Genomic DNA, 121,896 nt, shown 5'->3' with positions numbered 1-121,896 from the left:
GACTTTTCGCTAGATGGTGTCGAAAGCTTTTGAAAAATCAGTAAAACAAAGGAAGAGGTTATTTTGCTTACTTACATTTAGGTTTATTTAAGTATAAGTTCATATAGTTGTTCACATTTGCTTTGTCGTCTTTTTAAAATGAATAGGCACACTGTTTGGTTATGTCCAGGATTCAGGAAATAAGAATTAAATTAAAAAGTTTCATGTACCGTATAAGACCAATCATATTCGCGTGAAGTTAATTTTTTTTTAAAATCTGAAAGCACTTCATTGGCTGTGATAGTTTCATTAAGCTTTGAATTGTTTTGATTTTGGTTCAAGAGATTGTAATCTTTGCATCTATATTATTTTCTTCTAATATAGTTGGGATATTATTTGTGAAGAGGTTGGAAAAATATGAACCTATCTGACAATAAACATAGGCTCTGTCATCCAGACATCACTATTGTCAGCAAGATTGACAGACACCAATATATTATTATCTATGTAAAAGTATTTTGTACGTATTGTGCAATAAATAACCAGAGAGGTGAAGTACGCTTCGTACTAGTAATTAACACTTTGTACAAAACAATCGAGGGTGAAGTACGTCCGGTACTAGTAATTAACACATTGTACAAAACTAACCATTTATTATAGCATGTACGGTCCTTAAGTGTGTACATGTAGACAACGACAACTGTACTGTATCCTATATCCGCATCTAACAACGTCCGATATCTGGGATTTGGGTTTACTATTTACTAAATTCGACTTAATCAACATTCTTTAAGGTTAAGTAACAAGTGAAATTCACATGTAAACGTAAGGTACGTATTAAAATATGTCTATGTGAATTATGCTACTAACTCAGTAATATAGAGTAGATCGATTTAAACCCTAGAGTATTAATAATGTTTTGGGAAAATATCGTCAAGGCACATTTATCTTTAGAGGTTATAATGGTTAACCCTATATGTTTGTTTACCCGCTATGGTATAAGTGTTCTACATAATGACCCGTTCAAATTGATAAGTCACAACTGATTTTTTTCTCCTTTTGTTTTGTGACGGTTCGTATGTGAGACAAAGTACCAACTCGGTTTATGCTTTATCCTGACGAAACTTACACCTGAAAATAATGCCTACTATTTTTTGTTCTTTTATGACGGCCCATCTGTAAGATAAAGCACGACCCATGGGGTTATGCTGGACAACTGACTGTTGTTTCAGACGACTTGTATAATCCATATTAAAAGTGTGTTCCCATTTCTTCATTAGCCCAGTCGGATCAGAACAGTACGACGTTAAACCCTATGTCATTCATTCATTCCTTTTCCTCTAATCACAACACGGTCACGACGTACTGCCCAGCGGAAACTCCACCCCACAGTGTATCAAGTAAACAGCCGATCAAAGGAACAATTAACCAGAATAAAAGTCATGTCTTAAACCTAAAATTTCCCTTTCCCAAAACCCGTCCATCCAAAATTAGTATAATCTTTGTCATTGAAGTGAATATAGCAGGCACTTAGGGGGGGGGGGGCACAGTCTACAGTACGTAGGTATTTTAGAGCTATGGTCGGCAACTTTCGTTTAGGGGGCATTGTCCCCACCCCCTTCCGCTGGCCACGTCCTGTACTATAGTAATGTTTATCACCCACTTTGCGTTAATTTCCTTTGATTTCACACCACCGAGGATATATAAAACATAGTACTGTACTGTTATGATAATGTATGTTGTCTTATATATATACAAGCCGGTCTATCCTATTGAAAAGAAGAAGCCCATTCATGTAATTATTAACCTATCTATCTGAGATTTATATTCGTTTGAACGTATAGAAAACGTTCTAACTCTTTTCTCAAACGTATTGTTTAGATAGAGCAATGGCGCGGTTAGCTACGAGAACGTAGCTAAAAACGTTGAGATATACTGATGTGCTTGTTTTCAGCTACGATTGAGTGCTTTTAGTTCCAAGTGGCAAACTCAATTTCTTTATTAAATCATGTGTAACATCTCAAAAATAAGATAATTTTATACTATTATGACTAATTAACCTTACAAGGGCCAATGTTGTCAAGTTTGCTTACTAATACCCGATGTGATTTGGGTGGGGCTTTGCTCCGTGGAACTATATAGCACCATCTCTTATCTCGAAAAACGGAGGGTTGAGAGATGAGGTTTGTTATCTATGGCGCGGTGACACCAAAATTCCGCAGTTTTGACAGCATTTTACTATAAAATTTCCTTAAATTCTACACTCCATAGACTCCCAATTGGGCGAAACTTATACCAGAGAGAGAAGTAAGGACAATGTCTTTATTTTACGCTGTTATCGTAGGCTTGTATTTGTTTATATAAATGAAATCAAAGATGTCCCCTTGTGTGTGTATGTATGTATGTTTGCCCATCACGCTTCGTCAAATTAACTAGCATGACCCCGTGGATGTTTAAGGCCATGATTCGATTCAATTTGGGCCCCGGGCCAAACCGGGTATCTGTCTAGAAAATAAAATAACATAGAAATGACAATATAATCATTTGATAACATTTTTATTATAGCAAGATGAATACGACCAAATTATTGCGTCTATACAGATACAACACAAAGTTACAATTCAGACATCGTTCTACTGCAACAGCTACGTCACTCCCCCGTGTAGATAACAGTAATGTTAATCCTAAACCATATAGTGAAATACCAGGACCAACTGGAATCTATAATATACCCAAGATTGGTGGAATGTTTTTATTTCAACCTTTTAGTAAGCATTATTGTTTTAAATTGTGAATTGATTAACGAATGTGCATAATTGCTACATTCTCTACTCGAATTTCGCGTTTTCTACAGGTGGCACACACCCATTTTTGTCTATACATAAGGACGGACTCAAAAACATTGCTTGACATTTTGTAAAATAAATATTTTATTAAACTTTATTTTGCGTCTAGTATGCAAAATGGGCATACATATTTTCTTTTATTGATTATTACAAATTCATACTGTCATTCTAATATTTTGCTTGGATGGAGAACTATTCGTTGAAAATTAAACAGGCATTAATTAACTTACCAAGACCATAATCAACTCTCGATGCCATTGGATGGCTCCGATATTTAGTAGATTTGAATACGTTTTGTGCTTGATGAAATAACCGTAAAAATGGATAATCGAGACTTTGTTTAGTATCGTTACAACGGTAGTAATGACAATTGAGGCTAGAAAAATTGTAAGGCCGATAGCTTGACTCAGAGTGAAGTAATTTGACTGAACTTTTCTTAACTATTTTAGCGCTAACTGACAGCTCTTTATTTAATCTTACTTGATGCCGCTTTAATAAAACATTTTAAATATCTCTATTGTGTTTATAAATGATAACTTGTATTTTTAGCCAAGTATAATTTGGTACGATTTCACGAGTTGACCGATATGCTGTTCGATAAATATGGTCCAATTGTTAGATTAAATCTTGGCAATGGTATCGTTCTTACCAGTGACCCACAAGACATAGAACTCATCTATAAAAGTGAAGGCAAATATCCAAAGAGGCCTGGATTTGATCTTTTTGAAGTCTATATTGAAAGAACCAAGAAAGCCAAGAATCTGGCCGTTCTGTAAGTCGGTTAATTTTCTCCTTAAAACAGTTCTGATTCACCCGACATCAAATTAATACACGTAATAATATCAAGAAATTTTTAAAGTCATTCTAATCAAAGACGTTACATCTACCATTACTATAATATGTTATCTAAAATGGACACTTTTTTTTTAGTTAAATAGGCATTATGCAAGAGCTAAATCTGCCTATTGCTGATCTTTTTTTTGGCATGAAGTTGCATATAAATTATTAATTAGACGTTAATCAACTTACCAAGCCCATAATCAACTCTCGATGCCATGCGATATAAGTAGCTTTAAATACACTTTGTGGTCGATGCGGTTACCGTAAAGATAGATAATTGAGACTGTTTATTGTCGTAACAACGGTAGTAATGACAATCGAGACTAGACGATAATTGTATCGCAGATATCTAGACTCAGAGTGAAGTAACTTGACTGAAATTCTCTTTTCATTATCTATTTTTTTTAAACTTTATTTAATCTTACCTATTTCAGGAATGGTGAAAAATGGGCTGAACTACGAACTCAGGTACAGAAAAAATTGGTTCGACCAAAATCTGCCCTACACTATATTGAAAGTCAATCAGAGGTAGCTAATGATTTAGTGGATAAATTACGTTCGATTGATCCAGATGATGTTAGAGAATTGTTATTTTTATACGCCACTGAAAGTAAGTAAAATATAGTGAGCATTCCATAATAAAAATATTTTATTCTCACTATTAATCAAATTGGTTGATTCTGGCATGTGAAAAAATACATTCACAACATCATTAACCCTAAAACCTTTTTAAAAAAGCGTCATTTGACGTCTGCGTCGTTCGGATATGACAACAAACCGAGGTCCCATGTGCACATTGGCGTGTACGTGAAAGAACCCATAACGGTTGGAATTCGAAATAAGAGTAGGGCAAAATTTCCCTCATAGCACACTGTATGGCGTATATCCGTTTTCATTAGTCCAGTCGGAGCAGAACAACAGGGCGTTAAACCTCATTCCATTTCATTTGACGTTTGGACAGTTAAACTGCCATGACAAACTCGGAATTTAATCAAATATATTTTATAGTCAATAATTTCATTAGAATTAACTCACTGTTTTCTTTACAACTTTTGTTTCAGGTATAGCTGTTGTGTGTTTTAATAAGCGGTTGGGTATTTTGGAAGGGGCTGTGACAATGGACACGAAAGAGTACCTTGACAACTCTAAAATATTTTTCACCCATATCAACAAGGGAACTGTGGATTTTCCGTTTTTCAAATATTTTGAGACACCGCTATATAAAAAATTCAAACACGCTGCCGATAAAACATATGGGTAAAACATTTATAAGTATTTCTTTTGAGATGATAATCAAGTTCATATAATTCAAATTGACCACCATTGATCTGTTATTCATTGTGTTTGGTAATATCTCATACAATATGAGTTTTGAACCAGTAGTGAAGGAATCTAACTAAAAATTTGGTGGTTTATATTCTACATTGCAACCACATAAGTACCTTTACGAATAAATCAACGGGCGATATCCTGGCATAATTGGAACATTTGTGTTTTCATTGGCTATTGACAGTTCACAAGTAACAACACGACACAATGATTAAAAACCCACCCGGTGTAAGGTAAAAGCAATCGAAAAATATCTGATTTTAATCAGATTGTTATGAGGGTGTCTTGTACCAGACAGTTTATGGTTACTCTTCCAGGAACACCTATACCGCGTATTCGTTTTCAACTAAGAGTGTCGTTCGTTCTTGCAAACCGATGGCTATTCGGATATTTAATGATCTTAACATCAATGTGGTAATAACGTAAAAGTAGGTCTAAGTTTTGTGCCCCAACAGCTGGGTAATGTATTGAACAAATGCACTAAAATTACCGATAAATTATATTGCTTAGAGTGTTAAAATATTGCAGATTTGGTAAAGTACAAATTGAAGATGCTCTAGAAAAATCGCTTCAAATGAAAAAAGATGGAACTTGGAATCCAGAAGAACCCAATTTTCTAATGTCTTTGTTAGCTGAAGAAAAGCTTTCCATAGAACAGGTTACAAGTCTGGTTCTTGATCTGCTGGTTGGCGGAACTGATTCTGTAAGTCGTGACCCATGAATTCGAGAGCTGGATATCTATGTTTTATGTTTCTTCATAGTTCGGGAACAATGATGACGAACCGATAATGTTCTCTACCATTGCTTAGGACATATTTGTTTAGGATGTATTCATGTTTACATTCTCTTGGTTATAGAAACATTATGTAAGATTCAGATAAAGAGCTGGTCGTTCTTGCTATAATAGTTTAAAACTAGATAATTCAAAATGAATAATATTCATTCAAATTACTTTATTCTGAGCGAAAATATTAGCGTTTAAAGGTTTGACAAGATGTGTGCATCGTACGTGCATCGTACTTACTGGTTGTTCGAGGCTTAAGCTCGCTTCACCATTTTTAAATTAAATCTTTAAATGGCCGAACCGTGTTAATCTACTTAAAATCGAGAGTTGATTATGATCTTGTCATGTTAATATATGTCTAATAATTAAAAGTTTAAATAAGAAGGACCAACAATGGGCAGATTTAGCTCCTGCATAATGACTGTTTCATATAAATGTGAAGTTTTTATTTCTGCCTTACAAAAAGGCATAGATTGTACAAAATATTAATGATCCTTGGAGTGTGTGCAAGAAAAAATAAATACAATTTACATATTAATCTTTCCAGACTGCCAAAACATTGGAGATATTCCTGTATTGTTTAGCTCGTCATCCTGAAAAACAGGATAATCTTCAGCAGGAGATACTTAAGTACATGGGTCGTCATGGTGACTTGACAGCTGACAACCTTCCAGATATGAAGTATTTAACAGCTTGTTTAAAGGAATCCTTCAGGTAGATCATTCAATAGTCGACAGTATATGTGAATAACAAGGTTTTAAACAGTTCGACATTGGCCGGGGTGCATTGGCCAGTTCATTTATAATCAACACCTAAGGGATGGGCGATAAGACTAGTACTACTCGTTGAGAATAAATTTATTAGTTGTGAAGGGAATATGTATACATATGTATATATTTTAGGGTATATGGGTATTCATAAAAGATGTTGATCTTTATAAATGTCACATTTGAATGAACAATTTATTGAAGGAGTTATATTCGATTGGTCGATTGCCTTTCCTTTTAGTGATGATACAAACTCTCTAATTAATTGGATTTAGAAAGATTAAGCGAAGTCGTTTTAATTAAAAATTTTATTGTCATTTTTGGCGTAACGATCAACTGTTAAACACAAAGTCGGTTATATCGTAACATCGGCTTTATCTGCGGACGTAAAATTTCAGTAAAATTTCAAAGGGCTTATGTATATACATTAACAAGAACCAGGGTTCGCTGGTAAAATAGTAGAGGTAATGTGATTTAAGAACAGGTGTGTATTTCATTCAGGATATATTTATCTTTTACAGAATGTATTATCCTTTAGCTAGCGGAGCAGCTAGATTTTTACCAGTTGATATTATACTTAGCGGTTACCATATACCAAAAGGGGTAAGTTCCGTGAAAACAAGACATCGTTTGTAACAATAGCTCATTTCAATCCGTTTAATTGATATTAGGAGAGTGATGAAATATCGAGAGAACTGTATTGGGTTTTTCGGTAGACAATGGTCCTGTTCCTACTGGAGAAAGTCTACTTTCTACCACAGAATTTTGCAACGGTTAATAAACTGATAATTTACTTTATAATGTACTATTATCGGTATAATATTGTGTCCATTAAAACGTCGGATACTAACTTATTATAAGATCCATTATATCACAGACAGTATCTTTAATATATAATAATTGCAGACGTTAATTGGTATGGGTAATCGAAAGTTATTGATGAATCCAAAATATGTAACAAATCCTACAGTTTATCGACCAGAAAGATGGTTACGGGATGATAAAGGTGCTAGAGCAGATCCTATTCCAAGTATAGGTTTAATACCATTCAGTGTTGGAGTTAGAAACTGTATTGGCAGGAGATTTGCTGAACAAGAAATTTACATAGCAATCACCAAGGTAAGGTTGTATACATAATTGGTCAAATGAAATACTTTAATATAGATTGCTAAGATTTGGAATTAATGGCTGATTGTGAGATTATTCAAGATCTTCTCAAATCAAGTTGTGTGACCTTTGGTCTTTTTACAGTATGTATTGAAACATTGGTCCGTTGTCTTTTATAATCGTTCATATTTTTACACGTAGACTTAATCGATAGGCGATTAAAGCCCCAGGGCCTTCTGTCATTTGTATTATGCGTTGTATTATATATTTTTCAGATTGTGCAGAACTTTAAAGTTAGTCTGATGGATGACACATCAAATCCACCAAATATGATTTACGAAACTTTTGGATCGTTTGTTCAGAAACCTATGTTTAAATTTGAAGAAAGAAAATAGATAACCAGAGGAAATGAAATGTTGATTTTGCATGATTAATTATATACAGTGTGTATGATCATTGTATTAGTCGTAAAGTTGGAATATTATTTGTAATAAGTAATTGCATTTGTTGTAATAAGTTTGTGTATATTATTTGTAACTGTAATTAGTGATTGTTCTTTCAATGACTAAAAGTGTCTCAAATTGCATTTCTCTATTTTTGTAACCTTGCTATTATGACGTGGAACCATGCATGCATTAAGTGCAGTAATGTAATAAAAAGTAATTGTCCCTCACAAATCATTCTTTGCTAATAGAAATTAGGAAATACAAGTATTTAAATTATAGAGTGTGCAAAATTCTTGACCAGTGAACTCATCCATTGCTGCCAGCGGACGTTCGGGGCGTCAATATTTACGAGTAGCACATATTCTTTTTAGGTAATCGTGCAGAATATAAAGTTATAAAATCTTGGTACAAGTGATAATGACCGTATTATGTATATTTAAAAATGTCACTGAGCTATGAATATAAAATAACACTACGTCTTAACATTATAGAGTTCACATTTAACCTTTGACGTTTTTCAGCCCCCTTACATTATTTATTTTATTGTTTAATATTATATAAATACACATAGTAAAGTATGCAAATCAACGTCAATATCTGACAAAATAGCACATTTGCCTACCCTTAAATATAAATATTGAGCCGTTCATTTGTATAAGTGACTTAATTGATAATAACAAGGATATATATATATATATAGACATGGAAAGTATTAGATATTTGCACATGAATAATACCACGATTTAAATACAAGGACGGATCCAGAGACCATAGATAGCGCGCAACGAGGGGTCCAGTTGGACAAGACTTCGGTTCTAAAATATGGAATTATAATGGGAGTTTTTTTAGTCAGAAATCCATATAATATGGGTGTGTGTGTGGGGGGGGGGGGCTCACTAGATCCGCCTTTGTACGTATATAATAATGGTGTTTTAAAATGGTGAGGTCTGAAATTTTCAAATCTAAAGGTTCGTTTTAATTACCAATGGATAGTAATCAGGTAACTTCCGATCTGAAACTCCAGAAGATAAATACTGTATTAACATTTATAGATGCGACAACCCATTTCTCATATTTTAATTTTTATAATTTTTGATAGATTTATTTATACAAGTTATTTTTTACTTGAGAAATAAAAATATTGGACCACTGATTTATACTTTAGTTATCTCATTAAAGATGGTCGACTGCAATGGCCGGAAGTATCCGATTATTTCCTTATACCCATAGCTTCTAACCTATATTGCAAAAGATAATCCCCAAAAGCCAACCATTTTATCGTATTTTCATAGATTTTGGAAACCAATGGTCCAAGGTTCGACCCCGGCGTTGGCCGCGAAAGTTTCTCGGCTTGTTAGTGGTGCAGGACAGGGGGTCTCATTAGGAACGGTGTCCATAGGCGTAGGAGCCGGGGAGAGGGGGCAAATTTATTTTCGGGCAATGAAAAATTCGACGACCTTTTTTTTTCTATTAACGTTTAGAGAAAAAATATAACTAACTTATTTCTATGAGATCCACACTGCCCGAAAAGTATTTTCTCGTCTTTTTCTTGTCCACTGCATGCCCGAAAATATACCCGAAGCTCTCTTATGATATGTATGCCCGAAAAAACGGTATTGATTTCGGGCAATTTTCTCTTATGCCCCCCCCCCCCCCTGAATTACTTTGAGCTCCTACGCCTATGACGGTGCCTAATCTTTGGGATAGGACGGACAACCGAGGTCCCGTGTACACGTGTTCGTGACCGTAAAAGAACACTTGGCAGTTGAATTCGAAATGGGCATCTAAAAATAGACCGCGGATATTTATATAATAATGTGACGTTCGTTCTTCATAACTGTTGACATTATAACTGCTAAATTGTTTGAGTGGCATTTAGTAACTGAATGAGAATAACACATGACACAATTATATGGAATACAAGTTACTATTTGTACTATGGTTGCCGTTCTTAGCTTGATAAAGACGGGAGAACCCTCATCGAAACGTCGCTGAAATAAATCCTTTAAGTAACTTGTATTCCATATAATTGTGTCATGTGTTATTATAACTGCTGTTTACATTATAACTGCAGTTTTACCTATGTATAAATAAACAAACAGAAAGCATTACAGTACCTGAAGTGTTTTTATTTGTACCTATCCGAAGAAGCCAAACAGTAGACTAAGCCTGGACACTGGTCAAGAACACAGGCACTTGAAGGGATTAAAATAGTCGGTCACAAAATAAGTGCAGTGACTGCAGTAAGTCGGTCTCAAAATCATGCAACGGCGACTAAATGAATTAATGAGGTAAACAGACAATGCCAATATAGAAGGGAAAAATCCCAATTACTTATTACATATCTAGGCCCTATGAATACCTATGAGCATGATTGCTTTGATTGGATAACACAATACGCGCCAGTTTTTTTAAAGCTCAAATTAGTAAAAACTGTTTTAAAAGCGTTCAGTAAAAACTGTTTTAAAAGCGTTCAGTAAAAACTGTTTTAAAAGCGTTCGGTAATAAAACAGGAACGCCTCATTAATGACCAATCAGATTGAACTAATGGCCCTTGTGTGTGAGCGTGACGTACCTGACGGACACGATCGATCTTGACAAAATCGCCGATCGGTGGTCAAACTTGACGAAGTGCGGACACTTGATGAAAATATGAGGACATAAGTCCATGTCATTGATGTAATTATTATCACTTTCAGAAGTTGTCATAGATTCACAGTACTTTGTACGTTCTGGCAAAATTCTTAATAAATAAATAGCATGAATTCCCATGCGTAGTACCCAATTTTACTCATCCCAGTAAACACCCGACCAAAACGAATCTACATTGATTCAATGCTATTAATAACAATCATCGGGTTTCTATATTAAAACAATGTCATATTCAGTTCATGTTATCATTTCAATCATCAGGCTTCTATAATGAAACGAGGGGAGGATTGTTGGATGGCCGAATGGTTAGCGCGTGTGCGCTGTATCATAAGGTCTGTCATTGAGTCAACTGGCGTGGTTTCGATTCCAGCGGTTGTACGTGACAAGGAGTAGGGTCGCCTGTCCAACCTCGTGAGAGAGAGAGAAATGGGGTTTAACGTCCACTCGACACAAACTAGGTCATTTTGGGACCAACATATGTTTTTTTTAAAAATTCTATTTCAATAATTCGCTTGCGCGTAGGGGTCTTTAGCAGTGGGAGGAAACTGGAGGACCCGGAGAAAACCCACAAGGTTGGACAGGCGACCCTACTCCTTGTCACGTACAACCGGGGTTTCGAAACCACGCCAGTCGACTCAATGACAGACTTTATGATACAGCGCGCGCACCGGGTCCTGCGGTTTCCTCCCACTGCTAAAGACCCCTACGCGCAAGCGAATTATTGAAAAATAGAATGGAAACATTTGTTAGTCCAGAAATGACTTAGTTTATTTCGAGTGGACGTTAAGCCCTATTTCTCACTCTCACTATAATGAAACAATGTCATATTTATGTTATCATTCCAATCATCTGCTTTTATAGTAATACAATGTGATATTAGCCTATTTATGTTATCATTTCAACCTTTTTTTTTATCTTGGGTTCCGTTTGTGATTGAACCGAAAACATTGATCCAATGATTAACAATTCAACCACGAATCTACATCGTCAAATTTGTGATTTCGCGTATTTTGTTGGGTTTTTTTTATTTGGTTAAAAATGAGAACAATGTTGTCAGTTTTATTTCGACCGAAATCCAACATTTCAACTGCAGTTGATTTTACATATTGAATCAATGTTGTCACTTTGTTAGTGTAACAATTATTCTCAATGTGGACAATGCAATATTTATTCAATGTAGGTTAGGAGCACCGACTGTTGTTTCTAGTCACGGGTAACCACAGCGAAAAGGTATTGGCCCAACACTCTTGAGAAAGCTATGTTGATTCAATGTCACATGTGGTGAACCCGATTTATTTTATTTTCATTATTCCACAGCAACGATAAGTAATCGTATACATATATAATCATTCCTAGTAATTATCATGTTGTATTATTCATTTTAATTTATTAACCATAATATTTAGAATCACATTTTGTAAATTTTGGTATATTAGCCTACATGCCACGTATATCTTATTTCCATTATTTATAAGATCTATAAAGAGTATGATTATTCAGCATACGTTTATCAGATTGTAAGTATTTCCATAGAGGTATAATAGCATATTTTGACCTTCCAGCGGTGGGTTGTAATATCCCGTAATCAGTTGTAGTTCGGTGGTTGAAGGGGGGGGGGGTCGCCACCCGAGCTGTGAATTTATGAGACCAAGTTTTTCTAGACCAGTTTTTTTGCGAAGATTCCGAATCTGGGTGATGATCATGCATTTGGATTGAGGGGGCGTTTTCGAGATACAATGGGGGTCAAATGTCTACAATTGGGGGAAAATGTGATTATGTTGACATAAATGATGACCATGTTATATATTAATAAAACATAAATTTCTAGGACTGCCCATCTCTAAATAAGTGCTGTTTGATTTGTGGCGAGGTGGGGTGGGTGGGTGCAGGTTTACCTGTGTGGAGGTGGGGGGGGGGAATTGGCGGGAAATGAGCTCACGTCGATTTAAATGATGATTTTCTTAGAGCTTGATGAAACATCGGTAAATATGTTTATAAGATTCCCATTGTGTAGGGGTGGGCGCCTGAAGGGGGCGGGGGCAACATATGTATTTGTGGACAGAAATCATTTGGTTCAAAATTGACCTTACAAGTTTAAAGGTGGTTTCTCGTTAGCCTTTTCGTTCAGTACCTATTTCGTCATTCAATATATTAAATTATAACGGTACTTTTCAAGAGATCTGGAAAGGTACATAAAAAATAAACCAGAGACATGTTTAGATATTAGTTTATTCTTAGTCTTCATCAGAAGTTTCAAAATCAGGGGTCATAATATGAGCGGGATAAATATCTTCTTGGTTGCTGACAACTACAGCTTGCATAATTATATCCTTTGCATATGCTTCAGATACCAATTCACATTATAAATCTCCATTCCATCTATGCAGCAAAATACCACTACGGCAAGGTGGTAATAAAGAAAGGTCTGTTATTTTTTCACCCAGAAATTCTTTCTTCTAGCGTCATCTACTGATGTATGACGCCTTCCGCGATATTTTGTACCGTGGCCCGTTTCATTATCATATCAGAATGTGTATATTTGGATCATTGTTTGCGAGGAGGATGATTGAGATGTCTCTTTCTCCCGAGCAAGAACGCAAAATAGAATTTGTATCAGCGCCTCCATTAATTTGCAATGCGACGAGGAGTAGGTAAGCTGTTTTGGTGTCCTAGTGGTTTGATTTCAGTTCTAGGATATTCTCGACTCTTTCAGTACTAATCTTGATATAATTTTTTTTTATCCAATCAAGATTAGTATTGAAGTGTCAAGAACCTCTTGGCCTACATGCTTTCTGTGGTAATGACTATCTGTCTTTCTTTTTCCAACTTTTTAACAATTTTTAAAGAGGTGGGACAGACAACGTACACCCATAATTCACTATGTCTCAACATTATGATTTAACATTTTATCAACATCATATCGATGTTGTGATGCTTACTGGGATGTAAAATCCAGGTCTCCGCCCCGGACCCCCCACCCCCCGGTTGCGTCATACTAATCGTACATTTAGGGACCTGTGTCAGTGTGCATCAGTCGGTCTTTTTTTGCCTCCTCCCCCCCCCAAAAAAACAACCCAACAACAAACAACAACAAAATCTATGTGTACGCCCCTGCATTCAATAATAATAATAAAAATACAATTCCAGGTAATTTGCATATTCCTGAAGTAATGGCCCGAGAAATCCCTCTCTGGCCATTGCTGGATTAGTTTCTGATACTTGCGCTTTTGAGGGAGTGTGTCTATTCTTCCCGTTCAATCAAATCTATCCCCAAGCACAGCAACATGGCAGCCCTTCTTTTAATCAGGGGCCTTCCCTAAAACTTTGGACAGTGATTTAAGATATAAAAACGGTGAAAGTGTTTTTCGACTCAAAACAGTGCTGATAGCGCCTCGTTTGTCACACAAATAGTTTTTCTGCAATATTCTGCTATGCACTGGTTAATTGGGCATAATAAAATCGTGAGTCATGAAGTAACGTTATGTGAACATATTTGGTCAAATTTGGAGCTCTGTTTGGTATTGTTACGCAGTTAGCTATTGGTTGTTTCGTAATCGGCCTCGTCCTATCAACCGTAACCGAGGAAAGGTAGTTCTACTTTCACTTTCGGTTTATCAGTCACGTGCTAGAGAAGCCTCTTTTTTTAGTAAGGAAGTAAATAAGTAAGTAAGTACATTTATTGCATAAAAACGCCCACAAGGAGCAGCATACAATTACAAAATCTACATTAATACAATACAATAAATATACATGTAACAAATAAACGAACGTATATAAAGCTAGTTACAAGTAGAAATCGGTTAAATAGCAAGGGGGGTAATAGGCGTGTGCATCCTTTAGGACTCTTTTGGAGTCGACCCTAAGTCCAAATCAAATAGTCAGACGAATAAACTGTAATCAGTATAAGTTAAAGAAAAAACGCACTAATTCCAATATCTTTTATCATTGTTTTTGTTTATTTTTTACGTCCCCTCGTGTTCAAATTTGATGGTTCAAATTAAAACTTTAAGGTGTTATTGCCACCGCGGCTTAATAAAGTCATGCTTTACTTTTTCCCTCATCCCCATATGCCCCCATCTTTTAAGTGCACGCCAATGTGTACACGGGACCTCGGTTTTTCGTCCCATCCGAACGACTAGACATCTGTCCTTGTCCACCTCCAAAAGAATATAGAGTCCCTATATATGATATGTTGGGTTAGGGGGGCATATGGGGATAAGGTATTTGACATTATCATGTGGCCTCGTCCAGTCAATAAAATCAGTCAGTTAGTTCAGTCGATAACATCAGTAAGTTAGTTCATGCTCGTCCCATCCGAACGACTAGACAGCTGTCCTTGTCCGCCTCGAAAAGAATAGAGTCAATATATAGTTCAGTCGAATAGTTGGGAAGCCCCCCGGTCCCTACCCCATGCCCCGGCTCCTTCAGCTATGGCTACGAGCATGATTTGCTACTATATTATCTTAGCCCACTGCCACCGCTGCTTAATATTGAGCGACTTGTTTATTCGACTGAAGTATTCGACTGAACTTTTCGACTGAATTATTCGACTGGATTATTCGACTGAACTATTCGACTGAAGTATTCGACTGAACTAACTGACTGATTTTATCGACTGGACGAGCCCACATGAAAATGTCAAATACCTCCCCCCCCCCCCGCCCCACCCCATCCCAGCCTCCTTTCTTCGTTCATATCATATATAGGGATTCTATTCTTTTCGAGGCAGACAAGGACAGCTGTCTAGTCGTTCGGATGGGATGAAAAACCGAGGTCCCGAGTACACATTCGCGTGGACGTGTATGGCGTATGCCCGTCTTCATTAGCCCAATTCCAAGCAGAACAGTAGGACGTTAAAACCCCATTTAATTTCTTTTCATTTCTTGAAACTAGTTGGGAAGCCCCCCGGTCCCTACCCCATGCCCCCGGCTCCTTCAGCTATGGCTACGAGCATGATTTGCTACTATATTATCTTAGCCCGCTGCCACCGCTGCTTAATATTGAGCGACTTGTTTATTCGACTGAAGTATTCGACTGAACTTTTCGACTGAATTATTCGACTTAACTAACTGACTGATTTTATCGACTGGACGAGGCCACATGAAAATGTCAAATACCCCCCCCCCCCGCCCTTTCTTCGTTCATATCATATATAGGGACTCTATTCTTTTCGAGGCGGACAAGGACAGCTATCTAGTCGTTCGGATGGTATGAAAAACCGAGGTCCCGTGTACACATTCGCGTGGACGTAAAAGATCCTTTGACAGATGGAATTCGATATAAGAGTAGGCCGTAGTGCCGCTGTCCGGGCAAAATGTCCCTCATAGCACAGTGCATGGCGTATGCCCGTCTTCATTAGCCCAGTTCCAAGCAGAACAGTAGGACGTTTATCAGTCACGTGCTAGAGAAGCCTCTTTTTTTAGTAAGGAAGTAAATAAGTAAGTAAGTACATTTATTGCATAAAAACGCCCACAAGGAGCAGCATACAATTACAAAATCTACATTAATACAATACAATAAATATACATGTAACAAATAAACGAACGTATATAAAGCTAGTTACAAGTAGAAATCGGTTAAATAGCAAGGGGGGTAATAGGCGTGTGCATCCTTTAGGACTCTTTTGGAGTCGACCCTAAGTCCAAATCAAATAGTCAGACGAATAAACTGTAATCAGTATAAGTTAAAGAAAAAACGCACTAATTCCAATATCTTTTATCATTGTTTTTGTTTATTTTTTACGTCCCCTCGTGTTCAAATTTGATGGTTCAAATTAAAACTTTAAGGTGTTATTGCCACCGCGGCTTAATAAAGTCATGCTTTACTTTTTCCCTCATCCCCATATGCCCCCATCTTTTAAGTGCACGCCAATGTGTACACGGGACCTCGGTTTTTCGTCCCATCCGAACGACTAGACATCTGTCCTTGTCCACCTCCAAAAGAATATAGAGTCCCTATATATGATATGTTGGGTTAGGGGGGCATATGGGGATAAGGTATTTGACATTATCATGTGGCCTCGTCCAGTCAATAAAATCAGTCAGTTAGTTCAGTCGATAACATCAGTAAGTTAGTTCATGCTCGTCCCATCCGAACGACTAGACAGCTGTCCTTGTCCGCCTCGAAAAGAATAGAGTCAATATATAGTTCAGTCGAATAGTTGGGAAGCCCCCCGGTCCCTACCCCATGCCCCGGCTCCTTCAGCTATGGCTACGAGCATGATTTGCTACTATATTATCTTAGCCCACTGCCACCGCTGCTTAATATTGAGCGACTTGTTTATTCGACTGAAGTATTCGACTGAACTTTTCGACTGAATTATTCGACTGGATTATTCGACTGAACTATTCGACTGAAGTATTCGACTGAACTAACTGACTGATTTTATCGACTGGACGAGCCCACATGAAAATGTCAAATACCTCCCCCCCCCCGCCCCACCCCATCCCAGCCTCCTTTCTTCGTTCATATCATATATAGGGATTCTATTCTTTTCGAGGCAGACAAGGACAGCTGTCTAGTCGTTCGGATGGGATGAAAAACCGAGGTCCCGAGTACACATTCGCGTGGACGTGTATGGCGTATGCCCGTCTTCATTAGCCCAATTCCAAGCAGAACAGTAGGACGTTAAAACCCCATTTAATTTCTTTTCATTTCTTGAAACTAGTTGGGAAGCCCCCCGGTCCCTACCCCATGCCCCCGGCTCCTTCAGCTATGGCTACGAGCATGATTTGCTACTATATTATCTTAGCCCGCTGCCACCGCTGCTTAATATTGAGCGACTTGTTTATTCGACTGAAGTATTCGACTGAACTTTTCGACTGAATTATTCGACTTAACTAACTGACTGATTTTATCGACTGGACGAGGCCACATGAAAATGTCAAATACCCCCCCCCCCCCCCGCCCTTTCTTCGTTCATATCATATATAGGGACTCTATTCTTTTCGAGGCGGACAAGGACAGCTATCTAGTCGTTCGGATGGTATGAAAAACCGAGGTCCCGTGTACACATTCGCGTGGACGTAAAAGATCCTTTGACAGATGGAATTCGATATAAGAGTAGGCCGTAGTGCCGCTGTCCGGGCAAAATGTCCCTCATAGCACAGTGCATGGCGTATGCCCGTCTTCATTAGCCCAGTTCCAAGCAGAACAGTAGGACGTTAAAACCCCATTTCATTTCTTTTCATTTCTTGAAACTAGTTGGGAAGCCCCCCGGTCCCTACCCCATGCCCCCGGCTCCTTCAGCTATGGCTACGAGCATGATTTGCTACTAATTATCTTAGCCCGCTTTCACCGCTGCTTAATATTGAGCGACTTGTTTATTCGACTGAATTATTCGACTGGATTATTTGACTGAACTATTCGACTGAAGTATTCGACTGAACTTTTCGACTGGTTTATTCGACTGGATTATTCGATGGAATTCGATATAAGAGTAGGCCGTAGTGCCGCTGGCCGGGCAAAATTTCCCTCATCGCACAGTGTATGGCGTATGCCCGTCTTCATTAGCCCAGTTCCAAGCAGAACAGTAGGACGTTAAAACCCCATTTCATTTCTTGAAACTAGTTGGGAAGCCCCCCGGTCCCTACCCCATGCCCCCGGCTCCTTCAGCTATGGCTACGAGCATGATTTGCTACTATATTATCTTAGCCCGCTGCCACCGCTGCTTAATATTGAGCGACTTGTTTATTCGACTGAACTATTCGACTGAAGTATTCGACTGAACTTTTCGACTGGTTTATTCGACTGGATTATTCGACTGAACTAACTGACTGATTTTATGGACTGGACGAGGCCACATGAAAATGTCAAATACCCCCCCCCCTCCGGCCCCATCGCATCCCCTTTCTACGTTCATATCATATATAGGGACTCTATTCTTTTCGAGGCAGACAAGGACAGCTGTCTAGTCTTTCGGATGGGACGAAAAACCGAGGTCCCGTGTATACATTGGCGTGGACGTAAAAGATCCCTTGACAGATGGAATTCGATATAAGAGTAGGCCGTAGTGCCGCTGTCCGGGCAAAATTTCCCTCATAGCACAGTGTATGGCGTAGGCCCGTCTTCATTAGCAAATCATGCTCGTAGCCATAACTGAAGGATCCGGGGGCATTGGGTAGGGGCCGGGGGGCTTCCCAACTAGTTTCAAGTCTTAAGTGATACATGTACTTTAGATACTAGTATTTTCGCTCCCACGCACAGGGCCCCTCCCATTCCACCAACACCCCGTTTCTATGGTCATATATAGGGACTATTCTTTTCGAGGTGGGGGCCGACAATATTAGTATCTACTTAAGTACAATTATCTCCTGCGACGGGTGAGGACCAAACCCCGCCCAAGCCCTCGGCTCCTACAGCTATGGCAACGAACATTGAGCTACTCAATGGGCTGTTTTTCCGACTGGTTTCATCGACTGAAGTATTTGACTGATTTTATCGACTGAGATATGTGTGGGATTTTATCGTCTGGACGAGACCACGTTAAAATGTCAGATTTATGTAAGATGAATCATTACTTGGAGAGACCTAGTAAACCTATATACTACATGTAATTGGGGATCCGATTTATAGGAAGTTATAAGTTGTTTAATTGTTGCTGTTATGTAGGCACTATTTGCTCCTGAAATAAAGTGTTGAAGATCCAGTCCAAGAATCTGTATTCATTTCTGATCCTAAGAGAACACACGTCGAAGAGCTACATTCCCTGCTAGTCAAATTGTACATAATATATTGAAGAAGAAGGCATGGATATCAACTTTATTCTTCCTTCAGCAGCAGTAGCAGCAATAAGAAATCTTGATCAACTATCAGTGTCTTGGAGTCTCAAACAGGGGTTTAAATGGGCTTTAAAAGGGACTTCTCAGAAAATTAATTACCCAGTCCGGAAAAGAAATATCGTTCTTTTGTCCAAATACAAAGGGATAGACAGCGACAGCTGGAATTTTTTGCAAAGGGTGCCCAAAAAGTACAGGTTTCTGTGACCTCCAGTAAAAAGGATGCGGGTGTTCAAAATGTTCTGGATACTAACGATGTATCTTTTTTTAATAACCTTGTGTTAATGGTGTCATCCTGCCAATTGCCATGATAAAGGTTGCAGCCATGCGAGATGTTTCAAGTTTTAGTGCCAAATGCACCAGCCGTCAAGACTCAAGATCACAGATTTAGACATGTTAGGCCTTACAGCAGGAATCCTTTGTACAGGAATAGAAATTATTATCGTGAAAATAGTTATAGATTATGTTATTTTGAATAATGGAAAAATAAGGATTTTGATTGTATTAATGATTAAAACATGGGGTCATGTTTTTGTTTGAAATAATTTTAAGGTGGATACACATGACTAATGTATAGGTCATATGTTATTTTATTATTGTTTAATTCTATTTTTAATTTCAAATCTATATTTTAACATTCATTAATGCTTGGTTAGTCATTAGAAGCAGACAACAATTAATTTGTCACTCCATATAAATTATGACAGGCTGGCAACTAGAGTGTTTGATCTGTTCAGTTTCTTTAACTATTGTTTTAAATGGCTTAAGACTTAATCCTTCAATAATTATATGCTTATTTCAACACTTTCATAGTAACTAATTTATATAAAAAGACAAGTGTATGTAGGATGAATTATACAGTAGTTGGAGAGACCAACTTAGTTGCAGGACTGATTTATAGGAAGTTATAAGTTGTTTACTTGTTGCTGTTATTTATTTGCTCCTGAAATAAAGTGTTGAAGATCTATTCAAAGAATCTGTAGTCATTTCCAATACTTAGAGAACACACTCCACGCAAGACATTCCCTGAAAGTCGAACTATGTTATGAGCATGAAAGGGCTACTTAATAATATGAAATGAAATGGAGTTTAACGTCCTACTGTTGGGCTAATGAAGACGGGCATACGCCATACAGTGTGCCATGAGGGAAATTTTGTCTGGACAGTGCACTACAGCCTACTCTTATATCGAATTCCACCTGTCAAGGAATCTTTTATGTTTATTCCAATGTGTACACAGGACCTCGTTTTGTTATCCCATCCGAATGACTACACAGCTAACCTTGTCAGGCCCTCTGTCCTGCATCACTGACAAAGGGGAATCACACCGGACAATCTGGATGAACTCTTTCGGGCAATGCAGGGATCGAACACCTACATGTAACCTCCAGACTAGCGAGCCGGCGTCTTACCCACTTAATCACTCCCGCTACATAATGAAGTGAAATGGGGTTTAACATCCTTCTGTTGTGCACCGATTAGGCTAATGAAGATGGGCATATGCCATACAGTGTGCTACAAGGGAAATTTTGCCCCGACAGTAGCGCTACAGCCTACTCTTATATATTGAATTCCAACTGCCAAGGGATCTTTTACATGCACGCCAATGTGTACATGGGACCTTGGTTTTTCATGCCACCCGAAAGACTAGACAGCTGTAGTTTTTGTCACACCCTCCGTCCTGCCCTACGGACAAGGGGAAACCACCTGGATAAAATCCTGAGGAACTGTCTCCGCCAATACCGAGAACGAACCCGCGACCTCCAGGCTAGCGAACCAGCGCCTTACTCACTTAGCCACTGTTGTTCCAGGCTACTTATTGATCTTGGTTCACTTGGTTAGTCATTAGAAGCAGACAGCAATTAATTTGTCAGTCGATTTAAATAACTAAAGTGGGTGGTCTGTTAAGTTTCTTTTACTATTGTTTAAATGACTTAATCCTTCAATAATTATATGTTTATGTCAATACTTTCATAGTAACTAATTTATATTAAAAGAAAAATGTATGTAAGATGAATTATATATGGAGAGACCAGCTGAGGGAACCTATATACCAGTTGGAGGACCAATTTATAGGAAGATATAAGTTGTTTACTTGTTGCTGTTATTTATTTGCTCTTGAAATAAAGTGTTGAAGATCTATTCGAAAAATCTGTATTCATTTCCGATACTTAGAGAACACACTCGACCAGATACATTCCCTGAAAGTGGAACCGTGTTATGAGCATGAAAGGGCTACTCAATGAAATAAAATGGGCTTTAACGTCCTACTGTTGTGCACCGACTGAGCTAATAAAGTCAGGCATATGCCATACAGGGGATCTTTTACATGCATGCCTATGTGTACATGGGACCTTGGTTTTTCATCCCATCCAAACGACTGCCCCACTGACAGGGGGAAACCACCCGGAAAATCCTGAGGAACTTTTTCGGCCAATACCAGGAACAAACCTCCAGGCTAGCGAGCCAGTGTCTTACTCACTTAGCCACCGTGGCTCCAGGCTACTTATTGTTATCTTAGTTCACTCCAATTAGTGATTCATAAAGTATGGTCCTCCACCATCAAGTCAAGCGACTGCTTTTTTTCGACTGAAATATACACTGAAATAATCGACTTGACGAGGTCACAAAAAAAGCCCTGACTCGTCCAATACCCCCAGCCCCTGAATACAGGCCTATGTAGGATTCTATTCACTTAGATGACGGGCCAAAAACATTACTCTCCGTTTAGTACATGTATCAACTAAATACCTAGATCATAAGACTTTTGCCCGAAAAATCTGACTTTAAAGTAGTTGGGAGGGGCGGGGGGTGAAGCCCCTGGCTACGACCATGATTGGGCTATTCTATATTACCTTAGCTCACTGCCACCGGTACTTAATATTGAGCGACTGGTTTTATCGACCGGGATATTTGACTGTTTTTTCGCCAGGATTATTCAACTGGTTTTGTTGACTAGATTATTTGACTGTTTTTTTTCAACTGGATTATTTGACTGGTTTTGTTGACTGAATTATTCGACTGGTTCTGTCAACTGAATTATTTGACTGATTTTATTGTCGAAAAAAGTCAAATATCCCAGTCAATAAAACTATTTTCTTGTGGCCTCATCCAGACGATAAAGCCAGTCAAATATCTCAGTCAATAAAACGAGTCAAATAATTCAGTCAATAAAACCAGTCCGATAAAATAAGTCGAATATCTCAGTCGATAAAATAAGTCGAATATCTCAGTCGATAAAACAAGTCAAATACCTCAGTCGATAAAACCATGGACCTTATAATACCATGATAAAACCAGTCGAATATCACAGTCAATAAAACAAGTCGAATATCTCAGTCAATAAAACTAGACGAATATCACTGTCGATAAATCCACATCCCAGATCAAGTTGGGTCTTCATACCAGATCAAGTTGACAAAATGTGCTTTTGACAGTTATATGATGAGAAGTTAAAAACAGCCGTTCAATAATAAGCAGGAATTGCAGTGAACTAAGATAATACCGAGTAGTTCAGTCATACCCATAGCCATAGCTGTAAAAGAGCCGGGGGCTTGCACCTCCCTCCCCTGCCAAATAGTTTCAAGTTCAATTTATGGGGCAAAAGTAGTCTGATAATTAGGTATTTAGGGCCGGGGATAGCCGAAAAAACAGTCAAATAATCCGGTCGAAAAAAAAATCAAGCAGATAATTCAGTCGAATAATCCAGTCGAACAATCCAGTCGCTCAATATGACGAGGAAAAACGTAAAGCTTGACTTTATTAAGCTGTGGTGGCAGTAACTAAGATAACAACATGTAGCTAGCCTACTCCTCTATAAATCCCTCCACACGGTTGTTTTTATTCCGAAGCGACTAGATACTATGCTGTCATCAGTTTTATGCATCGGACACAGACTTAAATCAAGTTGTTTATATTAGTACGGCCATTGTTTTCAGTAAATGACGTCAGTCGTTGACCCTTAACCCTGTTACCCGCACACTGTTAGTCTAATAAATTAATCGACACTAAAACAACAGGAACTTATAAAGGTTTTAATAAAAATTAGAAACATATATGATACATATAATTTTCGGTTGGGGATAGCAAGGTCAAATTCGGGTATCCGAAATTACGTGGCTTCGGGACGATTTGTGGTCGTCTCTAACTATGTAATATTAATAATTACTTACAAAACACTTCTAAAAACACTTTCTACTACCAGACATAAAGACTAAATATAAATAAAACACTTCCTTGAGCCAGGATAATAATATCTAGTTTTCACGACGAAAAGGCTAAATATACATAAAACATAAACGCTGTTGAAAACACTTTCTTGAAACACTTCTTGAGCCAGGATATTACTATCCAGTCTAGAAGACAAAAGGCTAATGCATGGAGGCAATGAGACTCAACTTATTCATCCACCTAGTAATAAAAGGTGGGGTGAAATCCTAAACTAACAGACACAAAATAAATAAAAGAACCCATGCCTCAAACAAACCAACATGACGCATGGCTTACAACATGCATAAATAATAATTTGAAAGGATAAAATATACTAAATAAGACTTAAATTAAACATGCCTACTAATTAATAAATTCTTGATATACAAGAAGCTAATATTATCTCCCTTGGACAAGTCGGCATGGAATCTAAAATCCAGACACGGGTACTATCCAAAAAATATGCAGAACTTTTGACACAAAGTAGGCACCACAAAACTACGGATAGGCACGGATAGCTAGATAATTTATCTACCAGATGCATAAAAGTTCCCATCAAAAATATTTACTTACAAAATCTGCCCACTAAATATTATAACAAACTAAGTGAAAATACATATAAATACATAGTAAAGTTCTTGCTTGAAAATACAGTCGGCAGACACAATTAACAATAATAAAAACATAGGCAGCATGCTCAATTAGAAATATATACTCTTACACAATATAAAAATATCAAAATATTAAACAGGCGATGACTGTGCCGAGAAAACGATAGATTTTACTAGAGTAGCGATAGGTACCAAAACTTACACCCATAGTCTAAATATAGAACTACGGAGCGCTTTTCCGGAAAACGAAATACAAATAATTAAGACAGCTACGGCTACCGGTTACAACCCTAGATGACGACCTTACTCGCAAAGAGAGGTCAACACGTTGTTTAGGGGATTGCTATTGGAAGGAAAATCTCAATAAAGTTGTGACTTCAACTGTCAGATTTGAACTTGGGGGGAAAATAATCAAAATAGACAAAAAACGATGTAATCATATTTGAGTTAGTGCGTTTTTTATTTCAGTCAAACAAACTATTCCCAAATTTTAGCCCAACCATCGACCGAGTTTGTTGACTGGAAATTCTAGTGGTACTTAGGGGTAATTGCTCTTTTGTTTCAAAGTCAGCAATGTTAACTTTTGTAAACAAAGACTTTTTGCTGTGTTATGAAAGATATTGGCTGAAGTAGGAATGGGTGGAATGAACTACATATTTCCTCACCAGTTGTGCTAATTAAGACGGGCGTAATTATTATGTCATGCAGTGTGATATGAGGGACAAACTTTGACCGGACAGTGCTCGGCGTTTCCGCCTTCTTGAACTTATTTTTCATCGACTGTCAGTAGCCTATACTGTAACTGTGTCACTGTCACACATAGCTACGAGAACGTAACTAAAATCGTTGAGTGATGTGCTTGTTTTTAGCTACGATTGGGCGGCTCGTCGAATTACCCAATAACACCCAATAACTGCCCAATAACACCCAATAAACCCAACAACTCAAAAATAACACCCAATAACTCCAAAATAACAACCAATAACTACAAAATGTTGACTTTGGAAACACAAATTAACAATTTAGTTGATTTTAAGAAGCATTGCTGCTTTGTGTCCAAATCGCGGAGTTTCACGCTCACTCGCCTGAAGGGAGATAACTTGTGTATGTGATTTTTGTTGACAAGAAATTAATAACACCCAATAACTGCCCAATAACACCCAATAACTGCCCAATAACACCAAATTGTTGACTTTGGAAATACAAAATAACAATTTAGTTGAATTTAAATGCCTCGCAACGTTGAGCCCAAATCAGAGTTTTACGCTCACTCGCCTGAAGGGAGATAACTCGTGTATGTGGTTTTTGTTTACAAGAAATTAATGTATGCTTTCGTTGCAATTCGTTTTAATTATCAATGGCCGTCAAATATGGAATAACTATTTCAACCCCTCCATGGGTATCGTCAGGCGGTTGCGATAACAAAACGTTATTACAGATGTCCCCGCTATAGTTTTTCATGAAATTCAGATTAACTTCCAATAATTTAGCGCAAAAATGCGCTACCCGACAACATAACGATTAGTCTGTAAAGAAATTCTAATTAACTGCCAAACATTCTACGTACAAAGGCGCTACCTGACGAGATAACGAGATACTTGGCTGTTAATTTTAATTCCTTTACAAACCAATATTTTTTTAATACACACACATATTCAAAAATGTTTCATATGAAAATATTTTAAAGATAATAAAATAATTAGTCTGTAAAGAAATTCTAATTAACTGCCAAACATTCTACGCACAAAGGCGCTACCTGACGAGGTAACAAGATACTTGGCGTTTAATTTTAATTCCTTTACAAAACAATGTTTTATAAAAAAAAAAACATACACATATTTAAAAATGTTTCTGGACAGACGACACTACTTCTTGTCAGGTATAACCGGGGAATCACATACACAAGTTATCTCCCTTCAGGCGAGTGAGCGTGAAACTCCGATTTGAATATCAAAACCAGCATAGTTGGATCTGCAAGACCTACATATGTAGTCTTCACTTGAACATTGAAAAAAATTCAACTGAGTAGTATCTACTTTCTCACAATCTGAATGGCACCAACGTTGACATACTTCACAATATAAGCTTTGAATATCGCGAGTTTCTTTCAAACATGATCCGCGAGGCTTTTAAATTCAACTAAATTGTTATTTTGTATTTCCAAAGTCAACAATTTGGTGTTATTGGGCAGTTATTGGGTGTTATTGAGCAGTTATTGGGTGTTATTAATTTCTTGTCAACAAAAATCACATATACGAGTTATCTCCCTTCAGGCGAGTAAGCAATAAAATAAAACCAAGTACGAACAATCCAAACCATTAGACAAAATTTGAAGTCCTAAAAAAACGGTATAGGCAAAATAGCAAGAAACTCCGATTTGGGCACAAAGCAGCGATGCTTCTTAAATTCAACTAAATTGTTATTTTGTGTTTCCAAAGTCAACATTTTGTAGTTATTGGTTGTTATTTTGGAGTTATTGGGTGTTACTGGGGCGTTATTGGGTGTTATTGGGCAGTTATTGGGTGTTATTGGGCAGTTATTGGGTGTTATTGGGTAATTCGATGCGCCCCCATCGGGTGCCTTTAGTTTCACCTAGCAAACTTAATTTCTTTATTAATGCATGTACCAACTTAAAAATAAGTTAATTTTATATTATACGCAGCCCAATCTACTGAAACAACAGTCATTTATCAGCAAATATTGACAGTAAAGTCAAAGTAAATCAAGCATTGTTTTTATCAAAATTGATACAGACATTCATAATTACTGCATATTACTCCTGCGCAACTCTGATCAGGTTAGTACTTTGATTAGCTATTGCACACGAGGCCCCGCCTTTATGTGTTAAAAACATAAATTTAAAATGTCGGAGAAAGCAATCTATTATCGCTTCGATTTAAAAAGAAGTGATTTGTACCCGTGTCAGGTGGGATTTTGAGCTTAATTGTAGTTTGGATGTGGCAGAAATGTTATAAATAACAATAATCAATCATGTTTTTGATGAAAAATATTGTCAATTTTGCTTACTGATGCCCGATGCGATTTAATTTGTGATGGGCTTTGCTACGTGGAACTATATATATAGGACCATCTCTTATCACAAAACACGGGGGGGTGAAAGATGAGGTTTTTTATTTATGTCACACACAATACAGTATACAGTTTCTTCTTATAAAGAATATGTATTTTTATTACAGCATGATGAATACGACAAAATTATTGCGTCTACATCAATACCATATAAAGTTACAATTCAGACACCGTACTGCAACAGCCACATCACTACCCCGTGTAGATAACAGTAATGTTAATCCTAAACCATTTAGTGAAATACCAGGACCAACTGGAATCTATAATTTGCCCAAGATTGGTGGAATGTTTTTACTTCAACCTTTTAGTAAGCAAAACCACCATTTTAATTAGAGTAATTATAGTACTTTAGAAATATATAAATTAGTTTATAGGTTTTTATACATTTAGTGATTTACATTTTAAATGTGTAGAGTCAGAAATATAAAACTGACACTTAAAACCATCAGACATGGTTGTATATTGTTTTCACTTCTGTCTTTCACATTTCTTGTTGGGTAGAGGCTACAATAATCCAAATATCCTTATGACATTAATATGGCATTAAATGATAACTTCCGGGGTTATGGCCCCAGGTTATGAAATCCTGTAGGCTGCAATTGTTAAAGATGGGTTCCCAGAAAAGTATTTATCAGGTGGTTATTTCCAATAAAAGTATGGTAATTTTGGTATATCTGGAAAGTAGAGATATCCAATCTTACTAGAAAAATACTGGATTCCCCGAAAAACATTCATGGAGCGTATACAGGACAGAAATGTAAGGGTTCCCCCTAATCAACAGCCCGATGATTAGGAATTTCTGCATGCGTGATGTCAAAGGTCACACACGAACATTGAGCGCTTGATGTACAAGTTGATAAACTTTATGAAGAGTCAGACGTACAACACTTTCTGAGATAAAAATGACGGAGAAAGACGCAGGCAGTGGATAATCTGAGAATTTAATTAGGATTCGATGTTTGTAATAAATAGTAAGCGATTAAAGACAACATCGTCTTATGTATGCAATGAATTCTCCTCTGACTTCCAAGAGACATGACCTGGTTTGATCGAATTTTTATAGCAGGACATTCCTTCGCAATTACAATGTTTGAGAAGGATTTGAAGCAAAATTATGACAAATTAATTAGTTTGAATATGTTTTTAGTCCGTATATACCATTAAATCACCCAGTTTGTACGCGGGAACCCATCTTTAACCTATCTTACTGGAATTTATATTACTATTAGTTCTCTATCCTTTTGAAAAGATCTTGAATAGAGCTATTCTTCTATGTAATGAAATGTTGTTAACACCTTTAGATGCTTCAATTATGATCAGATGTTTTTAAATTTTGGGTGATGTAGGGTGCACTTTAGATCATAAGTTCTGTTATTGAGTCAATTGGCGTGGTTTCGATCTCAATGTATTTTCAGGTAAATATAATTTATCACGATTCCATGAGTTGACTGATATGCTGTTTGATAAATATGGCCCTATAATCAGAATGAATCTTGGTAATGGTATCGTTTTTACCAGTGACCCACAAGATATAGAACTCATCTATAAAAGTGAAGGCAAATATCCAAAGAGACCAGGATTAGACTTATTGGACTTGTATATTACAAGAACCAAGAAAGCCAAGACTCTGGGAGTTCTGTAAGCTAACTATATATTTTGCTTTTTGATAATACTAACAGTCGTAAAATTGTATATTTTCACATTTGCTGTCGGCACAAGGGGATTAACAATACTTTATGACTTTCGTAATCGTCAGTAAAAAAACAAAATATTTTTATTGGAATTGGTTTTAAGACAGATCTGACAATACGCAATTATAGGATGGCCTGTAGTAATGATCGAGGAGTTCAGGAGGAGGCTTGTGCAACATACTTTGCTCTAGTCTAATAAGACATTGTTTTGATTTTGATAAATCTGTGACACCTGGTTTATTTTCAATGTGATATACTTTAAAATTGATGACATTTATTTTCTTGATCATGCCACTTTGATAAACAATCTGATTAAAACACAGATCCTATTTCGTTTTGTTTTTTATAGTTCAAAATTTCGTTTTACTTGTCTTTATTACACTATGATCTGGAAGAGTTGCTATATAACCTGCATTCTGGTTGTTGTGAGGGATTAGCCAATGAAACGGTCTGTTACGGCAAGTTTTTGGTGCACGGAACTGTGGGTATCCCAGTAGAAACATCAAAAATCTGACGTTATAGGGTCAAAAGCCACTCGTATGACCCCTGACTTGACACCCCACTACAACTGGTCACAGCTTCATGTAGTGCAGGTCATTAAAAGTATAAAAAAAACGAAACAAAACATAGATCTGGGCCCTTATTATGAAAACTTAAACTAAAATATATTAAAGATGCAACCTTTTCGTTGGTCAAGGGTTAAGATTCTTGTACAAACTTTAAGTTTTAGCCAATGAAAAGGCTGCATTCTTAAAATATTTTAATTTAAGTTTTCAGGAATAAAGCCCCTGTATTTTAATCAGATTGCTTTGATAAATAGAAATTTTGGGCCTTTGATCACCACAACTAAAAATGTCCGCTGGACAAAAATTTGAAACTGACACTCTTTTTAATAAGCATGCGGTTTTTTTTCACACTTTATTGAATTAAATTTCAGGGATGGTGAAAAATGGGCTGAACTACGAACTCAGGTACAGAAAAAATTGGTTCGACCAAAATCTGCCCTACACTATATTGAAAGTCAATCAGAGGTAGCTAATGATTTAGTGGATAAATTACGTTCGATTGATCCAGATGATGTTAGAGAATTGTTATTTTTATACGCCACTGAAAGTAAGTAAAATATAGTGAGCATTCCATAATAAAAATATTTTATTCTCACTATTAATCAAATTGATTGATTAAAGGTTTGTGAGAAAAAACCAGTAGCTAATATTCTTAGTTTTCTGGATGTATTGAGGTGTGTAGGTCGATGTTTGTACATATGGCTTAGTTAGTATCTATTTCTATTGGCCTGCTGGTTTTAATATTATAATGTAACTTGGTCCTCTCTTGAAAGCTTGTATTAAAAATTGACCGAAATGGCTTGTTACTCATCGGTCAATTTGTATGTCTTTGTCATACGCCGGGAAAATTTTCTAGAAAAAGGTCTATACTATAGTAGAGCCTGATAATAGGCAACATTAGATTATTTAAATATCTCATTTATATATGCCCACATTGAAATGTGGTCATATATTGTCGTCCCCCTCGTCCGTTCGTTCGTACGCAATTGCTTGTGGACGCTCTAGAGGCTAAAGTTAATATCCAATTGACTTTAAATTTATACACAGTATTTACGGTCATGGAATGAAGAATCCTATTGATTTTCAACCATTTCCGATGATTACAGCCAGAGTCATGGCCCTTGATCACTTTGAAATATCTTGTATAAGCTCTTGAGGCTCAAGTTAATATCTGATTGACTTTAAACTTATACACAGTCATGAGATGAAGTATCCTATTCATTTTCAACGATTTCCGATAATTACTACCAGAATTATGGCCTTTGAATTTGATCACTTTGAAGAATCTTGTTGGCGCTCTGTAGGCTAAAGTTAATATAAATGGTTTAAGGTCATGAGACAAAAAATTGAAACAAATTCTAATGATTTCTTATAATCACTTAATGGTTATTACTCGTAATCAGATTTTCATGTGTAGTAAATTTTCTCATTACTGACAAAAGAAAAAATATGCGACAACACTTGTTGAGTACTCGGACGACTTAGCTACTGTGAGCGTATGTTTCATTGCCTGGCAACCTATCTTTGCTTCAGGTATAGCTGTTGTGTGTTTTAATAAACGGTTGGGTATTTTGGGTGAAACTGTGACAGACAAAGTGAAAGAATACCTGGAAAATTCTAAAATATTTTTTACCCTTATCTCAACGGGAGTTGTTGGCTTTCCATTGTTCAAGTATTTTGAGACACCATTATATAAAACATTCAAAGAAGCTGCTGATAAATCATATGGGTAAGTTCTGTGTTTCATTGGATAGTTAAAAAAATCAAAGAAAAATAAATTCATATTAGTCATCATATCTTTATTTTTTCAAATTGTTTAATTCAGCCATTTACATTTTTCTAAATATGGTCATTTCATCCATAAAACACCACCAGCATAGGTAGCACAACTCATACACCTTTTTGAATGTAGCACTATCCTTGCCACAATATCTTTGTTTTTGGCCTGATCGTCTAATGATTTGACACTGCCGTGAATATTTTTGTAATTCTCTTGGACTGCACTTGGACTTTAAAGTTGTCTTTATAAATATGGCTAACCAAATCAAATACTGTATGCTATAACGCAATATACTATGACACATACTTATGGAAAAACAGCTACTTTTTTATTTAATAAAACAAATAAGTAGCTGTTTTTCCATAAGCATGTGTTATAATATATTGCTCTATCCAGTTACTAAATGCCTCTCAAAGATTACAAATCAAATATGTAACAGGAACAACAATAGTTTCAATAGTCTACATTACAATACTTACAATTTACAGAGAGGGGTATTCATATCCCTGGGAAAACTTTAACATTCCAGTTGGGTTTTCAATCTGATTAAAACACAGATCCTATTTCGTTTTATTTTTTATAGTTCAAAATTTCATTTTATTTGTCTGTACTACACTAGGATCTGGATGGCGTGAGGGATTAGCCAATGAAACTGCACGGAACTGTGGGTAAACCACTAGAAACGTCAATGCTGATTGATTAATCAATGTCTGACGCCATAGGGTCAAAAACTGCTCGTACGACCCCTGGCACGACCTTCCAGAACAACTGGTTAGATCTTCATGTAGTGTAGGCCATCTAAATGTATAAAAAAAAAAACGAAACAAAATATAGATGTGTATTTTGATCAGATTGGTTGGGTTTTGTGCTTTATTGTTTTGAGCGTTAATATGTTGTGTTCCATAACTCAGATTTGGCAAAATACAGGTTGAAGAAGCACTTGAAAATGCCCTTCAACTGAAGAAAGATGGAACTTGGAACCCAGAAGAACCCAATTTCCTGATGTCTTTGTTAGCAGAAGAAAAACTTTCTATTGATCAGATCTCAAGTCTAGTTCTTGATCTCCTGGTTGGTGGAACTGATTCGGTAAGCCTGGATTCTGTTGGCGATATAACATTTTAAATCCAGTAACAAAATTGAAGCAGTGATATTTCATTTTGATTTTTGTCCCCCGTCTGCCAATCTGTCATCCACAATTGCTTGAAATTTATACACTGTGTAAGTCCATGAGACGAAGAAACCTATTAATTTTCAACATTTTCAGATAATTACTCCTGGAGTTCTGGCCCTTGAGGACAAAGAAGCCTATTGGTCAAGTTCAACGATTATCAATAATTGCTGCCAGAGTTGGTCATGATCTCTTTCTTGTGAACACAATAGAGGCTAAAGTTGTCGTCTGACAATTTATTCACAGTTGTTATTTTCATCAGACAAGGAATCCTATTGATTTTCAACTATTTCCAACTAGCAGAGTACCCGGCTTAGTCCGGGGCCCAAATTTGCCTGGGGCCTGAGTTTGATGGCGTAAAACATTCACAGGGTCATGCTGGTTAATTTGATACCACATATGTGAGGGTGGAGCACTATTTCCAACTAGCAGGGTAGGCCCAAATTTGCCTGTGGCCCAAATTTGCCCGGGTCCCGAATTTGATGGCGTAAAACATCACAGGGTCATGCTTGTTAATTTTATACCACATATGTGAGGGTGGAGCACAGCAATGAAGTGTGATGGCCACACATACATACACACAGGCTTTGATTTTATTTATATAGATAATTACTTCAATAGTTATTGCCCTTGACTACTTTGAAAAAAAGTTGTGGATGCTTAAGATGATATAGTTATCATTATGGTGCCTTTATATCTATAAACAGTGTATGAGCCTAGAATTACATTCAGAGTTACTCATATTTCCCTTGATCACCTTTTAAAAAATTTGTCGACCGTCTGGTTTCGCCCTTGTTATCGAAACCTTTAAATGGATATCAACGTTTTTGAGATTTTATATAAGAACTTTGGGATTTTGGAGAAAATATTTTCTAAATTTAATGATGACTTTATATACAACTCTTTACTTGCCTTTGTATCTAATCTTTCCAGACTGCTAAAAATTTGGAGATATTCATGTATTGTTTAGCTCGCCATCCAGAAAAACAGGAAAAACTTCAGCAGGAAATACTTAAGTACATGGGTCGCCATGGTGACTTGACAGCTGACAACCTTCCAGATATGAAGTATTTAACAGCTTGTTTAAAGGAATCCTTCAGGTAGATTTTATCTGTATTACCTTTATTCTGAAAATCCAGGATAAATAAGCAAGGACTTATAATTAAATAATTTTCTTCAGAAGAAACAAAATCCTGGCTAATTTAGAAAGTTCATAATCCTGTAGAAGAAAATTACCCCCTCCATAATGTATTTGGATTCTTAGCAGGTGGGATGCTGGGGTGTTTCTGTGATTCAGTTAGGAAGGACACTAACTATACAAAGAAATAAATATTCTGTTAATTTTAATGAATATGTACTGTATTTATCTTTTTCAGGATGTATTATCCAGTATCTGGTGGAGCAGCTAGATTTTTACCAGTTGATGTTATACTCAGTGGTTATCATGTACCAAAAGGGGTAAGTTCAAAAACCTATTTAAAGAGAGAGAGAGAGAGAGAGAGAGAGAGAGAGAGAGAGAGTGCACACACACACACATATGGCTCTATTTTTTTTTAAACCTTGAAAGAGACAAAAATGGTTCTAAAAGCACATATTAATGTAATATGAATGTATGTAAAGTGATTTATTTTCAATTTTTGAGGGGGGTTGGATGGCCGAATGGTTAGCATGTACGCACTGTATCATAAGGTCTGTCATTGAGTTTTGAGTCCCTGGTTGTACGTGACAAGGAGTAGGGTTTTCTGCGGGTCCTCCCACTGCTAAAGACCCCTACGCGCAAGCGAATTATTGAGATAGAATTAAACCATATGTTAGTCCCGAAATGACCTAGTTTGTGTCAAGTGGACGTTAAACCCCATTTCTCTCTCTCAATTTTTGAAAAAAATATAGTAATTTCTAATCAATTGTGTTCTGTGAAATATTTGAACAGTTCAAATTGAAGGGCAGTTGTTCACGCCTAGTGAGTCCATTCCACACATTTTTTTTATTATTATTATTTTGTCATTTGTGAATCAACCTTTACTAATTACTTCCACATTGTTATGTAGGATATGTTTTTATTTGTTCATTACAAAATGGCACCCAAAACCATAGAATACACGACTCATATACTGATTATTGTGTCTTAAATATTGGATATTAGGATACTATATTTTCAAGACAAGATAACAGCTTCAATATTGATTGAAAATGACCAATATTGAATTCTAATTTGAGTTTTTATTTGCAAAATTTATAGAAAATATTGAGTTAGAGATTTAGCTCCTTTAATTACAGGAAAGTACCAGAAATTACCTAAAAACTTGTTCTTGTCAAGCCTTATTCCCACTTGTGTTTCTAGTAGCTTGGATGGAGAATGAAAACTGGTCAAATTGGTAGTGCACATTAAGGATCCCTTACGGGGAAGTGGAAGTGCTGCTGGTCCGTGCAAAATGGATGAGATGTTTCCCAGTAGTCAAGTAATGTACAGGTATCTCTACTATATTTGCAGACATTAATTGGAATGGCTAATCGAAGGTTATTAATGAATCCAAAATATGTAACAGATCCCACAGTTTATCGACCAGAAAGATGGTTACGGGATGATAAAGGTTCTAGAACAGATCCTATTCCAAGTATAGGTTTAATACCATTCAGTGTTGGAGTTAGAAACTGTATTGGTAGGAGATTTGCTGAACAAGAAATTTATCTGGCAATCGCTAAGGTAAGTTTGAATTCTGAAGTGTGCCTGTAGATAAAATTACAACAATGGTTATAGGAAAATAAAGTAATTATTTTGTTTAAATGAACATTCTACATTGTGCAACCTTGGTTGTGACTGTGTTTTTCCATGGTTTTCAATGGTCACTGTAGGTGCTACATTGAAGTCATTGAATATATGTATCGGCACAGAGAAAATCTCACACAACGTTATGTTATCTAATAATGTGTTTGTCTTTGTGAAACAAAATATTATATCAACACCTTGCAGTAATGTATAGCTTGGTATGTACCCTTACATGTAACGAAAGGTGGCTGAGTGGCTAAGGTGCTTGCTTACTAACCAGGAGGTCTGGGGGCGATCCCGGTGTTGGCTGAGAAAGCTCCCAGCGATCTTCCAGTGTGATTTCCCTTATGAGTGGTGAATTTGGGGGTCCTAGCTGGGAACAGTGTCTAGTCATTTGGATTGTATGAAAAACTGTGGTCTGTGTATATGTTGGTTTGCCTGTTGGAATTTGACTCCTGTCCATGCAATATTTCCTCCAAATACCACACTGCTTGGGTTATGCTAGTCTTTCATTAGCCTGGTTGCAGCGGAAAAGTATGACTTTAAACTCCATTTCATTTAGGTTATCAATATGTTATCCATTTTCTGCTATTTGGAATATTTTTGCAGATTGTACAGAACTTTAATGTTAGTCTGATAGATGACACATCAACTCCACCAAATATGATTTACGAAACTTTTGGTTCGTTTGTTCAGAAACCTATGTTTAAATTTGAGGAAAGAAAATAGATAACCTGTAAATTATTGTACGATTAATTTTACCTGATCATTGCATAAATTATTACTCAGACTAATATTCGACTAGTTTAAAGTAGCTAAGTCCGTAACTCAATATCTTCCAAAATCTTCGACATTGAAAACACAATTTTTTTTGGCAATTTAAAAAATTGGTGTTGTGGTCTTACCTGGAAAAGATGGGCTCAAAGAATGAGGCTAGACATATTCCACAAGTCATGTCAATCGGTGATGCCATATTCTTATTTGGAGAGCATGCGCAATATATACTATCGGTGTTGACTGGAATAACCAGACGCTAGAAACTCTTTCGGTTTAGACTTCTGGCGTATTTCGCCGAACATAACTGATGATAATTCACAGTAAAACGGAAACGATTGAATGTAAAACAGTTTATATAAATTCATATTACATTATTATATGTGTTGCGACCCATTTGTGCCAATTTCTAGGCCCAAAATATTAGCGATTTAGCTCCTCTAAGTAACGACAATTTGTGGACTTTAATGATGATATATATTTTGTTCAGCTCGACATAATATTTACCGACATAATAAGAACTGAACATACTTGGCCACAGTGTATAAAATTTAAAACAGTTTGCTTAGCTCCACTCGACATAGCATTGACCTTGTGTATAGAATGAAACTGTACAGGACGGTAAGGAGTAAGGACCCATCAAGTTGTAAACATTATTTGTATATATTCTGCATACTGAATTACATGTATATATATTAAAGATTTTTTTACTAATAAACTATTAATTTATAAACAGCAGCTCTGCACACTTTAGATTTAAGCTAGAGGCCAAAGTTGTCATTCAATTGACATGAAATTGATACACAATGTTTATGATCATGAGATGAACTGATTCATTTTCAATGATTTCGGATAATTGCCAGTTATTGACCTTTATTACTTTACAAAATCGTGCGGATGGCCTAGAGAGTAAAGATATCCAATTGATTTGAGCCTATTAATAACATATGATTACCGGTACATAGTTGCTTGAGTTGGATGAAATTCAAAAATCTTAATTCATGAAATCGATGAAGAAGCATGCCACTTTTCATGTTGATCGGACTTGAATTGACAGAGCCTTAAGCTTTTTCGCCCCAAAAAAGACAAGATGAGTAGCAATTAACGACGGGTTCCTGGTCCAAAAATGTGACATCATTTATGAACTGGTTGCGGTGTGTTGGATGGACGAATGATTAGCACGTGCGCGCTGCGCTGTATCATCTGGTCTGTCATTGAGTCAACTGGCGGGGTTTCGATTCTCCGGTTGTACGTGACAAGGAGTACATTGTAGGTCGCCTGTCCAACCTCGTGGGTTTTCTCTGGGGCCTCCGGTTTCCTCCCACTGCTAAAGACCCCTATAGGCAAGCAAATTATTGAAATAAAATTGAACCATGTGTTAGTCCCGAAATGACCTAGTTTGTGTCGAGTGGACGTTTAACCCAATTTCTCTCTCTCTGGTTGCGGTGTGGTCGTTTTGTTGCCTGGCAACCTATCTTTCATTATTAGGCTATGTCATGTGCCATCACCCTAAATGAGCAAAACCCGTAAAAAAAATTTTGCTGGGCATCAGCATTTCTACCTCCATTTATATTTCTGCAAAGAATTATTGATCAGTGTAAGTTTCTTAATAAAATGACCAAGAAATATATACGTCTATGTCGTCACATCATTTGAACTATTATGAAAAAGCACTGGATCGAAACCATGACAGTGACAACACCATCTTGGTGACAGACCTAATAATTTGACAAACTTAGATTTTTGTGGTTTTCAGTAGAAGTTTCTACAATTGATGGCTGACAGGTATTTGAGGCTTGTGTATGGGTACATGTACCTGGTTTCTAGGAAGCCTGACAAAGCGACCACTATCATTTCTATCAAGATAACTTAGGTCTTTAATATGTCCATAATTCCATATTGACATTCAACTGGGATTTTTTTTATTTGGATCTATGAAATCAGGGTTATTAATCCAGTTTATTAGGATTACTGGCTAGGATCAATGGTTCTTAAATTTTGTTCTACTGAGCACAGTCTTTAAATTGCTCTACACCTTCACAGAGATACCCATGATACATCACCCCTGTTGATTACCCTGGTTTTTAAAACATCAGACATTACATAATATAAATATTCTGAAATTTATTATCAAAGACATATAAATACTGATATCTTTAAGATCACCAGAAACATATTCAAAATAAACAATGTAGTTTAATCTTCTGATCAAACATAATCCATTAAATTACTGATTTGATTTGATTTCTGTCAAAATGAATCAATAAATAATAATTTATAATAATTATTGCTTAGTGTAACAACCAAGGGGGGCACGGTGGCTAAGTAGGTAAGACACTGGCTCGCTAGCCTGGAGGTCGCGTGTTCGATCCCTGTAGTAGCCGAGAAAGTTTATCAGGATTTTCCAATGTCGTTTCCCCTCGTCAGTGGTGCAGGACGGAGGGCCTGACAAGGACAGCTGTCTAGTCGTTCGGATGGGACAAAAAAACTGAGGTCTCATTTATACATTGGAGTGCACGTAAAAGATCCCTTGGCAGTTGGAATTCGATATAAGAGCAGGCTATAGTGCCGCTGCCCGGGCAAAATTTCCCTCTTAGCACTCTGTGTGGCGTATGCCCGTCTTCATTTCATTTGTAACAATCAAGGTTCTTATGATAGTATGATGTCTCCCATTTTAAATGGCATATCTTCATAATATAAAAGAACTATACTCTAGAAACATAATATATTAGTTTTTATCTATCCAGTAGGTAGGAATATACACCCAGTAAATATATACTAATGATGATCATCATATTTGTCAGTAACTTCACAGTTTATTGCAATGTAAATTCATAAAAAAACATAATATGGCACTGCCAATGTCCGCATTTCTCACCCGAAAAAACATACATTATAATCTAAATATTATGATCTTTTTCAAAACAATTCGAAAACAAAATGAATAGTAGCAATATTATTCAAGCAATGGTAGAATATGTAAATGTATATTTGATAAATTATCATATCTAAAGAAATTTAAAAAAACCAGATATTCCATTCCACCTCACTGAACTTTACACTGTATTAAATCCCCATGTTTCTTTGCACAATACATTTTGTAAATGTTCAAATATTAACTACATGTATGGTTAATTAGCCTCCCAGGAGAATGATGACAGACATTGTTAAAGACACTATTCTTGCTGTAGTTATGGAAATTTAACAGATCTGTGAGTGAATTTGTAACCGAAATACAATGATCAAAACAGGAAAAAACCTGCAATAAATACATCTACTACAACATTTAAATTAGATAACTCATCAATTTTTCAGTGGGTAAATTTAATTCCATTTTCTGAACATAAAAACATACATTAACAGGTGGCTTGTCTTATTTGTATTTCTACACACATACAACGCAACTTTCTTCCTATATTTACACTGCTATATACATACATAACTAAATCTCTTTCTAACATCATAGAATTGTCTCTTCTTGAGTGGGGAACTAATATTTCATATTATCTGATAATAAAGCTACCTTATTCTTAGAGAAAGGTTCTGCAAGACCAGTTTTGAAACTACGACTAACTTCAAATATTAAAATTAAGATCAATCTTTTTACCTTTAAAAATATCATCAAGATATCTAGAAATAATTATCAGTATAACTCATTGGTCCCTTTCGTATTTGACTGAAATTTCAATTAAAAAGCATACAAATATATAGGATGAATATTAATATATATGTAATCTACAAATATACTGATAATTCATACTTAATCTTTAAGCTACAATCAATTTTATGAATTTTTTTTTTTGTGTAAATTATAAAAAATAATTAAGAATTTAATACTTTCAGTGAAAATGAATCTTTAAGTTTCACAGTAGTGAATAGGGTTTAAGTTTGTTTTCACAAGATATTGATGCTACAGTTTGATCAATTTCCAATCTGATTAAATTACAGATCTATATTGCGTTTCGTTTTTTTTATACTTTCGATGGCCTACACTACATGAAGATCTGACCAGTTGTCTTGCGAGGTTGCGTCAGAGGTCACCTGAGTGGCTTTTGACCCTATGACATCAGACATTTGATTAACTAATCAGCTTTGATGTTTCTAGTGGATTACCCACAGTTCCGTGCACCACACACCAAAAGTTTGCCGTAACAGACCGTTTCATTGGCTAATCCCTCACATCATCCAGAACACGTCAATGATAACAACTCTTCCAGATCCTAGTGTAGTAAAGACAAGTAAAACAAAACTGTGAACTACAAAACAAACGAAACGAAGCAGGATCTGTGATTTAATCAGATTGATCAAATTCAACAATGGTATAATTATTAAATACAATTAATAACTTGTATCCAGTAACTATTAATGATTTCTATACACTGCTAAAATAATAGACACTCCTGCAACAGCTAATCCACCAGCCAACAAAGTCCATTTAATCCACTGAAAAAATGATTTAATACATGTATAATAGATTAATGAGTAAATTTTCTTATAATTTATAATAGGGATCAGGTTTATTTGGACAATGCACGAATAATGACAAATCTAAGGTCTGAAGTCCAAAATAGATTCTAGTTCTTGGACAATCATTCAGAAAAATGTCATGTGGCAGGTTTCTATGTTTTGGGTTTTATTTTGTAATAGAATCACCTGACGACTAATCACTCTCATAAATATCACAATTCGGGGTTCTACACTTATATTACCATGTAATTATCAATACAGAACAGCAATGACTGTCATAATGATTAAATATTTTTCTATACTTTAGTCTTACTTCTATTATGGTACACTTAATGCAATTCATATACATTAAGTCAAATGACTATTGTCCAGTGCAATTTATGATTGTCAAATCAATTATCTATGACGTGTACTTGTCAAATGAGTCTAGGTTAACTTGATTTCAACCAAAAACTATTACGGCGACTTCCTTTATCTGAGAACCGGCATATCTATTTTTATGGCTTTATTTAGAAGTTAGTTTACACTATTTGGAGACATAAATTTGTCAAAAGAGAGAGAGAGAGAGAAATGGGGTTTAAGGTCCAACCACACAAACTAGGTCATTTCAGGACTAACACATGGTTCAATTTTATTTCAACAATTCGCTTGCGCGTAGGGGTCTTCAGCGACCCTACTCCTTGCCACGTACAACCGCAACCACGCCAGTTGACTCAATGACAGACCTTATAATACAGCGTGCACATGCTAACCATTTGGCCATTCAACCCCTCTGAATTTGTCAAAGACACTGCCCAGTTTAAACCAATATTCAATAATGAAGCTAAATAAATTTCTTTCATAAATTATTCTAGTGTTCTTGGGTTAAAAACAAGCCAATAGTGAGGCCGATTTATCCACAGCCCCGCCTCAATACCAAATAAATAAATTTAGTAGCACATTTACCATTGCATCAAGCAATCAAACTTAGGCAAAGCATAAAATGCTCATGATTGAATTTTCTCAAGTTACCAATCTTGCCTAATTAGAATCAAAATTATTGTTCCAAAAACATGATAGACCGATGGACAAACCATTTTTAATAGTCCACTAAAAAAAAACTTCTACAGTGGACTGTCACTTCTGAATACTACAGCATTCTGTGAAATCCGTCATCATTTTCATGTCCCGGTTTATTATTCTGAATAATGACATCAAGCAGCGGTCCTGTCACATGATTTGCGTTGAATTAACATTGGATAATTCAGCCTTCAATCAGTGGGTGTTAACCGACAAGCAATCACCAATCAATTATCGGTGAGCTTAAAACATGTGTCGGTCTTTGTTGATTACCTTGATAATTTTATAATCTCTCGTAAGAGAGCACTTGATATTTCATAATGTGCGATCGTCCTGCAAAGTGTGCCCATACTGATTTGACAATAGCAGATTTTGAGAAAGTTCCACGACCTACACTGAAGGAATTAGCCATTAAGTATCCAATAGATGGTTCCGTGTAGCCAGGAAATACCCATAATTCTTTGCCATGTAGCCATCTTATATGACAACTCACGGTAACTATGCACGCTCTCCTTGTATTAGTGCAGCACCATACAACACAAATTACATTCTTACTTCAATGCTCATCGCTTCAGCAACTAACCTGTCACTCTTGATCCATATGAATATCGTGACATAAGAAACAGTAAGAAACGATTTTACTCGTACTCAAACTTTTAAGACATCAACAGAATGATGCATGAGTGGTTTGTACACATCCAACGTAAAAAACGTAATAATTTTATGTAATAAAATTTTGAATGTACAGAAACGATTATCATATTTTAAATTTTAGGTATTCGAAGGTGTATTCAAATAATACTCCTGGTGTTTGAGGTACAATAATACTTCCAATATATATTATTGTGTAAACACCAATAATCCCTATCACTTAGATTATGTACACATCACCACTACTCAGTGGCTTTTACAAGTTAATTAGTCCCTTTTATCTTGTTTTTGTATATCATACAGGGCTTGCCACAAGCAAATTGGAGGAGAGTAGATGACTACTCACGCAAATATAGACTTGCGCGAGTGAGGCGAGTACATGTATTTACTCACGCAGAATAATGTGCGTGAGTAGTCATTTCCCTTTGCCATCGTTGGCGTGCTGAGGGGATTCGGGTAAAGCTTAGAAAGGTAAAAGAACAGGCACAACAATTTCAATCCCATCAATTTGCAGAAAAGATGCGGGATCGAAAGAATTGCTATAGAAACGACAACATCCGCTCAATTTTTGATTATCCAGACACGGCAAAGGACATCCGCTTAAAAACCGCCTGGCAGTACGCGTCTCAAAGTATTTTTAGTAACAACAGGTGGCACTGGAAAGACACGCCGCGTGCGCAATAGTGCATCAATATGAAGGCATATAAATTGTTTACGGCTTTTTTTATTACGATATTCCATTATTTCTGATTAAATTATTTTTTATATTTGCGCGAGTACTTAATCACTCACGTAAATTTGGTTTTACGCGAGCGTAGCGTGCGCGCGAGTAATTACCCGCGTCTCGTGGCAAGCCCTGTCATAACCCCATTGTGTCATAGGCCTTTGATCTTGTTGTTGCCATGTATGGTTTCAACCTTGTTATTGTAATTTTGTCTATATATGTTGCTTCAAATTTTGTTACATTGTATTAGCTTGAAAATGTTAAGAGAATACTCTTCGAAACATCGCCTAAATAAATCAGTAGCTGTTTTCCATAAGTATGTTTATAGTTTAAATATTGAGACAATTGAGTATTCCGTCATGCTGTATAATCCAGCATATTGTATCGATCCGGTACGATGTTGGAAATGACAGAGTCCACTGTAATTTAATTCATAATAATGATATAAGTAATAAAATAATAAACTTACCCATGAATTGGGTTTTTTATTGTTAGAGTTTTTAGAGTTATTCGTCCCTAACATTCTTCTATACATTTCTTTTTCTGAATCAGTTTCTGATTTTAACTTTTTCGTGAGTTTTGACAGCTCTTGATGGATAATCTGAAGAAAAAAAATTACGAGCGCTTTTATTTTCTATCCATAAGTGATAGATGTATCCAGCTATGCTGGACGATTGAGTTCCCATTTAAAAACAATTTATAAAAATCTAATCTGTGGGTTTGACATGTAAGGAGTCACCATAATTTGTCAAATATTTTCTTAATGGTTCCGAGATCGTCTGCAAAAAAAACAACAATTGGAAGCAGCATTGCAACAGGAGTAGAGAATGATCTGACAAGAAGGCCTTTATAGGCTGCCAGAGGACACACACTGTGGGTTGTTATTGCCCCAAAAATATATTTCAGCTGCATTATATCTTGAAGGCACTTTCAGTTAAATCAGTGGTGAGTTTTCACTTTTCAGCATATTATAAAATAAGACACTTACCTTAGATTCTGGCTCTTTTTTTAAGGCCTTTTTAAAATTTGATATAGCTTCATTAGTGCTACCCTTTGCTGAATATGCCTAGGATAAAATTTTATAATTATTAATATGTATATACCATTAAATTAAGTTTGTTTTTTGGGTTTTTTTTTTTATCTGTGAGAGACGTCAAGTGATTTTTATAGGAAATTTCAAATAAATTTAAGCTGGTGAAATATGCTGTTGTCTAAGTATTGTTAACACATCTTTCATTTTAAAACAGAAAGTAAACTTTAGATCAGATGTTCAACTCCATTATTATAGTGGATCTTTTCCTATTGTTGTATTTATAAGAAGAAAACCTGTAGACATTTGTCCCCAGTTAGCCATTTAAGTTAGAGCTTACAACAGCATCACAAAAAACAAATAACATTGACAAAACATTTTTTTTTTTACCTTTCCAAGTCTAAATAATGCTTTTACATTGTCTGGTTGTGAAATTAAGACCATTTGACAGGAACGTATAACAGCATCATATGCTTCTACCTGGAATAGATAGGTTTTACATTAATATACAAGGATCTATAGACATACCAATCATTTGCAATGGATGAGAATTTGTTGTGTTGATGTTTACAATAGTGACACCCATAAATCCAAATATCAATAACACATTAAATAAATTTTAGTTTTACTTCAAATCTCAGCCTTTTATCTGACATGATGAAAGTCATAACAGTAAAATCACGAAAAGCAAAAGCAGAATTTTTGAAGTTGATATCATCAGTGCTCGGTGAGTGGTGACCATGTCAATTAGTCAGGCCAAACTGGTCACTATTTCTAATGGTACAGGATTAAAATTTAATGTGAGGTTCTTTTTTGGTATACAAACATAACCTAGTACATTTAATTGGAGTATAACCAAATTCAACAAAGATGTTACATCCTTTTAACTGCCACTTAAATAACAGAAAGCATTTTCACCTTTAGTTGGCAAGCTGCTAAATTATTACAACATTTAATTTTACTATCTAATATTTCTTGCAGTAAAGATGGTTCGGAATTCATGTTGCTTCCTGGATGATCTAATATTTTCACAGCTCTGAAATAACACAATACTGCATTAAACATAAATTATACAAGAGCTAAATCTGCCTATTGCAGGTCTTTCTTTAGGCAAAATGTTTTCTAAATTATTAATTAGACATTAATTAACTTATCCAGACCATAATAAACTCTCCATGGCATCGGATTTCTCCGATATTAAATAGATTAGAACCGTTCAGCCACATTTTGATTTAAATTATTGCACACGTCTTGTCAAACCTTAAAAAACTAATATCTTCGCTCGCAATAGAGTTATTTGAATGAAATTTTCAAATTATTCATTTTACATTATCTATTTTCGAACTATTATAGCAAGAATGACTAGCTCTTTATCTAAATCTTACATAATGTATCTTTAAATTCATTCATTGACAACTAGAATGTCCACAATATGTTTCAAATCGATCATGGGCAATATTTCAGACAGTGATTATCAGAAATATTTTCAAAAATCGATAGGTGTCGTCTCATGAACAAAAACATGTATATAAGCTGAACATTCAACACATAATGTAAAGCAATTGTAGATTATAAAATGGGCGATGACAATATATGAACATTGTGGTTGTATAAAAAACAGACAGCCATCTACCGAGGGGGTAGGACAGCTATTAATAAAACTTGGGCTGACAATCAAAATGTGCCTATTGTTCCAGAATGGTAAAAGATTTCAGAAAACAGCATGACAATGCCTGGAATATCACAAAATCCAGTCATACATACTTGTAATTTAATATATTTTTTACTTACTTTGTATAAGAATTAATAGCACCAGTATAATCTTGTCTTGCAAAAAGAAAATTACCTCTTTCCCTTTTCTTTTCTCTTAGAAATAGAACAAATGGTACAAAAATTAGTGTTAAATAATTTATCCACATAAAGTATGACTTGTTTCTAATTACCATAATGAGCAAAACAGAAACCAGAAATTTGAACAATTTTCCAACAATGCTTTAAAACTGAACATTAAATACAGTAACTCAGCACAACTACACAATACACAAGCTGTAGTGCACGTAATTTATATTACTAAGTTCCGAATATAGACATATATATTAACTTTTTAAGCAGGCTCGAAATTACTTATTTCCTAATATTCCATAAAATAAAAATGGGATATTTATGATAGTGCGGTTTGGCACTCAAATTGGGTAAATGCACAATGAAAAATCTACATTTACACACCCCATATGAAGTTTTTCTTGCTTGGATATTTTATCTAAATCTGGTTTATCTTCATGTTTTAATAATTCCAACGTATAGGTAATCTCACTATTTACTGGAATATCTGGTTCTCTAAAAAGTTTAACGTATGTACAAAGTTATAAACTGTCACTTTCAATTAATAAATCATTTAATTCATACATGTCATTTGAATTGTTTTTAGACAATAATGATATTTACATAGCTTAATATACTCTAAAATGCGCGAACATTCAACTAATGAAACACAACTAAAATATCAAAGGTAGATAATCATAATCTCTCATTAAAATATTTTACCTACATGACCGACATGTTTATATAATGTCGCATAATTTTTAATTAATCATATCTTTGGAAATACTGAACAAAATTGAAAAATCTTTGAACTAATATTCCTTTTAGATATTGAAGTTTTACAATATTGTAGTTTGCAAAGTATTAAAAATCACTAAAATGTTGAAAGGCAGCTTTAATATTTAAATTATCTAAGCAATTTCACCAGTATACATAATGCTTCATACCTGCCTTTTTCACCATAAGCATATTTAGCGCCTGTTACTACTTCACATGTTTCTCCTATTTCCATTAGCGATACAGCCAAATCCCAGGCTACAATAAACCACAAGAAATTTATTAAAAGGCACAGTTTTTTTACATCAATTTGAGAGAATTGTTGGCCCTAATTTAAAAGTTACGCCATTATTCAAACAGTTACACATGAACCTAAACTTAATTCCTGTTCGCTGTAATATGGGTGGTGGACAGTTTCTTATCAAATACAAATGTAATTAGGAACAAATAATAAAAAAAACCCAGCGAACTACATCTACATCTGAAGAAAACGAATCTTAGAGAGAGAGAGAAATGGGGTTTAACGTCCACTCGACACAAACTAGGTCATTTCTTGACTAACATATGGTTCAATTTTATTTCCATAATTCGCTTGCGCGTAGGGGTCTTTAGCAGTGGGAGGAAACCGGAGGACCCAGAGAAAACCCCCGAGGTTGGACAGGCGACCCTACTCCTTGTCACGTACAACCGGGGATTCGAAACCACGCCAGTTGACTCAATGACAGACTTGATGATACAGCGCGCACGTGCTAACCACTAAGCCATCCAACCCCCCACGAAACTTAGAAGTTAGATAATACTGAAACAAATATATTTAATAACATCAACATTAAACTCAATGTATGTATATAACAATAATTATTCATGTTTAGTTGGACTTACCTTGTATAACATCCCCTTCACCAAGGTAAAAAGAGAAAGAATTATATTTATCTACTGCTGTACCATCTGTTAAATAACCTTCTATATTTAAAGTAACAACATCACCATTTAATGGTCTTGTATCTTTTCCTTTACCTTTAACCAATACCTAATAATTATATTATAAACATATTTCATGAGTTTATAAAAATATGCAGATTTTCAACAGACCGTGCACATAGTTTTACTAATAATGCAAGGTTTTTGTAGGATTGTCAGCTATTCCTATACATACACATTTATGAACCTTCTTCTACATGGAGAGCATTCGTGGCTTAGTGAGTAAGGCATTGACTCGCTAACCTAGCGGTTCTCTGGTCAATCCCTGCATTGACCGAGGAAGTTCATCAGGATTTTCTGGCTTGATTCCTGCTTGTCAATAGTGCAGGACGGGGGGCCTGGCATTGCCGTTCGGATGGGACAAAAAAACAGTAGAACATTAAAACTCTTCTTTCATTTCTTCTACATGCAAGTTAAACAAGTATGAGTGTTTATAAATTATTTTTGACTTGCACTCATATATCATTTGATGATATGCACCTAGACCATTGGAATTTGAACTGAGTTGTAATTGTGATCAATCCATTTTGTCATACTATCAAAATGTTATCTGATGACAAAATAAAAACAAAAATCTGTGAACAAGAATTTTTTGACTAGTTGGACTAGTTACATTTTTTTCACCTTTTTTTGCAGTAACCGATTTCCTAGAATGTCTATATACTCTGCTTCTTCATTTTCCTTGGCACCGTGTTCATTTACATTATTGCTGCTTATGTCTCCATTTAATTTGTCACCACCACCATCAATCGGTCCTCCATGTTTGCCCCAATTGCTCACATTTGATGTGTAACTTATTTCTGATTGTGTCTCTGCAGTTTGTTCACCTGTATCACCCCCACCTGTGTTTATATTTTCATCATTGATTTTTGATTCCATTTCACTTGCTGCAAATGATGAGACAACTTTGTCCTGAGAAACGTTTGAAGCACCATTGTGAACATTGTCCAGGACTGTGTGCAAATTATCTGAAGAATCAGATTTATCCTCTTGGTTCTTTATACCTGTAGGGTTTAGGTTTTCACTTTCATTACTCATTTTAGAATTCTATAGGAGAAAACCTGTAATAAACACAAACAGAAGATCGAAAAGATTGCAATGTATGTAGATTCTTGCTTATGTACTAACTAATTCTGAAGGATGGAATTTATGTCAAACATGTAAAAATCTACAGGTTGTGCCTTGCCTTAATACTTATAATAATTATATTCATAAATTTATGGTCTTTTTGTCTTTTATGTTCACTCTTCATCATGCTGGCAGTTCTGGTGTATGAATACATGTAAACACAAATTTGGAAAACTCACTTTCAATTCAAAAGAAAAAAGATAGGTTGCCAGGCAACAAAACATACGCCCACCGCAGCTAAATCGTCCGAGCGGTCGACAAGGGTTGTCGCATATTTATTCCTTTGTAGGTAATTGGGGGCCTTTACAAGACAATTCCATGCAGATCAGATTATAAATTTTGTCGTTTGAAGGTTTACAAGGTTCTACAAATTGAAACAAGGGTCTCAACTCTGGAAGTAATCTACAGAAATTGTTGAAATTTGACAGGCTTTTTCGTTTTACTAATTTAAATAATGCATTTAAATTTCATACAGATCACATGATCCCTTTTGTCATTTAAACGTTCACAATCGCCATAACTCTAGAAATTATTGACTAAATTGCTGAAATTCAATAGGCCTGTTTCACAAATTTAAATGATGCATATAAATTTCATACATATCGGATGATAACTTTCATAAATCGAGCATTAACAAGGTTTAACAAAGTGAAACAAGGGCAATAACTCTAGAAGTAATTATTGTAAATTGCTGAAATTCAATAGGCTTCTTCGTTTCAGTAATCTAAATAATGCATATAAATTTCACAAAGATTGGTTGATAACTTTTGGCGTCGGAGCGTTCACAAGGTTCAATAAAGTGAAATAAGGGGAATAACTCTTGACGTAATAAACGGAAATTGCTGAAATTCAATAGGCTTCTTCGTTTCACTAATCTAAATAATGCATATAAATTTCACAAAGATTGTATGATAACTTTTGGCGTTGGAGCGTTCACAAGGTTCAATAAAGTGAAACAAGGGCCATAACTCTAGACGTAATAAACGGAAATTGCTGAAATTCAATAGACTTCTTCGTTTCACTAATTTACATCATGCATATAAATTTCACAAAGATTGGGTGATAACTTTTGGCGTTAACAGCATTCACAAGGTGCAGTAAAGTGAAACAAGGGCCATAACTCTAGATGAAGTAAACAAAAATTGCTAAAATTCAATAGGTTTCTTCATTTCACTGATTTAAATAATGCATATAAATATTAGAAAGATCAGATGATAACTTTTGGAGTTAGAGCGTTCACAAGGTTCAATAAAGTGAAACAAGGGCCATAACTCTAGACGTAATAAATTGAAATTGTTGAAATTCAATAGGCTTCTTCGTTTCACTAACTTAAATATTGCATATAAATTTCACAAAGATCAGATGTTAACTTTTGGCATTAGAGCGTTCACAAGGTTCAACAAAGTGAAACAAGGGCCATAACTCTAGACGTAATAAACGGAAATTATTGAAATTAAATACCTTGTTAATCCTTCTATTGTCTTGTCTTAATTGATTAATTAACACCCATAGACATTGGCACTGATGAGTACTAATTAGCACCTTTATATACCGACCAATCAACCCTATAATAATATACTGGTCATGAATACGCCGATTTTACCGGTAATGAATTAGCCTGGTAATGAATACGCCTGATACCGTCCAAAACATGATTCTCCCCCAATCTGTGGCATGGAAGTGCATTCAATATTTGATTTTTCAAGTGTAATAACGTTTTTTATTCTATAACTACATGCAAATATCATTGAATACAGCCATTGAATAACCTATGGTTGTATTCAATGATGCAACAGGAATGTAGCTAGAACGAACAACCCAGACGCTGATAGCAGCTGGATTAATCAATCTAGAATTTACCAAGCTTTGAATTCTTAAAAAAATTTCCGGTTTCGTTCACATTCACTGACGCAGTGACTGATCATGAGTGACTGTCCCAATTATTGATCACAACTTGTCTTAGAACTTTCGTGGCTGCGTGATGTAGGCACTTTGTTTCATAACTAATTGTGGGCGTTTGTGTATGTAAACAAACCATTATCAACTTGATAGGGCCTAGAATTCAACAACTTTCGAAACACAAACACAATTTACTCACACAATTTTGTCTTTCCCATGCCTTATATTTAATAGACCTTGACCTTTACACTAATGGAAAACGGCTGGTCTATTTTACGACATACCGTAATACTTTATTTCTCTTACAGCATGTTCAGAAAACAATTATATTTTGCAGAAATCACAGTGAACAAATATTCTTTTCAGCAACATTCAAATATTTAATATATACATACAGGGTTATAGTAATATCTATCATAAATATTTGTTTATGTCGCAGATAGTAATACATAAGAATGGGTTACGACATAAATAAAACATCGAGCTCATTAATTGGCTTAAAGTTATTTCTCGAAACAACGAACAACCGGCACCGGAAGGGTTTGAAAATGGTAGTATAACCTAATATAATAAATCAGTGTTAATGAGCCAGAACTTTAACCCCATAGTAGCGTGTTTGATCGTTACTGTGTTTTGGGATGTTGTAGGCCTTCTAAATTTCAAGTGAACCCAGCGATAATCATGTAGGCTATATTGAAAGCATTTAAATTTTAAAAGCCTTTTCAAATTTTTATGTATCTTCGAACATTAAATTAAAACTATTTGATATCCTAGTCAAACCCATTCTATTATATGGATGCGATTCCTGGGGCGATCTAAATAACAAACCTTAATCTCTCAACCCTCCGTGTTTCGAGATAAGAGATTAATGTCATTACCTTCAATGTAGCACATGTGGGAGCGATTCGCACCCGGCATTTGAAACAAAATTGACAATATTTTTAATCAAAAAAACGATTGGTTATTGTTATTTATAATATTTCTGCCACACCCAACTACAATTAAGCATATAATCCTACCTGAAACGGGTACAAATCCCCTCTTTTTAAATCGAAGCGACAGTAGATTGCTTTTTCCGACATTTAAAATTTACGCCTGTAACACATAAAGGCAGGGCCTCGTGTGCAATAGCCAATCAAAGTACCCATCTGATCAGAGTTGCACAGTAGTAATACGGCACAATTATGAACGTCCGAATCAATTTTGATGAAAACAACGCTTGATTTACTTTAGCCTATTGTCAATATTTGCTGATAAATGAATGTTGTTTCAGTAGATTGGACTGTGTATGTGTAATAAGTACTAATAGTATAAAATTAACTTATTTTTAAGATGGTACATACATTAATAAAGAAATTGAGTTTGCCACTTGGAACTGAAGGCATCCAATCGTAGCTAAAAACAAGCACATCAGTATATCTCAGCATTTTTAGTTACGTTCTCGTAGCTAGGGGCGATCATATTACATCCAACCATACAAACTGTTACAAGCTTTAAAAGCTGCAGTTAAACCCTTGTAAACACTTTTTGCATGTTCATAATAAAACTTCAAACTCTGCTGTATTAGCTGAAGTTGGTCGTTCCGATTCTTCTTGATGTTAAATACAGGATGGTCAAGACATGGATCGAATCAAAAGCAAAACAAGCCAACCCCCTACTTCAGTCTGCTCTGGACGAAATGAAAAATGTCAGCAGTAAATGGAGTAATCAAATTAGATATGTTTTAGAGGAGACTGGACTGGGTAGATTGTATGAATAACCTATCTCTCAGTCTTTCAATACAGACGCTTTTCTACAGATGTTCAAACAAAGATTGAGGGATATCTATGTTCAGTCTTGGAAATATATTGAAAAAGGACGAACTGTTAAGAACTTAAATAATTGCCTTAGTTAAAACTAACACAAAAACTGATTTTTATTATAAAATTAAGACAAATTATGATACTGAGAAATACCTGGTACTACCAGATGAACAAAAAGCCACTCACTGAGCCAGTTTAGACTCAGTGCACATAAGCTTGAAATAGACAGGAAGGCATAAAAAACCTTTTGTCCACAGGGATAAGAGGACCTGTAAAAATTGTACTAGCGGAGAAGTAGAAGATGAAAGGCATGTTCTTCTCCATTGCTCCGCCCACAATAATCTTCGGAAAAAGTTTTTAAGTCATCACATTAAAACTAGTTTGAATGATTCAATAATGCATATAATGAATGATGATAAATGTATACAAGATGTTGCAACATTCGTATATGAAATGTTTAAGAACAGACATTAAATACCATTTGCTATGTAAGGCCTAATATAATAAACCTTACAAGCATTAGTAATATAATTTAATATACTTTTAGAAACCTCTGTAAAAGTTATTCTATGTTCTTGATGTTTATTATTGTATTGTACTTTGTGTATGCTTTACCATACTCGTGTATATACCATGCAGCTGTGTAATAAAGCATTATTATTATTATTATTATATATAGTTAATGAAGCTACTTAGCTAGACGGGAGAATTTTAATAATGATAATTAAATGTATGTGCCCCATCTTTCGAACCTTATACTAGTCATAGTTACACATTAGAAAGGGATGATACTATTACTATCACAGCAGCATTGCCTGATCAAAAACTTGTCATATTTTTATTTACAACAATGATTATTGTTATTTATTCAATTTACCCCACATCCAACTACAATTAAACATACGGTACCTCAGACACAGGCGCAGATCATCTCTTTTAAATCAAAGCTGTCAGGCTGTTGCAAGGCAGATATTTCTATTCCAAGTTCAAAACTGACGATGGTTTATGCATGCGTATCATCGCAAAGTCAATGATTAATTTAACCGAATATTATTTATATTTATACAAAAGTTTGGGCTGGGTATGTTTTATTCGTCAAAGTAGTGTAACATTGTTTTATGGTTAAGATGTTACAGGCATTAATAAACAAAATGAGTTTGTGAAAGGTTAAACTAAAGGGCAGCAAAATTGTAGCTATAACAAACACATCAGCAGACATCTCTCAACGTTTTGGTGACGTTTTTGTAGCTAGATTGGATCGTGTAATATGTTTAAGTTCTATTTAAAACAGCACAAACATTCTGTTTATTGCATAGATATGGGGTCTTAAAGGAAAGGACATAAAAATATCACACTATATACACAAGTCCCAATTCTATGTTTATAATAACTGAGCGACATTTTGACTACAGTAGACGGCTCTCTTCTTTATCAAGCAATGATAAAAGCAAAAGGTGATGCGAAGGTATTTACATGCAAAAGCAACCCTTAGTTAAGAGACATCCCACTACACCAGAAAGAAAGGTTGTTATATAGTTTGTAAATATATTTACTCCCTTTTTTTCATATTTGATTGATGAGTTTAACTTCCATATTTGATCATTGCTTGAAGACTAGAGAAGCTTTTTCGAATTGTATCTCAGTAATAAACAGTAATTGTATTTCATAAAATTGTGACTTGTGTATTTCTAGTTCAATTACTAAACAATTTAAAACCTGGATAATGAAATGAAATTTGCAGAAGATTTTTAGGGCTGGACAAGTTTAATTTTACAGTTAAAATTACACTCCTTTGTTTAATATTAACTTTTATTGTCATTTTAGATAATTTAAACAGCATCATGAATCGCTCCAAAGACGAATGGTCTCCATATGCAGTGGAATATAATCCTCTTCAAATAGGTAGTATAGATGGTACCGATGCAGATGTTCATGATAATGGTATAACAAGGGCATTGAATGCTAAATACAAACCAAATAAAAAAGTTATTGGTGATCCACTATGTACTTTATTTATAGCCAGACTAAATCCACAAACAGATGAAGACACCATTATGAAAACATTTAAAAGATATGGACCAATCAGACAGTGTCGTTTAGTTAGAGATATAGTGACTGGATTCTCAAAGTGTTACGCTTTTTTAGAATTTGATGATGAAGATGCGGCAAATTCAGCATTACGCTGCTCATCTAATCTGGTTATTGATGAGCATGAGGTATTCGTTGACATGGAATGTGAAAGAGTATTAAAAGGATGGGTTCCACGTAGGTTAGGGGGTGGATTTGGGGGTAAAAAGGAATCAGGGCAATTGAGATTCGGGTGTAAAGACAGACCTTTTCGTAAACCTTATACAATGGAACAAAATGATTCCCGTTTTAATTTTAATAATAGAGAAAAATATAATCAAGGTAAAAAAGTTGATTTTGGTTTTGGATCAGACTTCAGAAGAACAGGTAATGCTAATAGAAATTTGGATAGAAACTGGACTCCTGATAACAATAGCAGACACAGAGGAAGTGGTAGAAGTACTGAACGATACCGACGCTGACAAATTACTAAGCCGTAAATCAATTTAAAAAAAAAAAGAAGTAACCTACCGGTAGATGGTATCATCAGCACAAGTTCATACCTCATTAGACTTTTCAAAAGAAGAATAATTGTAAGCTCTCTTTTATTAAAGGCTCAATGCGAAATTTTACTTTTATAGAATCACTTACAAACTACAAGACTGTGAAAGTTTAATCACTAATAGGATTACAGTCCTCTTTTCAGTATAGCTAATTGAAAATTCAATCCCTCTAATGTACGTCATCTGATGGGACTGTTATAAATCCATTTGAATCCATGTCAGTAGATTATCTAGCAATCATATTTTGATTTCTTAACGAATTGTTACATAATGAATCTAAGTGAATATTAGTGTGCATGAAGCCACGAGAAATTTAATGTTTTTCGAAAAATGCAAATCACACATTGTAATACTTTAATAGTTAGAAAGTATTTGAATATCTTGTGTATTCATGTTGTTCTCATCCAAATTTACAAGGAGTAAAATAAATGTAAATATATATTATTATAGTTTTTCAATTGCTTATAATTGAACAGTTTTACCAGGCAACAAATATCAGCCCACCACCATCTAAGTTTTGGGGGTTAGGGTCCACTTAATGACACTTAAAAATGATGGAATGCTCTGAATTTTGGATCTGTCTTCACAGTTAAATAATATATTTTTCTCCTGTCCATTTGCAAATTATAACTGTTGTAGCTGATGATACATAGTAGAGGGGATAAATCACAAAAGAGATTTTAAAAATCATTAAAATTTCATGTTTAGAGACATGCAACCACTACAGCAAGGTATATCATGATGTGCCTCATTTGACTAGGACTAAATTATAATAAAAGGGTTCCAAATTAACCCTTTCGTCATGATGGCACAATTTGATTATATTCTTAGCAGTTTTAGTGACATTTGCCTCCCTTCTTTTCATGTTAAGTGAAACAGGCTTGGGACTGCAAACTGCAATTGTGATCCTCCAATCTCAATTGATTTGATAGTACATTTATTATATAATTCTTACAATGTCTCTCGAGTCATGTCTTAATTGTTCGTGGGTTTCTGTGTGGTGCTGCTTGTCTTGTATTTACTATTAATTCCTGACCTGTAGAGCAAAGTTTCATAACCTCTGACCATAGAGCCTTTACAATGTTTTGGTGACCTGCAAACTGCAAAAATTTGCTACTTGAATCAGATACTCTCATGTAGATGACTTGTTTAAGTGTCAAAACTTACTTTTTGTGCAGTTATCATTATTTAAAGGGACCATCCCGATTTTAACAGAGTCTCAGAAATAAAAGTCTGTGTAGGTATGAAAATTAAAGTTAAACCCCAAAATAAAGAGGAATGGTGAATTTACCGTGTCTAAAAATTTCAGCTCCAAATATTGGGTCGATTGGACGTGAACGTGAAAACTGCTTATCTGGACACGTAACCATTTTAAGAATTCGGGTAAATTTTTTCATTGGGTGATCCGATAATTTATTCCCGTTCCTTTAGATGTCTATACAGTGCATGACCCATGTACTGTCCTTGATGATGAAAGGTTAATTTCACCTACACATTATTTTCATAGAATAAAAGTCTGGTTTTATCCAGACATGGTATAATACAGCTTGAGACCCCGGTCTACATTTCCAGATGAAGACTGATGGATTTAAGTTGTTCGAAAACATTTCACGTATATATAGAGTTAGTTGCCTGGCCCTAAGGTAGAGGATTTTGAGGGCTTCTAACACAAAATTAAGCAGTTTTATTCTCCAAAATATAACCGAGATTGGCCCTTTAAACTGGTATGTACTGTATGCATGTATGTTTATTCTGTTTGGTTGTAATATACTTGTACCAACTACAAAGCTCCAATTAAGAATCAATTGAAATATTGAAAATCAATACTTTATTCCAGATGGAGGTATCAGTATCTATACAGCTTATTATTCTCCACTATCGATCAATATTCATATGAAAAAGGGATCTCGTGGCTAAGTGGGTAAGACGCTAGCTCGCTAGCCTGGAGCTCGGGTGTTCAATCCTTACACTGGCCGAGAAAGTTCATCCAGATTTTCCGGTATGTTTCCACCTTGTCAGTGATGCAGGACGGAGGGCATGACAAGGACAGCTGTCTAGTCGTTCGGAGGTCCTGTGTACACATTGGCGTGCACGTAAAAGATCCCTTGACAGTTGGAATTCGATATTATAAGATGAGGCCGTAGTGCTGCTGTCCGGGCAAAATTTCCCTCATAGCACACTGTATGGCGTAAGCCTGTCTTCATTAGCCCAGTTCGGAGCAGAACAGTAGGACGTTAAACCCCATTTCATTTCATTTCATATGAAAAAAAACCCAACCCCAAACCTCTCTCTATTCATCCAGAAAATTTAATTTTATAAAATTATACGGATGATAATATAAATGGAAGTCGGTATTATTCACTTCACTGATTTGATTACATTCTGATAATTGAAATGAAATAAAATAGGGTTTATGTCCAACAGCACCAACCAGGCTAATGAAGATGGGCATACATAAGGCAGTGTGCTATGAGTGACATTTGCTAGGACTACAGGCTACCTGTATTTTTTATTTCAATTTCCAGTTGTCAAGGGTTTATTTACGTGTGTCCCAATATGTTCACAGGAAATGAGGGACTAGACACAGTTCCTTACCAGGGATCTCTGACAACGGAAGCAAAGTTGGAAAATCTCTTAGAGGATTTTTGGCCAATTTAATTAGTAAATATGGGTGTATGTTGCATTCATTGTAATCTATCCTCCTTGCGGAAGACAAAATCACTGATAAAATATAGGCAGGGGAGCACTGCTTGCTCAGTTTGTTTCTGATAGTTTGGATATGTTTTCCAATCAATGGCTATTATGTAGTTAGGATCGTGATTGAATTAAATGCACTGCTGATCTTTTGCAATACCCAGAATTTACACACCACAAAGGGTAATATATCAACACCTCTTCTGAAGATTAAAATAGGCTAAGGAGATTATCATTCTGCTGTTTTATTCTGTTGCTGATGAAAAATCTTGGTAGATAAATGGAAAAAGCTATATGGATATAACCATTAGTGTCAAACATTCATTAAATAAATATAAATATAATTAATAAATATCATGCTACAATATATAGCTGAATCTTGACCTCAGTAAACTCACATATTAAATCAATAACCAGAACTATTTGCCAAGCATATGCCCACCATTAGCTTTATCATGCCCTTAGTATATAAAATGAATTTAGATTGGGCAGCAGAGGAGACATATCCATTTCAACTAGAACTGTGTGGCAGCTATGACAGGTTTTATCTGTGCCATTTTCACCTTTAAACAATGAAAGTTCAAAGAGAAGCACCTAGGAATCAATTGGTCATATTTTTTATCAATTCAGACCACCTTTGTAAAATGCCACCAAAAAAACATTCATAAATAATAAAAAAAAAAAAATCTGTAACAATTCAAATGTTAACACCTCATATACTTTTGTACATGTGCATGCTAATGTTTGTCCATAATCAAAAATATTGAAGTTGGGGACCATGACTATGCAAAAATGTATTAATTGTTCAAATCGAATGATTCATTTTAAACATTGAAACATTCTGTGATTTCAGACATTTTGCATTGCTGCAGAACTTTACAAATAATAATATAATGTCCACATGACACCAACCCTCACCAAAACGGAAGAGTTCAGAATGATCCAACAAGCGGTTGAAAAAAAATTAAATACCCGTTAAAAAGAATTATAAGCCTAATCTGAACAATAATAATGGTGTTGCACACTGACATTACGTGGACCCTAGTAATAATAATCCGACTAAAAATTAAGTGTTTCACAAAATTTCTTTTTTAAAAAAAAGGGACATACCCCTCAAAGCTATCAAACTGTTAGTTGATCAATTGTGTTCTTCCTTTGGATAATAACATTGGTAACCAATATAAATTGCAGATAGGTTAATAATTGCTGCCTTTTAAGTTCTAACCAAGGGACATACATGTTCCTCTGGAGGGGGTTATCCCAAAAGGATGAAAATCAATTGACTTCTTCATAGACAACCCATACCAATTTGAACAGATTTCTGGATTATTGTAGCCTCTATTGTGCTAAAAGAACTGTGAATGACAGACCGACATGGGTGAAGACAATATATGACCATATTAAAATGTGGGCATATAAACTCTACAAGGTAAACAAGTAGTACAGTATATTATCTAACATATCATTTAAGCCTTTACTGTAGGGTTACTCTAAATTTTAAATTTTAGCTGTCTACGTGCAAGTTAAACACTTATTAGTATTATGATTTAAGTAATTTACAAAATTGATAAATTCATGATTTTCTGATAGATACTTATGCATAATGCAAATTGAATTAAAAAAATCTGATTACATTTACTTAAAGATGCATTATATAAGATTTAGATGTAGAGCTGGTCATTCTTGCTATAATAGTTTAAAAATAGATAGTAAAAAATGAATTGAAAATTTCATTCAAATTACTTTATTCTGAGCGAAGTTATGGGTGTTGGCAGATGTAGCGCAGATTCTTTATTATCATAGCAATGATACAGGACATTCAAGACTTGGTTTCGTTTGTCCACTTTATTGTTAAACTTTTAAATATCGCTGCATCCTAATACATTTAAATCTCTGCCACCCCTTGGTTTAGAGAGTTGATTATAGGCTACTTATGTTAATAAATGTCTAATTAATAATTTATATAACATTTTGAAACCAAAATAAAGACACGCAATAGGCAGCCCTTCTTACTTACATAATGCATCTTGAATTGGTATAGTGCAACAATTTAAATTAATATATTATTAAAAAAAAATGGCCACCCTTTGGATATACATTAATCAAGAAATTATTTTCCAAATATTATACACTTACATTTAAATTAAGGAGGAAATAGTTTCACAACAGAATGCATTTTGAATTGGTATAATAGTGCAACAATGTAAATTAATATTTTGTTAAAAAAAATGGCCAACCTTTGGATATACATTAATCAAGAAATTATTTTCCAAATATTATACATTTAAATTAAGGAGAAAATAGATTTCACAACAGAATTTGCTTACAAAATGAACCAAATACATGCATACACATACAATGTACAATAACATCTTTTCTATTTATAAAACTTGTCACGATACAAGTATCATATATACAGGGGAAAAGTTTGAATATTTATCTATAGTTTACATGGATTAATTATATTTATATAATTTTAACTAATAAACATAAATAGTTCGTTTATATAAAGCTTGTGAAAAACAAAATGCAAAACATTATGCATTGAACAACATCAAATAGAATATGGAAGATATGAAAATATCACAGCTATGAATTATGCAAATATTTGTTATAACCGGTATATTTCCAGTACATAAATCATTGCATTAACCTTGGTATAACAGTAAACGATACAATTGGACTTGAGAATTCTAAATCAACTCCAGTAGCATGACAATCTGCAGCCGTTTCAGAATGTCCTAATGCCTCTAAGACTAAACCCAATGAAAACCATGCCTGGTGAGACATGGGGTCAACAGCAACAGCTTCCTTAAGAGCCTTCTCTGCTAATTTATTTTCATTTAAATGATGCAAAACCATTCCTAAATGTTGCAAACTCTTCGTGTGCCCAGGGTTAATAGCTACAGCATTTTCAAAGCACACTTTAGCATCAAGATATTTCTGTTTATGTTCCAAAACTCGTCCCTTCATAAAATAAACTTGGTGAGATAATGGAAACATATTTGATGTCTCATTTACACAGTTTTCTGCTTCAGATGTTTTATCCTGACTCAGATAAAGTTCAGCTAGGTGAAGCCAAATTTGTGCCTGCAACATCCACGATTGTTGAGAACCTGGACGAGCTTGTAGACCACTGTTGAGTGATGATGCCACTTCAGACAATGCTCTCTCCATTCTTGAAGCAGCAACAGATTCTGCCCTAATTGAGCCAGATCCCCTTTCACTGAATTCATTTATAGTGAGTTGAGCTAGACTTCTTTTATCAAAAGTATTTCTATCCATTGTGGCTCCTTTTCCATCAGAACTATCATCACTGTCAATTTCATGGATATCTTTCCACAACTTCATCATTAATTTGCATGTATTTAGAGCTTCTTCTGGACCACTAGTAACCTCTTCTAGTTTAGACTTGGTTAATAGCAGACTAAGATTATCAGGATATTCAGCAAGAGCAGCATGGATCAAATCGAGCGCTTCACCATATTGCTTCTGTGATGTTAATAACAAAGTTAGAAGATGTAAAGAATGGATATGGTCATTGCGATATTTCAATGCAGTCCTTACATAATGGTTTGCCTCTGGAATATGTCGCATTATGGCCAGCTGTAAAGACATGTGAAACAAAGCCAGAAAGTCAAACGGGTCTAATGCATGTGCTTTTTTGAAAGCAGTTAAAGCTTCCATATTTAGACTTTGCCTTTCCTTTTGAAGTTTTGTTTCAATTGCTGCCATACTTTTTCCAATACCATATGCTATATGAGCTCTAGCTAATAGTGGATTATTGTCACTAAGTTCACACACCCTTTTTGACCATTCAATACCTTCATTGTATTGATGAAGATATTCATAACATAATCTCGCAGCCTGTAAGCATACAACAGCATTTTCAGGCTGCAATCTCCAACACTCACGTAAAACCAAAAGTGATGCTGCATATTTACCAGCACATATTAAAGAATTTGCCATCTGATGCCAAATATGAAATTCTTCAAAAGAAAATCTCATTGCCCTTTCAAATGATTCTGCCAAGGAACTAAATTGAGCACGTTTCACTAGTGCAATAGCCAGTAAATCATAGACAGATGTAGTATTTTGAAATGCATGCAGTCTTGTTTCATTCAGTTCCTGAGTCCTGTCAAGCACTGCTTCACGTGTCGCTACTGCTTCTGCTATCAAGAGTAAAAGTAAGGTTTCTTCATTTTCATCTGTGGGAACAAACAAATCTTTTCCCACATACTGGTGTGGCTTTTTGTCATTACTTGGAGATAAAGGATTTACACAGACAGGTATGTAAGTGTTCGTACAAACACCTCTCATTAAAACTTCAGCCAGCTGCCTTGCCAACGTTAAGCGTAAATTCTGAGTACACCTTGTTTCAACTGCTCTCAACAACTCTCTAAAACGTCCTATACCCTTTTGTATATCACCATTCTTTATGTGCAGTATTGGTGTTTGTTGTATTGCATATTCAATGATCAACCCTACAGAGTCACTTGTTGGGTGAGCTGGAACAACAAACATTCCAGTATTTGCTTGATGTTTTTCCCGTTCTTGTAAATACAGTAAAGCTAGGTCTCCAGCTTGTTCTAAACACTCTATTATCTGCTGCTCTCTTTCTGTTACTCGAAACTTGCTTGTAGACTGTAACGCTGTTTTTTCTAAGCACATTCCTTTAATGGCATGGGCTTCAGCTAAGAGCAACAGTTGTCTGTTTGACGACCGATCAATACTTTTACTTTCAAAGTCTGATTTTTCTAAGGTTGTCATGGAATTTTGATAAGCACCTTTACAAAACTGAAGCTTCGCTAACAAAAGTTGTGATTCAAAGCAAAATTTAACAAGGGCCTTATTTTTTGTGAGGTCATAAAGTCTTTGCTCTGTGACATTGAGTTCATTTTTAGCTTTCGCAATCGTCCGTTCGGACGGGGGGTGTTCATTTAAAAATTCCTCTAATTCTCTCTCTGCCAATATGAAATTTACAAGAGGGACCATGTCTGGTGACTTCTGAACAAGTTGTTGCGCCAGTTCACATGCTCTTTTCCAATTAGAATCAGTTCTACAACGTTCTATTTCAGACTCCAGTCTAGCCGGTTTCAATTTCGACGCCATTTTACCGGAAGTACGCCTTTACTCTTTAGGTGGATGTGAAAATTGGACGCGGGCCGTATACTTATTATAGTCAGTGATTGGCAACATCCCCAGAAAAAATCACGTCTCAACGACCAAGTTCAATAACACCCAATCATTGTACACAATACTCCAACTTGATTGTAAAATCATTTATGCCAATCTAATGTCTTTCTATTTTATTTTATTTTAGTTCAGGCAACATATTTTCAGGGGTTGATGAAATGTTAGGCAAGGTTTAGCACAGAAAAGTCATTAATAATTTGACTACCGGTATATTACTAGATTTTGACAGCACCCGGTGAATTAAAGCCCATATGTACAATCTTGTTTTTCCTTCATATTTGAACCGTTAAGCACTGCCTAGTTTTTCTTTCACTCTTGAACCGTGATATCATGTCGAATAATGATTACAAATTATCACAAAATAATAATTGGATGAATAATTGTAACAAAGTACTCTCTTTAACTTTTCTGAAATTGAACGGTCATTTAGGTGCTTAGAACTTAGTGACCTCCAGCCATGCTTCTTGATAATATATAATATTGACCTTTTAACTCTGTATGCACTGTTCTTAAGTCAGGATTGTCTGTGTTGTGATTAAACATGTAATTATTTCAATATGCAATATGTCCTTTACAATTAAGCTACACATGCTCTGTGTACAAGCTCTGCATTACTTCAAAGGATATACATACTGGTCAGTAAGCATGCCATGACGAGGTAAAAAAGACAATCGCATGTATGACATGAGCTTATCTATGATCAGAAGGTATATAACTGAAGTCAACAAGAGACGAACCGAGACTGAGCAGAAGAGACGCAGAGACCGGCGTATGGACTCACCGAGTTCAGCCGCTGCCTTGGCAGAGAGGCTTAATGGTGGACTTAATATTGTTAGATGTGTTCCTGTTGTAGTAATTATAGTTCCAGTATAGTCTAGTTTCTGTAGTGTTGATGTAGTAATGTTATATTCTGTTCCTATGTAAATAAACCATATATTTACGAAACTGACCTCTGTTATCACTAAAATAGTGTTACATAATTCCACGTTGCTTGGTCTCTAATCTGATATGTTACATCAATTACATCAATGCTGATAAATTATCAACACCGTGTAAACCCACAGTAACTATATACAATAATGGCCAACATCTGTAACATCATTTAATTTAGCGTGTGTCTTGTCTAAGGCCTTACCGGTATTGATATGTGCTTTGAGGGAAATTTTACCCAGACAATGGTGCTTTCTCCACCAATACCAGGAGTGGGAACCGGAGACCTGATTAGTGATCCAGCGTCTCACAGAATCACTGAGTCTCCTGGAGAGGCATTGAGGACACCTCGTCAATTATAGGTAGTTTGCTAAAACAGCATTCAGTTAACCAGATTTCCATTTCCCAAAATGAATACTGAACCTTTAAGACACAATGTTTAAAGGCTGATCCACAGGGGTCTTATCACTGACCTATTTTCCAAAAATGACAATCCCTTGCATGGGATTCAACCGGGGCACAATTATTGATGAATACCCGTGGGCTAGATCATGGACCTAAGGTCCATGGCTAGATGAACAATCCCAACAGGTTTGGAAAAAAATCTCAAAAACTTGTTAATGTAGAGCGTTTACAAGGTTTCTGTCTCAGGGAAAATAACTCTGCAAATACTAATCTTACAACCCAAAATTTTGCTAGGTCAGTGACTCCATCGACAATTAAAGAACAACCCAAAATACAGCAAGTTTGAAAATAAAACCCTGAAAACCCTGACCTGTAGTCTAGAGTGTTTACATGAAATATGAACAAGACAGATAATAGACAGAAAAACCAATATAAACCTTTCAGTGTATTTGTTCATGGGCTAAAAAGACAAGACGATAATTTACAAGAATATTTTATTAAATGTTGATAGATACTGCCAAGAAAAAGAAACAGGAGGGTTTAATATTGTCAAACAAACAAAATACATGTATTATTTTTTTTTATTATAAATTTAAAGTTGGTGGTAAATTACTTTTGATAGTGTACAATATTGTATACCAGTTTTTATTCAAATATACCGGTGTGTGTATATATATATATATATGATATTGGAGTAATATTTTGCTAAAGAAAATAGTCCTAGATGTAGGTATATCACTATCTATGAAGAGGGTTTCAATCAAACAAGCATTATCCAAGACCAGTATTGCGAAAGGCAGTTTATCAAATTTAAGATTGGTATGAATTATCTTAAGTCAAGATTTAACATGGAATCAAAGACAATGGCGATGCTCAATTGTACGTTCTGAAATTTAATTCTATCAAACCCAAAATAGTGACAATCGAGTGAAAATGGGGATTTGGGGCTAGAACGCATGTACCGACAGCACAAGGAAATATCTCAAACAACTGAAACATATTCGTTGTGTTTAATTATGTCACGATTCTACTGATACCTGTTCCGTTTTCTGGACTGACAGAACTGTGACAGGACTGAATTCCGCGTCACTCGATTGCAATTTTGTCAATTCAGGACATTCTGGACTGAAAATCGAGCATCCCCGATATATACTACTAAGGCCAGTAACTCTGCAAATAATTACTATGATGACAATGATATTTAATTCTTCTTTAATTCATTGATAATGATATAGATACATTACATTTTCTTACGCCAAATATATTTGTTTTAAAAAATAGAAACCAACAACACCTAATAATTCATTTAACAAATATCTATTTACAACATATGTCTGTGATAGATGTTTTTATTTCTTAAATACAAATTCAATATATATGTACATTAAACATTAGATAGATGTTAATTTAAAACTTATAAATTACATAAGAAAACAACAGTACCATACATGTAAAACTGGACTTCTCCAATTTTGTGCAAATCTAAGATATTGAAAAAGTATATATGTTCATTGAAAATCAAAATACTCAGTATATATGTTCATTGAAAATCAAAATACTCATTAAGTGAAGACTGTTATATTCAGTGTCAGTACACCAAATTATAATGCAGAATATAATAAAGGATTCGATGAACCTAGACTGATTTTTTTTACTGTGAGCGATTTTAAGTTATGGATTTCTTGCTTTTAAAGTGTTGCAAAACTGTTGTTTGGTTACAGTGACATACAGCTCCTCACATGATTTCACATAAGGTGTGTTAATTTGTCAAAAATCAAAATAATTTGCATTACAGAGTTGTGTACAGTTGGTACTATTCTAATACTAGATAATAAACAGTTTTATCCTTTAATGATTCAAATTTACTCCATTCACTTAGAGATAAATAGGGTAGCAAGATCGGGTTGGCAGTAACTGTAATATAAGCTTTTAATTTGCTGTCAAATAATTTAAGAAAAATTTCAAATCGTAGCAATAAGCAAACATATATTTACTGAACATGCTCAACTAAATTAGTATGAGCAAGCATCAAACCAGTAAAATGTTAAAATTTAGCCAGGACCAGTTTATATTGATCCACCTACTTGTAAATAAATCTATTAATAACTTTTAACATTTTATTTGCCATAGTTTTACATAGCACCTTTCTATATAAAGTGTATAAAACAGTGTAGCAAAACTATTACAGGAGTTACCTCCCTTAAGATTCAGAGCAATTTGGTGGGAGTTCTAGGACTTGAACAACTTTATAACCAATGATTCTTATTAAAGAGGCATTATTCAAGAGCTAAATCTTCTGGTTGCAGGTCTTTCCTTATGTCTTAATTATTATATAAATTATTAATTAGAAATTGATTAACTTACTAAGACCATAATCAACTCGCGATGCCATACGATACTCGAGATTTTCAACAGATTCAAATACGATTGACAGTTAATGATTTAATTTAAAAATTGATAATTGAGACTTCTTTTTTTTTATCTTAACAACGGTAGCAATGACAATCAAGACTACACTGTTCTTCTTAAGAGCCAGAACTCCGTAATTTGACTCAAATTTTCAACATATTCCCTTTTCATTATTTATTTTTTAGTTATTATATTGAGAAGCTGAGAACTGTCATTCTTTATTTAATAATTTCCCTTTAAGCACACAGTAAAAAAATTTTGATGAGAAAAAGTTTGAAACCTTATTTAATTACTTTTGTCGTTGATATTGAGGTTGTTTGAGTACCAACCTGTATATTTGATCACTGATTTTATAATACAACATGGCAATGAGTCAACAGAAATATTTTTAAATAACAATTCCATATAATAAAAATGATTAATACATGTATAGCACAAAAATCATAAATTATATTAATGATACAAATGGATATACTGAGCAATACAAATGAAATGAAAAATAGTATAGGAACAGAAGCTTTAAAATGTACCAGTGAATATTAACTTCCACAATATGACAAAATAAACAGGCAAGTTTTTTTAAAAGTCATGATATTTCTTTTTGGGACATATGACTTCAGGTTTATTCAACATAAAGATTCAATACATTATATGCCCCTGGTTCTATTCTTCATTTACGTTTGTATATGATTGGTACACTGTATGTTTACCATAAATACAACAAGGACAATATGAAAGCTTTCACTGAAATAAAGGTATTACTATTGAGATAAGTTTTACTTGCCAAGTTTGACAATCACCTTAGATGAAAATGGTAAAATATAAATCAGATCATGACAAAACAAATATTATGAGGTATAAAAATTTGTGGTCAAGATAAGATAGTTTTGACAGTTTCTCTGTCGAGAAAAAATATTTCTTATAAATGAGTGCATGGAAGGGCCCTGAAACCAATTTTCAAAGTACATGTAGTACAAGACTACAACTAAAATTGTATGAACTGGAAAATGTATGGCACTTTAAATTATATCCTAACAACCTTTACTATTAATGCATTATAGGAATGAAATATACTTTTTGTTTATCATTTGAGAGTTGGTAATTGTATGATGTGCATTTATCATTTGGCACTTAACATTAAAATGTGCACATCATGTAAAACCTACATGTACCATATATCATAGTATTCATATAAATGTACATGTAAGTTTATTGTAATGTCTGCCTTGTATGGAAAAATAAGTACCTGACATGATGTATCCTGAAACATCTATTTTTACAACTGAACCGAACATTAACCTTCATAAATATCTTGCTTATTTAGCCTTGCTTCTTTAATCGTTTTTCCTTGATATTTTTGCCAAATGTACATGTAAAAATAATTAAATAAACTAAAAATGTATAGATAAATACAATGATATGATGGACAACACCTTTGATGTATTGATACCAATGAGCTTGGTCTTTGATCACGATATTTTCCATACATGTATTTTTGTCAAATGTACATGTATGCAACAGTTATGACATCAACAAAGATAATGTACAATACAAATATATGATAGCTGGGCCTAAAAGTACTGTACATGTTGAAATGTTTTCACACTTTTTTTTTCCAGTAAAAAAACCCTAAAAAATATACATACATATACATCAATAAACAAACAAATATTTTCATATCATGGAAAAATATTTTTTTTTGTTTTGTACTATTCATTGTAAGTACAATTTAGGACTAATGAAGCTGAGACACCCTTTATATAACACAGTTAATCAATCCATTTCATTCAATTTAAAACCAAAACATTAAAACTCTGCTTTAGTGGAGCATCCAAAACAGGATTTATTGAAGCTGTGTAGAAAAAAAACCTGGAAACCAAAGTTGTTTTAGATGGCATTGAAAGCAGACTCAAGACAAGAAGAGATAATAAACTCCATGCAGGCTATAAAAACCTCTTTTGCAAAGAACTATCCTGCTGTCCACCCATATTTCCATTCAGATCTAGAATTTTGTATAATCTTATTACGTCACATTATCAAATGATGTGTCTGAGATATGCGTTAACATTTTCACTGGAACAATCACATTTGTTGAAATTAGATGTCCTTCAGATCGCAATTTGTTATGCTGCAGACCATGCTGTTATTGATAAAATGTGGAAATTATTTACTGGTGAGAAGATGATGAGTTGTAAAGGAAACAAACTCAAATATATATGCAAGTTGAATGAGATAATAATGGATGTATTGTTTCTTATGTCTAGACGACACGTTCACCATTTTGTGTTTCAGGATGAGGGGGTGACTGTGTGATTTGGGTCTCAGCTTCGGCTTCTAGTCAAATGGTGGCTAATTCCTCATTAATGAACTGTTTCAAACGGTCAAGATATTGTCCATATAGTTCCACATCATTATGTCCAGCACCTTCGACCCACAGAGGGTCTACTTTACGGGGACATTTTTCATAAATAGCCAAGCCATGCTGAAAGTCAATGACTTCATCTTCAGTACCATGAATAACCAATACCGGGGATGTAATTTTGGGAACTTTATCAATGCTGGAAGAGAATAAAGATAAATAAATATAAATGACTTTCAAATTACGGTTATGCACTGTAAAAAGTTACAAAATATACATGTTCACATTATAAAGGCACCATCAAAGTTGTATGGAGCACCTCTCAATGTATTATAGATATCAATAAAACCCCAGAAAAGGGACAAATCAGTGCCAGATAAATGACAGGCACCAGATAAACTGTGTCTTGACAAAATTTGTTCTGACATTGTCATTGACAGGTGGCTTAATTCCATACTTGTATACATGCATTATTTACATGACAGTCAATGTCATATCAATGTCAGGAAAATATATTTAAGTTGCCAGGAAAAATAAATTGCTCAATGGGGTTAAGGCCTACTCTTACAATGTATAAGGTTCTTGGTAGTGCACGCCAATGTGTACATAGGACGTCAGATTTTTGTCCCATCTGAACGACTATATGTTCTTCCTTGCCAGGCCTTCTGTCCCAAACCACGCCGAAAAATCCACACCTGGATCGATTGTGGGACCTACCGGTTAGGGAGCCAACAACTTTACTCAGGACAGAGCCATGGCAGCTCCCACGTTAAAATGTACTCAAAACTGATAATTTAATACTGGTATTTAAGAATACAAAACCAAAATATAAAATGGTAAATATTCTCTAGGGTTAAAAAGGGAACCATCAAAAGATTTTACCCAACACATATATGGAGATGGTGGCTTGTTCATTTCGGAGCTTTATGACATCATCCCCAGAGTCGGACTATAAAAAGTACTGTTATTTGTGACTGACGGTTAAATGTTGATAATAAATACTGATAAATTTACGAGTAATACTAATAGAAGACAAATTGAGCCAGATTAAGAAAATGTAACACAGATTACTAGATTGTATAATGATCCACATAGCTCAGTTAGTCATCAATATATGATGAGGTATTACTATAATGAGTGTCAATCATTCATAAACCATTTTTATGTATTTACTCACGACTCAATGAATATTTTATTGATAGTACATGTACATGTAGTGACTCACACTCTACAAATCACAACCTAGTACAGCGTAGCCTATCAGTTATTCAGTTTATTTTGTTAATGAGCTTATTTTACATGTATTAATATTTCTACATTTAGAATAACCACCATATTGTGTGCAGTACATCTCTTGATTAAATATGACCTTTACTATGTAAATATTATCTTACTATTGGAATACATAACAAAATAAACTGTTGTAGAGAGAGGCTATATTAATCATAATTTATAGCATGTAGTCTAAAATTTTGCCTACATGTAGTAGTTATTGGAAATACATATGTATGCACAACTGAACAAAATTTTTAGTTGTACATTTATACCGATTTCCAATACATTTTAAGTTTTCACATATAAAATATTATGTCCAAAAACAATAAAAGCCTTAACTCGGTAAATTTTATCAATAAACTCTTGGAGATTGATTTATGAGTAAACTTTATCAAAAGCTGCAACAAAATCTTTTGTTCACCTCACACACCCAAATATAATCAGTATCAACTTACGCTATTTTAAAGAGCTGCTCAAGGAGCAAAAATTCAAATAATTCTGCAATTAACTGAAATTTGTCTGGCATATTTGTAATGTGTAAATAGAATATTCTACATATTTTCCGATGTCAGCTTGAGGAGTCATACAGGGGAAACCATTACAATACCATTTCTCGAACTTTTGCTACACTTATAAAAGCATGTTACATGCATTTGATATTTCAGCAGAACAAAATAAAATTAAATATTATTTGTCTAACAATACATCAGAAAAATATTGACTTGATGTTAGAGTATTTCCACAATTCAGAGAACAGGTCATGGTAAATATAGTGCATCATCTTGGTTACTTCTTGGTAGGTTTAGTGTAAAAAAAAATTGTTGGACAGATTCTGTAATCAACACCAAATGGAAAAATTTACCCACCTTGGAAAGGCATCGAAAAACCAGGTTCTCTTAGTGTCAGGGAAGGCAACCCTCATACCAGACATTAGTGGTGAATGAAGAATAACAGCGCCTACTTCATACCTCGCTGCAAGGTCAATTGTAGGAACTGTACCAATACTCTGTCCATAAAGAATAATATTCTGAGGACTAATGCCATATCTCATCCTTAAAGCCTGCCAAGCTGCATCAATGTCTGCGTAGAGGTTCTTTTCTGAGGGTCTACCTGAGCTCGAGCCATAACCAGAATAATCATAACTAAATATATTACAGTTTATACGGGTACCTAAACCAATGTAAAAACTACTCATTTGTCCAAGATCAACAGCATTTCCATGGCTAAATAAAATGGTAAATTTGGCATTTGGTGAGCACCTAGCAAACATACATGATATACGATTTCCCTTATTAGTTCGTGTCATGAACACTTCTATACAGTCCAATTCACGCTGTGTGTACTGCCATTCGGCACGGTCCGTTAAATGAAGACTGTGCTTAGAACCAGTATCATCTGATATCAGGGAATAAGTTGGTTCTGGTGGTAAAAAAGCTAATTTTGCTGCTATTCGATTTGGGCATGGCGGACAACAGAACAGACAACAAAGCTCGCTGAAAGATAATCCATTCATCTCGTTTCTTCAGTCGGTGTTATAGTTATTATCTGACGGCCGGATTCGCCCTTTGTTTGTTCACACTTGATGTGAATCAATTAAGCTATCTGAACAGTTTTTCAGTAAAATATAGTAACAATATTGGCATGAATTCTCGGGCAAACTACTCCTTGGTGATGACGTCATGCAATGTCTTCTTCCGGAATAAGAGTTAAAAATAAACTTTTCACCAATGTCGTAAAATAGTCATAGCACATCATCAAGAAAGATTTATGTGATACACTCCTCACTGGTATAAATGACAGATTCCACAGTAATTTGATTAATAACGTGGCTTTATGCAGAATAATTTATACAAATGTTATTAGAAACGTTGTTTTGTTTATTTTTTGCCAGTTTTTATTTCTATTGTCCAGTCTCTCCTCGATGGTGAGGGAATACCAAGGAGAATGCTTTATCCGTTTCTCGCCAATATGACGAAGATTTTAGCCGCCAGAATAGAATGATTGACAGCTGTCAGCCTTCACCCTGGAAACAACAAGGGAAATAATTTGAACAACTGGAGGCAGACCACATTGGCCACGTAAATTCGTTTTCCTGCTATTCAGGGCTATGAGTTGAAAGTAGTCCAATATACATGTTCATGTTGCATGTAGCCTTATTTTTATATTTTTATCACACCATTTGACAACGTGATTTTCAACCTTTCGCCCCCCCCCCATCACACACCGATTGACAAATAAATAATCATGACCCCCCCCCCCCCTCCCCCTAAAAAATAAAAAAATACATAAATAAATAAAAATAAAAACGGAACACCGAATCCAATTGATACCCCAAATATTACCGCGCATAAAACAATTTTTCTACAGATTTCATTCCTTTTGAGCCATAGCGTGACTAAGAGGGTAAGAAGGTGGCTCGCTATACCCGGAGGTCACGTGTTCGATCCCTACAATGGCCGAGAAAGTTCATCAGAATTTTTCGACGTGATTTCCCCTTGTCAGTGGTGCAAGACAGAGGGCCTGACAAGGACAGCCGTCTAGCTGTTCGGATGGTATGAAAACTGAGGTTCCGTGCATACATTGGTGTGCACGTAGAAGAGATCCCTTGGCACACTGTACACTGTACACTGCATAACTGTTGCACCACAAGGATGTTTTGTTTTCCTAATTCTACAGCGCCAATACACTTTACCCTCAGTTCAATACTAAAACAAAAATTGAATATAATTTGAAAATTGAATATAACTAAACTGAAAATTAAAATAAAAATTGAATATGATTTAAAAATTGAATGTAACTAAACTGAAGACTAAATAAAAATTGAATATAATTTGAAAATTAACCATGAAATTTACTTTGGTAATTGTAACTATATAAACTATCGTACTTTCGTATTTTTGTAAAGTATATATTAATAAACATACATTATGCAAGAGCTAAATCTGTCTATTACAGGTCTTTCTTTAGGCCTGAAATGTTATCTAAATCATTAATTAAACATTAATTAACCTATGCAGATCATAATCAACTCTAGATGGCATCGCTAGCCTGTGATTTTTAGTGGATTATGAGCCGATTTACTGTATAACTTTCCTTTACGATTTAACGATTAAATGGATAATCGAGACTATGCTGTTTATCGTACTGACTTTAGTAATGATGACCAAGGCTAGCCGGAAATTTTCAGCAAATTGCCTTTACATTATCTAGTTTCCAACTCGTTATCGAATCTCCCATAATGTATCTTTAACTTTATAATTATTTGGAAATTCTTACGTTTCTGATGCGATAGTATCTAGTGTGGCTTTGAACGAAAAAATACCAACTGGATACGACAAATATTGCAGGTAGATCTAAAATCAGTTTCCGAGTTTAAGACCTTTAAATATTCTTCTTTAGTAATATCTGTGTTGCAAGATCTTTTCGTCCAGTTCTTACAAGTAAAAGATCACAATCAACAGTATGTTGATTCTTTCGGACAGTTTTTTCTGCAGACGACACATTTATTACTGGTTGGAATTGAAGCTGTCATATCTTGTTTAAAGTACAGGGGTAGTGGTGAATAGATACTGTGTGGAATAACTTTATTTGCAGTCCGCATCCACCGGAGTGATATCGCAGTCAATAGATATGTTCGTTCGTTCGTTCTTTCCTGGAGTTTTACGTCCACTTCCACCAAGGGGTGATATCATAGACAAGTGTTTCCTAAGAAACTTGACAGGGGAAACCACAAAAATAGGCTTGATCTAGCTTTTTTTTGTCTAAGACACAATGTCTCTGCAGGGAAGTGCCCAGGGTGACTATCTTCCAAAGGAGAAACTCCGGGTGATTGAAATGAAAGAAAGGCGAGCGTGCACAGTCTCGTCGGCTTTGCCATAACTGCTGCGGTCTTAGATAAGGTCGGTAAAATTAGATTTGACTGTCAGTCGGGCCCCATGGCCCGCCTACAGATACCGTGTTGTTTGTTGTTTATTACAAATTAAACGTCCAATAAAGGTCCGTTCATACTACATCCATATCCGTATTTGTAAATACGAACGTGAATACTGGTATACTTTAGTCATTTTTAGAGAAAGGGTTCAAATAGAATCCGGCACGTATTGCGCACAAAAACAACTGCGTCCGTTAAGCCGGATTGATTGCTCCCAGAGCGTATTTTTGTAAAGTGCGTCCGGCATTTCGGCTAGCGAGCCGAGCTTTAGCCAATCAGCGAGTACTTTCCCCTTATTACATCATCTCCCCAAATAGAAACTCAATCCATTCCAAGAAAAGACTGGCCTTGTGTGCTGTGGATTTGTGTAGTCTTGTGAAGAACACAACATGGACAAGACAAACTGTTGTTCTGTCATTCGGAAATTTTGTCTGAATTTGTACGGATGAAAATACAATTCTTGCACCAGGTGGTGGTATTCTCCATATTTCTTCCTTCTTTGTAACAGTTGTTCATGGACCCCTACTCTCTTTTTCTCTTTCGTCTTTGGGTCCACAAATACAAAAGAAAGACTTCCTCTGTGTCACTGTCAGGCTCCATGATTGCAAATGACAATATCTTATCCCAGACAGACAATTCAGCCTTGAAAGCCGGACGTTTTCGCGTTTTCTATTTGAACGGCAAAACGCGGATACGGATGCGGGTGCGGATACGGATACGTTTATGGATACGGATGTAGTATAAACCGAGCTTTATATGATATTATGGACAGGTTGATTTAATTAAGTTATTTACATATGAAGGAGTAATATACAGAAATGGGTAAACACACTAAGAATAAAAAAGACCTTGTACATGTATACAGAAATGATCTTGTACATGTATATCAAAAGTCACTTTAAAACAGTTTTAAAATCGCTGCCGTGAGAAAAGAGCGTGGGTCATCTTCTCACTTTGTCATAATGAAAACAAGTTAAAACGGGGCCCAGCTGTTTGATGCATCGATGCGGATTGAAAAAAAAAAAAAAAAAAACCGTGGGGAAAAAGAATCCACTGTTTTAATATGGAAAGCGAAGTTCTCGCAGTAAAAAACACATAGCTGGACCCGTGGAGTATTTACATATAAAAAAGTTTGTGCAGTTCTTAAAGTCCTTTGATACAGATCACAACTTCGGTGTTTAAAATCATTTATTTTCTGCAGTCCATTAAAAATATTTCTTTGTGTGTGACTCTTTTAATTGGATAGGATGATTTGTTAAAACCATGTTCAGATGATTATGTTCAGATGATCATCAGTACTAAAGTCGGTACGATAGTCTCGATTATCCAGTTCATGATTAAATCATGAATGGAAGTCAAACAGCAAACCGGAACCTAATCCAATAAACATCGCAGGCTAGCGATGCCATAGAGAGTTGATTATAGTCTTGCCATGTTAATACATGTCTAATTAATAATTTATATAACATTTAAGGCCTAAAGAAAGACCGGCAATAGGCAGATTTAGCTGTTGCATAATGTATGTTTAATATTTATATTATGCTACATTTATGTATTTTAGCGTATAAATAACTATGTTAATGACTTTTTTTTTAGTCGTTATGGTTTAAAATTTGGGCCGGTATATCCATAGCCGCTTTCGTCAGAGTAGACGCGGTGCCTCATTGTTCACGGAGTAAATTCTTAGCTTAAACAAAGAAGTATTTTTTGTTTTTAAATTATCCGTTTTATTTCGGCGCAATTAGTGTTAACGCTTTAGTAATAGCTCAGAAGGACCCGTATTTAGAATAAATCCGTGCAGAAAGCGACCTTCACTGATCATGTCAAGGCGTGGTTATCCTCCTTAATTCCCGCCTACAAATACATTAGTATTTCTACCCTGATAGCTCCTCCCCTTTTTGGTATTTTGACGGGTGGAATATAGCACCTTGAAGTTTTTCTCAACCGCCCTGACAACAGTGTCGAAATTGCAGCACGTGTTGAAATGTAAATATTGTTCTAAGTTATTTTTAATGATTTCTATAGATTAGTTTTCATTCTTTCGGCATTACCCAAACTAAATAAAAGGTAGGTTAATAATTACTGTAGATCAAACGTACGTGACAATGCGGTCAGACCTATATGGAACTTCAAAATCATCCTCTGGCTAATAAATAATACATACAACTCAAAAGAAATTATCCGGGATAAATAAAAAGAAAGGAAGGCCTATCATTGTGTGACGATTATATTTGATCTGACTCCCTTTTTTCATCAATGATATTTCAACACAGGATTTTGTGACTTGAACATCCTAATCCCGCACAATACTAAATCTGAGAAATATTTTTCTCTAGGGTTAGGGTTCGGGCTAGGTTTATAAATTACATGTCGTGGATTGTGGCTAAAACTATTCTGACGGGTTAGGGTTAGAATTGTGGGTATAAACACGGAAAGATTTTTCTCAGATCGTACAAAGATCTAGTATCATGCCCTAATCCCTGTAGTGTTAGTGGCAGTATCAGTTAAAATATGGCTTCAGTATTTTTTTCGGGAAGAAAAGGTAGTCGAATTAAAGATAATCGCCCAATATATGTCTTTTACTATTAAGACATAGGTAGGAAGATTTTGGAATCGGCACAGACGACGATTCACCACAAGATATATGGTACTGCATGGTAGCTGATCTCTTTCGTTGTACATAATGTTCATTCGTTCCTTGAACTTGATGCCAAATAATGTGCGGATCCACCTTGGATGATATCACAGACTAGTTTTAATTTGGGGAAACTTGTAAGAGTAGCCAAATGAGAGGCTCGTCTCACATAGACAGGATTAGAGTTGGATTAGTTCAGCTCTGAATGTATGTAGGTCTCATTACACTCGCCCTGTAAATTGACTCCTTCCCAGAAAGTTTTCGCCCCTCTTGCCCCCAGTTAATTTTACTGGACAACGTTTTTCTGCTAAACGGTCTCGTGTCAGTCCCTTGTGAACGCCTGTACAATGTAAAGGAACCTATTACTATTAGTGAGAGAATATGACCTTGGTTACCTCGCTAGTGTCAGTATGTGCAACACAGCATGCTCTTAGAAATATGTCGCCTTCTGCTAAACAGTATGGCAACAGCATTGAAATCTAAATATAGGGTTATGTAGAAATTTAGAACCTCAGCAATATATGACAAAATGAAATTAAGGTAAGCAGGGTCTTCACTAACAGGTTCCTTTACACAGGTGTTCACAGTTTGGGACTGAAAAGCAAACGTTTAGTAGTAAAAAGTTTCCCAGTAAAATTGACTGTGGGCCGAAAACTTTTCGACAAAGAGTCAATAGGGCAGTTCTTGAACATACAGGGCGAGTGTATAAGCAATAGGGTATCACCTGCCTGACTTCATGATGCTGTGCTGATGCAGTTCTATTTGACATAGCATTATCACAACCTCATTAATGAAACGGAAACTATCAAATAACCTGATATCAATCGAAGTGGACAAGGCATGTAAAAGAACCCTTGACAGTTGGAATTAGATATAATGGGCAGTAGCGCAGCTGTCCAAGCAAAATATCCCCAATAGCATACTGGATGGTATATGCCCGTCTTCATTAGACCCCATTTCATTTGATCCTTGTAATAATAAATAAACTAACAATGTTGTATTAACAATCAACTGTAGAATAATTTCCAATCATATTCGTGTGTTTTATCAAACTATGATACTGAAATTAGCATAACTTTTCTAGTGTACATATATGTAACTACTAAATGATACTATATGTTGTTTTATTTCTAGAAAAAAACTGCAGACCTATAAGAATATAAATCAGAAATGAGTACACAGAAGGGAAATACACAGAAATCTCGAAAACAAAAACATCAAAATAATACAGTTTTTAAAAACAATCGTTATGATGCATCAGCTAAGCTTAAAGTTATCAACAGCTTACAGATCACAGGTGTCTGTAAACACTGTAAAGCAAAAATCGAATGGAAGATAAAATATAAAAAATACAAACCTTTAACTGTACCGAGAAGATGGTAAGTATATTTACTTGCTGATTTATGAATTTACTATGCAATACATACTACTGTCCACAAAATACACAGAGCTTATGATCTCTGTGTTTAAACCCTCTCTTTTGTTTAACAGTATTGAATTTAAAGTAGCTAAGTCTCTAACTCAATTTCATCCCAAATCTTCAACATTGAAAACACAAATTATATAATGTGTAAATTGTGTCACTGTAATATTTTATTTCAGTAATAAATGTAGTGAGAAGACTGTTAAAAGAGCTTATTATGTTTTGTGTACACCATGTGCAACTGCTGCAGAAGTTTGTGCTATGTGTAATGAAAAACAGCCAATCGTTTTTCAGTGAGTACATATACTATTGTATTAGAACAAGTTTGTGCAAGTTCATTTTATCTGTATTTATAAATAATTATTAACATCAGTACCATATTTCTAAACTAATACCAATCTGATCTTGTGAATGCTTTAACCACAAAAAATATCATTCAATCTGTTCAGATTAGTAAAACAAAAATGCTTATAGAATTTCAGCCATTTAGTTATTTCTCTTCTTCCCCTCATAAAATCTTGTGAATGGTTTAATGACAAACAAAAGTTATCATCCGATCTGCTTAAACATAGATTATGCAAGGGCTAAATCTGCCTTTTGCAGGTCTTCTTTTAGGCTTGAAATGTTATATAAACTATTAATTAGACATTTATCAACAAAAGATCATAATCAACTCTCGATGGCATCGGATACTCAAGATTTTAACTAGATTAGAATGGTTCATCATTTAAAAATTTAATTTAAAAATGGGAAAGCGAGGCTAAGTCTTGGATATACCAGTACCCTGGTTTCCACTATGCACACATATTGTCAAAACTACAAACAGTGATAACTTCGCTCAGAATGAAGTAATTTGAATGAAATTTTCAATATTTTCATTTCACATTATCTATTTTTGAGCTGTTATAGCAAGAATGGTCAGCTCTTTATTTAAATCTTACATAATTTATCTTCAAATTTGTGGAACAAAGAACTCTATTAAATTTCAACAGTTACTGTTACAGTTATAGCCCTTGTTCACTTTGTAAAATCTTGTGCATGCTTTAGCAGCTGAAGCTATCATATTATCCACTTAAAATTTATATGCATTGTTCGAAGTATTAGCATTAATAACCCTTACAACAATTTCTGATACATACTTAGAGTTATTGTCCTTGATTTTGACAGAATCTTGTCAGCACACCAATTATATGAAACAGTATATAGATTTTGCTCAATTTCAGGCTTTATGGACTACTTGGACGAATTAGCTGCTGTGGGAGTATTTTTTTGTCGCACAGTTATCTATCTTTAAACAGTTTATATATTTAGGCATTTTATTTATGGAAGAAAGGTTGATTAAAACAAGTAAATCTTTAATTATTGTACATTGGAAGTAATTTAAAAATTATATTTGCCCTTTAGACCAGAAGAATTAGGCAGCCAAGAACAAGAATCACAGAAAAGTGAAATAGAAAGTGAATTAAGTATGTTGTCTGAAAGAGAAAGAAGTAAGTCTTTTGGATCATTAAAGTCTTGATGATTGTTATTTTGAGGGATTTATGATGAACTAAAAATTGTCAACATTCAGAATCCTCTGCCTTTGATTATAAACATGATATGCTCAAAACAAGCCACTGCCACCTATAATCATCGCTGAAATCCTTTGATGGATCCCTTTTTTAATTTGATTGAATCCAAGCCAGAAGATTATCTATCGTTGATATTTTGATTTCTTAGTTAAATGTTAAATAATCATTTTATTGGGGATTAAACAAAGAAAATTTAGATATTGTCTGAAAAATATCAAGGATTATCAACTGCTTGAACACCCAACATTATTATTGATAAATGCTAAACACAATTGAATAATGGATTGGTCCGTTTATCTGTCCGACACAAATTTTGGGACGCAATAATTCTGCTTTTAATTGAGGTAGAATGCTTAAACTTGGTTTATTTGAATTAATGAGCCCCGGGTTAATTTTATAAATAGCACATTGATTCAAATAAACAGAAACCAAAATAGTGTATCAATGTAAATCTGTTCATCTAAACTATGATCAAACATTTTATCTTTTACTGGATGGCCGAATGATTAGTGTGCGCACTGTATCATAAGATCTGTCATTTAGTCAACTGGAGTGGTTTCGATTCCCCGGTTGTATGTGACAAGGAGTAGGGTCGCCCGTCCAACCTCATGGGTTTTCTCCATGTCCTATTGCTAAAATCCCCCACAAGCAAGTGAATTATTGTAATAAAATTGAACCATTTGTTAGTCCCAAAATGACCTAGTTTGTGTCGAGTGGATGTTAAACTCCATTTCTCTCTCTCTCTCTCTCTGTTATCATTTACACAAACAAAATTTGTTGAAGAAGGCCAGTATCATGTGACATTCACACTTGCAACTACCCTAAAGTTAACTTGGTCCTGTAATCATTTGAAACCATGTGATTTTTCTTTATTACTGAGTTGTTGTGTTATTTGTTGTATATGACAAAACCATGTAATACATAATAGACACAGAACCTCAGCAACACAAACCTGTTTTCCGTTTATCAGTGTTTGCCTGGCTTAATTTTATATCTACTGGTATGTATTGGTGATGGCGATTCAGATTTGATTGCACAATAATTTTTATACCGATATATATAAAAATGTTTTTTTTTTTTTTAGGAACATTCTTGCGTAAAAATTTAGGAGAACTCACGGCAAAAAGAAGAGAGAAGGTTCAGAATGATAATGTGACAGATGATGATGATGATGAGGAGGATGATGATGATGAACCCAGTGATGACGATGATTTGGATTTACATCTAAAAGATAGCAAATCATTGACAGATGATGGCTTGACTTCTTCAGTGCAAAAACTTAAAACAAATGACACTTTATCTAAAATAGTCACAGACAATGAGAGTTCAAAAACAGTAAAGGATGAAAAGGGGACATAGGGAAAATAAAACTAATTTTCATGTTATTGATCTTGTATTGAATAAAATTTGTTCCCTCGTATATGAGTACTGTAAAACATGAATTTGTTGATAAAGCAACAGGAATCATTTTGACTGAATTTATGTATATTTTTTTTACTTTACTGAGTAAACCACACCACCCAACTTATTTTCATTCTCATTTTATCCTGTTATGTATATGAAACGGAGCGCGAGGTTGGATGGCCGAATGGTTACTGTGTGCGCATTGTATCATAAGGTCTGTCATTGAGTCAACTAGCATGGTTTTGATTCCATGGTTGTATGTGACAAGGAGTAAGGTCACCTGTCCAACCTCATGGGTTTTCTCTGGGTCCTCCCACTGCTAAAGACCACTATGAATAAAGGAATTATTGAAATAAAATTGAACCATATGTTAGTCCCAAAATGACCCAGTTTATGTTGGGTAGACTTTAATCCCCATTTCTCTCTCTCTATATGAAACTGGGGCTTTAATCCTAAAAACCTGAAATCACTAAATTCCCTTAAAATGCATGTACAGGTATTATGAATATTAGATCAAGAGATATTAGTTTTTATGAAAAAGACACCACATAATCAACAAAAGGGCAATGCATTGTCTGTCTTGTGCCCATAAACATTAAAAAGGACAATTTTACTTGATTCTCTAAAATATCAAATTTCTCACTGCTTAATCCACATAAATATGTACTCATATTGATTAGTTAACATTTAAATTAAGATAACAAAATCAAAATACCCTAGATAACCTTCAGGCTTGGATTAAATAAGATTTAAAATAGACCTGTCAATTCTGTTTGCCCACAACAAAATGGCAGCTTATTACATACCGAGCAGCATAGATTGATGAAATTTTAATTCAACATATCTTTGTATATACTAAACAGAATTGGACGAACAGGTTCATCTTTCATAATATTGTAGGTTGCCAGGGATTTATATTGCACTAAAATGACTCAGACTTTAAAACCCTTCCAAAATAAAACAATACATATATGTTCTATATTCATTTATTTGACACAATAGCACTTTTAGTTAACAATTTATACACTATTATTTATCTATATAAAATCAAGTTTTATACAAATAATTTACAATATAGGTGATATATATATATTCAAGACTATGGTTCTTTATACAAACTATTTATCAACATCTAACATTATCAATTCATAAATTATTCTTACAAAGTAAACTTGGCAGCAAATATTGAAGATGAAAATAATCAAAATCCCTGCATGCTCAAAATATCTAATTCCACTAGGTTTTCTCTGTTCAATAATAAAACAGGACATGTCCTCTTTTTATATTTAATATACTTGCATTTATTCACATGCATATGTTTTGATCTCTATTTTTGACTACTATCTAAAGCTATTTAATTTTACTTGGCTTTTTATTTCATTTTTTATAACCGTTTTTTTTCTCCAATGTGCCGACATTAAGGTTTTTTGTAGCATCACTGACACCACTATATATTTGGGAAATATTCCCCATTTTTTGCTGGATTGCTTCCCTTATTGTTAGTTTGTTTTCTTTTTGAGTGAAGCCTGTATCTCTACAGGCCCGGGACTGTACAGCACAGTGGATGCTAACAGCTGAACTCCTGATCCATTCACTTGATTTGATACGTTTATTGTTTGATTTGTCTGTGTGATTTGTCTGTGGGGTTGTCTTGTGTAATTGTTTGTGTGGTGCGGTCCTCCATGCACTTGTTCGAAGATAATTATTTCAAAATGTTCTTAGGTTATCAAAGACAACTATGTTAGTAAAAAATAAAACACCCCCGTATATAGTAAAATATTGTATATATAATACTAATAGTTTTACTTCCTATATTTGTCTATGTGTTCCCTGTTATATTGTAACTACCAAAGGCCTATTTGAACATCTTAGTGCCAAGCTTATGCTTTGAGCTGTTTGTCAAATTGACACATTTTCTAAACATAACTGGCAAGATTGTGAAAAAGCCAATGTAGTGTAAGCCGTTATATGAAGTTTATACTGGATACAAACCAGTATATCTCATGATTATAAACACAATACAATCACATGATACATGCTTGCCGAGTTTGGAGTCGTACAAAGCACACATATTCTGTTGCTGCAATTCCACATAAATCCATAAGTTACACTTGGGTAATAGACTTCAGTCAAACAGCTTGACAATGAAAAACCAGCATTAGATTGTTCTGACACATTCGCTGCTAAAATATTTATTTGTCACGACACTCGCTGTATCTCCTTGCAAATTGTTCATATTTATAAAACCTTGTGGTTCACTTTTTAAGGATTAACATAAATTTAGATAAGTATTTCTATAAGTTCACTGTGTTATAACCATTGTTCTGATGTACTAGCGGAGATATCCATTAATTTCCAGGCAGCTTGTGGATCTAATTCTTCCTGATCTCGACATAAAGCCCATACATATAATATCTTCATTATTTTATCCTGAAATAATCAAATCAATACCAGAATATAATCCTCGAGTGGTATTCAGAGATTGAGCACAATAAAAAAAAAAACAACAAAATTATGTGGAAAACAATCACTGTTTTGTACACATGTAGCTAGGCACCATGTTTGGACAAGTGTTCTCTTATCATTTCCAAGCACAGATGATAGTAAACTAAAGGGTAATATATATAGTGATACAATAGGGGGCCATATGTGCTTGAAACGTTGTGTTTTGTGTGAACAAACCAGTGATTGTTTTCCGTAAAAATTATGGTTTTCAATACAACAAATACCAGCGACAATTTTTAATCAAACTACCCCAATATTTGTATTATCTACATTTATGTACTAAATTCAGGATACTGTACTGCAACACAAAAGAGGCATAATTAAGAATGAGCCAATTTTTGTTCAAAAATGAACATTTTCTACTTCGTCACATTCATGCGCTTTAGATCATATGGCCTATCATTGAGACAAGTGGCGTGGTTTCTATCCAAAGCCTGTACATGACCAGGAGTAGGGTTGCCTGCCCAACCCCTAAGGTTTTCTTTTCCTCTTAGAGTTAAAAAGACTCTTACGTCATGTGAATTATTGAAATAAACTTTTATATGTTAGTCCCGAGATGACTTAGTTTGTGTCAAGTGGATTTTAAACCCCATTTATCTAGCTTCCTCATTTGTCAAAAGTTTAGCAATATTAAACAATTACTTACAGGATCTCCTTCTTTAACCTCTCCCTTTGAATTTCGCACTGCTAAGATTTGTTGTGAATTAAAACTGATAATTAAAACGGGACCCTGATCCATTATTTTACCAGCAACAACCTATCAAATTTAAATAACATTTAAATCAACAGTAAACATAAATACAGGTTAACAATGGCATAATAACAAGATGTAATGGATTCAGTTTGTGGTCTAAGGGGAGATAATATGACGTTAAGGTATGAAAACACAGTTACCTCCCCTTATATAGTAATCAATCCAAAATTTGAAATCGATTGATCAGTACTGTCAATCTATTTATTTATAAATATGTGAAGTTAAATAGAACAGATAAATCAGTGTGTAAAATAACGATTTAAACTCACATCAACATTGCTGATATCCAAGATTTTGGAGTCAAATCTATATCCAGCTTGTTTAGCTGCTTTAATAGGATGTGCTAGAGTATTATACGGCTGTAAAAAAGAATAATATTTTAAAGTAATATGGTTGAAGATATTGCTTCAAGCTCTGTATTCTTGTGACAATGTCCAATCAGAGTATAAATCTGGGGAGCAACGAAAACTTAAAACACAGATAAGCCTCACTCTACATTCAGTAATTCAGTATTACTAATCTCTTTTTAGATATTTGTGTATTGCTGTTAAAAATAAATTGCTGATATGCCATTATCCTGCATTTATGGGTAACAAAATAAAATACACTACTCACTGCTTCATGACACCAATCTTTTAACACTTCTAAATCACCTCTAATAATGGCCTGAAAATAGTCAAATAATTCACAATAACTGACACAAGTAAAAACAGAAAATCTGATGTCCCCTCTGCAATCCCAAAATAAATAGACAACACATATAAAGTAATTGCACATTTATCTAGTGTAACTATACACTAAGTTGATATGGTGAAACTATACACTAAGTTGATGTGGTGAAACTATACACTAAGTTGATGTGGTGAAACTATACACTAAGTTTCATTACTCTCCCTTCATTCGAATCAAAGTTATCGTGTCCTAAAGCATCGATTAATGAAATTGCTTAGCTCTGCTTAGCCATGCAAAAAACATTAATGCTCATCACTGAACTCGATCAAGGCATTCCCCTAATGAACACCCACTCCACCTTTGAACATTCTAGGTCAATTAGAACCAGAGTTATTGTGTCCCAAAAAGTGCAACAGACAGACCCTTGCTTTCTTCAAAATAGGCACATATGAATGACATACCTCTAAAACATTAGGAATAATTTCTTTTTCACACATTCTAACAAATCTTTCTTTTTCAAATGAAGGATCTATTTTACAGATTTCTGTTAAAACTTCAGACATTTCTGTTTTTGAAAACATTCCACCTGTAGAAAAAAATCAATACAAGTTTCAGTATTTTAATAAAGTCATTCAGTATTTTAATAAAGTCATTTCATAATCATATCCTTGTTGATCAATGACTTATTTTATGATTAGATAAGTCTTCTAAACACATGCATATAAAGAACAAGTGCTGACATTCATAAAGCTAAAATGGTATTAAATAGCTTAGAAATAGATGAGAGTGATAGGATTTTGTTTTATCACTACTATAATATCATCACTCACCAAAAACTTGTCCTACTTTATCTGTAAAACCTCTTGTAACACGAACTAACATATGATCACTTTCATCATAACGCGTCTTTAGATCAAACATTTCTGAAATATAAACAGTGGAAATTTTTATTTCAAAGAAATATAAACAGTGAAATTTGCATTTTCTAGAAATATAAACAGTGAAATTTGTACTCTCAAGAAATATAATAGTAAAATTTGTATTCTCTAGAAATATAAATAGTGAAATTTGTTTTTTCTAGAAATATAAATGTGACCCCCCACAGCATACTGAGTCACAATGAGGAAATTTTGAAAACTGAGTTATTGTTATTTTCACATTCTCCAACTCATTGCCTTCAATTTGATGTATAGTTTGTTTGAATTGGGCAAAAATTGACTGAGCTGTGTCCATTAGAAGCTACCCAACTCACGAAAGTAAGTTTTGAGAAAAAGCAAGTCCAAGATTTGGTATGTTCCAAAACAAAATCCCATAGCAACCAGGCCATTTATCTGCTGTTTTGTCGTTGAATATATCTTTCCATGGGTTTTCAGGGGTGCTGAAGACGATAATCGTAGTAAAAATTTGATCCGACTATTTCCGCAATTTATTTGCTATATTTTGTCGTTTAATATGTTTTTTATTTAGGATTTCAAGGGTGCTGACGACGAAAATCGTAATAAATGCACTCCTTTCGTAACGAAACATGCACAACACATACGGCATAATATTCACATGATAGTGTTATACTGAAGAACAATCTATACATTAGTAGTCTGTTGTGTATAATATAACTTTAGTGAGATTAACTCAGTTAATCTCATCAATTAATTAGCACCTTAGTGCCAACTAGTGGTCAGGAGATTAAGATTGTTGATTGGATAATCATCAAAGAAGCTGCCACAGCTGTAGCATGTTCATTTAACACGTGAATTAAAATAAGATTTTGCGTGTACGATAGGTCTATTATTATTTTCAGGTACCGTGACGTTATCAAAATATGAGTCCCTATAGAAATGTCAATTTCATAGTCAAGAAATGCTTACGTTCACTTTCGTGCATTTTGGCTTTGATGTAAATATCAACATTATTCAGAGGATACTCAATGGCAAACTGAGAATCATCATATTTCGGCTCGATGGTCGTTCTCATTTTTTCGACCCATTGTGATAAGAGAATTTTAAACAATAATATCCCAGATGCATTCCTTACTTTGCATGCCGTATGAAGAAGCGACGGTAAACGGAATTCAGCTATCAATAAAATTCGCTTCGAAAAGAAAATTATTGGCCATTTTGTTTATTTCCATTTAAGGCATATAGATTATTTTTTTAAAGATGATATGAGATATCAAATAATCACCACTGGGATTAATTATTCGGAGTAATTAATGAGTTGTCGACGGCTTTATCATTGACCCGTGACAGTTGATTAGTAATAGTATTACTCAATGACACACACCCGCTTGTCGATTAATTTACATCATCAGCCACGTGGTTTCGATTAACACTCAACGGCAATCTCTACGATCAGAATTTTTTTTTTTTCTGCCACTTATCAGAGTGAATCGCATGTAAGTACCCAAAAACATTATCGCCAAAACCAAATATTTATGGATAATGTCTTGCACGCGGTGTCTGGGCCAATCAGCAAAGGAGTTGTGTGGACAGCATGGCAACAGGCGGAGTTTATTTATATTTTTGGAGGGTTTTAAAACTTGATTGTATCCGTTCAAAATCAATTCATCGACAATATTTTGATCATATTTATAAACTAGAGATGTCCCGCTTTACAACGATGCCAATTGTTATGCAAGAGGAATGACCGGTCGTCCCGCTGCGAGCAAAGACAAATAACTAATTTCGCCGAGAATTTTAAGAAATAGGACAGATTTAAGAATACGGTACTCTTACAAAACGTTCAAATACAGGTGTTTTAAAATGTTTTATTGCTATTTTGATCTTCTGTGTCGATAGATAGTATATTTATAGACTCATTTTTGTGAAAATCTCAATTTCTTTCAAAATCAATATTTTCACTTATTTTGTCTTTATCTCATTATTGATTCTCGCGCATTTCGACTCATTTAGATGCGGCCGGTCACAAATAATAAAATTTGTATTTTCTAGAAATATAAACAGTAAAATTTGTATTTTCTAGAAATAGAAACAGTGAAATTTGTACTCTCTAGAAATATAAATAGTGAAATTTGTTTTTTCTAGAAATGTAAATAATGAAATTTGTATTTTCTAAAAATATAAACAGTAAAATTTGTATTTTCTAAAAATATAAACAGTAAAATTTGTATTTTCTAGAAATATAAACAGTGAAATTTGTATTTTCTAGAAATATAATATTAAGTGCAGGAGAACCACACGATGTATAAAACCAAAAAGAAACCCAGAATACAAAAACAAACACATAAAACACATTTTTTTTTTGATTGACACAGAAGATGACATTTGTATATTTAACTATATAGTTGCCTACACACAGACACCATAAAAGTAAACATTAATTTACTTACTATTTACATATTGATTATTGTCTTTGAAATTTTGCCAACTTTGATAAAATTTTGAATCTTTATGTAAAACCATCCCTGTATATTTAACTATATAGTTGCCTACACACAGACACCATAAAAGTAAACATTAATTTACTTACTATTTACATATTGATTATTGTCTTTGAAATTTTGCCAACTTTGATAAAATTTTGAATCTTTATGTAAAACCATCCCTGTTGATTCACTGAAAGAAAAATTAATAAATGAATATCTTATTAGTTGATCAAGTGTACTGCATAGTTGGGCATTCGCTTGTCTAAATAAATTTACAATGAGTGATAAAAATTTATTTTATATAATAATCATGTTACAAAAATTAAGTCTACATATACATACTCATCTGCTTCAAACTGCTTGTCATCTTTAGAATAGCCAGATCTATCTGTACGTTTCCGTAATTTTACTAAAAAATAAGAATAAAATTAATTTCAAACCCTGACAATTACTGTAATGTGCTAGACTTGATATATATTCTAATATGGGAAAAAAATTGAACAAATAAATTAATGTCCCAATGTGACATTTTAAGCAATAGAAATCACCTGCAAACTACATTATTGTGAAAGATGAATCTCTAATAGAAATATCAGTCACAATCTCGTTCAGTATTTACAGAGATATGTGGAATTGAAATTTCATCTATCTATGCTGCTCGAGCATAACAAGACCCGGCCATCTTTCATTGGTAGCAGAGAAACCTGATGGTTCTAGTTTAAATCTGATTGAACCCAAGCCAGGAAATTATCTAGCGTTGGTATTTTGACTTTATTTTCTTAATTAAACGTTAAATCTGAATACACATTTAGTGTCTATTAAGCCGTGAGAAATTTGATATTTTAGTGAAAATTAAATGGTTATCATGAAACTAATATCATGAAGGTAATTTTATTCTATATGGTGCTCTGAAATCATTGCTGATCGATTTTGGTGATTTAAAATTATAGATAATGTGTAAATCCCCCCTGTTAACAGATAAAAGATAGAAACCATGGTGGCTGACAATACCTGGTGCTTTATATGTTTTAGCTCGAGCTAATGTCACTTCATCAAATTCTTCTTTTACTGCTTTTACACCCTAAAAATAACCCATTTGTTACCAAGTTATTAAAATGCATATAGATGTATAATGCGTTCAAAATCTTTCATAAGTTTGAAAGTAAACAGAAAGGTAACTCTGCAATTTCAGTTTTGATAGGGTCCTTTCTTAATCTAAGTCCCTGCATTTTGAATTTCCTTAAACTCAATCCTTGCGATTTGAATTTTGATAAGAGTCCTTCTCTACACTCAATCCTTGCAATCTGAATTTTGATAGGGTCTTTCCTTATGAAACCAATCCCTGCAGATTTCAACAAATATCCAACATGAACTAAGATATATAGACAGACAAATAAATGCAGGTAACAAAAATATGTGTCTAATCCAAATCCGGGAGAATAATTCAAATAACCACGTTCACTTCTCCAAAATTGCTTAATAACAATAACGGTACACACATATTGGTAAATTCAATATATAACACTTATCATCCTGTCACCAAGACAACAATATGATATTATGCAATACTAACCTGAGAAATACTTTGAAATGTTGAACTCTGCCCTATATCCTGACCTTTTTTAGAAATACTATCAGCAGCTTTACCAGCAGTTTTACCCAATTCATCAGTTATATCTCTGCCTTTTTTAATAAATTCTGTTTTTTGAACCTCTTCCATTGTCTATGAAAAAAGAAACAAGTTTTAATACATGATTACTAGCTTACGGGAAGGGTAAAAAAAACAACTTTAAAATAATAAAATTTCTATAATACTGACTTTATCAATCCAGTAATAATGGTAACAGCTACCTACTTATATCAAGGTTTAGGAAAAAATTTAGATGCACCTCTTTAAATGAAATGAAATGGGGTTTAACGTCCTACTGTTCTGCTCCTATACTGGGCTAATGAAGACAAGCATACACCATACAGTGTGCTATGAGGGAAATTTTGCCCGGGCAGCGGCACTATCGCCTACACTTATATCGAATTCCAACTGCCAAGGGATCTTTTACGTGCATTCCAATGTATACACAGGACCTCGGTTTTCCGTATCATCCGAAGGACTAGACAGCTGTCCTTGTCAAGCCCTACGTTCTACATCACTGACAGGGGGAAACCACTTCGGAAAATCCAGATGAACTTTGTCGGCCAATCGAACACCCGACCTCCAGGCTAGCGATCCAGCGTCTTAACCACCTAGCCACCGTGGCTCCCGCACCTCTTTAAGCTCCACCCTTACTCGATTAACTGTTGTCAATACTACCAAATCTTTAAATATGGCATCCTCATGGTTAAAAGTTTTTTTAGTAAATCTGTAAAATTTGTTAATTCTGTGTAGCAATGTTAACTGTTAATTGTGTTTCTACCCCTGTCAGTTCTGGGTTTCTTTTATTTAATCTGGCATGTGATCTATTAGAAATAGATGTACCATCTCCTTTAATATGAGCAAGTTGATGACTGGCACTAATCTTAAATTATTCTTAACTATAATTAGATGATACTAACAAATATCAGTAGTAAACAATGAGATATCCATTCATTAGATTAATATAATGATGTCTGTACAGTAAATTGTACATACAGTGGACTCTGTCACATCCAACATCGTACGGGATCGTTACAATATTTCGGATCACACAGCGTGTCGGAATACCAAGCTTTTTCCAAAACCGGAAATACTGTAACTTCGAAAATCGGAAGTATTTTTATATTGTAGCTTCGAATCACCAGAATGCTATTCCCTTTAAAAATGATAAACCTTTCTGTACTTTCAAAATTTTATTACATTAAATAATTAACAAACTTCTGTTTAAATTCATCTTTACGCATTAATATGTCTGACACTGTAGCTCGGCCAATTGAATACTTAACGGCTAATTCCTTCTGCTATAAGTTGCCGCTTTACATCTAATGTCAAATCTGTTCGGGCACGCTTTGCAGGACGTTCAGACATTTTGAATACAATAATGTATAATGATTCTTCAATCGCGACAATTTTTATATAATGTCGCGGTATTTGACATGAGTAACTAAAATCAAATACCAAGTGCACTCTTACAAGAGATTATAAACTGTAAAATAATCAACAAAGAATTTAAAAACATTATCAAAGTAATCAACACAGACCGGCGCTTGCGAGTTTTAATCTCACCGATAATTGATTGGTGATTGCTTGTTAATCTTTTCTGGCTTCACACCCATTGAGTTTTAATCTCACCGATAATTGGATGCTTCACACCCACCGTTTGAAGTATGGATTATACGGTGTCGATTCAATGGAAATTATGTGACGGAACGGCTGATTGATGTCGTAATCCGGAACATACAGAATCCGGATTTACCAGCGATTTTTTGGCTGAAGTAATAAGGAAATAAATCGGGACATGAAAATCATGTCGGATGTCACAGCAATCCGGAGTGATCGGACATCGGATGTGACAGAGTCCACTGTACTTAAAACACATTCTAGACTTTTAAGAATTTATTGAATGACCAGGCAGTCAAATAGAAATTACTAGATTTAAAATCACCACAATATTATAGGTACATATTCAACATGTTTACTCTCCAGCCTAAAAACAAACCTACCTCTGAAAATTTTCCTTTAATATCTTCGAGAGTTTTTTTTATAACCGTTGAACCTTTCTTAGTTTCAGCCTCTATGGAATCCTAAAAGTCGATAGAAAAAGCATTATTAAATATAGTATCAGAATACACTGAACAGCAGATAAATAAAATAACTTTTCAAATAACAGGAAATTAATTTCAATATAATAAATGTATTATGAATTTCCGCTTAAAACTAAACAAATTAGAAGTATCTCATTGCTATCAAATAAGAACTACCATTGCTATGTTATCACCATTGATTACTTTCTTTTGTATGGTGATAATGATTTAACAACACTATCTACCCTTTACACTAGACACATGTAACATAGAATATGTAAAAGATCTAAAAATACTTACAAATTTCTGTCTAGCCTTTTGGATAGCTTCTGATTGTTCTAATTTTGATGTTTCTTGTTTGAACTTACTCAAACTCTCCTGAAGAAAAAATACACAAAATTATAAATGCTATTTTGTAGAGTTAATTATAACAGAAATATATTGATTATTCATGCAAAACAAGAATGAGCTAATGGTAGGCCTATCCCTGAAAATCTAGTCCAAATTTGACTGTTTGAATTTATGATGATATGCCTATTAAAGCATAGATGGCACCTCCTAGTTTTTCTTTTAATTTTGAACAGTTCAATTTCCACAGCAATATCAACCTAAACAATTATTACAAACCATAAAGTAATACAAGGATAGTTTCCTTATCTATAATCCTATATATTACTCAAATATTGTTTTGTAAACAATAGGCCAACATTTGTTACTTAACCACCTTTGTAATAAATTTATGTTTCACTAAAAGCTGATGGATTACATTGGTGTAATGTTTAGATATATATTCTGATGTTTGGGCTTTTTGACTTAGGCGTTTCAAGTGCCCCCAAAAACTTTCAGATTTTTGATGGTATTTTCCTATAGTACTTAACGGAAAATGTTGTGCCATAAAAAGAGGTGTATTAGGATTGTAGACCCAAAGCCATGCAGGTGGTATCATAGTGTCACGACGGCTGCAACATGCACAACACTAGACACTATATGGAATGCTTTTTGTTTTAAAACTCCAAAAACAGTGTCCATATTGCAGCATTTCATACACTTTTATAATTATGGCTGCAACATGTAAAACACTGGGAACCATATGGAATGCTTTTGGTGGCAATGTTACATCATTTTATACACTTTCATAATAAAAGTTTCAGTGACCAATACATTTCAAACTGAACAGCATTTGTTGTGAAATGGTATTTTATACAATATGATCTAGTTACAACTATACCTTCATTTCTTTGTTTCTTGCCAACTCATCTTTGATATTTGTTATTAAATCTTGAAAGAATCCCCTCTTTTTACCATCACTAGACATAAACCTGACAGGCTGAAAAAAAAAACCACATTCAATTTAAGACAAAAAATTTTGATTTTCAAATTTAATTTTTGGTACAGGATAGACTGTCATTTTCATTGCTTAATGAATTAAAGCACAATTTTATGATTACTTGCAAGAAATCAATTAAGCCCTAATAATTATTCTGGGTTCATATGAAGACGATCAAAACTAATGCCATTTGAATTAATTCAGCCTCTTATTATCAAATAAGATTTTCTATGATTAAAATTGTACAAATCTTAAATACATTTTCCCCTAGGTTTCAAGAAGCTTGCAAATTCCAATGATTAACAAAAAGTACACAAACACTTCGGGATGGTATAAAAATAAGCATTTTTGACAGTAAACAGTGACTTTAAAGACACTGTAATTTGCCCATGACCAGCCTCTTTTGGTTGGAATTCCAGCGCTATATAAGACGATTATTATTATTAACACAATACATGTACATGTCCTCTACTGGTCCTTACACATTTTGCAATGCATGTATTTATGAGACTAATAGCCTACTGTGAATACATTTCTGTGCATATTTAATCCAAACATGAACAGATGAAATAAATTCTGTAAAACTATGTAGCAACTCAAATAAATCAAAACTTCAAAACAAAAGATATTTGGAAAACAAAGGGCCATAATTAAGGAAAAACTTAACAAAACCCCTTGAAGCTCGAACTTGATCTGTATAATTGTAACTCAGCTAATCAATAGCAGTTATCAAATTTCAATCAAATATCTCAAAGGTGAAAACAAAAATGATGGACAGACAAGTTAGTCCCTCCCTCTTATTTCACCCGGTAAGAGACTAATAATTAATGCTTACCTGATGATATGAGTATTGGATTAATACTGGTGAGGAAATGACATCATGAATACAGGGCGATGAAAGCCAACTGTGTGATTTGATTTTATTATGACTATAATGTGTTGATAAATTACTAATTTGATATTGACTAACTGCATAACTGGTTACTCTTGTATTTATAGCCTGTAATTAAAGTATATTAATGAGGTTACAGTGTCACTTTTTGAAAAGAACAACCTCCACCATTTTCTAAAATTTGTCCATACATAAAACATATAAAATATCAGCTGTACCATATATGGTAATCCACAAACTCGACTTTAAGTCGTATAACAAACTTAAATAATTACACTTTTGACTGAATCCTTTGAGGAAATTTTTTTTTGCATTAGTGATTAGAACAGGGATCTTAATCCATTTTGAAACCAACTGCCAGAATTGGGTCGAATTGGATCAAATGAGGTCCTGGTATAGGAAATAGTGTAATTAGACCTATAAGCTCCCATTAACTTTTATATAATAACCAGATTTCAACAAAAATAATTCCTTTCTGAAAATTTTCCATATTTAATTCAAATACCGGCTGGTTTGAAGTTCAAGTCAGTAATATTCATGAATGAATTACTGTCTTCATTTACTTGATAGATAAACTGATACGTAACTTGCAAAGTTTTTATTCATTCATGGATGATAATTGAAATTGCCATAGCCTTAATTAATGACATTATTTTCAAAAATAATTTCGTCAGCATGTGTTTAAAATAAAAAAGCATCAAGGTAAACACCTTTTATAACTAAATCGTGAAATGCTGGTTTATTGACCTAATACCAGCCAATGCATCGCGTGACATCGGGAATCAGCAAGCATTGGAGATCTTGACGGAAAAATATATCATTAATAACTGTTTCTCGGGATATTCCGTGTTCTATCAGAGGATTATTTAATGGCTATTTAAATTTAACTAACAAATGGTCAGTCAAACATCAAATGTATGATCCAATTATTATTTTAATATCTACCTGGAATCCCGAGATTCACAGTCCATGCCGAGATGTCTTCATTCGCCATGTGGCTTACTTAGTTATTTTCACAAAGGAAACTTGCTGGACCTGTTATGAATAACAGGTTTTTTTTTTCTTTTACCGATTTATCAAAATTATCATTAAATGTGCTAAGTACTTGGATTATGAAGCAGATCGCTGATTCTCACTAAGACTAAGGTATGACTTTTATTGTCGCCGACAGGCAAGTTGATTGTCGAGATTGACAATATTTTTTGCTACCAGTATATTATTCCTGATTATTTTCTTTGACGGGTGTCAAGTTAAACTATTAGACATCCAGGTGCTGCCAGGAGAGCGAGAGTGACTGCCCTCCTTTTAAGCGAAGGCCTGTAATTATGGTTTATGATATAGGGCCTATGTCAGGCAAATATTATTAGTAAATTTGTCTGTGTTGATCATATCAATTCTAATAAATTTATCATGATACTTCGACATTTATATAAGTCTGCATTAGATGCCAAGGACACCTCAATTACATCACTTTATAAATCACGACGTACGTGACTGATGGCAAATATGAATCTTCAGATGAAAAATCTTTGGCACCTCATTGTGTAATACAGAAAAAAAACCAAGCCCGATGTACGCTCTAATAAGTAGTTAAGTTGTATCATACTGTTTCCATTATAAACATATCTAATACCTTGTAAAGTAACTTTTTTCGGCAAGAAATCAAAAAACTTCGACACATGGTCGCCATGATGGAGGACTTTATTAAACTTCATTTGTAAAGTTTTTTCCAAGAAAGACAATCGTTATATTTGGAGTTACCTCCCATTAAATAAATTTTTAAATAAGGATAATTATTATAATAGTAATTACTGCGTTACGATTAATTTGGTTAAGACCATAGAGTTATAAATAGAAGTTTATGGTATAAATCTATGGTTAAGACCTATATTTTTAACATCCGTGAATAAAAAGGAGATTTGTATAAATTCCCACTCCTCTGCCAGAGACATTCTAACCCCCTCGTGTATTAAAATAGGCTATAATGGTTAAAAAAAAAAAAAAAAAAAAATGAAATCCCATAATTAACCCTTCTCGCCGATGAAATTTTTAAATAAAATGGATGTGATGTTTTCAGTTCTATTTAACAAAATCAGGTTCTAACTAGCTTTTGTTTTGAAATAGGCCAGGAAAAAAAAAAAAAATGAAATCCCGTCCTCCCATAACCCTTCTCACCGGTGAAATTTCTAAATGCCGACCGTTATAAATCTGATGTTGTTAGGTTGGCCCATCCACAGAGATACAGATTTTCAACTTTTGCCGGGGAGTACACAGTACGTACTTTATTTCTGCCCCCCACTTCTTGTCTGTGGTGTAGAACGGAGGGCTTGGCAAGCGACAATGTATAGTCTTTCGGATGGGACAAAAAACCGAGGTCACGTGGACACATTGGCGTGCACGTAAAAGAACCGTTGGAAGTCGATATAAGAGTAAGCCAAATAACACACACGTTTTGTTATCCGTTAATAGTGTGTTATTTAATAATGTCCCAATTACTAAATGCCATTCAAAGAATATAAAAGTAGTCTGTGGACAAAATTTCCGTCACAGCACACTGCATGGCGCCTGTCCGTTTTTATTAGCCCAGTCGGAGCAGAATACAGTAGGAAGCTAAGCCCCATTTCATTTCATTTATTTTTGTTTTGCGACACATAATTAGTCAATTTGTTCTTAAGTTTGTTATAAATGTACTTCAAGTGGGTACGGAAAATGGCTTAAGACATTCAGTGTACCAGCATACATGACACATTCAGGGACATCCTTACTCCTGCCCTTCTGATGATGTCCTCTTGCATAATTGAATGTACATGTTTTATAAAATTTGGGTGGACGAATAGTTTAACGCATGTGCTTAAGATCATAAGGTCTGTTATTGAGTCAAGTGGCGTGGTTCCGATTCCTTACTATATGACAAGGAGTTGGCTCGCCTGTTCAACCTCGTGGAATTCCCCCCCCCCCACCCCACCCCCACACCCACTTATTAATTATTATTGAAATAGAATTGAACCATACGTTAGTCCCGAAATGACCCAATTCTCTCTCTCTCTCTCTCTCTCTCTCTCATGAAAATTCTATTCTTATTTATTGATCGGATAGAATATAAAATGAACGTTTTATTTGATAAAATTGTATGTGGTCGGTTCTCTTTGGTTTTGTATGTAGACATGACTTCTATGACTTTATTTTACAAAAATCCTCTTTATTTCACCTTTTTGTTACTAAAAAGAGCCCCATATCATATAACTTGATCAAATGTTTTAGTAATGAAAACATTGAGTTTGTTCAGAAAGTCCTTATATCGTAATGAATGACGCAACAGTTTTAAAATTAGTCATTGTTAAAACGTCACACGAATTCAATTGTCCAGAAATCTTACATGTTCGTGGGATCGTAATGCAGAAAGACGCAAGGTTAAAATGCCGAAGAAGCCTGATGGATTTTGCAGTAGAAATGCCGGTAGCTACCGCAGTATTCTTACCAGGAAGCGAGAACAACATGGTGGTGGACTGGAACCTAAAAGTTCAAAAAGTATATTTAATTTTTCTGATTCCCTAATGGGTGGAATCGATGCTTTATGGCGACAGAAATTAATGTGTGACGTTGTTTTGGTTGTAGAAGGAAAAAGTCTCCTTGCCCACAAACTCGTTCTAGCATCATGCTCTGATTATTTCTTTGAGAAGTTTAGTGATGGCAAAGACAAACCTGGTTGCAACCAGTTAGAGCTACAGGATATCAAGTCCAGCGCCATGATGTCTATTTTAGAATGTATGTATACTGGTCGGATATCACTGACACATAATACAATTAAAGACGTTCTTTCAGCTGCCACTGTTCTAGGATTCCTTGGTATCCACGAAGCATGTGAGCAGTATCTTGTTGAGCATCTTACTATTGATAACTGTTTTTTGTACATGGATACAGCTTGTACTTATGATCTTGAGTTACTCTCCAGTCAAACCCTTGAAATGGCAGCTAAGAATTTTCAAACTGCTACTAAGAAAATGGAATTTCGCTACGCGCCAGTAGAACAACTTTTGTCCTTGTTGAAGCGGAATGATCTGGTAGTTAAAAACGAATATACGGTATTTGACCGTGTTCTCAGCTGGGTTGAGGTTGACAAACAGAGAAGAATTGAATACGCTTCAGAACTTCTTGGTGCAGTCCGTTTACCCCTTTTGTCGCCTTCAGAGATAATTGATAAAGTGGAGAATGTGGGATGTCTCAAAGACATTCCTGACTGTCAAAAATTGGTGAAAGAAGCTTTACATTACCATTGCATGCCCTGTCGCCAGTCGTTACTTCAGGTGAGATAAAACTTATAATTCAAGAGGTCGGCCGACCGCTCTGAACATTGGTCGTCTGTGTTCGCAAAGCAGTTAGGGCAATAACATCTACAAGATGGTTCTGAAATTTGAGTCAAAACAAACGCTACATTTAGTTAAGACTGGTGATGTGCAAGAGGCAATCCATGCATATTTGTCTGGAACGATTCTTATTTGTTTTTTTATAAGCTGATATAATAAAATCATCAATTGTTATTGTAGTTATTGTTGAAACTATACCCTTAATTCCCCTTTTATACATTCGATTAAGATGAATTATACGATAAATTACAAAGTCAATCAGTTGTGATAAGATAAGAAACTCGCAATCATATCTGAAAACTGTTACTTTTGAATTTGTAATTTTTCAGACTGAACTAACAGAACCCAGGATTCCGTATAGAGATAACTGTTTGGTGGCTGTAGGAGGTGCACCGAGGTTGAAAACAGATCGTGTAAGCTGTGATATCATGGTACTAGATGTTAATAAACCGGGCAGTAAATGGGAGCTCACTGCATGTTTACCAGAACCACGACACCACCATGCTGGTAATTAAATATAAACTGTTTACATCTAATTGCTTGATTATCCTGTATAAATAATTATTGATCAAATATTAAGCTGATCAAAATCCAACATAATTTTAATTAGAATGCGATTTCGATTATTTTATTTATTTCTGAACTAACACTACATTTTATTTAACCAACATTCTGTTAATACCGAGTTAGAATTATATTTATCTCTGACAACTTTTTTTGCAAAAGCGTGAATAACCTGCAGGTCACTATCATTTACTCTGGGGTTTTAAAATCACAATACGCATACGAATGCTGACAATTTGATTGGTCAGTAAGATCATGTGATCTGAACACCAAGTCACCAACTTCAAAGAAACTATGCCAAATGTTAAGGGATTTCAACATAGGATATACACCAACCTGTAAACTTTGATGATACCCAAACACAATTTTAATTTCAATTATAACAGTAAATCACTTCAATTTTGCTTTACATTTACATTTTCATTTTAAGTTGTTGTTCTGAATGGATTTCTGTATGTTGTTGGAGGAGAAACAACAAATCATCATGGTTTCCCATCTAATGCAGCACTCCGCTATGATCCCAGACATGACAGTTGGATGCAGATTGCTAATATGAAAGATAGAAGGGAAAGTTTTCAGATGACAGTCTTAAACAACATGTTGTATGCAGTAGGTAACTGCTTGATATTATCAAATTAATAGCAAAAATAAATTCCTCTATATATTTCTAATGTGATATTAAATCGGTTGCATACAAGGCCGGACACAGGCCGGGGATACACTGCCCTGTTGGATTGGAGTGTTGTGTGTTGTGTTGTTTGGTAACTAAACGCACACCCACAATGATAGCAGAATATTCTTACTCTATCTAAATGCAAAGAAAACAAAAATATTTTTAAGTACTGAAAGGTTTAAAGGGGAGAGAGAGAGAAATGGGGTTTAACGTCCACTCGACACAAACTAGGTCATTTCGGGACTAACATATGGTTTAATTTTATTTACATAATTCGCTTGCGCGTAGGGGTCTTTAGCAGTGGGAGGAAACCGGAGGACCCGGAGAAAACCCACGAGGTTGGACAGGCGACCCTACTCCTTGCCACGTACAACCGCGGATTCGAAACCACGCCAGTCGACTCAATGACAGACTTTATGATACAGCGCGCGCACGCTAACCATTCAGCCATCCAACCCCCAAGGTTTAAAGGAGCTAAATCGCTAATATTTGGGATCAAGAAATTGACACAAATTATGGGTTGCAACGCATATCATAATGTAATATGAATGTATATAAACTGATTTACATTCAATCGTTTCCGTTTTTACTCTAATTTCAAATCAGTTATGTTCGGCGAAATACGCGAGGCGCTTCAATCGAATGGCAATCTTTAGCGTCTGGTTATTCAAGTCTACACCAGAAGTATTTATTGCGCATGCCCTGCAGACAAGACTTGTGGAATATGTCTTACCTCTTTCTTCGAGTCCCTTGTTACGAATGTCGCTGAAACGCATTCTGGTACACGATTCGTGTACCAATGGTAAACTGTTTTTTGTCTTAATATTGGATATCAGAAGCCCACCTTTTCCCGGTAAGATCACAACATCAGTGTTGGTTTAAATTGACAAATAATTCGTGGTTTCAATGTCGAAGACTGTGGATGATATTGAGTTAAAGACTTAGCTCCTTTCATTATCACAGGAGTTATGGTTGTACATTTTATTTCTTTATCCAAACTGAATACCACACTTATATGTTAAAGATACATTATGTTAGAGCTAAATCTGTTTATTGCAGACCTTTCTTTTAGCCTCAAATGTTATATCATGAATTATTAATTAGACATTTATTCACATGACAAGCCCTTTTGAAATGGACTGAAAAACGATCTCTCTTTAATAATTGAATTTAAAAATGGATAATCGAGACATTTTTTATTATGAAAACAATGGTACGTGTATTTGATAATCCAGAGAAAGTTCATCTGGTTTTTCCGACGTGGTTTCCCCTTGTCAGTGGTGGTGCAGAACGGAGGGCCTGACAAGGACAGCTGTCTAGTCTTTCGGATGAGACGAAAAACCGAGGTCCCGTGTATACATTGGAATGCACGTAAAAGATCCCTTGGCAGTTGGAATTCGATATAAGAGTAGGCGATAGTGCCGCTGTCCGGGCAAAATTTCCCTCATAGCACACTGTATGGCGTATGCCCGTCTTCATTAGCCCAGTATAGGAGCAGAACAGTAGGACGTTAAACCCCATTTCATTTCATTTCATTTGTATTTGATAATCGAGACTATATTGTGAACACTTTTAAAGAATGACAACTTCGCTCAGAATAAGATAATTTTACTGAAATTTTCAATAATGACTTTTTCATTATCTATATTTGAACTATTATAGAGGGACGGCCAGCTCGTTATCTAAATCTTACATAATGCTTCTTTAAAGATTAACACTGTACATAGCCCGTCCCCGGTTCTTTCTGTACACAAACTGAATACAAAATTAAAATAATACAAATTAACAACGTACATACACCGTTTCCTTCTTTACACAAACCGAATAAGATATTTTAAAAATATTAAAGAGATATTCGTGACACCTAAAATGTTAATAAGATTTCGTAAATCAAAGTGAATGAGTAAGATTGTCGAAATCAGTTCAAGATCAATAGACGTTGTCTTGTTAATATTAATATTCCAAACATGAAGGTGACCTCCACGCTGTTAAATTATATAATTATTAACCTATCACAATAGTATCTTCAAAAAGTTCAATCAATGAAAGGATCTAAAAAATAAAATCAAATGTTTTATTTCAGGTGGAAGAACAGGTGAAAATAAGTCCCTATCATCAGTCGAAAGGTACGATCCAAGTAAAGATGAATGGAAATATATACTGCCATTATCATCTCCGAAACGTAGTGTAGCTGTAGCAACACTTGCTGGAAAATTATATGCCGTGGGTGGAGCAGGTAAGCATTTTTTATTTAAACGAATACCCAACAGAACAAAATAGAAATGATTGTACAACATTTTATAAAACCTTTGATGACACTTCGGGTGGGGACAGAGGGGTTGTCACGGTGGCTAAGTGGCTAAGACGCTGGCTCGCTAGCCTTGAGGTCGGGTATTCGATCCCTGCATTGGCCAAGAAAGTTCATCCAGATTTCGCCAAGAAAGTTCATCCAGATTTTCCGGCGTGGCCCCCCTTGTCAGTGATGCAGAACGGGGGGCCTGACAGGGACAATTGTCTAATCGTTCGGTTGGGACGAAAAACCGAGGTCCCGTGTACACATTGGCGTACACGTAAATGATCCCTTGACAGTTGGAATTCGATAGAAGAGTAGGCCATAGTGACGCTGTCCGGGCAAAATTTCCCTCATAGCACAATAGCTCAGTTTGGAGCAGAACAGTAGGACGTTAAACCCCATTTGATTTCATTTAATTACACTTCAGATTGTTGTACATCTATGTTATGATGGATTAGAAATTTGGAACGGGAAAGAGACACCCTTCGAGTAGTTGAGATTGAATGTAAAAACTTTATTTCTATGGTGATATGTGTAAAGTGGTGGGCGCGCGGGTTTTGGGGGTGGGAGTGGGTGGCAGAATTGTGGTTGTCATTGTAGACTTAATCTTTCCGGAACACTTGTTGATTTGAATATCTATACTATATTTGTGGTTGTCGTTTTCTGTTTGTTTGGGGTTGGTGGTTGCATTATAGTTTGGGGTATAATGACAGCTCCAACCGGGTTACACTACCACTTGCGGAGTTATTTTACTTCTGGAACAGGGTCCCACACTTGCAACGCCGGATCTGCCGCTAGTATTTTATAAAATTAATTACATTTATTGTCGGCTTGAAATTGTTGCCTCTTTAAATCCGACAAGATTATATCTTAAAAGCTTATATTATGTTATATTTCGAAATATGTCTATTACCTCTTTTTCATTCATAAAAAAAGTAGATAATAATCTTGTGAATATTTCTTTTCCCATCTCTTTATGTGACTCATGTTAATGTGACATAATGAGTAGGCGCAAACCTCTTGAGAATGATGGAGACCGGAATTCATTTTATTACCAATGTCATTGTCGGTTCCTGTGATATCAAAATTGTCAATTATAGTTGTCTGTATACAAGAGCGTTATTACATTTAAACCTATCATTATTATATGTTGCAGAAACACAAATTATATCGAGTCGTGTCGAGCGATATTGTCCTTCTACCAACAAATGGGAGATCAGGAAGTCCATAAATACACCACGATTCTACGGGCATCTGAATCCAATAGGCGGTCATCTATACTTAATCGGGGGTGCTACCATCGACGAACATGATGCTGTAATTTGTGTGGAAGCTATTGAACGTTATACACCCTTGACGGATACTTGGGTTGCTTTTACTGAAAGTCTTGTACCGAGACCAAGATCGGAATCTGGTTGCGTTGCCATTAACAACAAGATATACATCGCTGGTGGTTATAATTGGAATAAAAAACAAAGACTCGCTAAGGTGGAGTGTTACGACACAGCCACTAATTCATGGTCAAGTGTTGAATCAATGGGGAGCAAATTTACCGGAGTAGCTCTTTGCTCTTTAAGAATTTATGACCTACCAAAATCGTAAATTACAGCTATTAACTGAATTAGAAATTATCTTGAAACAAATGACAAGTTTAGCCTTAAACAGCAAGTTATAATCGATTGTATAGTAAAGAGTGAGGTTGAGAAAATAAAAAAAAATTTATCCCTTGCTTTGAATCAGTTCTTCTTTTCAACAAATGTTTTAACTAACGACCATTAGATTAATTATCAAGTTAAGATTTTGAAATAAATTCCATTCGTTGATTTAAGTATCATGGCCATTTTCTATTTATTTTTTACACTAGTCAAACAAATCAACTATTTTCTGTGAAAACAGTTCGAGAGAATGCTGATAACGATTGGAAACAAAATATTATATTTATTTTATTTGCATGACAGGACCATGTGTGTGTGTATGGGGGGGGGGGGGCACTTACTTCGTCTGGACAAAAATTGGTCATTATCGAAAATCCTGTCCACAGTTATAGAGATCGATAAGAATAAAATGAAGTAACTGGACAAAACTATATCTCAAATGGCAGAATGCTGCGAACAATTTTCAGAAATATGTAAACATCAAGTGGTTCACCAATTGCACCCTGTCGCAAGAGAAAAAAACAGGATAGATCCTTCCACCAAAGTTAATATTTGTTCATCCCTCCAACTTTTACCAAGTTCGACTAGGACCGAATCTCAAACATCCACTGTTCTGTAGGTCAACAGAGACTATAGACGCATTGGACGATAAAATATAGTATGTCCATATGGTTATAGAAAGGATGTAGTAAAGACCTTCTGTTGTCTTGGACGGATATACAGTTAATTAGAGTAGACTTCAACTAGAACTTATTAAAAATTCATTAAAAAAGTAGTTATCTTAGGGTGTTCTTGCCAGCCCTTTGATTGTTTGATTATCGATTTCAGTAATATAATCGAGTTAATAGTAAAGTAATTAGTTGCATTCTCGTGGTATATAAACCATAGACAATTACACCGCGACTCATTAACTCGCCATTTGTACCCTTTTCTACACAATCTTGAGTCCGGAAATGAAATCCAAGTTATCAAGTATAATTGCTGACGTGTTGGTGATGATTTATGACGTGTTTATATATTACCGTCTGCTGTTAGTATTATTGATATAACAACCGTGTGAAGTCGTCCTGTCAAGTCTGAAACTATTAACATTATCATCAGTACAGGTTTTCAGTGACTTAAAGGAGCCAAGTCGCTAATATTTGGGACCTAGAAATTGACACAAATGGGTGGCAACGCATACAATAATGTAATATGAATGTATATAAATTGATTTACATTCAATCGTTTCTGTTTTTACTGTAATTTCTAATCAGTTAGGTTCGGCGAAATACGCCAGTATTCTCAATCGAATTTCAATCTCTAGCGCCGATAGTATTTATTGGACATGCTCTCCAGATAAGAATATAGCGTCACCGTTTGACATGATTTGTGGAATATGTCTAGCCTCGAGTCCATTATTACAAATAGCGCTGAAACGCATTATGGTACACGATTCGTGTACCAATTGTAAAATGTTTATTTTGTCTTAAATATTGGGTATCAGAAGGCCATCTTTTCCCGGTAAGATCACAACATCAATGTTGATTTAAACCGACAAATAAATCCTGTTTTCAATATCGAAGATTTTGGATGATATTGAGTTAGAGACTGGGCTACTTTACTTTAACCTGCAATCTTCAAGCAAAAATACTTATAATGAAGTGCTTTCTCATTTTGAAATAAGGTAACAAGACAGGTTTTAAAAAAATAAATAAATAAATATAAGGAAAGACAACTCTGCTGTCATTTTTAGCTTGACTCCTTCTGAAATCCACGTTCAAACATTTAGACCAGTGTCATCCACTAGGCAGAATAAGCTCGCGCGTTTTATACCATCCGATACCACTACCCACATTTGCTATACATTTGTATATAAACCAATAGAAACATTGATTTTGGACAATTTTAAAGACGCATTTGAGCATAAAATTAAGGGAAACAGCTACTGCCAATAATCGATACGGTCCATCCCCTACATATATTTTGTCGCAGGCCATAGAAATTACATATACATGAAGTTGTTAATGGTGATATACCTATGTTTACTTTTAAGTAATTATAGAAACACTCTCCCTCATAACTTGAAAGTCCTATGTTCAATCCCAGATTTAGCCGAGAAAGTTCGTCGGGATTTATCCGCGTGGTTCCCTCTTGTCAGTGGTTCAGAACAAGTGGCTTGACAAGAGACAACGTATAGCTCCTCAGAGGGAACGAAAAATCGAGGTCCCGCGTACACATTGGCGTGCACGTAAAAGATCCCTTGGTAATTGCAATTCGATATAAGAGTAGGCCGTAGCGCCGGTGTCCGGACAGAATTTCCCTCATTTGCCCGTCTTCATTAGCCCAGTCGGTGCAGAACAAAAGGACCCTAAACCCGTTTTCATTTCATGGCCTTCGCACCCCAAAAGGAAATAGGCATTGATAACAACATCGATTGGCTTTCCTACACATCATCTCGATCGTAATGGCCTTCTCTACTAACAGCACTGTTGTTCCCTATAAATGGCATTGGTGCTTTTCTTACAAAAGGTGCAATTCTTATAAAGAATACAACTAAAATACAAAAAAGCTGCATTTATAGACAGTTATAACAGGCACCAAGGACATTTCAACAGGACATCTGTCTAAATAAATAAAATGTCTTTTAACCTTTTGCATAATAACCCTCAACGTAATTGGTAAAACAAAACCGGCACAGTTGTCATGTCATCAGACTTATTCATGGGAAGCAACTGAAATGTATCATCATTATTAACACAGTAAAACGATTGTTCTTTAAAAAAACGGTACCCACACATATGCTCGACTCATGTTCACGGTCCACTAGGCAAGAAATGTGGAATGCACGAAAACGATGATCTACAGATGAGTGGTAGGATTGCTGAGATAGCTCAAGTGGACGACGTCGTGTCACCACACCAGAAGGAGAGCTATAATTTCGCTTTATATCCCCGGGTTACAGATTCTTGGCGGTAAAGTCACCAACGGTCGAAAGCGCTTCGTATGCCAACGATCGGCGCACAGTATGCTCAAGTTGGTGAAGATTCAAACCTCGACCAAGCAACATTGATGGAAGAGTTTACTTGCGGTCTTTACTTTTGATCGTCAGTTTAGCTGAATTCAATATTATGCTGAGCCATTGTTACCATTTCTATAGTTAAGAAATGCTTGGGCATTGGAAATTTATGTTCGAATGTTTTAAGTCCAACGTGCTCGTATGATTATTAATCTGTGCCTATTGCAAATAAACCTTTCTGGCCTCTTCAGCTGATGTTGGTCATGAGAACGACACGACCGAAAACATGCTGTGGGCTATAGGCCAATTCTTCCCTAATTACCACTCGACTATTCGATCATAATTCAATAACCAACCTTTGGAGTCATTTTTACATTTCTTTATTTTAATCCTCTTCTTCGGTCACATCCAGTCTGAAGGATTCTGACAGATACATGTCGTTGGAACCTGCAGTGATGTAGTATTCCCCTTCATCTTCAAGTTGTACGCTATATGTTGTCATTATTATAGATGACGCAAAATGGTCTTCAAGTTTCAGAATATAAAAACCTGAAAAATCATACGATTTCCGTCCGTTTGGGTTTCGCAATTGATACACCCTTATTTCGGGACTCGTCATACCAAACACGTTGCACACCACGGAAAAAGCTGCTCCGAGCTTCATAGATAATGGTTGTGCTGTATTTTGACATTTCATATATGTTTTCGACAACGTTTTTGGCTTCGATTGATTTTCGGGGAAAACTCTATACATCCTCTTTATATCGAGTGACCAGTATATAAAAGCACCATCACGTGACCTGAAGTTAAGAATACTGGAATATATACCATTGTTAGTAAGGGGGTCAGATAGGTCAAAAGAATTATCAATAATTGCCATTGTAAAAGATGATGTAATGGAATTTTCGTCAGTTTCATTGTAAATTGAAACTGATTGGTTCGTATAAAAGTTTGTTGTTGAATAGACAGAAGTCAAATTGGCGGTTAATGACTCTATTTTTGTGAACAGATGTATATCTTCAAGATAATCACTTGGATTATAAACTATTGTTGATTGGTTGGCGTATTGTATATCGTAACTTGGAACCAACTCTTCTTTAGCATTGTTGTATGACGATAAATTTTTATCTTGTGGAATACGTAATTGAAAGAATAATTCGTCTGCCTTGCTCATAGTAATGAAAGTTATCATAAGAAGGCTGCCTGGGTCAGTTGATACCATGGAGTTTCTCAGTACTTAAATTAGTTTATGGCGACGCCACTCTCTCTGTTGTAGTAGGCAAACGCCGGATCCTGAAAATATTATTTACATGCTGTAACAATCTTTAAGGATTTTATTTTTAATTTATCTCCTGTTTTTTTAGATAGCTTTCCAACAGACTAGCAAGAGAGGTTGAAATTATTTTGTGGGATAAGCCATGCCTTTATGTCCGTCTATAATGATAATCCTAGTCGTTTGGCCATGTTAACTGATTTTTATGCCCATGAAAAGTTGAAGTATTGTTCACCAAGTATGTTGGTTATCACTACTGTCACTACAAACAAGAAACACTCTATGAAAACCTTGTAGAATGTGGTACCACACAGGGAGGTGGGGACCTGGGAAGAAATTGTGGAACTCTTGTGGTGAAATACACCACAGACCAAAACACTTAATCAAAATCGTATGGAATGTAGTACCACACAGAGAGATAAGTGGGACGGAGAAGACATTTTGAAAAAAATCGTTTGTTTTGTTTTTTTGTATGTCCAAAGACACTAAATTTTGATAAGATTTATTTGGTCGAACTTCTGTCAATATCTTGTGGAACTGTTCTAATGAAAAAAAAATCCACACAAAAGCCCCCAAACCTTGCTATAAATGCTACTCTCGGAATACAAGATTTGATATTATTTGTTTTAAAAACGCGATGTTGATGCAGCGGTACTTTAAGTCGGGTTAGGAATAGGGGGCGGAAACGTCGCTGTCGTATCACAATTTCCTCATTAGCTCAATTGGTGCATTTCAGAAAAACTTCATAAATCCGATTTGATTTTATTTCAAATCCCGAAAGGATGTTTGTACTGATAACCAGAGATAAACCTGTAAACAATTGTAGAGGAAAATTGACACAAATTCCAGGGGGGCTTGACAAATCTCTAGTAATAAAATTAAAGTTTTGAGAAAACAGATTTCTGATTAAAAGTTCGTGGTCCTAGACACAAAAGACCTATCCTGAATATTCAACCTTTGCAAAATAAGAATTCAAAATTTTAATTTATGCAGAACAGAACAGTTGAGGTTCAACTAAATTTCGTCTGTTTTTCATAAATTCTTCACTGAATATTCAACCTTTGAAAAATAAGAATTTTAATTTATTATATACACCTCTATAAAACACTCAAATTTTTTTTCAACTGTTCTGTTCTGCATAAATTAAAATTTTAAATTCTTATTTTTCAAAGGTTGAATATTCAGTGAAATATTTATATAAAAAAACAGACGAAAGGTTTATAAAAGTTTTACTACTTACCACACCATTCTGGAAAGAAAACTACATATTCATTCTGTATTATTATGTATGACTTTATGATCAAATCTTGGTCAATATCATCTACGTCAAATTCAATACACGCAATGAAATAATCACTGTTTTCATCATTCACGAACCGTATTTTAAATCCGCTAACATCAATCTCAGATTTCTCCTTATAAAAAATAAATAAATGTTTGTTTTAAATCAACAAAACCGTACTTTAAATGTAACTTATTTGAGTTTTCAACAGTTTCAACTACGGTAACATTCACGACCTGGCTAAGGGAGTATAAATGCCATAATGGACTAACAATTCACATAATATGACTGGAGTTTGGAATGTAAGGACACTATACAAGTTCCCTTAGAAAATGGATAGGTACAAGTACGATGGATAGATTCAAGGATTGTTACTTTATCGCCTGAACATACACCTCTCGGTGGAGCCATACACACAAAAAATAAGGTCATACTACCCCACCCATACTCGATACAAACGAGATAAGATCATACTACCCATTTATATTCCATACAAACGCGAAAACATCATAATACCCCATTTTACAAACGAGATAACATCATACTATCCATTTATGTATATATATATATATATATATATATGGGTTGTTTGTTTAGGGGGGTTGGGGCGGCCTAGTGGTTTAGAGTGTCGCGCTTCGACCTCTAGCTGGCCGGTCACCTCTGGATTGCGGCTGTGGTTTCGATCCCTGGTGTGAGCGTATGTGGCTTGGAGATAGGGGCGCCTTCTCAACCTCGTGGATTTACTCCGGATACTCCGGTTTCCTTCCACAGGAAAGACCACTGCGCGTGCGCTGAGATAATAATAATGAAAATATCACCTTCGGTGGAAGCGGACGTTAAACACTAAGAACAACATTATTGTGTTTGTTTGGAGTATAAAAGGGAATGCCTGATCTTATCTCGTTTGTATGGCGTAAAAATGGGGTAGTATGATCGTATCGCGTTTGTTTGGAATATAAATGGATAGTATATACTCCATACAGATTAGACTCAGACTATATGTCACACACAATTTACTAGTTTCCACCAGCTTTGTCTTCACCCAAGTCATAATACATGGATTAAGCATCCTTGGTGAACCCTACGATAGTTAATTGACCAATTTTGTTATACTTTGTTATCCGTGTATCTTTCACGTCAAATAACTCACCTCTTGTAATCTTTTGTTGGTGAATCTCAGGACTTTACTAAGAAAATCTGTACTCGGATCCTAGAAATAAAAACAACATTTATAGCATTTTTAAAGTTGTAGTCAGTCTATAAATTCGACCATTACTCAAGATAAAAGTTTATCAAAGGCTTTATGGCCTTTAAGCTAAATATAAAATATATGAATAAATAGAAGAATTTGGCGACCGGAGGAGCTTGTTCAAATTTAATCACACGATACAATTGTTTTTACATAACTTACAGTAGCATGTGCTGGTCGTTTTTGTTGATCGATTCTTTCCCATGCATGTTTACTATCAAGTATCTTATAAACATCCGTCATCTGTAATTGAATACTTTAAGCGGTTAGTTAATGTTTGTAATTGCAATAAAAGATGTATTGAACGTACTTCAAAATGATACATAAAATTGTATACCCAAAACCAGGGTTATTGTTGTCAGTGAATATAACGTTGTACATGTACACTGGTAGTAATATATTTTCCGATTGTGTCAAATGAAACCAAAAAAAATAAATTAAAAAATACAGTTATAACATTTTAAAATTATTGAAGTTTTGAAATTGATTAATATCCTTTTCTATGTCAGTCAGTTAATTCTATTCTGTGTACTTATTCCAACTACACGCTACGTCTTTAATACTTATAAACTACAACACATATTTATAAACAAAAAAACAAAATTATTATACGTGGGGAATAATATAATGACTACAATAATTAAACATGGCGTATACTTAAAGAGCAATCAAGTGACCGAGAAAATATTTCTGTACTGATAGCCAGTGGTTACTATATCCATGGCAAGTTCACATTAATCTGATTAAAATTAATTCAGCTAACTTAACTCAAAGTGGCAACTATAGACCTCCCGTAAAAACGTCTTTGCCAATGATCGGAAACACCTTTAATTCCCTCAGACGCCAGTGACGTCACAGTGACTGAATACATATTCGTAATGTTTATTCCTTGATTACATATATCCAGCCGGGGGGTGTATTCATTAACGCCTGGCTGATTCCTTAATCCCGTAATTAAATCACCTAATTGACTGTGACTACGGAATAAATTGTTTTGTAATTTATTTTAATTTAAGATCCAATTTAGAATTTATTTTATAATGGCTAACAAAGAAAGTCGCCGTAGCCATATTCCCCTTGTCCTTTCGACTAGAACAAATTGGAGTAAGAAGATATTAAACCTATAACAATTGGCTTCCAATTAAAACAAAAAGATTGGTGTGAAATAGTTATCGACGGCGCTACGAACATAATAGAAGCCAATAGCTTTATTAATTGTTGAATTTTACGAAACGAAATGATTTCAAGCACCGGTCATTTCGTGGTGGCAATTCTACATGTGATCGACAACAATGTTTCATTCCGGAGCAACACCAATTGGGTTGATTCGTTTTACTTCGAATCCAGAGGTTAGTGCTGCCATGATGTTTTTCTTTTCCAAGTGCCCTCACTTTTGTTTCCAAACCTGGAAAGAGAGAGAGCTAAATGGGGTTTAACGTCCACTCGACACAAACTAGGTCATTTCGGAACTAACATATGGGTTTTTAAATTTTTATTTCAATAATTCGCTTGCGCGCAGGGGTCTTTAGCAGTGGGAGGAAACCGGAGGATCCGGAGAAAACCCACGAGGTTGGAATCCAAACCTGGAAGAAATTGTAATAGGCTAATTCAAATGCTATATTAAACATTTATTTGAGAAAATACTTCGTTCCAAAGACATTCCAAGATATATTCTAACAATAATCTACTTTGAATGAGTGAGAGAGAGGGAGAGCGAAATGAGGTTTAACGTCTACGCGACACAAATTAGATCATTTCGGGACTAACGTAGGGGTCTTTAGCAGTGGGAGGAAACCGAGGGACCAGGAGAAAACCCACGAGGTTGGACAGGTGACCCTACTTCTTGTCACATACAGCCGGGAAACCGACACCACGCCAGCTACAAATAAAACAAATCTACCTTTAGCTGTGCGCCAGACATCGAAGATGTGCTTCGTATTCACAAAGTTTTCGCGAATCCGTTCACCGATTTGTGAATGATAATCCGTGATCAGAGTTGCCGACTGTATATCATTTTCCTGGAGTAATCATCGTACGTGGCGAATGAGACGTGGTTATAAATTAACACCTCGATGTTAGGACTGAGTGCGCCGCCAGATCCAAGATACAGGTTTACACCAAACCTTGCAATGTGAAAAATACGAATTAAGACTTACCTGGACTAACTGTATAACAAAAACAACAGATTTCTCCACATCCAGCGTTGAGATCGGGTGTATCTGCCCTACCGCTCCCTCCCACCGTTATATCTTTCTCATTTAATCTAACACCGGCAATATAATCGGCATGGAATTCTTTCAATTCCAAATTGGTGATTCACGTTGGTTGCCGCAGTTGTATGGGGTGTATTCACGATCGAGAATGTCTTTACTTTTGGCGGAAGAGAATCGACGGCACATTATGTACCTTTTCTTTGCTGGAATTTCCATAACTCTCAACAGCACAAATATAATGTGGCATTTTGAAATTCACTCTAAAATATTCCAGTCACAAGTATGTAATCTATTACAATTTCAAGACGAGAAAGGCCAGCTTTTAAAAATGTTTTGAATTATAGTGATTTGTAACTTACATGTAGATAATTATAAACAGGTAATGATTAGTCAATTGGTGGTGTGTGTAGATAGTGATTAAACTTTAATAGTATATATTGTATGTGTGATCCCCGTGGCGTCACTGGCATATCAACCGGATTAAGGCTGTAATTGAAAAGTGTTTCGGGTGTCGATAATATATCGAATAATTTTAATCAGATTGGCGTCAACTTGTCGTAAAGTGTATATAGTGACCATTGGCTATAAGTACATAAAGTTTTGATCCGTCACTTGATGTGCTCTTTAAGGATAATTAATCTAAATAACAGCTAAGGATAATTAATCTAAATAACAGCTACTGATAATACTGCTAATGATGATAATAAAACAACTATTTTATTAAAATAATATTACTTAAATGATGATATGATAATGAATGATAATGTATGACAGTGAATGATAGTAATGAATAGTAATGAATGATAATGAACAGTAATGAATGATAATGAACAGTAATGAATGATAATGAATGATAATGAATGAGAATTAATAATAATGAATGAGAATGAATGAGAATGAATATTTATGAATGATAATGAATATTAATGAATATAAATGAATATTAATAAATGATAATAAATAGTAATGAATGATAATGAATATTAATGAATATTAATGAATGATAATGAATATTAATGAATATTAATGAATGATAATGAATGATAATGAATATTAATGAATGATAATGAATATTAATGAATGATAATGAATATTAATGAATGATAATGAATGATAATGAATATTAATGAATGATAGTAAATGGTAATTCATATTAATGTATGATAATGAAGGGTAATGAATTATAACGCATGATTGGGTTTAGGTCTGGGCTGCTTCTTTTGAATTGATTGGGTTGGATCGCCGACTGGTTAGCACGAGCGCGCTGTATCATAAGGCCTGTCATTGAGTCAACTGGCGTGGTTTCGAATCCCCGGTTGTACGTGTAAAGGAGTAGGGTCGCCTGTCCACCCTCGCGGGTTTTCTCCGGGTCCTCCGGTTTCCTCCCACTGCTAAAAACCCATAGGCGCAGCGTATTATTGAAATAAAAAAATTAAACCATATGTTAGTCCCGAAATGACCTAGTTTGTGTCGAGTGGACGTTAAACCCCATCTCCCTCTCTCTCTCTCTCTCTCTCTTTTGATTTGTTTTGCCTCGATCAGTTTGCGGGCCTTTTCTACAGGAAAGTTAGTTGAGTTTTAAACGATTTAATTCTATGTCCTAGGAACGATTGAAGGTGTTGGACTACAACTGATATCTGGTTTAAAGTAGATTGTGAATGATCATGGTTTACTTACATCAATTTTGTCATCCTCAACTTTGTTTACATCTTCCTGAAACACGTAATCTCAAATTTATGAATTGGAAATATCCATAGACGTTCCAAATATAGCAGATTATGGAAAAGATGGCGGCACTTATTTCATCAGAATAATCCATTCCTTTTTTAATTATTCAGATAAAACAATCCACTTATACAGTTCTAATAATAATAAAATTCATACAATTAAAGATGCATTATATAAGAGCTAAATCTGCCAATTGCAGGTCTTTATTTTTGCTTCAAATGTTATATAAACTGTTTTTTAGACATTGATTCACATGACAAGCCTATAACCAACTATCTAGGCCATGGAATGGCTGAGGTTTACACGGATAAAAAGACAGTCGCCATTTAATGATTTTATTTAAAAACGGCGAATCGAGACTAACTCTCGAATAACAAATACATAATAAACAATATATGCAACATCTTGTCAAAACTCCAAGCAGTGATAATTTCACTGATATCTAATTTGAAATAGATTGTGAATGATGATGGTTTACTTACATCAATTTTGTCATCCTCAACCGTTGTAACGATAATAATATGCCACATATTGTCAAAACTTCAAACAGGGATAACTTCGCTCGAAATAAAGTAATTTGAATAAAATTTTCAATGTATTCATTTTGCCTTAACCACTATAGCAAGAACGACCAACTCATTATTTAAATCTTACATAATGTATCTTTAATATTAACGGTAAAGCGGAATGATTAGACTATTCGAAAAATGTTACCGTTGAAGTGGCGGTGTCTCCGTTTAAAAGACCACTTAGAGATTCCAAGTTCTTCTTGGTTTCTTTAATATAATGCTCTGCCTGTTCCAGATTTTCTAACGTATTCTTGTAGACTGCTTGTAATATTGTCTTTTCGTCTTCATTGATGCCATGGCTTGACACTATTGCGAATATCTGAAGAGAAATAATATATTTGGGTTATAACGCGAAGTCGTGGAGCTTAATGGAACCGGACATGCGACTCTATACGTAAGTTGCAAAACCGGATATCCGATTTTGCCTGGCACCTTATAATTTCAATGCAAAAATACATGTATGAAATATCTAATCCATCGGAATCACAGGAATAATAAGCCTGACTGTAAATTCACCTAATATCAATGAAGAGAGATGCAGTCCCAAAGTATCACGGTCCACTCTAGTATCGAACGGCTCATTTTAACTTATTAAAGTTGTAAAAGTTCCCATATCTATCACAATGTGTAATAATATCTTTTTAGGTATATCTTACGATAATGCTACATGAAAAATCTAGGATAGCCATTTTAGTAAAAGGATAAGGTGGGGCGCCTTTTCTAGGTGCTAATAGAATGATGGGAAGTTGTATTAGACAGGTATTACGTTTAAAAATCTTACCTGAAGGACTAATATAATGGAATACAACATTCTTACTCCTGTTTTTATTCATCTGAACTTCCAGTGACAGATTTGAAGTATTTATAGACGATATTTGGTTATTGCGAAACATATGAGTCATACACAACCCATATTTAAAGGGGCTTTATTTTTATATGGTTGTATCTAGTTTATGTCTGTCTCATGTATTGTTCTTGTATTTAGCCCCGCTAGACTACAACGTCGTACTGGCGAAGATGTTTAGGTAGTATAATGGTGAAAAAACCGTGAATTTATTTTACATGAGTTTAGATTTGGTGCACTGATTAATTGGAAATTAAATTTCTACGATAGGACAGTCGTTTAGCCATGATCGTTTGGGACAGGCAATAACCTCTGGCAATTTATTTTAATCGTGTACACAACAATGTAAGTTCGTATCTCTTTAAATTTGAAATAGTTGATTGTTTAATAAGACCAGGATCTATTCTGACATTTAAATGACAAATATAATTGAACGCGATTAAAGCTGAAATGACCAAAATGATGATTTAATTCGTGCATGCTTCAACCAACCCATTTTGGCCATTTCGCCCATGCCCCCCCCCCACCGTTTTGTCGTTGTTATCCGGGATAGAAGGGGATTTCGCGTTCTTAAGTTAGTGTTATGTTCAAGCTAACGAACAATGAAACCTTTAACGAAAAAATTAATGTTGTACGCGCGTGGAAGTCGAATTAACTTATCTCTCGGAGGGGATGGGGGTATAGGGGTATAGGGGGTGTTCTTAAGAGAGGAAGGAAGGAAGGGTCGAGGCTCTGCTTAAGAAGTGTTTTTGGCGACATCTGCCTTATGTACAAAAGTTGATTTGTGTACGCAAAAGTCGAATTAAACTCGAAATTTCCACGTTTTGTCGCCCCCCCCCCCAGTGGAAAGGGGACCTGCAATTTAAAAATCAAGGTTCAAAGTATCGGGCACCCCTGTCCACTCATCTAGCACAGTAGAAATTTTGTACGCGATTTTCGAAACAACTTGAACCTAGCTCCCTTACTAATTGTTCTTCTTGTAACAAAATGGACGGATATGAATATTCGAAGCTGTGGGGGTGTCTTTGACTTTTTTGTCGTTACAAATCTTTGCAGCCCCCCAAATTTATAAACTCAAACTAAACGTTAACGATCAGACACATATGGCGATACTAGTTCACGTGTAAACAATACTTTAGATATACGTGAACAATTGGGCGGGTTATTTTCCTTTATAAAATTTAGAGATTTATGGTAGTAAACTTGATTAAACTTGTGGTGATGTATTGTTACATCAAGAAAATGGAGTATATCGAATATAGTTTAATATTTTAAAAGATGTGTAGCAATTGACCAAGTTATTGGCCGCGCTTAAAAAATACTGAAACATACAGTCGATTACTATGAGATCGCCGCCTCCTCTTTCTTAACACACCATAAGAATGACCAGTTTAAACTTAATTTAATTGTAAACTTTCTAATCGTTTTTAGTAACATAAGGTCGAATTAATGACTTTGTGTATGGTTGGCAGCAGGCATCAGCCTATATTTAGCCTGTGGGTACCTTTAATAAATTTCATATGTCTCCAAGAATATCCATTGAGTTTCTTGTCCAGCATAATATAGTATATAATATACTGAGCGCCATGGAAAACGCATCACTTAGTTTTTCGTATAACAAAATGATCCTGTAAACATATCTTATTTATTTTGCTTCTTATTGTGAACAATATTCAAATGGGAACACATCAATAACAACACATTTGTACACTTATGTATGTTTAATCTGTAATCAAGGGTACAAAGTCAGAGGGGTCAAAACCAAAAGTACGACACAGATGTTAGTAGCGCGTGTGTCCTCCACGGGCCATCATCACGGTAGGCTACAGCATTAACGCGACCTCTGCAAATGTGTAGGGCGGTCCGGTGATGAAATGTGAAGCCTCCCCACACCATTACACTTCCCCCACCCCATCGATTCGTTTCGAAGACGCAGCAGTCTGCAAGACGTTCCCCAAGACGTCTCCACACACGTTGACGGCCATCAGCGTGATACAGATGAAAGCGACTCTCATCACTGAAGAGCACACTTTGCCAGTCTAATCTTCTCCATGTCTGGTGTCCCTGAGCCCGTATCAAACGCCGCTGACGGTGATGATCCCTGCGGATAGCTCCAACATAAGGTCGTCGTGCACGGAGTCCTACTTCTCTTAGACGACGTCTTACGGTGTTAGCACTTACTGGTCCTTGTCTTCCGACGACTGCTGCACCTGTTCGAGTCGCTGGGCGGAATCTGTCACGCAGATGAGTGACCCGGATGTAGCGGTCTTGAGCCTGGGTTGTAACGCGTTGTGGACCAGGACGTTGACGGTCACGTGTTGATCCAGTAACTCGAACACGTTCCACCAACCTTACAATAGTGGACTGATGACAATTGAAGTGTCTGGCAATAGCACGTGTAGACATGCCAGCCCTGGACATTCCCATGGTTTCATTCCGTTGATTTTCAGTAAGTCTCGGCATCTCTAGCTCCAACAACCAATGACGACAGATTGACGTTTCACAGTTCATGTACTGCACATTAAGTTGAAAACATGCCTTTAAAGGGCTCACACACAATGCTGCACGTGAATATTGGGTTTTTCATGTGCATCTCGTGCAATTTTTTTTGTGCACACGGGCCGATATTTTTTGCGTTTGGGAGCATTGTGTGAAACAATAGTTCATAGTATTGCATAATATTATACATACAAAACCACTAAGTAAAAAAATATTTGGGAAAAAAAAGTGATGCGTTTTCCATGGCGCTCAGTATATATAATATTGTATAAATTGATAAATAAATTCGTCTGGTTAAACGACCAAATCAATCAAGCGTGTCTGTAGACTAGTCAGCGTATGTCAATTTATTTACTTCCATGTATCTTGGAGAAAAAGGTCTTAATTACACAACATCTGACTTTATTCTTTTGACGTCTTAGAAGTAAACTTTGAAATATTAAAGATTTTTGTTTGTTAGAGGGACACCACACCAGATTAGCCGTCAAAAGCAGACTTAAAGACCACACACAAACACATATTCAAATTGATCAGTCTTAACATCATTGAATTTTGAATCAATGGCTATTGATGTCCCCCTATCATCTTCTGTAATTATTGCGTGAAATATATTTGGTTTATATATACGGTAACATCAAAAGCCAAAGGTTTTCCAACTATAATAAGCCAGGAACACGGATAATTCAAAGGTTAATAGCAAACACAGATAAACCAACTATTTTCTGTAAAACAAACAAAACATCACCACTAAATGGTGTTGATTTTTTGAGACAAAATATTATATTTCCATAAAAACGTAATGTGCTGATTCATTTTATTACTCAATAGTTCTGTCAGGTGCCACGGTGGCTAAGTGGGTATTACGGTAGCTCGCTAGCCTGGAGGTCGGGTGTTCAATCCCTGCATTGGTCGAGAAAGTTCATCGGGATTTTCCGACGTGGTTATCCCTTGTCAGTGGTGCAGGACGGGGGGCCTGGCAAGGACAGCTGTCTCGTGTATACATTGACGTGCACGTAAAAGATCCCTTGACAGTTGGAATTCGATATAAGAGTAGGCCATAGTGCCGCTGTTCGGGCAACATTTCCCCCATAGCACACTGTATGGCGTATGCCCGTCTTCATTGGCCCAGTCGGAGTAGGACGTTAGTTAAACCCCGTTTCATTTCATTTCAAATAGTCCTGTCAAAATTTCAAAGTCACAGAACCAATGATCGTATATTCTTAGATATCGGTAGTCTTTAAATAGTGTGATCAATGGTCTGAATATATTTTCTTGTGTTTAAAATCCTTCAACCAACGTTAATATTCGTTCTTTGCCCCAAAGTTGACCAAATTCGACTAGGTAAAATGTAAAAAAAAAAAATGAATCCCAAATATCTGTTGTAGACTGGGGGTTTACAGATAGGTCTATATTTTTAACATTTTATTAAAGACCTCCCGCTGTCCTAGTCGGATATACAATTTATTAGATCTGCGTATTCTTCATTTGGACAAATTGTTTGAATAAATATTAACACAGGCAAAGTCCATAACCCGTTTTAGTGTGGTAATCAACAGCTTCAGCTCCTCAAATCCATGTTCGAACATTTAGCTGTCCAGTAGGCAGGGCATGAATACGCTTTCTAAAATACCTGACACCACTTCCCATTTGAAGAATTAGCTGACATCTCTATATTAACCAATAGAAACATTGATTTTGGTCGACTTTAAAGTCGTAAATCAGATGCCTTAATAGCAATCCCTTTAAAAATGAATCAACACAAAACAAATCATATCTAAGTTTCTGCTATGCAACAAAATATGTGTAGGGCATATCGAAACCTATCGTATCTTGGCCATAGCCATGGATTTAAATGCTCCTGAATGTACCATCAATGATGTGAATGTTGCATTTGTGAAAATTTATGGAACTTGGTATAAGATGGGTCACATACTTATTTGATCGTTCAATAACTTTCACATAACGTTAGTTTACAAATATAGACAATCACAATAAAAATAACTTGATTAAAATCTATCAATCGGTTATTCACAGTGGTTTCTATTGTTTTTACACCGCCATGTTTAATTCTGTCATATTAGAGTAGGCCAACCATGAAATTATTCAATTGTTTTTCGGACAAATAGTTTCATTATGTATAACAATCGTTGTTAAACTAAATCGGGGAGATTTCGATTTGACTGTTTTTACGTATTTTTGAAACAGGTTTCGAAATGTTTTGGTTCTATTATGCAAGATCTTTTTTCGACGTTCCTATTATTAATAAGAACAGGATTCGCTTTAGTTTTTATATTTTTTTACGTTAACATTTTATTGCTTTAAATCTTCCTAGTGCAAAAACGGAAAATTTGACCTTTTGGCCTCCGGGGTCACAAAGAACGAAGGTGAATTTAGCAAGTTTACATTTTTATTGAAAGAGTGATTACTTTCGATCATTTTCAGCATGTTTTAATGATACAAGAATGGCTGTGCATTCACTTTTAGTGCAAATGATCTCATTTGACCTTTGACCCCGAATATCTCGAAAACGCCCCAACGGCTGACTGATTACCACTCGGCATCGTATTCTACGCAAAATTTACTATAGAAAAATTGGGTTTGGTTTTGTGCCCATTTGATGGACCCCCCACCCCTCCCCGAACTAAGCCTCCGGCCTATTTTTGTCGCAGTGCATAAATTGCATATATATATATATGATTTGTTCAAGTAATTATAGAAACATTTTCTCTCATAACTTGAAAGTCTAATAAGATGGATCAGTGATTAAGACGTTGATTAGCTAACCCAGAGGTCCCGTGTTCAATCCCAGCGTTGGCCGAGAAAGTTCGACGAGATTTTTCAGCGTGGATAGAGGGCCTGGCAAAGGACAACGCATAGTCGTTCGGATGGGAGGAAAAGTCGCGGTCTCGTGCACACATTGACGTGCACGTAAAAGATCCGTTGGCAGTTTGGATTCGATATAGGAAAAATTCCCCCTATAGCACACTGTATGGCTTATCCTTGTTTTCATTAGCCCAGTCGGAGCAGAACAGTAGGACGTTAAACCCCATTTCATTTCATTT

General features: G+C 35.1%; 7 protein-coding genes and 1 long non-coding RNA gene across 17 annotated transcripts; 3 read left to right on the top strand and 5 right to left on the bottom strand.

Moving 5' to 3' along the window:
- Positions 1–552: 552 nt before the first annotated feature.
- LOC126818922 (probable cytochrome P450 12a5, mitochondrial) lies at positions 553–36,919 on the top strand. 8 transcript variants are annotated; one of them, XM_050546613.1, is made up of 11 exons: positions 16,170–16,188; positions 27,010–27,144; positions 27,545–27,744; positions 28,853–29,075; positions 30,066–30,241; positions 31,228–31,423; positions 32,386–32,560; positions 33,576–33,742; positions 34,019–34,100; positions 35,134–35,346; positions 36,019–36,919. In XM_050546613.1, the coding sequence occupies exons 3-11, from the start codon at positions 27,546–27,548 to the stop codon at positions 36,136–36,138; spliced, it is 1,551 nt and encodes a 516-aa protein (XP_050402570.1). In that variant the 5' UTR covers positions 16,170–16,188; positions 27,010–27,144; position 27,545; the 3' UTR covers positions 36,139–36,919. The 8 variants fall into 8 exon arrangements, 7 of the variants coding, with proteins under 7 accessions (XP_050402576.1, XP_050402572.1, XP_050402570.1 ...); XM_050546611.1 differs by lacking the exon at positions 16,170–16,188 and adding an exon at positions 24,815–24,891; XR_008787893.1 differs by lacking the exon at positions 16,170–16,188 and adding an exon at positions 24,900–25,192 and having other exon boundaries at positions 32,402–32,560.
- Positions 36,920–38,287: 1,368 nt separating this feature from the next.
- LOC126818924 (peptidyl-prolyl cis-trans isomerase FKBP8) lies at positions 38,288–50,979 on the bottom strand. Of its 2 annotated transcripts, none has more exons than XM_050546621.1 (11): positions 50,920–50,979; positions 48,318–48,754; positions 47,595–47,742; positions 46,883–46,970; positions 46,341–46,451; positions 45,906–45,980; positions 45,033–45,150; positions 44,505–44,594; positions 44,073–44,150; positions 43,554–43,685; positions 38,288–40,626 (listed from the first exon to the last, which is right to left on the bottom strand). In XM_050546621.1, exons 2-11 carry the CDS (start codon positions 48,729–48,731, stop codon positions 40,546–40,548), a joined length of 1,335 nt encoding a protein of 444 aa, XP_050402578.1. In that variant the 5' UTR covers positions 48,732–48,754; positions 50,920–50,979; the 3' UTR covers positions 38,288–40,545. The 2 variants fall into 2 exon arrangements, with proteins under 2 accessions (XP_050402578.1, XP_050402577.1); XM_050546620.2 differs by lacking the exon at positions 50,920–50,979 and adding an exon at positions 50,283–50,495.
- A 151-nt stretch (positions 50,980–51,130) lies between these two features.
- LOC126818926 (U11/U12 small nuclear ribonucleoprotein 35 kDa protein) lies at positions 51,131–55,368 on the top strand. Of its 2 annotated transcripts, none has more exons than XM_050546623.2 (2): positions 51,131–51,271; positions 54,347–55,368. In XM_050546623.2, exon 2 carries the CDS (start codon positions 54,364–54,366, stop codon positions 55,069–55,071), a length of 708 nt encoding a protein of 235 aa, XP_050402580.1. In that variant the 5' UTR covers positions 51,131–51,271; positions 54,347–54,363; the 3' UTR covers positions 55,072–55,368. The 2 variants fall into 2 exon arrangements, with proteins under 2 accessions (XP_050402580.1, XP_050402581.1); XM_050546624.2 differs by having other exon boundaries at positions 51,265–51,403.
- Positions 55,369–59,276: 3,908 nt separating this feature from the next.
- LOC126818920 (tetratricopeptide repeat protein 7B) lies at positions 59,277–62,962 on the bottom strand. Its single transcript, XM_050546608.2, has one exon. The coding sequence runs from the start codon at positions 62,956–62,958 to the stop codon at positions 60,487–60,489; it is 2,472 nt and encodes an 823-aa protein (XP_050402565.1). The 5' UTR covers positions 62,959–62,962; the 3' UTR covers positions 59,277–60,486.
- A 1,982-nt stretch (positions 62,963–64,944) lies between these two features.
- LOC126818925 (alpha/beta hydrolase domain-containing protein 17B) lies at positions 64,945–72,231 on the bottom strand. The gene is made up of 2 exons (XM_050546622.2): positions 71,287–72,231; positions 64,945–69,344 (listed from the first exon to the last, which is right to left on the bottom strand). The coding sequence occupies exons 1-2, from the start codon at positions 71,931–71,933 to the stop codon at positions 69,125–69,127; spliced, it is 867 nt and encodes a 288-aa protein (XP_050402579.1). The 5' UTR covers positions 71,934–72,231; the 3' UTR covers positions 64,945–69,124.
- An 11,930-nt stretch (positions 72,232–84,161) lies between these two features.
- On the bottom strand, positions 84,162–96,326 carry LOC126818034 (mitochondrial import inner membrane translocase subunit TIM44). The gene is made up of 15 exons (XM_050545209.1): positions 96,264–96,326; positions 94,574–94,738; positions 93,640–93,738; positions 92,712–92,789; positions 92,331–92,411; positions 90,271–90,420; positions 89,709–89,778; positions 89,040–89,106; positions 88,802–88,887; positions 86,146–86,238; positions 85,777–85,901; positions 85,259–85,309; positions 84,913–85,002; positions 84,532–84,646; positions 84,162–84,187 (listed from the first exon to the last, which is right to left on the bottom strand). The coding sequence occupies exons 1-15, from the start codon at positions 96,318–96,320 to the stop codon at positions 84,162–84,164; spliced, it is 1,353 nt and encodes a 450-aa protein (XP_050401166.1). The 5' UTR covers positions 96,321–96,326.
- Positions 96,327–98,220: 1,894 nt separating this feature from the next.
- LOC126818033 (protein tramtrack, beta isoform-like) lies at positions 98,221–99,328 on the top strand. The gene is made up of 3 exons (XM_056100291.1): positions 98,221–98,320; positions 98,654–98,785; positions 99,324–99,328. Exons 1-3 carry the CDS (start codon positions 98,221–98,223, stop codon positions 99,326–99,328), a joined length of 237 nt encoding a protein of 78 aa, XP_055956266.1.
- Positions 99,329–107,541: 8,213 nt separating this feature from the next.
- Positions 107,542–116,336, bottom strand: LOC126818413 (uncharacterized). Its single transcript, XR_007679225.1, has 7 exons — positions 116,273–116,336; positions 115,637–115,810; positions 114,872–114,907; positions 111,144–111,224; positions 110,883–110,942; positions 109,691–109,865; positions 107,542–108,470 (listed from the first exon to the last, which is right to left on the bottom strand). It is a non-coding gene; the product is annotated as an uncharacterized LOC126818413 (long non-coding RNA).
- Positions 116,337–121,896: the final 5,560 nt, after the last annotated feature.

The sequence above is a fragment of the Patella vulgata genome, chromosome 4 (assembly GCF_932274485.2).
Source record: "Patella vulgata chromosome 4, xgPatVulg1.2, whole genome shotgun sequence".
Lineage (NCBI taxonomy): Eukaryota > Metazoa > Mollusca > Gastropoda > Patellidae > Patella > Patella vulgata.
The sequence above is the reverse complement of the archived record's forward strand: the minus strand, read 5'-3'. Positions and strand labels throughout refer to the sequence as shown.

Excerpts from the sequence above, each read along its gene's own strand:
- LOC126818925 (XM_050546622.2), bottom strand. The coding sequence starts at position 71,933 with ATGAATGGATTATCTTTCAGCGAGCTTTGTTGTCTGTTCTGTTGTCCG. Across the intron at positions 69,345-71,286 it reads TTTTTCGATGCCTTTCCAAG|CATTGATAAAGTTCCCAAAA; the intron begins GTGGGTAAATTT and ends ATTCTCTTCCAG.
- LOC126818922 (XM_050546615.2), top strand. The coding sequence starts at position 2,549 with ATGAATACGACCAAATTATTGCGTCTATACAGATACAACACAAAGTTA. Across the intron at positions 32,561-33,575 it reads TGGTTGGTGGAACTGATTCG|ACTGCTAAAAATTTGGAGAT; the intron begins GTAAGCCTGGAT and ends TAATCTTTCCAG. Across the intron at positions 33,743-34,018 it reads TGTTTAAAGGAATCCTTCAG|GATGTATTATCCAGTATCTG; the intron begins GTAGATTTTATC and ends TATCTTTTTCAG.
- LOC126818926 (XM_050546623.2), top strand. The coding sequence starts at position 54,364 with ATGAATCGCTCCAAAGACGAATGGTCTCCATATGCAGTGGAATATAAT.
- LOC126818920 (XM_050546608.2), bottom strand. The coding sequence starts at position 62,958 with ATGGCGTCGAAATTGAAACCGGCTAGACTGGAGTCTGAAATAGAACGT.
- LOC126818034 (XM_050545209.1), bottom strand. The coding sequence starts at position 96,320 with ATGGCGACCATGTGTCGAAGTTTTTTGATTTCTTGCCGAAAAAAGTTA. Across the intron at positions 89,779-90,270 it reads CATTTCAAAGTATTTCTCAG|GGTGTAAAAGCAGTAAAAGA; the intron begins GTTAGTATTGCA and ends GGTTATTTTTAG. Across the intron at positions 84,647-84,912 it reads TGGATATCAGCAATGTTGAT|GTTGTTGCTGGTAAAATAAT; the intron begins GTGAGTTTAAAT and ends TAAATTTGATAG.
- LOC126818924 (XM_050546621.1), bottom strand. The coding sequence starts at position 48,731 with ATGAGTAATGAAAGTGAAAACCTAAACCCTACAGGTATAAAGAACCAA. Across the intron at positions 45,151-45,905 it reads GCTATTAATTCTTATACAAA|AGCTGTGAAAATATTAGATC; the intron begins GTAAGTAAAAAA and ends GTGTTATTTCAG. Across the intron at positions 40,627-43,553 it reads ATAAAAAACCCAATTCATGG|TGGATTAAATGGACTTTGTT; the intron begins GTAAGTTTATTA and ends TCATTTTTTCAG.
- LOC126818033 (XM_056100291.1), top strand. The coding sequence starts at position 98,221 with ATGTGTGACGTTGTTTTGGTTGTAGAAGGAAAAAGTCTCCTTGCCCAC. Across the intron at positions 98,321-98,653 it reads CTTTGAGAAGTTTAGTGATG|TAGAACAACTTTTGTCCTTG; the intron begins GCAAAGACAAAC and ends GCTACGCGCCAG.